Genomic DNA, 144,179 nt, shown 5'->3' with positions numbered 1-144,179 from the left:
CGAACGCAAGCTTTATTCCTCTAAAGCAAACAAAGGGGTCCTAGCAGAACACAAATAAATGTACTAAGCGAATCAATCGCTCTCAAGAAAATCCAAAAAGCAATCCGTACTGCGCTTCTATTACGAACATAAGAAAGGTTTACCGGAACTGTCGTTTCCTTCTGCTTGGTTATACGCATCTGTGCTCAGATTGTATTTTCAATTCTCCTACAGGCGAGAACATGTTCCCTACTCTTCATTGGTATATCATTATCTATGTACTGCGAAATATACCTTGCGAGATCTTACAATCTCACCAAATATTCGCAGATCTGACATATTGAAACTAACGAAATTGGGGGGGCGTCGAGTCCAAAAAAAACAAGAACAGCTGTAGATAAGGACGTGGTAGCGCTGGGCCGAGTTGAGCCAAAGAGATTCCCCACTCAATTTGCGAACACACGGGTAGTTAACTTATAAAACAGCGCTAGAAACAGGACTGCAGAAAGGGCACACAAAAAGGGCGCTGCCCTTTCTGTAGTCCTTTCTGTAGTACTGTTTCTAGCCCTGTTTTATAAGTTAGTTATGTACCAACTGGCCCGCCTTCAATCTGTGACACGGGTAGTGTAATAATTTTTAGTGTGGTCTATCTATGGACCTAAGCCAGGTCACCCTGCGGTACACGAGTACGGGGTTCATTTTTGTCGGGCCAGCTACCCGTTTCGACAGAAAGTTATTCCCGTTTATCAAATATCTCGTAGGTGTAGACATATCTTCATGGTTTGTCGGTAATAATTAGTTTTGCGGGTATTAGAATGACTTCATCACCGCCAAAAAGTGTTTGATCGTTGTAAATTCACGCATGACGTGGCCCCACCAAGCCTATACGACCTGGATATTGTCATGCTAAACGCAAGCAGGGCGAGCTGCTGCATTGCCATGAAGTCAATAGCCGTCCGTGCAGGAATGCACGTAGGGTGAGGGCTCGCTTGACCCGTCTGCTTAGTATGCAACAAATCGACCCATTGGTGTCCTGTCTAGAAGCACCGTAGCACTAATGGGTAGTTAAGGCAATTCCGTGAAAGGGGACGTCTGCTACCTTAAGTGTACGCCAGGCGGCACACCTTGCTGGCTTGACGAACTTCGGTGCTTTTATATTAATTCATTCATGCATGGACGCACAGCGGTTGCCATTGATATCTGATCTGCTTGCTCCTGAGACCGACTAAATCGATTTTTGGTGTTCGGTGTGTGCTTGAACAAAAATAAATTATCTGCGCCCTAGAATTTATTTGGTATTTCCAAACGCCGCGCCCGTTCTCGAAACACACTGCCAAAGACCGGAACCGCATTGAAACGGGATCTGCGCTATTGATTTCTGCTGCACTTTTCCCTTGCTTTCGACTTTTCGTTTGTCGGCCTTCCTCAACTTGTTTTTGTTACGCTACGGGGCGTCATAGCAGGCACGTCGTCTTCTTGAGACTATTCAACCACCCAAAAAAGCATCTGATAAACAAATCATCTCCAGTCGTGTAAGAAGAGACAACCTAATTGGGGAGACGCAAAATAATTACAGGAAATTTGTGCAGCAGCAACAAACTGAAAACAATATTTTACACATGACGTAATATCGGCGCCTAGTTAATGAACTGAAAGGTAGCTATGAATTAATATGTGGTGTCTGCGATGGTGTAAGCTGTCATCCACCGCGTTCAGCAACTCCTGACGGTGGTCGGTGGTGACGTAATCATTTATGCGGATGTGGCTTGCTGGGGGGGGGGGGGGGGGGCTATGGAGGCATGGCCTTTCTTCAAAAGCGGAATTAACCTAAGGTGGACAAATTAGGAATAGACAGAAACGGAAGGAGACAGGTAACAGAAGGAAATCGTTAATGAACCCCAAAAGGTCAGTAGTACTATTCCCATGCTACTACTTATGTCATGGCGAGAGTGGAAAGTTGGGCTTGTTGGTGATGCATTCTTGTAGGCAAAGCGCGAGACAGACACAGGACGAGAGAAGAGATGGGACGAGGACGAGTGCGAACTTCCAACAAAGTTTATTTCAAGGAGCAAACGAATGTATACCCCGTGCCAAAACAGTGAAAAATTACCCATAATCATCTAGAGATAACACACTTGCCATGCGCGAACATTCTATAGCCGCAGGAATTGCAACTCTTTATCACAAAGCGCGAGGGAGGGGGTGCTGACACATTCCGGCCCCACTCTACAAATCTTTTCCGCTTCAATGATTTCGCGCGTAAGCCTGCTTTTGCTTTGCACTATCACAAACGTTTTTTGAAATCCGGCTTACAACCCTTTAAACCACACGTGCTGCAGTGCAGTGCGAGGAAACCATCGCGACCATTCATGCCATTGCGTGCGTGTTCGCGGAGCCCATCATTTAAGCAGCGACCGGTCGGTCTTACATATTGCTTACCACAAGAGAGAGGGATCTGGTACACCTAATTTTCAGCCCCGAAAAAAATGGCCACCTTTTTCAAGATGAAATACGCAAAGTAAACCGAGGATGTTCCAAGAAGCTCAAAAATACCTTCGTTTCGTGTGCAGAAAATGTGGTGTACCAGATCCCTCTCTCTTGTGGTAAGCAATATGTAGGACAGACCGGTCGCTGTTTAAATGATAGGCTCCGTGAACACGCACGCAGTGTCATGAATGGTAGCGATGATTTCCTCGCACTGCACTGCAGCACGTGTGTTTTAAAGGGTTGTAAGCCGGATTTTCAAAAAAACGTTTGTGATAGGGAAAAGCAAGAGCAGGCCCACGCGCGAAATCATTGAAGCGGAAAAGATTTGTAGAGTGGGGCCGGAATGTGTCAGCACTCCCTCCCTCGCGCTTTGTAATAAAGAGTTGCAATTGTTCGCGCAAAATGTTCGCGCATGGCAAGTGTGTTATCTCTAGATCATGGTTTCTCAAAGTAGGTTCCGCGGAACCTAGGGGTTCCGCAGGCCCCTCCTCAGGGTTCCGCGAGCCACTGATAAATTTTCCCTGGTTCCGCAGTCGCAAAGTCTTATATGGTGAACTTGAGGTGCGATCGATCTAAGGAACCTCCATTACTCACGCCCGAGTGTCATTAAGCACATCTTGGCGCAAAACAGAAACGCGCGAGCTGCGCAATAAATCTCGCCAGCAGCTTGTAGCCAGCCAGACTCCGAAAACGGGCCACGCGGTTGAACTGTTGCACTTGAATCTCGGTCTTATATTACCCCCATGCGCATTTCTCCTGTTTGGAGATAGGTGCCGCTAGCGTACGCATTCGCGTAAAGTCGACGGGGGAAAAAAGCGATACGCTTGCTTGCTTTTGAATTTATTGCACGTTAATGTAGCATGAACGGAATGAAAAATGGCGGGAGGGGGGAGGGGGGGGTTCCTTGGCACTTAACGGAACTTAGCAGGGTTCCCTGGGAGTAACATGCTTGAGAACCCCTGCTCTAGATGATTCTCTGTAATGTTTCACTGTTCTGGCACGAGGTATGTATTCGTTTGCTTCTCGAAATAAACGTTGTTGGAAGTTAGCGCTCGTCCTCGTCCCATGTCTTCTCTCGTCCTGTGTCTGCCTCGCGCTTTGCCTACAATTATGTCACGGGTACGCCCATGACATAAGGAACGTGTACGCGTCTGTACAGTGCGCCCATACTCTAGTTTAGAACAATGCGCACATAAACTGATTTTTTGTATTTTTTTTACCTTTTCGTATGTGTATGTTGTTCTTGTAAATAAAATTTTTATTTGGAAGTTAGTTTTTTTGTGCTTTAATTGTTAAATGTTAACTTTTAAATGTTAATTTAAATGTTAATTTTTTGCGCTTTAAATATGCATTGTAGTATTCCCTCTTCGGATGAATATAGTATAGGAAAAAAGGCACGAAACAAGAAAACCAGAAAATAAAATAGGTAAAGAATCACAGAGGTAGGAATGAAGGGAGACAAAGAGTAAAAAAAGAGTAAAATGAACGTTACACGAAATATAATCAGAACACAAATAAGAAAAAGATGCAGAAAGTACCATAGACAACAAAAATGCACTGCCAGCCAGAATAAACACCTAAAGATTGCCTTGTTTATGGCGTCGTCTATTCCCCCCTATCCACAAATTTGAAAAAAAAAACTATTATACAGGTTAGCGCGCTTTAGCATGACTGTCCATGGTCAAAGAAAGTGCCCTAGTTGAAGAGGGCCCCTTCAATGGAACAACGAGGGTGCTTTTGTCGCAGTTTTTCCATCGCTGAGAAATTAGGGGAACATAACAAGATGTCCCAATGCCGCCATTTGCATAGCACGGCAAGCACAAAGGCAATCTCACCACGCACAACCGTAACAATGAGGCAGAACGTTAGCTACGTTACGACATGACTATTAAAGCATAACTTCATTTCTTCTTGTCAGGCCTAGCACAAGTCAGAACTTGCACTGTCGCTCTTTCTCTTCGAGGGGCGTTTATTTCGGAGAAGGTCGAGCCGAAACGACAGCTGCAGTTTTTATCTTAGTTCTAGCAGTGCTTTCCTTCTGCCTCTGGAATGTAGACACCCTGACGCCGAGCATATGTACCCCCGGGCTTGCTTTCAAAACTGCATGAGAAAGATGCTCTAATTTGTACGGAAATCACCAGAAAGATATAGCGGATGCCTCTCTTGTCTTTGGCCCATTGTATGAGAATGTACTGTATTCATTGCGAATTGAACTTCTGTACATTTTATGGAAGACTTTTACAGGGCTGGCAACGATGGCTCCAAAACTATCGCATTTGTCCATCTATAGTAGAATTGCTCCATATGTAGGATAACCACCACCTTATAATAGCCAAATGAGAAATAGGAAAAAAACGAAACCCATTCATTTTGCTGACCTTTACCCGAACGCAAATGTTTGGTATGTATTATTGTAGATTATTCTTCTGCAATATTCTGGATGGTTTACGTTTTTCAATTGCTGCCCGCTTTTACCTGGAGCAAACCATTCGCGGCCTACTCATGCCACGGTAGGTGAACTGCTCGATAAGAGTCACCGCAATTGCAATTTGGCGTCATGTGAGCGACCACGCTGATTGGCTCCTGCTGTGGAGTAAAATAGCACGACACTTGTGCGCAGGCACCCACACCAGCAGCGAACGGCAAGCTCCAGAAATCAATCTACAGGCTCGAGGAGGATCAAGAAGATCGATCGGACGAAGTGAGCCCCCCCCACTCTTAGCCTCCGGTGAATTTCTCGTTCTTTACAGGTTTTTAACGAAATGCCATTGCTTCTAGATTTACACGCGACCTTCTGGCCACTATGGTTCACGTTCGAGAGGCGTTTCGGTGCCCCCGGCCTCTCCAGTGAGCATCTCGTAAAGTGCCTTACGGTTAGGCTTCAACCCGTTTGACCACCTCCGTGCCCAACATCGCGCTACTATAGAAGCCCGCGCAGAATCTGCAGCAGCTACGTCGATGCCAGTGAATGGCATGACCACTGCAGTGTCTCTACAAGTCATGTCTCCGCGACTTAGAAGTGGTCTGATGGAAACGATGGCGCAGTCCACCGAACAGCCACTACCCTTCGCGCCCCAGGTAATGGTTGTGGTTCCTTCTGATCAGTGTCCGATGGACAGAGCAGAGCAGTCGCCACGGTCACGATCAGAACGTCTGACGCCAACCGCTTCCAGAAGGCTTCTAGACTCTCCATTACAGTATGGCAAAAACCTCGTCGTTTCATCGGAGGCAAGCGACTTCGTACCAATCCTCGTTACCGGAGTCCATGTCGTCCCCCTCATCATACAAGATTATAATCAAGCCCAAGTGCAACCTCCGACATGTCTCAGCTCCTGAATCACATCATTCAGCAAACCTTGGACTGTAATGTAAGTAATTTCAAGGGTTCTTCCCTACACCGACCAACGAACACTATTTCCGTCCTATTGCACGGTATTGAAGATGTTAGCCTTCTACAATCTCTCCACAAAATTGAGGGCTTTAAAGATTTCACTAAATCTTTGCAGGCCTATCTCTCTTCAGGCAGGGATCTCCAACGGTACGTTGTTTCTGGTGTGGTTGCTGAAAAAGACCCGGCCTCCCTTCTAACAAGACCTCAAGTGGCCTTCGCACCGAGTGGTTCCTGCACGTTACCTTGTGAAAAGGCGCACTAGTCTCGTAACAGTAAGTGGACTCTCCGATTCGCTTCCTGGCATGTACTACTATGGATGCGTTCTTCACGTTAGCCGGTACTGGCCATCTGCTGCGTACTGTGAAAAATAAAAATTCCCCGCATTTCCCCGAGGGGAAGAATGTGAAAGTGCGAATGCACGAGTTGAATTTGCGCGGTTCGGTAATGTTCGCGAAAGAGAGATCACACACACACACACAACTACAAAGAAAGAAAGATGCATTTATTCACAGACACCTATTTCTGTTGTCGTTCTACTTGATTGCTAGAGCGGATCTCAGCTTTGAAATTTCGTGTCAGTACTCCTTTAAGCAGGTGCATTAGCCCTTCTCACGCCCGATTCTTGGCCAATCCCCCACGTGGGTATGTGCCATGTCAGCGGCCAGGCAGCGCGCGCCCATCTCCCCCCGTTGCCAAGGAAGACGAGGAGATTCCTGGCCAATCCCCCACGTGGGTATGTGCTATGTCAGCGGCCAGGCTGCGCGCGCCCATCTCCACGTGCGCGGACATCGCCGGTGGACGCAGGTTCAGGGTCGCTTAAGAAGAGCATTGCACTTAAAAATGCCTCCGCGCAGTCATATCAAGGTTTCATGCCCATATACGCCCGATGAGGTGGCGGAGATAACGAAATAGGAGTTCACTTGTGCACTTCGCAAGACAAACGATCACGAAATTACCTCTCACCTGTGCCCTATTAAGCGGAAGGCTACAGAGCAGATTGTCAGCGCCAGGCGCTCCAACTCGCTATGACTCGTCAACAATAGAATATCACCTCGATCGAAGTATCAAATCGTTATCAGCACTATCGACCGACCTTACAGAACAACAATCATATGAAATTGACGAATCTGAAGCACAGCTCAAACCGACTTGCAGTGAAATTCATCGTGGCAAGAGTCACCCTTCATGCATCCGTAGGGAAGCAACCATGGATGAAGAGACTGAAACATTGGACACGTTGGATCAACGAGTGGGAACATTTGAGGCCAAAATCCAGAGCATCCGGAGAAGACGTGCCATATTATCTCAGCGACACAACCAAGAGCGCTTACTGATTTTACCTGCCACACCATCATCTTCCCTTGTACACGCACAGGGGATGCCGAAGACAGATCAGTAGCTCCTGATTTCCGTGTCGTAGTAGTCACAGCATTTGGCTTCGGTGCTCGCGGCTCAGCTTTCGTGACGACTAGCACAGCAGGGCCTATACAACGGTATGGTGTTCTCCAGTGGAACTGTAGGGACTTAGGGGGTAAGGTCGGCTGACTGAAATACCTCATGCGCATTAACTTATCTATTTGTGCCCTCCTGCTACAAGCAACGAACTGTGCTCTGCACGTATCGCGATTCAGTGTACACACATCTCCAAGTATTCGAGACCGCCGGAGGTGTGTGACCGGATATTTTTCCTGAAATACAATTACTTACGTACTTTTCTACTTACCACAGAACCAGGTTTCTCTTCTTCCACGGTGCACGCCTTGGTAAGAGGCGGTAGCTGTGCGAGTTCGTCTATCTCACTCAGACGGGATTCTGGTTTGTTATTACACTCGATAGAGCAGTGCTCCTGTAAGTCGAATTCAGTTTGGCTGCATTTTACATTTCCACCTCAACTTCCCAAGTGTCCCAATTCTGGTTTGTGGAGACTTTAACGCTCCACAAGGATCCTGGGGTTACCCGCTAAACAGTACCAGAGGTGAACTGGTTGGGGACGCACTGAGGGGAGCGAACTTGTAACTTCCTAAGTCACGCTCTTAGCCCTACTCGTCGGGACAAATACCCTCGCACCCCGTCCTACTTTTCGGACCACCCGAGTGATCACCACAGTATTTATATTACGCTTGCTGTGAAGCCAGGGCCTCGGCTTCGTCGACGCTGCCAGATCATCGATTGGGAGGAGTTCAGATTGCAACTCCCCCCACCCCCGAACAAGAGATTGATGACCCGAGTTCTATCATACACAGTGCACTGCATACATACGTATATCTTTAGGGTAGACGAAGCCAGACGTACGCCTGACCTGTATCCGCTCCGGTTATGCACCGCCCATCGTCACGCAGAATTTACTCCTGCACACCAACCGTCACGTGGGAACTCCAAGATCCACCTTGATCATCTGACAGGTCAAGAGCGACGATATGAACAACCCATCTCAAGGGCTCCCTCGTTGTACTGGTGCGCTTCACTCAGTCGTTCAACAAAAGCAACCTTGGTATGGCGCATGTTTCAAGCAATGGAACGAGGGCGCAAGCCGCTGAATCCCCAGGACAATGCCTAGCTTGCATCGGGACTCTTCTTGCAAGAATTTACGGATGGAGCAATGAAGGCGTTTTTCCCCGTTATGAGGCGCCTCTTCCGTAATTTAATGGCCCTTCATCCCTTCTGCCTGAGGCAGGCCGACCCCTTACTATGGAGGGGGCAGCTGACATCGTTTCGCCCTTTAGCATAGCCGAATGGTTGGCAGCTATCGACTCAGCGGGAACCCACCAGGCACCGTGTTCCGATGGTACCCAACATCAAGTGTATAAGAACTTTGGGCCGCTGAATGCACACTCGCTTCCTAAAAGGACGCCGAAAACATAAGCGCCACGAAACCAGGAAAACCATCGGATACGCTCAGCAATCAATGGCCGATTTCTCTGGCGTGAAGATTATGCAATTTGGCTGAGCGTATGCTAGATCAATACACACATAGTGGCTTGAGCCCATGGGTTGGTACCATCTCTGTCAGATCGGCTTTCGGCCCCACATCGGGGAAGAGGACGTCCTTGAAGCATTTTCTACTGCGGCACTCGTAGAAGCACGCACTAGTCCCATTCGTTCCATTCTTGGGCCATATGTGAACAACGCGTACGACAATGTCAGCCCTTAAGCTATCCTACAGGCTTGGCTGTTGTCCTTGATCAAGTCGTTCTTGATAAACCGCGCATTTTCAATTAGAGTTTCAGGACAGGTGGTGGGCCCCTTTTTAAGAGGCCATGGGGTACCGCAAGGTTCGATCCTAGCCCCTGTACTGTTCAAACTGGAGCTTCTCCTGCTCGCTTGAACTGTAGCTGCCTTCAAAGACATAAAGTGCCCCGTCTGTGCGGATGACGTCACCCTCTGGTCGACGCTTTCAGACAATGCAGACCAAGGACAAGCTCTTCACCACCACCACCACCACCACCAGCAGCCTGTCTACGCCCACTGCAGGGCAAAGGCCTCTCCCATTATTCTCCAATTATCTCGGTCCTGTGCCAACTGTGACCAATTTATCCCCGCAAACTTCTTGATCTCATCTGCCCATCTAACTTTCTGCCGCCCCCTGCAGCGCTTGCCTTCTCTAGGGACCCACTCTGTTACCCTTAATGACCAGCGGTTATCTTGCCTTCGCATTACATGCCCTGCCCAAGTCCATTTCTTCTTCTTAATTTCTACTAATATGTCTTTAACACCAGTTTGCTCCCTGACCCACTCCGCTCTCTTCTTGTCCCTTAATGTTACACCTATCATTTTCCGCTCCATTGCCCGCTGAGTCGTTCTCAATTTAAGTTGAACCCTCTTAGTGAGCCTCCAAGTTTCTGCCCCGTAGGTGAGTACCGGTAAGATGCAGCTGTCATACACTTTCTTCTTCAACGACAATGGTAGGCTGCTATTCATTATCTGATAATGTCTGCCATATGAACCCCACCCCATTCTGATCCTTCGAATTATCTCTGCCTCATGGTTGGGATCTGGGGTCACAACTTGGCCTAAGTATATATATTCGCTTACCACTTCCACTGCCTCGCCATCTATCTCAAACTGCTGTGCTGTCCCGAGGTTATTGATCATTACTTTAGTTTTCTGCATATTAATTTTCAGGCCCACGGTTCTACTCTGTTCGCCCAGTGCGGAAAGCATGCTTTGCAATTCGTCCCCCGAGTTACTTAGCAAGGCAACGTCATCAGCAAATCTGAGGTTACTGAGGCATTCTCCATTAACCCTTACTCCCACCTGTTCCCAATCCAACGTTCTGAATACTTCTTGTAAGCATGCTGTGAATAACATTGGAGAGATTGTGTCTCCTTGTCTGACACCCTTCCTTATAGGTATTTTAATGCTCTCCTTATGGAGGATGATAGTAGCTGTAGACCCATTATAGATATCCGCTAGTATTCTTACATAATGCTCATCTACCCCCTGGTTCCGTAATGCCTGAATGACTGCTAGGGTTTCGACCGAGTCAAATGCTTTCTCATAATCTATGAAGGCTATATATAGGGGTTGAGTATACTTAGCGCACTTCTCTATCACCTGATTGATCGTGTGAATATGGTCCATTGTTGAATAACCTTTACGCAACCCTGCTTGTTCTTTAGGTTGAGTGAAATCTAAGGTTGCAGAGATTCGGCTAGCGATTACCTTGGTAAATACCTTGTAGACGACTGACAGTAAGCTGATCGGCCTGTAGTTTTTCAAGTCCTTCATGTCGCCTTTCTTATGGATCAGGATGATGTTCGCGTTCTTCCAAGATTCCGGTACCATTGCGGTCATTAGGCATTGCGTATACAGGTTTGCCAGTTTTTCAAGTACAATTTCTCCGCCATCGTTTAAGAGGTCTGCTGTTATCTGATCCTCACCAGGTGCCTTGCCCCCTTTCATTTCTTTCAAAGCCTTCCTTACTTCTTCGGTCGTTACTGTTGGGATGTCTATCTCCTCTGAACTACTGTCTCGTTCGGCATTATCCTGTATGTCCCGGCTACTGTACAGATACCTATAGAACTCCTCGGCCACTGTGACTATTTTATCCCTATTTGTGATGACATTGCCTTGCTTATCCTTAAGTGCATACATCTGATTTTTCCCCACGCCAAGACGTCTCTTTACTGCTTTCAGGCTACCTCCGTTCTTTACAGCGTATTCGATCCTCTCCATATTATACTTCCGTATGTCAGCTGCCTTGCGCTTATTGATTAACTTCGAGTGCTCTGCTAGTTCTATTCTGTCAGCTGCGGTAGAGATTCTCATGGTTTGCCGTTTCCTGATTAGATCTTTCGTCTCCTGTGAAAGTTTACCAGTATCCTATCTAGCCATAGTGCCCCCGACTTCTACTGCACACTCCGTGAGAATGCGTGTAAGGTTGTCGCTGGCTTCCTGTGTCGTAAGCTCGGCTTCCTCGTTAAGGGCGGAATATCGGTTCTGCAGCGCGATCCTGAATTCTTCTACTTTACGTCTTACTGTTTGCTCATTTATCGGCTTCTTTCGTACTAGCTTGTTGCGGTCCCTCCTCAACTCTAGCCTAATTCGAGATCTTACCATACGGTGGTCACTACACCTTACCCTTCCGAGCACTTCCACATCCTGCACGACGCCAGGGTTATCGCATAATATGAAGTCTATTTCATTTTTGTGCTCCCCATTCGGGCTCCTCCAGGTCCACTTCCGACTGTCCCGTTTACAGAAGAAGGTATACATTATGCGTAGGTTATTCCGTTCTGCAAACTCAACTAGTCGGTCCCCCCTGCTATTTCTACAGCCCAGACCATAGTTCCCAACTGCCTTGTCTCCAGCCTGATTCTTGCCTACTTTAGCATTGAAGTCCCCCGTAACTACAGTATACTGCGTTTTTACTTTAGCCATTGCCGATTCCACATCTTCATAGAAGCGTTCCACTACTTGGTTGTCGTGGCTGGATGTGGGCGCGTAGCCCTGCACCACCTTGAGCTTGTACCTCTTATTGAGCCTAATTACAAGAGCAGCTACCCTTTCGTTAATGCTGTAGTATTCGTCTATGTTGCCAGCTACGCTTTTATTGACTAGAAATCCCACTCCCAGTTCTCTTCTGTCCTCTAGACCACGGTAACATAAGACGTGTCCATTTTTCAGCACCGTGAAGGCTTCGCCTGCCCTCCTAACCTCGCTAAGCCCTATTACATCCCATTTAATCCCCTCTAATTCCTCGAACAGCACCTCGAGACTTGCTTCTCTAGATAAGGTTCGCACGTTAAACGTTGCCAGGTTCAGATTCCATTGGCGGCCTGTCCGGATCCAGTGATTCTTAGCACCCTCTGCTGCGTCACAGGTCTGACCGCCGCCGTGGTCAGTTGCTTCGCAGCCGCTGGGAACTGAGGGCCGAGGGTTAGTTGGCGTATTCATGGGAGGTTGTGGCCGGTACTACACCAGGGTGGCCAATCCTGCTCTGGTGAGGGAGTGCATTACCGGCAATGGTCGCCGGGGTCAGGCCGCACCCCAAGCCCCTTTGTGCAATTCCATCACTACGCGGATTTTTTTTTTATTATTCCGGTGGGAATTGTCCGGCACCGGGATTCGAACCACGGTCCTTCTGCACAATGCAGACAATGGTCAGACAATGCAGACCAAGGACAAGCTCTTCAGAGCACCTTAAATACTATTGACCTGTGATGAAAGCTTTGGGGGTCACGCTATGCCTAGGTAATACGTTGTTACTTATCGTCTGCAATCAAAGGGCTTGACAAAGGCTGCAAAACCACCCCATTCATTAATCCTTGACGGCAAGTCTGGAAGCTTGGAAGCTCGCCGGCGTGCTCTTGAATCGTTACGTCTAGTTCGCCGTATTTCCATAAAGACGGGAGCAGCTCGCACAAAGATGGCTCGGCTTATCGTACGTGGATCCTGCAGTCACGTCTCAAGTGGGAGGTTCAGTTTCAGTACCCGACAAGGGCGGAGTGGGGCCGTCTAGAGGCAATCAATATAGAAAAGATGAGGACAATTACCTGCCTTCCGCGCTTAACACCCACCTCTAAACAGCAGCAGAGAGAGAGAGAGAGAGAGAAAGAGAGAGAGAGAGAGAGAAAAAAAACTTTATTCTCTAAACAGCCCTATAGTCCGGGCCGTCGCACCACAATCTCGTCATTAGGAGACGGCTGGTCCGTAGGACTGCCAGATGTGCGCACTAACACGAAGGTAGCGGGGCGCCAGAAGTTCTTGCGTCGATTTGACATCTACTGCAGGACTCGGGTTCAACCAGTCCTTCCGGGAAGCGATGTGGGACCGCAGGTGTGGTTGTAGGTCTGGCGGATGGCACTCCCAGTAAAGGTGTCGTACTTATGGGTAGGAAGGGCAGTGGGGTGTAGGGTAATTGGGACGCGAGAGGTTGCCATGCATGTAGTGGATACAGGATGGGGTGATAAGGGAAGATGTTTGTGCTTTCCGGACCCCTGATGCGGCTTCACGGGAGTGGGTGAGGTGGGGGACCCGGAAACACTGCCTGCTTGCGCGTAGCGCGCAGAGATGCTGTCGGCGTGCCTGATGTTGGGAAATCTTTTGAAAGTAAGGGTGGTACATATGTAGCCACACCATGGACGGCCCCGGGGAGAGTACTCGGGTAAGCTCGTGTGCTCGAGCATTGCCGTCCAAGTGCGCGTGGCCGGGGATCCATACCAGCGCTATCTTGTGGGGAGGATGGGCGCGAAGGGCGCAATTGAGAGTTTCAGAGGTATGAGGGTGTGTGGTGTATCGAGAAAACTTTTGTAGCACCTCCTGCGGGTCACTAAACACGATTATGCCGCCACCCAAGACGACTTACCAGTAGGCATCCACAGTACTCTCGAGGAACGGACCGCACCTCACCTTCAGGCCCAGCTCGAGCGCTTAAAGCTTTCGGCTTCAGGTTGGACCATTCTCACCCTCTTATACTATCCAACAGGCAGATCGCGCACAGTATTTGAACTTGTCGTGTAATTCGACTGACGACGCAACAGGGACTTGTCCGTCGCGGCCCCATTTTCTCTGCGCTCCGCCTTCTACTGGATTGGTGGCATTCGTCGTACCGTGATGACACGTTTGAGTTATTTATAGGTCTGGTATTATTTCTTTCAACAAAGGCAGCAAGCTGGCCACCTCACGCAAACATCTCCACACATGCACGTTCAGCTCGTCAAAGGTCCGGTTCACTCGAGCGAAATGTGAGCCCCGCCGCCGCAACCCACTTCCTGAAAAGGGTGCGTCTTCGTTCTTTTGTGTATGCTGTCAGCGCCTTCCTATGCATCAATTGAGCCTGCGGCTGTCAGCTGCGATCAGTCAGTGTGACGTAATCGCCAAACAACGCATACCTTTACGGAGAACCGGCTTTGTTATAAAGAAAAACATAGCTTTGGTGGCGGACACCATTGTGCCCGAGAATGTATGCAGGCACATTTCTAGCAGCGTGAATGCAGCTCTTGGCACGACAAAAGCATGACAGTTTGGTCTGCATATTTTTGGGTAAGGTATTGTCCTCTGGAGACACAAAATTTTTTTTATTGCTCGAGCAGTAATCGAATGCACGCAGCTCTGTAGAGCTACAGTTTTGGTCTTCATAAAACGGATTGCAAGATTTGTTATAACCCCACTGGCTGCTGCCGCAATCTTTCCAGGTGGCCACCATGAAAGGTGGTAACACATCAACTTTGAAACGGTAACACACCAACTGTTCTGAAGTTGTCAGTCAACAAGTTTGGGCGGTGACTCACCACTGATCAAGAATGTTTGCCTTTGTGGTGATATATTTCAGCTGTGACACATTCCACCTTTTCCCGTGTCTTGCGGAACTTCATTTAACGATCCTCCAACTAGAAGGACCATTAGTGATCGGACTTGATCGGACCATTAGTGTACTAATTGCATAATACACGAGGATATCTTGTTAAGATTTGGCGATTCGCTTTCTGGCTTCACATGGTTGGTGACAAATGGTCCACTACTGCATCATACAGGCTCTGCGCGCACGTTAACAACAGCAAGTTAAAAATCATTTTAAATCGAGTACCGCGTGTATGCGGCGCGGCTACAAACACGAAACACGCTAAAGCGAGCATGGTAACAGCAACAGTTATTAGCCGGTTCGAGACTGTAGCTATTAACTATGTTCAGCCCCTCGTCTTACCGGGCTATTTATATACCCGAAATGCTCTACAGACGAGCTCCGTGCACGAGCTTTGGCACAGTAATTAGCGCAAAGGCCCGGCACAACTGTACTTATTCGCTCAGTATAATCCGGGGCGTGCGCGCGTGACCCACCTATTCTTGAGATAATTCTTCCTCAAGGAAATGCTCGTAGGGTGCGTGCATCTCCGTGGTAGCCGTGAGATGTAATTGTGCCGTTGCATGCATTTACCTGCCTTCACCAGGGTCGACACTAATGAGCGTGTCAATTGTACACCTCTGAAGAAAACGCACTTCCTTCACCCGTTTCTTTTCCTGTCTGCGCAGTCATTAGACCCGGAAGACCCGTCCGTGTTTATGTAAGTCCGTATCTCCGACGTTGTACCTCCGTGGATATTTCAAGAAGGGTCAGAATGACCCTCGAATGCGAAAATGTAAACTTCGTCGCGCATTCCGATGAAGTCTTCCCTAAATCACAAATAAATACTGCTCTTTCATTAAAACAGGAAGTTTTGCCATTGCACCTGGTAAGTATGTGTGACGAACACAGACGAAATATTGTTATTTGAAATGACAAAATCTTCCCATTCTTGCGTTGGGCGTCATGAAGTTTGGTAGTGTTTCGCTTGAAGCCGACAGCACACCGGAAGGAGGTAGCTACGAAGCTTCTCTCTAAAGCACAACATTTTCTATATTGCCAAGATTTAAAAAGCCTGAACGCCGCGACATGTATGACAAGAGCACAGCGGAGCTGAAAGGGATCTAGGTTTTCAATGAACGGCTTCTTTGGCGCCGGTTTCGTAATATTAAAAGCGAGACCTGGAATGCCAAAGATCGTTCTATGTTCTATAAGTAATATCGCCACCTGATTCCTCTCCAGAAAGTGAAATATCATAAACGTACATACCTCAAGCTTCACAGACCACATAACAAGACGTGCGGGACACATGCCAATAAATCCGTATGTTGTGATCGGTACTGATATAGTGCGAATGCAATACCAATTGTCATATTTGTAAACGTTAACAGGATCTTCCAAAAATGTCGTTCTCGGGTCTCCAATACTTCCTCATCTCTGTACGCACCGCCAATCTGTTCATCCTCTCTTCGTGCGCTGACACCTGTGGCTCCGGTGCAAGCGCGGGATTTATACGTGAAATGTGTGTAGTGTAACTGCCGGCCTAACATTGAGTACACTAGGAAACACAACACCAAGGTACTGCTTGCTTTGCTTAAACTGGACTAAAATAAGGATGAAGTTTAATTTGCCCCAGACATGATTTTATTTTTTTGTATGTATACCTTTACCATGCTTATTAGCGTGAAATAATACTCCTAGCAAAACTGATGCAGGTAGCAATAGGAGAGAAATCTCGCTAGCGCCGTTTAAAAAAAAACTTGAATCTTCGGCTTTGTTGCTTTCCCTGCAACCAAAAACCTTTTAGAAACAAAAATGACGTTGCAACATTGTGAAATTCACTAATGCTTGTAAAAAATGTGCTCTGAATAACTTGAACATTGTAGCTGTACAGGCACTTCTTGCTATAAAAAATGTTAAACTTGTGCTGAATATGATGAAACTTTGTGCATTATAAAAAGAAGGATGATGAACTTCTTGCTAGTTGGTTTACTCACGCAGAAAATTCTTAGCCCGTTTTCAGAGAATATTCGGCGGTCCTGTGTTTAGCGAGTTGGGACCAACCTTTGGGGGCACCTATGGGGTGGGCCCGCTATTTAAATTGCGCTCTCGTGTACTTCTGGGGCAAAAGATTCGTCTAAAAGCCGACCCAGTTGAGCCATCTCTTCGCAAAATTAAACAAGCACTGCTAAGGCGCGGCATCCCGGTAAAACAATTATTTACGATCAATGGACAAATAATTGCTGGAGGAGTAGAAAAAAAATTGGCTCCAATCCACGCTGTGAAGCTGGTTGGAAAGTAAAGCTGTAAATGACTCACACAACAATTGCGCATGCGACATCACTTGAATTCACACACGTGGCTATAAAAAGAGAGAAACCAGAGATTCTGCCTGCCGTTTCCTAGAATTCGCAGGGGCGGCTTCCCGAACGCAGCAGCAGCGTCGCCCACGGCGGGGCAGAGCGACGGACTGTATTGCTGTAGCCCGGACGTGCGTCGGGAGAAAGAAAAATCTAGGACGCTTGCACTCCCGTGCAAATCTTGAATCTCGAAGCTGTTGTATGTGAGTACTGACGCACACACAGTTTCAGTAGCACACTGTACCTCCCAGAGCGCGGCTTCTTCCTCGGGTACTCACTGCGGTGGCTCGGAAGCTAAGGCGTTGCGCAGTGGAGCACGAGGTCGCGGGTTCGACTCCCGGCCGCGGTGGCCGCTTTTCTGATGTAGGGGAAAAGCAAGAACGCCCGTACGAGATTTCGTACGAGATTTCTGCGCTCGTTAAAGACCCCCAGGTGGTCCAAATTAACCCGGAGCCCTCCACTACAGCCCACCTCATCGCCTGCGTTGCGTCGGCGCATTAAACCCTGCACTCAATCAATCAATCAATCAATCAATCAATCAATCAATCAATCAATCAATCAATCAATCAATCAATCAATCAATCAATCAATCAATCAATCAATCAATCAATCAATCTTCCTCGCGCGTGCTACTATACGCGGCCACCGTGCCATGCCGAGAACCGCGAAGCCGCTGCGGGTGAGGGCTCTTCTGCGATTCTGAGCGCATGCGAGCCCTCCTCTCGGATGATGCGGCGTACGCTTCACGTGTCTTTTCATTGTCAAGCGAATTTTGGGACAGACGTGCTTCACGTAGGCGATAGCGTTCCTCATGGGGAGTTTTCGACACGCAGGAACCCCGAACTTACAGCCACTAACAACAGCTCCACTGTTAAAAACGGTGTGGAGCGTCTTTCGAAGGGTGAGACAGCGGAACCTAGCCATCCTGATGTACTACCTCGGGGCTACATCCCCGGGCGACACAAGCGCAGGCACGGAAACAATTTTGCATGCGAGCTTAGTGATTCCCATTTATACTGACTTAAACTAGTCAGTTTAGTAAGCTTTAGAATTTCGAGAAAGCTGAGGGAACTCTAATAATCGCTATTTATCAGAACCAGTTGCTCCTTTCGCCTTTTGTAAAACCTCTGAAAACACAACCCAATTGGTATTCACCAATTTAGAAAACGAAGTCCCATTCGTGGGAAGCAGTGCGCGAAAGGTACCGTTTGTTTAGCGGCCAGATGTCTGTATGTGGTGTCTACATTTTGTTTTCGTGCACTGCAAATCAATCTTTAACGTATATTTGCCGTAGGAAAACTTAATTCCGTGGGGTCCGGGTTACCTGGAGGTGCTGTATAGCAATTTAATCAAGTTGTGCGAAGGGAGCGCGCAATGGACACGAAGCTGCGCTTAAACAGGCCGAAAACAACCATTGCTAAAGCTGACTATAAAGCCGGGTCGCGCCGATACGCCCACCGGCATGAGCGCGCGCGGAACGCTAGGTAAATTCGTGGCGCCATCTAGACTGTGCTCCGTGAGTGAAAACCGCCCTTCCCTCCGCAGCCGCATTGGGAGTTTCTCGTCCCGCACGCTACAAAAGAAACGTTGGGTGGTAGAGGTAGAATGCTTTGGTTTAAAAAATGCGCTGCGATAATTTACTTTTGCCTTGTTTTTCTGTGTCTTGGTCATTTGTGATAAATATACGATCTCTACTCTTAAAATTTTCATGCCGAGTTTTATTAAACGTACTTTATTTTAGAAATTTTTATAAATTATATTAGTTTGTGTTAAAAGTATCGTAATTTTTTAGCGTTTTCACGCTTTAAGTAAGTAATCATGTCAGGGGGCGAAGACCCAATCAATGGCCCTTCGTTTTCCTATGAACATCCATGCATTGAAGAAAGAAAGCTTGCCACGCGAAGACAACGAGTATCCCTGGGGAGGTGAGTAAGTGCCACATTGGTTAAACAAGGAGTTCGGCAAAATTTTATTGTTACTTTGGAAGGTCTGTCCAATTTAACCAGTGAAAAAAAAATGCCTTAGACAGACTGCTCAGGAGACCGGGAAATAAAAGGGATGAAATAAAAAAATACGGGCAATGGATTGAATCTCGCATCACAAAGTGGGAACGGATGGAAGCTAATAAGAGAGGCCTCCGCCCTCCGGTGGATAGAAATTGTTTGAAGAATAGCATTATATTAACCTGAAGGAGGATGGAAGTGATTTTAGTTGGTAGTTTTCTACCAATATGGCACATAAAACTGGAGAGAGGTGCTGTAATTTCGTCAAATTTTAATCCCATCCCGTCTTGTTGTCGTTGATGCAGCCAGACATTTCACAGCGGCCTACCACTTTTTTGTTTATTTGTTTGCTCTAAACTTCCTTTTGAGTGTGTGGTAGCATCGGCAGCAGTGCCAGGAGATCCCCAGCATCACAGCGCGCCAGCGCTATTGTATATGATCGGGCTTCTTCATAAATTCTGTTGACAGCCAGAATTTTTCCTGTTTCTGTCGTTTTTTTGAGGTAAGGAGTTATCGCTGCTACGTGATAAATCTGCACCAGCGGGCCAACGTTCCTGTTCTGAACCATTGACATCATCTCCCCTACCTGTTCCACAGGTCTGTCAGGGTAAATTATGAAATTAAGAAAAAAAAGCTGCCTGAACTGCTATGTCTTTACGAAAAAACCTTCTCGCGGCACTTATATCTAAATTTTTCTTTTCCGGAGCCCACAGAATGCGCTCCTTCGCATCAGCATAAACTCGTCCACGAATCGATTTTAGAAGACAACGGGACCGCTTCGTGCTTGAATTTAAAATTATATGATGTCTAAACTGAGAATTTTTACTTCCAGTTTTTAGGCCTGCTTTGATGACGCGGGGCTTCAAGAAGAATATCACAGCTCTGGTCTATTCAGCCGCATCTGGAAATACCAATACCAGACACACATTGCCATATCGTCCAATGTATACATGTAGCACACTCACATGGTATACTTATGAGAATGTAGGGCAGCAACATATTTCAAGTATATGTCGAGGTACACCTGCCACAAGCTAATACAGTGGAATCTCGTTGATACGACTTTGAATAATACGTTTTCCGGCTGAATGCGTTTTCTTCTTACACGCAGCCAACGTTCCTTCGGAATTCCGCGCGTCGAGTACGATTACATTTCTGCCAAAAATTGGATAATACGACCGCGAAAGTGGATCTTGACCAACATTTCTAGAAATGCACCGTTTATTCTTCGATATACTAGCTCAAACCGCATTTACAAAAGCCACAATCTGCATACGCTGAGCCGCGGTCACGCCTGTTTTGCGGCAAAAACATCGCTTCCAAGCGGGGCCCCTGCGTCCAATGAGGATGGTACCGTGCGACCTAGCGAAAAATACCATAATCAACGAAGAGTGCGCGCAATGCTTTCGGCAGGTGCGACTTCCCTGCCCGACTTTTCTCCGCATGCTTCGTGCTTCCCCCGTTGTTCTTTGTTCTCTTTCTGCCTCGTAGATGTGCTCGGTGGTGCTGCTGTGGTTTTGGGCATTTTTTTATCTTTATCTCATCTTGCTGCCTTCTTGCTGTATGCGGTGGTTCTTCCAGGCTTGTGACAACACGAAGGAAATGCTAGGCGCTCAGTTCAAAAGTAGTGGAAATTGTAGTCCCATTACAGCAGAACCCGAAGAGGAAGCGTGTGGGCTTGGCAAGCGAGCTCGGTTTGCTAGGGACAATGCTCGATACTATAGTCGGTTAGCAAGAGGAATTTCGAACGAAGCTGCACATTTTCGTCCCCGCTGTGAAACAAACGGGATGTGTGAAGCAAGAGCAAATGTAAAACATCCTGCTGACATGGTTCAAGGAAACTAGAACGGCAGGAGTGAACGTGGATAGGTGAGGCCTACGCGAAATAGTTGACAACATCGCGCTTTTCTGGACATTGAAAACTTCCAAGCGCACGGCGGTTGGCTTCGCAGATTTAAGGCCCGACACGCATTGTCGTACAAAACAGTGTCCGGCAAAGATAACATACTGGCAGGTTCTTTTTTACGCTTCAGAAGAATTTACTCCTACACATTGAAAGAAATAAAGTGCAGCCCCAATTGCCCAGCTACTTCAATGTTGCTCAATGAATTCACTTACTGACAGACTATGGCTATTTTACCCCTTTTTAACGTTTTTGGATTATAAGTATCGAATATTGCTCTGTACTTTCCGTTTTCCGTTAAAAACGTACCAACGAGATTTCACTGCAAACACACATGCACTCCTGGCGCAGAAGCCCGTTTGGGTTTTTTCCAGGTATTAAAACGTGGACTTTAGTTTGTACACTATCAGGGGCATTTTCCTCTCCAATTCATCCGAAGTGTCTAGCCATACGTCAACAGCTGTGAAATAATATTCCTAGATTCGTCACAATGGAGAAATGTCACGGGCATTGCCAGTTTTCTACTTTCCATTAGCACACTTCAGCCAAAACGGGGGAATGTACGGCCTGGCTTTACATTTCCAGGAACTCTTTGTGATTGCGAAACGAACTCTGCATCTATTCGCTGTAAGACCTGATGATGGCGCCTCGGAAAGACGTGACCGTTGTCACAAGTATATCTGTCCTGGCTTTACTTCTTGTCCTTATGTTGCCAGGCTGCACGGCGACGCACATCTCGTTGCCAGATTCTTTCCATCCGGCATTTAAAAGCGGCTGAAACAAGGGAAATGGTTAAGTACTTATAAGTTTTCCCAAAATAGCGTTACGTTTTAAAAAACGCTGTTTTTCCAGGTTGCTGATGAGCCATAATAAATACCTGAGAATCAAATCAGACAGCAATATTTCGGGGAACTCATAAAGGCTCAGCCAGTTTGGCGCAATCTTCACACCGCGTCCTTTATTTATGTCTTAAAAGCCTGTAGCTGAGTCTTTTGCTTTGCACGCAGTAATAGCGGTGTTTGAGCTACCGAGCTATGCACCTGGCAAGCGGGTAGACCCCAGCCTACGCGGTTACGTACATTTCTAAGAGATTGTGCCAGCTTATTTTATGACGGATGCAAATTGTTACTCATTTCAATTGTTTCCAGATTATATATTTTTGTTTGGTTGTATTTAGGGTTTTTTATCAGCCACACGTCTCATGTTTTTGTAAAAGCTTCAGCTTCCATTTTTCTTTGGAGCCCCAACAACGGCGGCCGCAAAACACAAACGTATTAAACACAGCTTGAATACCAATTCGTGGGAATGCGCTGGGAAATATTACCAACAGAAGTAATTTTTGTAGCATCCGAACTAGAGAACAGTTTGCTATAAGAAATTTACAGTTAAAAACAAGCCATTAGGGACCGGTAAATTTTAAAGTGAAAGCCTTTGTTGTATTACAGGGCAAGCAGATTTTAATGCGATAGCCTCAGATTTTCACGTTTCAAGAACGCCATTCGGAAACTAGAGAAAATTGTGTGGTACAAAAATTACAAACACCTTTTAGGATATTGGAAATTGCAATACCTCAGTAGGTCCAATGAATTGTTCTGCGAAAAAATGACGGAGCGCACTCCAACAAGGAAAAACAGCAATGCCGGAGGAAGGTATGCCGCTGCTGCACGCGCAGTACTAACCAGGCTGGGGGTTGAAAATTCTGACGGGGGCGAGCAAGAGGTTCTTGGCGATGGCGACTGATTGGAACGAGGTTTGGAGGGAGATGTCCAGCGGGCAGGTAAAGTAGTTCTGACGAGCGCAAACTTTGACAGAAAGTTCAATAGTAGGCCCGCGAAATTCCATCTAGGCTTCGGCCTTCACAATCCTAAATAATAGTGCGCATTCTAAATTTAAAAAAAGAGGGCCTTTTTCCGCCGGCCCATTTGTTCCAATGCTCGGTTCATGATTGGAAGAAACAAAAATTTGTACGCGCCTAATAAGGCATGAGGTGGTAGTGGGAAGAACGTAATGGGTTTAGCAGATGCTATAGGAGATGCCGGAAAAACGAAACAATGCAACAATTCAGACAATCGGGTAGTGCGCCCTTACGGTTTGTACCCAATTCTGCGGTAGTTAGATCAAGGGAATAAAAAAGTAGAGGTTGCATGACTCAATGATAGATACATCTAATGACTTTACTGGACTTTCCTTTGTGTTGTTAATTTCTTCTCCTTTCTGTGTTCTAAGCAGGGTATGCATTCCCAAGATGCGACGAATGAGTCTTTTGTATATGAAATTTTGTTCATTTTGAAGCGTGTGAGAGTTCACGTCCTAAGTAGACTTTTTTAAAGATCCGGAACAGATTACGTCAATGTATAGAGACCAAGATAGAATTCTTATGAGGATAACTCTAACATGTGTGGCTTCCGTTACTTTTTAAAGCAAAGCTTTTTACCTCTACCCCCCAAGGGTTCTTTTGCGACCGTTGGTGTCACAAAAAAACTCCAGCGAACAAATAAAAGAATTTACTGGCACCGCCTCGAATCGAACCTGGAACTAATAGACTAACAAAGTGAGAGCCCGTTGTCTTACCGATTTTACTACGAGCCCACGCGAAGAAGGGAAGACAGGTGGCGTACTCACCAAGCACATCTACGGGTTTACCCCCTGCTTTCTCGCTGAATGCCACGTGAAAGTGTCACGCGACCACTCACGCCCATCTAGCGGCCGTATGCGCACCTTGCTCATATGCTAAGAGTTACAAAAACTAAAGCAAGCTCACACAAGTGCATAGCATCTCACTTCTAGTACGCCAATGTGCTAAAGCCTGTGGCCTCCAGTGTTCACGTAAAAAATCACAGCTCCTTGTCGTACGCCCTCACGCCAAACCAAGGAATACATTCAAATACTCCTTGATGGCCAGGCCATCACTCCAAGCACCAGCGTCAACATCCTGGGACTACATCTCGAGGCTAACACCAAGAGTGACGCCTCTTGCAGCGCCTCAAAAACAGCATTACTCAAACCATACATATGATCAGGCGAGTTGCCACCAAGAAGTGAGGCCTAAAATATTCCGGTTCCTTTCGATTAATTGAAGCTTTTGTCCTCTCGAGAGTCACTTACGTCTTCTTCTCAACAAGGAAGACATAGAGAAGCTTTATGTAATGATTAGAAAGGCGGTCGAGCAGGCCATTGGTCTTCTCATTAGTGCGTCCACATACAGGCTGCTTAGCACGGGGCTCCACAAGACGGTGGAAGAGCTGATAGAAGGCTATCTTTCTAACCAGAAGGTCTGACTGAGAACTGCGGTGGGTAACTGCATGCTTCACCAGATTGGCTGAGCAGCCCAGAATGTTACTTCGCTTGACGTACTCCCAGACTCTTGACGACTAAAATTAAAGCTGCTCCCTTTGCTTAGAAATATGAACCCCTTACATGACGAGAGTCACCAGAAAGCACGGGCTCAAGCGCTAAACACCACCCTCGGTGGAGATCATGCAGTTATCTACACAGACGCCTCCAAACATCAAGGGCAGCAATACGTTATCATCGTGGCTACCTCCAGAACCAACCTCCTTGCGTCTACGTCGCTTAGGACCCAAGAAATGACGGCAGCAGAAGAAGCAGTCATCACCCTGGCTCTCACTCTACCAGGGGTTCGGAGGGTAGTCACCAATTCCCAGCAAGCCTACTGGAATTAACAGTCGGGTTGGGTGTCCTCACCTGCACTGCGCGTGCTAAAAAACCACTCCCCAAACGGTTCCATTCAGCTCATATGGACCCCCCCCCCCTCACGCTTCAATGGAGTGCCACAAATACGCCCACCCAACAAGCCTGCGCTTTTACCTCCCGTGCTATGGAGCTGCACGAGGACAGTCACCCGCTTGTCACGTTCAGGGAGATAACCCAGCATTATTGCCTTCTGAGACAGACCGTACCTTCGCCTTACCCTGACGTTTCCAGAGAGCAACAAACTACCCTACGGCTCATACAATCCTGGCTCCTTCCCACAGCCCACGTGTCTTCATTTAATGCATCCGAATCGATACGACGCTGAATGTAAATCTTGCTCAGAAGTAGGAACACTCCACCCCGTAATCGGGTTGTGCGACTTAAGCCCTGAGCACGCTCCTCTCTTTCCGTCAACTACCCAACATGAGCAATGGGAGATGCTGCTGTCCAGGCCCTCTCAACCTACCCAGCTTCAGCGGGTGGACAGAACACAGGTCGCGCGGTCTGCATATGGGCCCCACAGAAGAAGGAGTCACTCCCCATGGCTGCACTCTGGGCCGTTCAGAAATCTGAACAGAAGTATTTCTGCCTCCTTCTGCTCCTTCTCTGCAGCAAATCTCGTCGCCTCTGTCTTCGGCGCAGAGACGGAGAAGTCAGATCGCCTAACACCGGGTTGGAGCTTTAATTTTATATAAAAAAGTTTCCACGCTTGTGCTACACCAATACAATTCAACCAAACACCATTCATGCATCAGGCATTGATTTAACCTTACCAAGAATATCTCTTTTAAGTAATAAATAGTGTGGTTAAGTGCAATTCACTTTTCTCTGGTTTTACTATTTGTAGAGCGATGCGAGTGAATTTAAGTGACGTCGCATGGGAAATCTTTATGGGTGCCGTTTACAGCTTTGCTTTCCCACCACATTCACGGGGTGGATTGGCGCGATTTTTTTTTAAAGCTGATACTTTAAATGAATGCGTGAAAGATGGAGTGGTCTTGGTATTGCTTAAATACGGAAGCAGAGATTTGTTGAAATTAATACTCATGTGCCCGTTACAAAAGATGAGACCACTGTGAAATATTTCACTGTACTACTAGCACATTATAAGTATTAGTTATGTATCCATTTAAAAATGATGCTAAAGTTCCGGTAACAGTGCGACGATTGCAGCGATTTGCGTAAATGAATGTTCTTCAGTGAACATTTTAAAACAGCATTTAAATAGGGCGTCAGAGAATAGCGTGCATAGTGGTAAGTGGATGGCAAAATTGACTTTAAAATCATAACCCAGATTCTTTAACGAAGTCGTTAACAGTTGCCGTGCCGCAAGCAGCGCTTCCAAATAAGCCTGTTGCCCAACTCCGCTGAATAAGCAGACAAGATCGTCGATCATTCAGTGCGAGGTGAGAGTGACGCCTCCCACAGAGGTGGTGAAAGCCGGCTGGTCCGGTTATCCTTGTGTTCGCACGATGACACCCATCGCACGCACAAGCCACGAAGTCAGCGGCGTCATGGCCACAACCACCGTACCGCAACAGGTTATCGTCCGTCTCGACTTGTCGTGAGCCAGCCACTGACCTGCATTTGCCCGCAGCACATTACAAGATGGTTTTCACTTGAAGTGATTTTGTACTATTCGTCGCGTGAATTTCTTGCAGCTAAAACTGACAGCACATGATGGCACAACTCATCAAGAGAGCAATGAATTGAATGTGAGAAGCCTTTTCGCGCAATCAGTGTTCTTCATAACTATGCGCAATATATTTACAACCTCAAAAAGAGCATATCGAAAAGAGCATTGTTGCTAATCTACCAGCGTGCGTGCAAGAGAATATAACAGGCAATTATATCTTCCCGAAAGACATTGTAGTGCAAACCTAGAGTTCTATGGGTATTCTGCTTGGTATTGTATCCAATGGCCTCTCGCGGAGTAACAGTAGGTCAGTAAAGAAAAAAATGTTTTCAAATGGTAAGGGTGTTTTTGTAACCAAAACAATCGACCGAAATTTTTCACCGACAACGCTGCCAATAAATAAAAACAATATTGATAACAGTAGGTATCGCCCTAAAACTTTCTATGCGGTCGAAAACATGGGCGGTGAGACATTTTATGTGCACTTGCAGGTTCCCCATATTTTCTGAACACGAAATAAAGTCAGGTGGCTCTTCCCATAAATAAATTGCCTAGAAATATAATCGCAACAAAACTCTTCTCACTTTCTTGACTTACCCTGTTCCGTATTGAAAAAAATTCCAATATGTTGCTCTACGAGAACACTGCTTGGCTAATCATGATAGCGAGCTGGAACGAAAACACGGGACAGAAAGAGAGGGAATGACACAAGCTCTAACAACTGAACTTTTATAAGGAAAACATAGCTCATTCAAGAAAAAAATGAGGGAGGTATCAACCCGTCCTCCACGAACTCACAACAAACACATACTCACAAAGGGATACCAAAATGCATTGACAGAAACACTTATCACAATTTGTCTAGAAAGGTCACATCAGCATCTGTTAGCGAAATTGATGGGTGACCCATCCACGTGTCTTCGCTTTCTATAATCATATATGTCTTGGCAATTTTCTTGCCCATCACAATTACGACCCGACTAAAGTTACGACCCGACTGATGCGGAGCCGCATTCGCAGCAGTCGAGGAAAAGGTGCGATGGCGTTGCACCCTTAAGGAAGCCAGCATGCTCGCTGAAACGGCCGTTTGAACACCGTCCCGCCTGGCCAATGTACTATCGGCGTCAAATGAAACGCGAACACGAAAATATGAACCAGAACCTGCGAAATTGAAAAATAGTGTTAGTAGAGTTCATATAATGGCATGCTATTGGTATGTTTGGAAATCCAATTTTCCCAACTTTGTTTGTGTGACTAATCCACGCGTCATTTTGGCTTGCATGGAAAGAAATCGCGCTATTTGTGTGTTCAGGTTCATATTTTCGTGTTCGCGTTTCATTTGACGCCGATAGTACCTACCACCACTTAAGAAAAGGATGGGGTGCGCAACTCGGCAGGTGCGGTTGGTTAAACCAGTACAGTGTTTTGTACAGGATTTGTCGCCCCCAGTAGCTGTTCCGCCTTCCTCCTGTAGATATTCGCAGTCAATTTATCTAGCTCTTTGCGCCACGAACGAGTAAAAGAAATTAAGTTGTCTGAAAGCACCCGTGTTTTCCCCTCTGCTTTTCCCGTGCTCTCGTTCGCGCTGGCCGTCATGAGTAGCCTTCAATTCTCGCAGTTTGCTGCCAAATTGCATGGATAATCTAAAGGTTAGGGATACACTTGCACCAACGCTCTACTTTTGGGTCCCTTATATTTTGTGCTCCTACTGTGTTCGTGTCCATACGACCGCGATACTCTAGAAATAATAGCTCACTACACCCTTTAAAACGGTCTCTACAAATTGGTGTAGCGGTCTGAAAGACTGTCACGGACTCACCACACCCAGCGACCCATCCACAACAAATGTCAACAGCGCAAACTACATTTTGGTGCCACTGACTGAGGGAACGGTGCATTTTGGTAATAGGACCCCAAGAATATAACTGTGTACATTGTGTGACTTGTCACCTTTCCCTTTCTCCTCCTACTGCCCGTCCTCACTTTCCCGCAGGGCCTCATGGCCTCTCGTCTTTATTAAAGGGATCCTGAAATACCTCCCGCCGATGCATGGATGTACATGTAACATAAATAATGCAATGTATTAGCAATCTCCTCCCGCAAGAATGTTGTTAAAGCGATGAGTATTAGGTTAGAAATCGTGAATCAAAAACCGCGCATTATCGTCCCGCCGCGATTCCTCCTCCTTTCGCTGTTGACGGCACGCGAGCCTTCCCTCCCATAATGCTGCGCTCCTCAGCGGTGACGTACTTCCGCTATGGCGCTCCTCAGACTGCCGTCTGCTATGGTAAGGTTTGTTGACACCATGAATCCCGCACTCCGCTCAAGGCTGGAAAAGCGAACGGAAAATCTGGCCGCATGTGTGCGGCGGCCTGGCCTTGCCCTTTCGCGGTGTACGTTGCTGCAGTTGCTATCGGTGGCACGTGACTTTTTATCGGCGGCGAACTTGCAGCCGCTCGGGGAAGATCGTGCGCTCTGTCCCTTTCATGCACCGCGCACTGTTTATCCAAAAAGCGCCGTATCAGATGTGGCCCCGCTGGTACCGGGTCTTATTTTGCGGCGGTGATAATTCCTGCCGGAGGCATGTGAAAAAGACATTTTAAACCGATACAGAACCCGTGCGCAAAACGCTTCAATCATGTGACCAGTTGAGCTTGGGGCGACGCGTGGCGGAGAGCGGCAACGTTGGCAAAACATGCTCCGGCGCGGCTCTGAGCTTTCTAGCGCTGGAGCGAGCGCCATTTCTTTGACAATCTCAAACATCGGTTGCCTTGGCAACAAGGCACAAACCGCTCCAGGAGTCAGTTACGGTTGCGTGATCCCGGTTCAGCTCGGGGCCCCACCTCGCAACATGCGGGCACTGCGATGGTGTGTGTGTTGTGGACGCCTTTGTTTCGCGATGAAATGCGTCGTTGTGCTTCTGCGGGTGGATAGTGCTTCCCATGGTCTGGATTATCTTTCTCGAGCGACGTAAGACTCAACCTCGCATGGGGTATGTGCAGTGTGCGTGGCTCAAAGTCATCTCGGCTTGTGCGCCAGAGTTAAGTGACTTGCTGTTCGTCCCCGCAAACTGCTCGCGAGGTGAGTGCCGAATTTACGACGGGCAGGAGGAGGCAGCCCATCGTCTGTCAATCGCGGTTCAGACTTGCAACGCATGTTGTGACGTTGTGTTCGCTCGAAACGCATCTCTGGAATGTTTTGAAGTTGAATAGAATGTATGCGTCAAACCCGGGCATTCGGCTCAGGGCGTTCTCTGCGATTGCACGAAAGAAGTGCCACGGGGCTTCAACGCTTTCTTTATGGACGTACTCAGGTAAGAGAATATCCATGTCGGGCTATGGCCGTGTTGCATTCAATACAAACGGTTAAGCGTTTGTTTACACTTGTTTCGTTTGTCGTAAAATGTCCAAGCACTCCGGCACTCCGCTGGCAGATCAGCCGGCGAGCCGACGCTGAGCAACCGACTCATCTCGTTGCCGGAAGTGCGTGAAAAAGCCGCCCATTAGCAGGATGTCTAGCTCATGACGAACATCTGGGAATCGATGATGTAGACATGTAAAGATGGCGGCGTCCAAAAACACGAAGGGAAGGGTAAGAAAAAAATTCCCTCGCACTTCCCCGAGGGGGAGAGTGTGTAAGTGCGAATGCACGGTTGTTGATTGCGCGATTACGGTGGATATCGTGATCTTGGAGTGGAGAGGAGGCGCCCAACACCCGCAGTACTGAGTGGAGAGAGGAGGAGGAGAGTAGCGCGCGCCCATCTCCCCCCGTTGCTAGGGAAGACGAGGAGGAAGACGAGGAGCGCGCGCACCCGCAGCTGTTGCTATGCGGACAACGGCGGCGGACAATTCAGGCTCGCTTAAGAAATGCATTCGCACTTAAAAGCGACAAACTTTGCAGCAAAAGTGTGAGCTTTCCGCTGCGCGTAAAAGAGTAATACTTGGCACAGATGACGTGGACGCCCTAATCTAACAATTGCGCTACTTCATTTAGTGTGCTCAAAATGCCTTTCAGGGCCCCTTTAAAGTATTTGACTCACTTAGCATTCTAAGCCTCGGCTATAAAGGCAGTTTTATTGGGTGTGATCACATTCTGCAAACGAGGTACCCTATAACAGAAAACGAATAATAAATCTTCTGCTTTTTCAAAGCACAGCAAAAACATTACGGGCTATTTGAACACGGCGAGTGCGTCATATGGTGCTCCCACAATGCCTTGGCCGGAAATGCATAGTCGCGTTTGATCCGGTGTAAAATATGTGGCATAAATAAGGAGTAATGCTAGCGCTCGCTGTACGCTAGTTAACCCAACAAAATATTCTTTACCACCCGCACAAGCAAGCTTTCGCGCAATCATTTCCGTCCCTCGGGATTCATTTCTTCGAATGCGACATAGGATGTATTTGATTGAGATTATTTTAGTTTACTTGTAATATTGTTTGAAGTGTAGTTTCGGAAGGTGGGCTATAGTGGAGTTCCGCCGCGGGCAAGCCTTGCTCGAGTTTCAGCTTTCCGTGTGGCGAGAGCATTCATGGTCTGTGTTCAGTAGCCAAATTGCCATTCCTGGGTTTAAATATTCCCTATTTGTCACAATTTTTCCTCACGGTCTCTCATGAATTCCCTGCAAATTTCCCTGCATTCTCTTTTTTCAACTGCTAGATCTTCACTTGTTTTCCTGTTCGGCTTTGGGCGTTAGCTACCGCTACCTATGTCTCCCTTACGTAGCCTACCGAACGCAGACGCCCTTCAGAGAATCAGTGTTTAAGCGGGAACTAAATTCCCCTAGATCTCCCGCTCAGTAGCATTTCACTATGCCTTTCACATTTTGTATCACACAACATGCTTACTTTGCTTGCTAAATCTCCAAGGCAAAACTCCCCGTATGAAAACGAAGAAGACATTGTTGGGTAATTGAGGTAATGTTAGCTCAGCACCGGGACTGCTGGAGCCATCTCTTGTTGACAGCCGCCGCCGCTTCTCGCTTTACTAGCTCTTTCTCATGGAGTGACCATTCCTCTGTGTTTTCTCCTGTTTTAGAAACTGGATTAGAAACGCTCTTGGAGGTTTGATGCTTGCGCGAACACGATTGCGGATATTGGAACATAAATCCGACGAAGTGTTAGGGAGCTGTTTAAAAGCAAACAAAGGAATAAATAATGCGAGTTCCAGTTTACTGAAATTACTTTTCTTTCTAACCCAACGAATCCTGAACATACGTGCATCCGTTAAAGATTCCTTTTTTTCCTTTTTGGCCGAAATTACAGCCGAATATTTCCCGAAAAAGGGAAAATTCCACGCGCGAAACATCACTGGGCGAGAGCTTGTTTAGTATGGCGCCAACTTCCGTAGCATCGATGGGTTAGAATGTTTTAAAGCGAAGCCTCCTACGTCTCACTGATGGCGTCCACGTGCACCACAAACTCACTGCAGGAAAGCCAACTTTCTCTGACAAGGTTGATGATCGTGGGTGAAATGAAATGTGATTGAAACGCAAAACGTACTGTGGTAGAAAGCCAATGCATTCTAAGTCCAATCAAAAATCCAAATCCTCCCGCCCAACGCACCGCCAGAAAGCTAACTTACACACTGGGTTTACATTAAGGCACGTGAAGCGTATAAAAAAAAAGATCCCGTGGTCTTAATTTAACCTAGGTCTATCGCGTTATGAAGCCAACGTCTATTCGATTGCGCTATTCTGAATGGTCGAAGCAAATTGGAGTTCGGACTTTGACTCAAGTTGAATTTGCAGAAAATCTGAAATTCGCGTACGTGTTTACCATATTCCTCTTAAGAAAGCGGGTTTGATTTTATTTTTATGCCTTCGATTATTTTACAGAGATTTTGCATCAATGTATGTGAACTGAGATTTAATTAGGCTCCAACCAATACAATGCAAAAGGCAAAAAACCCGACGTTTCAAACCCGAAATCTCAGTTCAGTAACTTCCCAACCAGACAGAAGTCTGTCGAAATGTTCACTTTCAAATCAATGTATGTTTACGCTAAAGATGTGATCTGAGAAGCTCCCCTTATTGATTGCACATGATGAATACTGAGATTGTGGACTCCATTTTTAAGTTCCGCAAGTGACTAACAGTAAAGTGCGCACTAAAACTCTAGACGCATCGTGAAAATATTGGGGGTCTTGTCGTATTGTGGAGGTTTGAGTGTAAGCCTATATTTACACAACAGTAATTCGGACCGTTTTCAGGTCTACTTTGGTAAGTACCCCCGTGTCGGGTGAAACTACTAAGACTTCATTTGTGTCACATTTCCCGCTCGAGATTATGCTTTTACAGTTATATTGTGTGTGTTGTGTTATGTCACTTGGCATATATAAAAAAAAAAGCTGGGTGCACCAAGTTGAAGTTTAGGAAGAAGTGCGTAATTTTTGGAAAAAGTGATTATTATTATTTTCATGAGGAGGCTCTACGATTAGAGAACGGTAGGGACTGTATGAATAAGTAAGTGAGCGCTAATTCTTTATTCAGCGAGCACTGGGTGCACATGTTAAGCCACCCGCCTTGTGGAGGGCGTCCTTATTGCAGTATACAGTTATAAACAGCAAAGTTAGGATAGTCTAAAAAGGAAAAGACAAGGGAGCATACAAAACATAGTAAGCTTGTAGAAAATTGCTATATAAACACAGACACATATTTATGCCACACAACACCAAGATCCTTTTTCTTTTCGATAGATGCTTCAAAAAATTTATTATTGTGAGTTCTTCAAGAAAATCTGAAAAAGGATACACGCAACTGGAATTTTTCTTCTGAAGGCCTCTTATATTAGTTCAATTTAAATAAAGGTCATATTAGCGTTGCGTGTACTTTCATAGCTTCGAGGAATTTTCGCTTGATAGTTTTAACGTTTAACTTTCGCTTTGCTGTTCCGCTGGCACTTTCGGTTTATGTGCAATGAACATCGCAGATTGGCATAACAGAAATCTATTTAAACGAGCGAAACGAAATTCCTCATTTGCATTACGCAGGATAAGCCGCTATTTTATAGAATGAGATGAAATGAAATACCTGTTTTGCTGGCGTCATTTGTAGATTTCATAAAAACACACTGATTTGTAGTTTTGCTAACCTGCAAGCAAAAACCCGGTGCCATTTTTGAGATCTGCTATTGGATCGGTGCCGATGCGAAGGGTGAGCGCACCCAACGACATCCACTCACGTACAAAATCGACCTTTAAAGGTTTACGAACGATTGCTTTTTGCCCCACACATCCTGAACCAAGGCGTTAGAGCTGTGGAGAGTCGCATCGCAGTAAGAAACAATCGACGCAACACGCACGGCCTTTGCGTTCAGAGCACGCTCGCTCGTGACCCACAATTTGGTGGCGCGCCTCGGGAGCATCGCGCATAAACGAAGAAAAGCTGCCCGCAGGGCTACGGAGAACGCCTAGGTATGCGGCGTTTAACGCGCCTACAGCTTTCAACACAACACCCCTCGCTGCATACCAAGGCGGATAACGAGCACCATTATTCGAAACCAAAAGGCCGCCGGTTTTCTGTTCTTTGTTGGTTTGGTTGGTTTTCTTATTGGCGAAGTGAACCATGGCTGGGTCTTCAATAGAGGTAAAGCGTGAGTTCCGTACTGATTGGTGAAACCACTAGTTTCTCACATTCGTTCCCCCTGCAATGAAAGGCAAGCAGCGGGTGTAATGATCCGCAGTATAATGGTCATTAAAAATGCCAGAAAACGAGCACTACTACTCGTGTAATCAGTTAGGGGTCACTGGCTGAATGCAGCCAGAGTACTATCATCATCCATTCATAAGACTCGTTCGACTTAAACCAGACGATAAAACTCTTTATAGAATGGGGCTTTCAAAGCGAAGCTTAAGTGTCCCCACTGATGCCGTCCGTTGTAAGCCAATACCTCCAGCAGGAAAGCCATCTTTCTCTGACGATGACGATTAATGATCGCTGGTGAAGTGAAAGAAAAAAAAACAGGCTTCCCGTGGCCAAAATCCAAACTAGGTCCCTCGCGTTATGATGCGGGCGTCTGTCAGATGGCTTCATTTGGACAAGGTAGAAGTGAACGCCATGGCAACATGTACCGATTCACACCTTACACCCAACATCCAAACGTGCGGCCCGCGGAGTGTACACCCTAGAGTTGCTGCGGGTATTCTTCAGTTTAGCACATACTCGTCGTGTGGCATAGGCGAACCGAAGAATCCATCACAAGAAAGCCTGGCGTTCAACCATCGTCGTCGTTAGACGGAAGGGTGCATGATCTTTTTTTCATCGCTGATTAGATATCATGCACGTGAAAATTGGTTACGCCACGGGAATTCATAGGCCTTGACATTTTGGTCTTCGTAACGGCCGGGCACACTAAAAAGTGGGCTACGAGAATAATTGGGTGGTTTGGGGATGTAACACATTTCTTGTCCGGAGCGAATGAACATGAATGCTCTGTTGGACGTCTTCGACAGGCAGCAAGGCAGAAAGTCGGAGACGCTTGCTTCGCTTACCACATTGAAAGACAGTTTAACCACAATGAAAGACGTATCAGTTTAACGTATCGTGGCATTGCGTATCAGTTAACATACAGCAAACCCGCCTGTTGCCGCAGAGTTAGTTTGCCAGCACAGAGTCCTTCAGTTCTCCATATTTGTTCTGCCACAATTAGGTGGTGTTAACAAAATTCAGCGAGCTGAGTAAAGAACCCTATTGCCCTCATCTTGCAGTCTCTTTCTATACCCTGCAATATTCTAAACTGTTGAGCCCGGATCAGTCGTTTCATAAAACATCATATAGATTGAAAAATGAAGGACAGGTTGCCACGAGCACGTAGCGACATTTCTCCATGTTTCGAAGAGAAAATTGACATCCCCCCCCCCTAAACCCACCCGCCCTCCTAAAAAAGCAACGGAAACGAAAGAATCCAGTATCTTTCGTAAAACACCAGTGGAGTGTTACGCCGAACTATCAGTCCATTACATCTAGTGGCAATAACGAACACAATGATGTGGTTGACAATCGGCTAAGAATTTACAAAATCTCTGTGATGGCTTGCCGATAATTTCTTGTCGACTGTAGCGAAGATGAAGGTTACTCTGTTGCGCAATTTGAGGAACAAACGAACACAGTCACCAAAGTTCGCGAACGTAACTGGGGGTGGTACCTCCTGTCGAGGCCTGCTGCATTCGGTTGTCTAGAGTTACCAAGACAGGCGCCTGAAACCAACGTCACGTCCACGACACTTTCGTGTACTTCAGTGTCGTTAATATTCAGCACGCCGCCTTTTGAGTGGGCCTATGTTTGCTGCACGATCTCTGATGGCAGATATCATAAGGCCGCGTAGTTCGCGCCGTTGGGCTACTGCTGTGTTCTTGCGTTTTTCACGCTCTATTGATTCATAAAAAGAACGCAAAAGCTTTCCGAGCAATGTATTCTACTTAAGTTCATTTCCTTTTTGTTCTGGCATAGGCGTATCAACATTCTCAGCGCAAGAGTAAGTTTCCTTTCTGTGCGCTCCTCTCGGTTTAATGACCGTATTAAAATTCAGCCGCGTTAGCTGTTGGCGATTTGCACTAAAGTTTTGTCTACATTTTTATTGTTTCCAAGTGAATTACTTGTGTTATGGAGACCAGAGTAGAAGACGTAACAAATGCTGTGACGCTAGGTGACGAATAACCATGTGGCGACTGCTGAAACGGTAATTCGCGACACACTAAAAAAAGGTAGCCGCAGGTCGGCTGCACCACAACGATCCGGAACGATAGATGAGTGTGTGAATTTGGTGAATGACAAAGCTCAGCATGCGATTACAGCAAACATAGATCGTGCACATGGACGATAACGCAAATGCACGCTTTGCGACATGTGGCGTTTTTTTCGAGTGTACATCAAGTGACAGAGCGGGAGCAAGTGTTGAAAAGCAAAGCGTCTAACAAATTGCCACCAGGGGGTGATGGGCCATCCGCAGTTGAATAGAGTCGTTGAAGATGCGGCATGTACATGCGAGAGCAAAACCTGCGTAATGAATAAATACGAAGTTCTGTTAATCCTATCCATTCTTGTAAAAACATTAAACTTCATACTGGCCTTAACTGGTTTCAATTTTCACAGAATCGTAAACTTAAAAAGAGCAGCTGCGTTTTAACAGCAAATGATTGTCTGTTATTTTCCTCACAATGTCTTCGAGTTCATAGAGGGCAACGAGAGCCGTCGAGCTGAACCACCAGCTAGGCAAGCGAATAAGCAAGCACGCAAGCAGGCAGGCAAGCAGAAAAGCAGGCGAGTAGGCGAGCAAGCGGCCATGCGAGCAAGCGAGCGAGTGAGCAAACGAAAAAAATAATACAGTGTGCAAACAAGACAGAAAGAGAGCTCTTAAATGGTGTCGGAACCGCTGACAGAAAGGAAGAAGACAAACTGCCTGGCGGACCTGGTTCGAAGTTATAACCGAGGTGTAAGTAGAGAGAGGGCTGTTAAAACAAGTTGTGCCAGGAAAAAAATTGAATATTCCAAGGAAAACCTAAATGTCGCTTTTGTGGGCCCTGCAACTCATATATTTTTTCAAATTGTGAAATAAATGTTAGCTTTGAGTGGGCAGGACGTGTGCTGTATTTTTTGCCACCGTCCCATTCGTGAGTATAGTTCTTAAATGTGTTAAGAGTTAAAGAGCCCACCTTCATTTCGTACAGATCCAGGGCAGCACCGAAGGAACCGACAGCAGCATTGTGAGAAAAAAATATCTGTAGGACTCCACGTAGGCACCGTTCTCACGAATCACCTGTTTCATTATATCTGTTTTAACGTGTTTCACCTTTTTTTGTAATTTCGAGACGACCCTTTATGCTTAACTTGTTGGCCTTTGGGTTAACGTTCTTTCAAACGGCTCCTATAAGATAGTCTCACTTCTTCAAACCCTAGATTTCGTGAATTGCGCTTAATAACAACAACAAAAAACACATACTTTACATGCCTCTCTAGAAGGCTCACGCGGTAGGTATTAAAGTTGTTTTTTGTATTGCTGAAATGACGTTACCTACCGCAGACAAAGCAGCGAAAGAGAGCACGCCTTAGAAAACGAGACATCGTTTTTTTTGTATTTAGGTTCTTTTATTTCAACACACTGCATGACTTTCAGGGCCCATGCTGGAGGGGTCATGATTTCAAGATAAAGAGAACATAGGCACTTCACAGGAGAGAAAAAAGAAAATAACGTGACCGTACAAATGGACCAAAGCGTGAATATACGCAGTGGTAAGGCTTAGTCTACAGAGAGAAAAATATACAAATACTGACTTCGCAAGGTTTGCAGTCCGGTGAATTTGCAAGGTCTTGCAATTTCGGGTTCTCAACGCGCAAAGCTGCTCTTTGAACCAGCTTAAGGCCACGCAGACTAGGTTTTAACGGTACTTCGAAAACTCGTTAAAACAGATCAGGCGCAGCATCTAGGGCCGCGGGAATGACTCTTGGCCTGCGTATTTTTTTTTGTTTGTTTGCCGAAGCAGCGCTTTACGCTGTGTTGCCAGCAGCGGCAGAGCCAGGGGGTCATTGCCGCCGCCACGGAGCGTACATTTCCGGTGCTCTGCGCGTCGCCCCGCGTGGCTGCATCTCCTTATTGAGTCTGGTCGCAGCCGCCGTAGCCAGTCTCCTAGTCATCATCGTTGTCCCAGCGGTGGTGGCCGGAAGCGGCTGTGTGTTCGTCCGCGTCACTGCTTTGGGACTTCGGCACTGACCGCGTCGGTGACAACACGGTTAGGCATTGTACCGGCGATGACACTTCCGCCCGGACTGTGATGGCGGGATTACGTTGTCGGTATCAGTGGAGAACGTTCGGTATGGAGGCTCTGATCTGATACCTTACTTGCCAATTTTGCCTAATAATGACTTACTTAATAACACGTTGACTTATTTTTATGACCTAATTTATCACCCTGGGCATAACATTTATCGCGTTTTAGTGTGAAAAGATCTACAGACCAAATTATGGTTCAGTTTGCTTGTTTTAGAAATGTATTACTTCCATGCTGGAATAAAAATGAACAAAAAACGCCGTTTAGGGTAGTTAGTTTAAACTACATGGCGCTCACAGCCTAGCAAGCTATTTTGTATGTCTTATTTTAGCAGAGAAGTGAGATATTGCTAGAATAAGCAAACTAGCCTGTTGCAACATTTTCATGAAACTAAAATTATTGGTATTGTATCTGGACGGGGTTGAAAGCCGTGGGTCATGCATTAGTAAGGCCCATAAAATGTGATCAAATGAGTCCTTCTTTGACATTCAACGGGCGTATTTGCCAAAATTAGACTTGTTTAAATCATCCGAATATTCAGTGCACTCTATGACAAGCCTGTGGTGGAGCTTCAGCATTCTGCTGTTGATTGACCAATCAACGCAGCCGAATGAAATTTCTTACAAATGACTTTACGAGCTTTTTTCTGTCGGTTTCAAAATGAGCGGGGTATTGTGGCATGCTGGACCACATTTACAATTTGTGCGACGCCGGACAAGGGAAAAGATGAAACAACCTGTTAAGTTTGGGGAGTGCTGCGTGTGATATCGGAAATTTCAGGCGGTTGTATAGCACACAATCTACTTCCTTTTAGGAAGGGTCGCAGAGTTTCTCCGGTACATCAAATGAATGGTACGCATGCGCAGAGTGGTAGCACCTGGAGGCCCATGTACGCCTGTATGTATAATTGTATTTCACTGCTGTGAATAAACTTCAGTTGTTTGTCGTTATGTACGTGGAATTTTCGTATGTTCGTCACCGATAGAGCATTCATTCGAGCCTTTATTGAGAGGAAGGGTGTCCCGGAGGCCATGCGAGGGAAAGTAGTTGAATTTCGTCAAACAACTGAATGTGTGTGTGAGCACTCCTTTTTGGTCATGTCCATGATGTTAAGGCTCCACTCGGGATGGGTCCCGACACTAGACGAATCTCGTAAGGGCAGTCGGGAGGGGCTCCGCGGAATTATGTTTGTTGTTTTTGTGCGAACTGGCGAAACAACCTCTTGAGGTGATAAACACCCGATGATACGTTCTGTTGGCAATAACGGCAATGCGGGTGTAGATGGCCATTCCGATGGTACCATTTTCTGGTAGCGGAGGGGTGTATGCACTGTTAGCGATGCTTTTGATGATGTTTACCTCGTCTACACTTGGTATTTGTAGGTTCTACGGAAAATATCTTTTTGCAGTTTGACATAAAAGGACCATTTTTTGCAGAAGCCGCCGAGCATCCTGTTCCAGTCGTTTGTTCCCACAAGTCTTGATGGCACAAGAGGAGGTAGGTAATGAAGTGCTCTCCATTAGCGTCAAGCGCTGCTTGGTTCCCCGACTTTGAAATCCTTGTGAACTTGTGTCTTCACCATGAGAATAGTTACACCATTTCGAGAAAGCTGCTGTAAACTTGAAGCGCTAGCTGGCCCAACTAGTCCAATATCAAGTCATGGCAGAGGTGGTTAGAAGTAAGTGTAGCGTGGAAGGGACCAACGATTGGCTTTGTTCTTTCGAGTGAATGGTAATATACAACGTCAAAGGCTGGTTCATGGAATCCGGCACCTTCGATTAAAGGTGCTTAATTAAGTATAGACAGCCGTTATATGGTATTGATTATTCGGTTATAACGCGCCAACGCTACACAGGCGGTGAGGCGCGCCGTAGGGGAGGCCTCCGGAGGGCTCCGAAATTTTGACCACTTGCAGGTCTTTAATGGGCGCCGAAATCTCGAACACACGGAAATTCTAGCTTTTCCCCTGTACACGAAAAGCGGCTGCCGCGGCCGGCAATCTAAACCGCGTCCTTGGGCTCACCAGCACAACGCCTTAGCCACTGAGCCACCACGGCGCGTCCCTTAATTAAAGGTTCGGCTGCGGGGCTACCTTGTGTAATGTTTAGTACAATGTGAGAGGAAAGCGCCATGACTGTCGGGATTATATACTCAACTGCCCAATTTACTCGCCATTGCAGCCCTAACAAAACCATTTCAGCCACTTTTGAGCTGGTTGAGCAATGTTATTTGTTTTGTTCATATACTATGGCGGACTACACGAATGGCCCAAGCCAGACAGGCTATAAATAAATTGAAAGATTTAACGCACATATAACGGCAACAAAGAAAACTGGAGTAAACATAAGTACGCCAAGAGACGTTTTGCGCTCTCCATTGCTTAAGTACTGGGTACCACACTGTTTCAAAGCGGCAACTCTGCGCTTCATCTTCCAAGGAAATTCGTGACGTCACAATGATCATCTGCCGCCGTCACGCAAACTGCGCCAAGCCGTGGCTTGGCGTGTGCGCGTTGGGTTCAGTGCATGCGAATCAAAAGACTCTCCGAGGCTTTAACGACTGATGCGCAAAAACGTAAGACTGACTCAGTTTGCAGGAAAGAAGATTAGATAAACACATAGTGTACGCACCCGAATGCTCTGTTTCGCAGGTTGCTTTGTGGAGGCTTATGGTTCTTCAGCATCGTCATCTATCACTCGCCGTCTGGGCTGCCCGCACATGTGCCTCCACAAGTAATTAGAGCAAGGATTTGTGAATATCACAGAATATATGTCCTACTAGATTTATAGCAGCCATTACCGGTTCACAGAAATAATTTTCCATTATGGCGGACTTTTTTAAACGCGAACCAATGCAGCAAGAAAGTTTTCGGTAGACGAAATTCCTGTGAATTTACGAGTGTGTTTTCCAACTGTTTTTGGCGGCACCTGTACGTGCTCTTTAGCGCAAGCGAAATAATTTATTCAATCTCCGAGTAGACATAGCGCTACGACAGGCTCTGAAATCTTCCGAAAAGGCAACGTTTCACAAAATAACGTGTTCATTATATCGTTCGACGTAACTGTGAATACGAGAGTTAAACCTGATCCAGTTATTTAACTACCAAGCTTGTGTACCAATGTTCGTAACTGGCACAAAAGCTGATCGGACCGCTAAAGAATAGGTTTATGTGAGTGCTGTTTTTATTCCCTGTTCATAGTTTAAAGCCCGCTCACCATATTTGAAACTGATAAATCTACTTGTACGATACATTTCCACAAGCAAGGCAGTCAGAGTTTGGCAAAATAAAAAAAATATTGCGAAAATATTTCTTTTATATCAATAAGATCGACAGGGCTGTAGGTACTCAGCGCGGCCTGTAGATTGGGAACCCCTAAAATCGAAATAGTGGCTTGCTCATAAAGTGGTTATGTGTCCCTCTGGTGGGCTTTTCTTTGTCGCTGCTGCTATCAGGCACATTCGCGGCTGTGGTGTACCTTGCTCGCACGAGAATAACACTGATATGTGGCATTGACAGTCTTCGAAAAGATTGCATGCATTACGAGAGCGCAAATATTTTTGTCGCGTCCTCAGTGTGATAAATTAGGTCTGTATACGCGTCGAGTGTATAAATCGATTGTCACTACTCGGCCTTGGAACGTTTAAACAATTCCTGAGTAAGCAGCGCTTACTCGGGTGAGCATGATACATCACACCATGACGTTTATCGGTTTCGTGTACTTACACAATGTAGTGCAGCCTGACAACACACCTGTAACGCTTGACAAGTCGTACTTCGTATATTGAACGTTAGCATGCAAAATATGACAGTTTCGATAACAGGCAGGTAGGATAAATAATGTTTTAGAATGAAAACGTCCTAAATGATGCAATGCTGAGGCGAGCGGCTGCGAACATCCGTCGCCCGCAGAGCGGCGACTGCGCCAATCTCCACCAGCGCACCGGCGCGTTGAATGGGGAAACCGTTACACAGGCGAAGATCCGGCTAGAAGCTTCAACAGCTGGCACAGGAGCGCGCAGAAAAAAAAGGCATGGTGCTGTAACGGAAACGGGAGATCCGTAAACATGTTTATTAGTTTGTGTGCTGCCTCTGGGGCACTTTGGAAATGGCTTCCGCTCTTGTTCAGTTGCCTGTTCAAATCAAAAACAGAAAAGAAAACACACCGACGCGTGGACAGCACAAAAGGTTCATAACGTGCTTTCGTTGCGCATTTGGACCCAGTGACACGCGTCCCAACTACGTATGTTCTGTGAAGAAGGGGTGTGGTTGGGGACTAGTTGTACCAGGTGAATCCCAGCTAGCTTAGGTAGCGAACCCATGATATAACTGACCAGCTAGGAAATTAATTATGAGATTCTGCTCCCTTCTTTTTACAAAAGATTTTACATAAGTTCCGCAAGAACTTCTTGCAATTGTTTTGTAGGTCGGGGAAAACTGCGTCCGTGGCATCGTCACTCTCGAATATCAAGCCCTCTAACAAAGGAACTGTCCCGCTCTACTAGATCAACTTCACGGCAATGTTTCGCTTACGCCCTGCCCTTGATAACGGCTTTAAATCACCGCCAGGTGGCCAAACATTGCCTGCGCTATTTGCCGAGTCTAATGATGCGTGTTAATGGGGCCTCCACCGAAGCGTCGAAGCTGACCTAAATTACCTCCCGAACTGCACCCGGTTCGTATTTGCGAAGGACGGCCAGTGGGTACCTTTCACGGAGACCACCCTAATACACGGGGCTCTTGATGGGAGCATGTTGGCATTAAAGACTGCCAGTGTAAAGCGTAGGCTGGGCTTTCCGTGCGTGCTCGGTATGCAGCGTGCAGCTTTGGGGCGTATACTTACCTACGTGCGTACTACGCAGGGTGGTTACCAAACGGGTCGCCGGATTGCTGGTGTGGCGGTTTGTAACGGTTATTTAGGCTGCGCAGCTGGTAACATTGCACTAGAAGTATCGACGATGGAACCTTGTATATTTAGGTAACAGTATCAAAGATATTCTGGACGCCGAACGGGTACACTCTATAACAAATCACGGGTTCTAAATGTCAGTGAAACGACGAAGACACGGGCAAGCACCAAGGAGGGTCTTTAGCATTCTTGACGAGTGTTTTCGAATTTAGTAGCATAAGGGCGGAGGCAGAAGAGCTAGCTTTATCGTATCAGGACTGATATCAGCAGCGCTAATGTCGCCGCTCAGTGTTCGATTTTCTCCAGTGACATCGGACGTGCCGGTATCGTTTTTTTCGGCTTGATTCTGTTTACTACGAGACGTTCTGCTGTTGTTTCTTGTGTAAGTATAAGAAATTTGAAACTATCAGTTTGTTAATCCAAGTACAAATAATGCCAAATGGGAAGCACATCCATAATCAAGCGACTATTTAATTGGCTTCACGATCAACAGATGATTTACCAGCACAAGATATTAGGTTGTGGAAAAAGTAGTAGCGGGAGCACAAAATAACGGTTTTTATCAGTTCAGTTCAACATTATAAATATACAATTTGGATTTTTCGTTGCTATATAAACGTTTTAGATATACAGAGCTATTAAGTCTTCTTGTTGTGTGACTGGAAGTATTAGTGACTGAAGTAGGGTTGCATTCAGGCTAGGAACATCTTGGAAGAGATTGCAGTAGATTGATGCAAAATCTTCGTTTCCAAAATCCTGCTGCTCGTGCAAGTTAATTTTCCCCACAGGGCGAAAAATCATCAAAGTATCTTTATTGTATAAAATAGCACACTTTAGTTTCCGGCTAATAGCAATGATGCGCTTAATAATATGAAGTGTATTAGAGGACAATAAGACCTCGTGGTGTAAATGTTTATTAGCGTTCTACGCAGCGACAGTACTTTGCAAAAGAAACTTTTAGATCTGCTCTAAAGCGCTGCTGTGCTGTTTGAATTGCCCTAAAAGGCTAATTATTCTCCATTTATCTACAGGCGACATGACCATGCCGTAAGCAACTGACACCAGCCTAAACCCCTGAGCTGCAACGTACCCATTGGGCCCTCCACATCGGCTTCCTAAGCCAAAGTGTGCAAGTTCCGTTGCAGCGGCGGTGGTTGTACTTTTAATTATGGGAAAAAGACACCGTCCCTTACTAAAGAAAGTTGGGAGAAGCGCGAAAGCTTTCTAACATCACAAATTCGTCAAACATACGTCAAAACATCGCTAAAACGGCGTCCAACTGTCGCTGAAAGTGCATCCGGTCGATCGTCAAAAGTTCACATACCTAAATGCAAACGAGGAACGAAACCATGCGACGCTTTCTCGCTAGCAGAATAAACGAGTATACGAACGACCTAAATGTATACCGATACGTGGTTTACGAAGTGCAGGTATACTGTAGTAGTATTCTTTTTTCGTGATACATTCGTTTAGTGTGTTATCAAGAACCGTTCCTTTTTTCGAGATTTTCAAGTAGCCGTTTTGACACAATAGAATCATGGTTTCAGGCACGCGCCGTGTGTCGAGAGGTTTTATCAGAGCTTTTGGGTCGACCAACCGGTCCATAGGGAAATGCATAAGTTTTTTGACGACGCCATCGGCCCCATTTAGAAAGCTGTCGGTTTAAAAATCAACCATGTGTGTGTGAGATTTAGGTGCACATATCGAGCACCAGGGCTCTAAAGTATTCCCTAGTCCAATTAGGCATGGCTCATAGCACTAATGCAGCTTCGGAATGTGAAATCCGTGTATAATGAATCAATATACCTGGTGTAGAGAAGGAACGGAGGCTGGGTAAATATTAAAGCAACAGGAAGCCTGCTTGGAGCTAGGGGAGCCTACACTGGGAGCAACAGCTCCTGCATATCACCTCTCATCTCTAATAGCTTTTCACCTCCGAAAGATGAGCAGCGCTACATCTTCATGGCGGAGTAAAATATCCACAAAGCCTCTACCTGTCTTTTTGCTCCTCCCCTATTCAACCTCTATCTATTTCGTAATTGTCCCTTCTTTGTTCTGTGCATGGAGTCCGTTTGTTTGATTTCGGCGGTGGTCACGCACTCTATGCCGATCACAGCACATTCTTTCAAGCGGCGCTGGTCACTGGACTTTACCCTCACGAGCGAAGTCGCATGCATCAGCAGAGGAGCTGGAGGTGAAAGCATCGCCGGGGGCGTGTCACGACAAAAGATGCTTGCGGTGGCGCCCTCGTTTATGTGTCCGATTCATAATGGAGGCTCCGCGAGCTCCTGCCCTTCCCATGCAGTTTCGTGATCTACATTTTCTACTGGTTCTTGGCCCGCACGTGAGACACGATTCACGCGGCGCGCATTGCACGAATGCATTGCCCAAAGAAAGCTGCGTGTTCTTTGTGAAGCTCGCGCTAAAGTGGGCCGCTTCTGCTGACCTGGCGCCCTCCATTTTGGGGCGCTCGGGGTGCACGATTTTGGTAGATCGATTAATGATGCAAAGTTTGCAAAGATTCCCAAGAATGGCCGGGCGTGAACATGGAATAAATTGTCTGCGTATGTAGCTCCGTGCGCGTTTTTTTTTAATTGAGATTGCTTGATGTTCAGCTAGTTTGGGGAAGTCAGGAGATGGGTAATGGGTAGATAACTGATATTCACCAGAGAAGAAACTGTGCACCTTTTTGTTTTTTCCATGCCGTAGTGATCTTAACCTCAAACGCAAACTTAACACCTAATATTCACTAGCATCTTCACAATCGTGCCAATATTCGCCCTACCCCCATCCGCGCCCGTTCGCCACATAAGAGAGCACTCCGGAGTCTTAAGGGGATCCTGCAATACTTTTTAGACTTTTCTTTTAAATTGTAAATGGTTTGAGAACGTAGTCAACACATCCAGTATTATAATAGGGGATCTCAAAATACCTCAGTCAGAAATTACTTCTCTATTCTCACCAGGTAACTTAGAAAGGACTCAAAAGAGTTGTATCTCTTTCACGATTTCAGAGTCCTTCGGGCACTCGAATTACGTCATTAGAGAGATGTAGCGGCTGCTGGCCGACGTTCGTTTAGCTGCACCAATAGACTAATACGATACCCACTTTTAAAAAGCTGCCAGAAAAGCAAAGGAGAAACAGAAGGCCGGTCTGCCGCGAATACCGCATTGGCGCTCCGTGCACGCGATAACCATAGCTTTGACAGGGCTTCCAGACTCCGAGAAAAAATGACTGCTTTTATCCTTAGAGTTTAATACTAATATATAGTACGGGGCGCTGCGATTTCGGGCTGCCGTGGGCGGCGCTATTGCAGTTAGCGGCGTTCCTCACCTGCTTGTCTTAGCTATCCATATGGTTTCTATTTTGTCTCGAAACCAAAACCAACAAAAAGGAGGCAACATATTCTTTTGTTCAGCTTGCATAAAGCTTCTGAATAATCTTTGATAAATAAGTCTTTTTGGAGCTTCAAATTTATAATAACAAAACAAATTTGACGAACCTTCTCCAGTGATATTGTTGCTCTTCTGCAGCCAGGGCCAACTTTTCAGCCTGTTCATGAGCCGTGCCAAGGACGAGTGGAACGTGCCTGCCCAATACATGACAGAACGCTCGCTGAAGCGCGGCTCCCCTAGACAGTGGCGCCAGATTTCCCTCTAGTATATATTAGTGTGAAATTCTATGCTTTTATCGGTGGTGTTGCAGAGTTCCTATTAAAAACTGGTCATCATTTTGGCATCCTAGTCTACGTTGGAACAATAAAAAAGCGAAGCAAGCAGCTAACTTAGTCAGCCCCTTGGAAACACAATATTGCATTTGTTCTTTCTTCGCGAAAAAAAGTGACCGGATCATCTTGTTTAGACACGACCGTCGTTAAGGATAGCGAAATGCCCATGCTCGCCGATTCCGCGTTTCGAATTTGTTATTGCTTGTTTGGTCTTTTCTAGTTCTTTCCGACCCCACTGCACCGGCTTGCGCTGCATTTTTGAACCCCATTCCTCCGCTCTATACGTGTTTTCTCGGCGTGTCATCGTTGTTATATCGATTTTTTTCGGTCTGTTGCGATCGTTTTAATTCAGAGAGAATTACCCAGCTTCTGTGGGCTGTACAGCGCGCTCAAATAATACTTCATTTTTCACGCAAAATTGTCCCGTTGCTTAGATGGCGATAGCGCGCCCCGGCCGGCGTCCGCTGAACGCCAACCCACCCGGATATCTTCCGCTAAAAAGGGTCCACAGCTGCTAACCCTTTGGTAATGCGTTCTGTGGCGTTCCACGCATTTGGCACTGAGCGTACGTCCGAAATATTAAAACAAAAAATATTCAGCGCTTTTTGTTCTATAGCTTGGATCAGAAAAAAAAAAATGTACAGGAAGAATCACATTGCGCGCACTGTTTCATAAAGTGCACAGAAAAGTCACCAAGAAACACTCCCCACGCATTGGCTTACGACGCATAGCACGAGCATAAAAAAAAAAGGAAAAACCGGTGTGCGCCAGAAATTACCCGCCCTGTCTTGGTTGGCCTTCAGCGTCTGTGGAGGCAGTGTAGTAGCAGCATGAATAGTTATCCTTGAAAAATTAAAGCCGTTCCACTTAACGTGACCGCTGTCGTAAGTGCAGAGCAGTAATTCGTCACAGCGGGCTGTAGCACCGTTATCTGATCACCGCTACCACCTAATTCAATTCAAATTTTCCTCCTTCGCAGTGTTTGCGCGCTCTTTGCATAAAACTGTGCCAGCGGGAGTTGTGTTCTTTTTGTGCTTGCGTTTCCTCCCGCACGTGCCGGCGTTGCACTGCCACTTTATTTCGCTTACTATTGCAAAAACGGACCCAACGAGCATTCCAAACTAATTGAACGCGGGCACTGGGGGTTCATTACGTATATTTTGCCTCAAATGTACCCGCACTTTTCTTTGCGCTAAACAACGAGGAGATGTATGACAAGCGCCAGCGGTTCACGAGTTCCCAACGCTTATGAATATTTAAATCACTTGCTTTTCGAAGCCCAGGCGGGACGCCCCCTAGGACGGGTACGCCTGGCTCTCCTTGGGTCCGTTATCTCGCTGCGCCGCCTAATTCCGGCAGTCGCTTGACGTCGAGCGTTACAGCGAGCTACGACGACAAGGCGAGCCCCAAAAGTGCTCTGCACTTAAAAGTAGTTGCATTGAGTCTGACAAAGAAGTTTTTGTTTATAGTCGACTTAGGCAGGATGTTCGGCTGGAAACGACTCCTGCGACCAGAACACCGCCGGCGCCGCCGCCGACCAGGAGACCAGAACATCGCCTACCAGAACGTCGCCGACCCGCAGAAACGCTTTTAAGTGCGATGCACTTTATAAGCGACCCCGAACCTTCCGCCGTCCGCATTGCTCCTCCTCCTCTCCCCTAGCAACGGCGCGAGGAGCGGAGAGGAGCGTCTGTAGCAACGGCGCCGCGACGTCACACCCCACGTGACCCGCGCGCGCTCCGCCTCCCGCGCCGTGGCTGCGCGCGCCCGCGCCGGCTCCCGCACCGCTCCTCGCGCCGTGACGTCACATGCTCTGCAGCTGGCGCGCCTCTCCCCCCGTTAGGTTTGCACTCACCCTCGGCGCGCGCCTCTCCCCTCGCCTGACAGCTCCCCCTCGCCGGTACTGCGCCTCTCAAGGCGATGGCAGAATTACTACGCCGTGTACTCTCGGCGCAAGAAATGCATTCGCACTTCCTCACGATTCCCTTCGGGGAGGTGGAGGCAATTTTTGCGAAAGAAGATTCTAAAAGACCCTGCATCGTACTTTCGGTGAACATATCGTACGCGATGGTTATCATTTACAGCTGAGCCAGCGCAGCAGGCGCACGGAAAAGGCGATTTGTTTTCACCAGGTTCCGGTCACTGCGGTACGGGCGGCATATAACAAAAAAGATATTCCGAAGTGAACTGCGGCGATCACAGCAAGCATTGACCTTGGACAGCTGCCATACCCAACTTTGCCATTTCATTTGTTGGGCTTGTAAGCGACTCAGACGGAGCTCCTACAATGGGACTCCTCGATTATCAGTCCCGGATCGTCCGCGAACAGTCCGAGACGCGATACGACGATCGATTTTCCCATGTATTCTCATGGGACGTGCGCTCCGGACCCAGTCCTCGGCCTGCCCGCGCACCGTCCAGGACTGATATATCGAGGAGGCCCAATAGTGGGCCTCCAGGTTGGTGTATACGCCGCAGTTGCTGAAACGGTTGCCGTTGATCAGTGCTCGTGTTGCTGAAAAAAAAAAAACATTTTTTCCATGCGAGAGTGACTACGCTTTCACACACAGAATGGCCATGTTTGGGTAGTTTATACAAATTCAAACCCTGCCTTTGAACGTTTGAACATGGACAGACAAGCTCCACGATAAAAGAAAGCTTCCCGACGTAAAGACAAACTCTACAAAGTTTCCGGCTTTTTAAATAAACGAAAATGCTCGAAAATAAAGAATGCTAGTAACAGGCGGACAAGGTAGCAGTGTGGTTTGCTTGTATTAGAGCTGGTTATAGGTACAATCGCATTTGTTTGTACGACCTCTAGTTTTTATGAGAGTACGAGTTACGCACCCCATTGCGAGCGACGCGAAGCCGGCAAGTTTGGAGATTAAACTTGGTCCCGCCTATGGACCACGGCGTCCCTACACGGCAATTTTTTTGGCCTGCTGGATCCTATTGCCCCCGGCTACGATGGAATGGTCGCAATCTCCAAAGCCGACCAGGCTCTAGACGCGCGTGTTTTCTTTGTGAACAACATTGTAGTATCTCTCATGAGCTTTGTGGTTACGTACAGAGGGCAACACCCTTGTCTATAACACAGGTTTCGTACTTATAGCCTTGTCTTGCCTCGGCCAAAAAACATTTGAAGAAAACTATTGTGTCATTCTGAAGTCTTGACAATATGTTTTGACCTCAACGTCTTTTGTGACAAGTTTGAGTCCGCAGTTTTGAGAGGTAACCAGTTGAAGTAGAACTCAGTGTTATAGACAAGGGTGTTGCGCACAGTACATGATGGTGTTTCGGAGTCCTAGTAGCGGCACATAAAATTTTGATAGACACGAAATATAAAACACAATTGCGTACCTGATTTAAGCCCTAGTAATTAGCCCAATTGGTCTAACTAATCTATAGCCGGTATTCAATGGCGCGGAATGCATGCAGGCAACCAAGTGTGCGCCGCCATATCTGTGGCCAAGCGTCTGTTGCTAGGCGATGTTGTGCGCAAGGCCCACAGATCAGGCACCCCTCTTCTCCTCCATGCAACCGTGTGAGTGCGCCCACGGCCGGGCTAGAGCAGCGGCATGCGCGCGTTGGTGGGGGAACTTTACGTCGAGACGGGGCTGCATTGTTCTCGCCGCCGCCGCCGCCGCCGCCGCTGCGAAGGCCGTATCAACACAGCGCACGCCGCCGCTCTAGCCAGGCCGCGTATTCCCAAACCATATACCGTAGGGACCCAGGCCGACCACATCCTCTAAGCAGCGGCGCAGCCAATGAGGTAGAAAAATTGCAATTTTTTAAACTCCTTGGACACAGCACCGTGACGTCACTTCCTCTATGTGCGCTACTTCATGCGAGGTGGATTTTTCCTTTTTTCCCCTCCCCTCGTTTCGGCTGCTTGGCGGGCGGAAGATGGTTTCGCTCCGTGGGCTGGGCTGGCCTGCGGCACTGGGGAAGCTGACGCACATGTGGTAGAAGTTAACCTTTTGTACCTGAACCCCGGATCTCTCCGCGCTCTTGTTGCGCGCCTGCAAGTTGACGCTATCCTCCGACCGCGTTCCTAGATAAGCGCTCGGCTCGGTGCTCGAAGTGCGCGCGCGCGTATGGACGCGTTCACGTACATGTGGCAATTATACAAGTTCAGGAAAGCAAACACTCTCATAAAAATGAAGACAAAAATTTGTTTTGATCTTTTGTGATCGCGCTGCTTCGCGGCGGCCGATGGTTTCGCTCCTAGCACAAGCCTGGCGTACGCACTGGGAAGATGAAGCTCGCTCCCCGCGCTCTCTTGTGCGCCGTCAGTCGCTCGTCTCACATGCTGTTCCTAGTTAAAGGGACACTGAAGTGATATGTAAACATTGCGGGATTACTAGCACAAATTGTAGTCCGGAGTCCCCAGGCCATGTTTCGACCACTCTAGGCGCGTTTACGCGATTTTATTTAGTAGAAAAACTAATTCGAAAACGCTGTCCTCCTCTCTTTACGCTCGCCCATTTTCTGTGGCGTTTTCGTGTGACGTCAGGAGGGGATGAGCTGGCAATTGGCTGCGCCACGGCTGCGCTACTGCACGGCTCCCCGGCCGACAGAGTCAGTCGGCCCAGCGTTTCGTCCGCCGGCCGCCGGCGGGTCGTCGCAATCAAGGAGGTTAAAAAAAAAATTGCTTGGTCGCAATTCATTCGCTTAGTTGAAACGAAGCCAGGACACGTTTGTGAATGGAAGAATGTGCCTTTCTTTACTTGGTTTGTTTGTACACTGTATCTAGCTCCAAGTCAAGGTCGCTTCACACAAGCGCTGCACATGCGACGCTTCGCTGACTGGTACGCCAGTAGGAAAATATAAGGCCTCTTGAAGGCGGGAGAAGAGTCAGCGAAGTCAATATAGGTACTAAGCAAATAAAATCAACTGATATTTTTACCGTACAGCGTAAAACTAGGGCGCGGGAAGCACTTTTTTGCGCTGGGCGAACAAGCACAGCGGTCAGCAGCACGACTACGCATCTGCGAACGCTTTTCCGTCTACGAAATGCAATTGCTAGACGTGAGCTACTGTGGAAACTCGGGCGACGCTTACTGCACGATCGCAGTACAACAAATAGTCACCTAAGCGGCTTGAAATGCCAAAACTAAATAAAAGTGTAAACCGGTTGTACAATATATACCCTATATTAGCAAGGCATTCGCGTCCCGCTCCGTGGCCTAGCGGTCTCGGGCGCTCGGAATTCACCGCAAATATATTGCGAGTCACGAGTTCGCATCCCCGCGGGTACGTGCTTTTTTTTTTTGTAAGTTAACTTTTTTTGTTTTCCGCCGATGTTTTCTATATTGAGTTCACCTTTTTTGGGGCCGCAACGTTCATGGCTACACGAACTAGTTCACAAAACGCGCGCAGGCTGGCACTGGCGCGCTAGCGAGTTCTCGTTGGCGTGCTGTTGCCATAAGCACCGACTGCTTGCAGGCAGTGGGCACAGGCCAGAATGAACAGACCCTTGGCCTGGTGCGAACACGCTTTTTACGATACAGGCATGAGGGAGGCAAGCTCCAAATATGGGGGAAAAGCGCATGACATTTGGGCGTCTGCGGGTACGCGGAGGGCGTTCATGCACTGCGTAGGTCTCGGCTAGTGAATGCTACGACTACAAGCCGTCCTGGGAGGCTTATCTTGTGCATTTTACAGCCGACAACATGGCAGAAGCGCGGTACGATGATTACTGAGATATGGAGAATGCCCATCCATCAACGCCATTGGTTATGTTTTACAGAACCGAAACCGAAACCGAAACTTGTTTGATTGCTAACCTTGGGCATCATCCAATCACGACGTCCCTCCTCTCAACGTCACAGCCTTAGTTGGTGCGGCCGCCGCAAACCGCGCATGGTAGTTTTTCTTCTTTCGCGCTTTGTAAAATAATTACCGATTTGTCAACCGAATAAACGATGAAAAGTGTGCTAATTTGAGCCAGTCTACGCAGTGCAAGCAAAAACGGGAGCTTGACAAATTCACTTCAGTGTCCCTTTAAGCTAGCACTCGGCGCGTTGCTCAAAGTGCGCGCGAGGATAGGTGCGTTTGCACATACATATGTAGTTATTGTTTACGTTCCGGAAAGCAAGCACTCCCAATAAAGTGAAGGCAAAAATGTATTTTTCGGTCTTGGGTGGTCCTTTTGACTCCCTGTCGAAGCGCAGAACGTTTGCTCTCATTCGGCCGAAAGCACACGCGTACGTCGGTCGCTCGTCTGCTGCGAACATCAGCGAGCGTGTTATTCGCCATACTCGTCTGTGCCTCGCACTCGCGCAGAACTGCCCATCACAAGGTCCGTTCTCATAATTGTGTAAGCCACGTGCGTCGCCCGCGCATTCACGCGATGGTCGCGAAGCTTATAACTTCTGCTTCATGGATAAGCACGAGCAGCCGCTCGAGGTCGTCAGAGATGACCTCGTCAACAAAGCATGAGTCTGTGTTCCGCGCGAACCTGTCTGACGAAGTAGCAGTCAACGCCTTCATGGACACGTAGAGCGGGTGCACCAACACAACCTGGATTGTCCAAAAGGTCCAGAAACGGGGCGAGAGGTATGTTTTTCGATACGAAGCGCTGTAGTACGCGAGGCGGCGTTTTGCAACTGGTGTTGTGCGATTTATATTTTTATTCCTGCTATTTCTTGTTTATACATTTGTATACTTTTTTGCGTGTGTGTGGCTTACAGTTGAGGCGCGAGCTGTGACACAATGCTGGCGAATTAAAAGGCCAGACACTAACAGAAATCTATCTATGTGGTAGTTAAAAATGCGTCGCTATCGCAAAAATAGTGCGCCAAGGAGACAACTTTTTTTTACTTAGTTTTATCTCTGCAGCGACTACCGTGACTTCAAGCTCATGCGCAACTGCTCATTATTCCCAGCAAAAAGAATATACGCATCTTAGTGAGTGTAACACTTTATTAAATGAGAGGCCATGGGGCCCTGGGGAGCAAGGATGAGGAGAAAAGGGGAAGTTCACAACTGGCACAATGAACACAGTTGCAGTCTTGGGGTCCTAATCCCAAAATGAACACATTAAAGTCAGTCACTGGCAGCAAAACACACAGTTCACACCTAGATGTACAGTTCACACTGTAGACAATGCGGTTCACACTGAAAACAGTGCACGCTGCAGACAGTTCACATTGTAGAGCGAACGGGGAAGTCGGCCAGGCTGCTTCGCCAATTTGTAGAGTCCGTTTTCAAGAGCGTACTCGGTAATTGCTTCTAGTGCGGTGGGATTGTCAGGAATCCGACTAACATGTTGCTGTTCAGTCGCAGGGGCGGGACCTAGAGTTAAAAGTTGGTGGCGATTACGGTCGAATAATGAACAGATCCAAATTAAGTGGTAACGATTTGGTGTGCCTTCCCGATAACAAGGGGGGGCATCAGCGCCATTTCGATCCTGATGGAGCTGTCTATTTATAAATAACGTGTCTTATTAAGCAAAATTTGTGTGTGCATGAAGCACAGATTGTTAAAAATAACTAATCGACATTGGCAACAGTGTGAGTGGTAGCACGCATGATTACTGATATCAAACTGTGCCCTGGTGGCTTCAGTGAAGAGACTGTGGTCAATAGCCCTGTACAGAAGACATATATCAAACTCCTCGAGTACTTCAGTTGCTGTACAATCCAACTATTACTTAGCCCTTGGTTGGTATATATTTTCGATATTAATTGTTTCCCTAAATCCAGGAGTGCAAATTATGCAGAATTCATGACCGAGTGTAAAACGTGTACGTTTGAGCTGGTGTCTTTCTTATCAAAGTATCACCTTTGCAAGAACGATTCACACCTTCCATTGCTGTTAACAAAATGTCAATGGTTTTCTTAGCGGCGCTGTTCCCGATGAAGAATTATTGCAATGAAGTTATGTTAACGAAATTCAATGTAATAGCGCTTATGAAAGTGCCAAAATGGAGCAGCTCATGCAGCTGTAATATTTCGCAATGGTAGGACAGTTTGGAAATGTAGTCATAGGTAATTGGCTGCCTTTCTTGTAATCTTTACCTGCAGCACCGAATCGTGTTTTGAGGTGTGTATATGGTGAAAGAGCACCCAACTCATTTGTATACTCACCCTTCTGTGTGCTGTAGAATAAGCTTTCAATGAGGGTGTTTGCTTTCCGGAACGTGTATAATTGCCACATGCGCATGAAAGCGTCAATCCGCGCGCGCGCACTTCGAGCACCGAGCTGAACGCTTATGTAGGAACACGATCGGAGGTCAGCGTCAACTTGCAGGCGCGCAACAAGAGCGCGGAGAGATCAGGGGCTCAGGTACAAAAGGTTAACTTCTACCACATGTGCCTCAGCTTCCCCAGCGCCGCAGGCCAGCTCCGCCCACGGAGCGAAACCATCTTCCGCCCGCCAAGCAGCCGAAACGAGGGGAGGGGAAAAAAAGGAAAAATCCACCTCGAATGAAGTCGCGCACCTAGAGGAAGTGACGTCACGGTGCTGTGTCAAAGGAGGTTAACAAATTGCAATTTTTTAGCCTCATTGGCTGCGCCGCTGCTTAGGGGGTGTGGTCTGCCTGGGCCCCTACGGGATATGGTTTGGGAATACGCAGCCCGGCCGTGGTGCGCCGTCACTCGTTACGTCGGGCTCCGCGGGATGGCGGTACTTGCCCATGCTAAGCACGACTGTGAAACACATGACTGTTTCACGTTAGAAACTCTACCTCACCGAACGTACAGTATTCTCTCGAGTTCAATGTCAGTGCGATTAATAACATCTCTGTTGACGCCACCGTTTACAAGCGGATTGGAACGGAGCAGATGACGCACGCCGGTGTTTTTTTTCTTCGGCGTGCGGGCGCAGTGGCCCAAGCCGCTCCGTGTCCTTGGCGCATCGGCCATGTCTGTGGCCGTTTCCATTGTGGCCAGGCGAAGAAAGTCACCGCTAAACTTTTCAACGAATAGCACCTATAGACTTCGAATGCTGCACTTCCCTACAATAAAGTTGTTTCACTCACTCACTCGCTCACTAACTCACAAACTCACTCACTTCCCTAGCTGTGGCGTAGGCTTAGAAACTCGTGCGCTCAAATTCAATATTTCTAGTGGGCCTTGCCTCACGGCACCCAACTCAACTTTTTACACTCAAGAACAAATTCTATTCAGGTAAGTACTGGGAGAAGTGGCCACTAGCACTCGGTGCAACGTTTGAGAGTTACTCATTCGCAGAAGAGGAATTGGAGGATTTTGTATTCATGTGCTACCCTTGTAGTGCGGCAAGAATGCCGTAGGTGTCTAAAGTTGAAGCTTGATAAAGCGAAGCTGCCTAAGCCTCACTGATGGCGATGTAGTTACGTGAAAAGAAACCGCAGGAAAACCAACTTTACACAATGCGTTTTCACGAAGGCACATCAATCCATATAGAAGGCACCCATATAGACCATTCCAACGAGGGCGCCGCCATCTTGCGTGCGCAGCGCCCTCTCGTAAATGGCCGATTTGCTGGCTTGGGCGTTTGCTGCGCGGCGCATAGGCGCCTGCGGCGGCTCGGTGAGTTTTTCGTTGTAGTGCATTTTACGTCCTTTTGCGCAGTATACTTTATATGGGAAAGTTGTTGCATAGGACGAGTTTAAGCGGTCTGGCTTAAATTGGCGGCCTTTTGGGCCACGGTGGGGCTGAAATTCGTCTCGAGGTAGCGTGGTCCACGGTGGGTAAACGATGCCGTGTCGAGCATGTTTGCAACACTTCGTCATATTTTTTTTGTTTGTGTGTGTGCGTCCGTGATAGCGTGTAGCGGGTATTTTGATCGCTTTAATGCCAGAACTGATGTTTGTTAAAACGACTAACCGTGATACGCTCGGCGCTCATGGGGAACAAACAGAAGCGCGTGTCGGTGTAACGGAATTCTGGCTTCATGTCCCTGCAGCGTTTAATACAGTTAGTTTTGGGTGAACTTAGTATTAGGCCCGTTACATAGTTTGTATATATCTTATCGATATATCAACACCTCACCCGCAGCCACAACTGCCGCCAACAATAAACAAAACCTCCTCTCTCTAGAATTTCAATCGGCTCTGCAGCACAAATTATCCGTGCAACTAATGTACAACATAAATAAGATAAACAACACGGCTCCTCCAGAGCGTCATGTAAGGACTTATTAAGCGTCGGCCGTTGGGCAACCATACAAGCGTTCGCTTTTTCGTTGCTTACTTTGTTGTTGCCGACAGATACATCACATTTGGGAAAAAAGCCTGAACTCTTGGGGAGAGTGAGTAAACAACTTTATTTTGTCCGAGTCGGGGATGGAGGAGCAAGGGAGGTAGAATCCCCTTCAGTATTCCCCCACCCAATTCCCCTCAGATTGGCTGTGTAATGGGACAACTTGGGAGGTAGTAGTCACTGATAATCGCCAAGGCCATCCCACGTAATACTTGGAGCCGGGTATGCCGCAATGTGGTCGCCGCAACGCTAAAGATAGAACTGATGCCATCTGCGGCACAGGACAGTTTCAGTGACCCATTTTAGTTTGGAAAGAAAGTAGAATTTTCTGCCAGTACTCCAAAGTACGTGTACCAAAAGAGCTCAGCAGAACAAAATTGCCACAAACTTTAACGTGTGCAACTCACAAGCTGCTAATCTGGCTCATTTATTACCAAAATTTCATTAAAATCATGCGTAAATTAGTGGTAAACCCGCACGCGCGATGCCTACAAAGCGTAGTCAAAGCAAGGGAGCAGCCGCGCCAGGCCCGCCGTGATCGGCGCGCACACTCCAGAGGGGGGGAAAGGCGGCCGGCGCGCCGCGGCCGCTGAGTTCGAGAGTACGTTTCCCCCTCGCCCGATGGAACGGTCTATAGGCAGTGGGAGGTCTTTACGCACAACACACAATACAGTATAGCACTGGAAGACAGTCGCGTTGCAATAGAATCGCTAATGATGGTGAAGGTTCCATTATCGCATTGGGGTCGCTCAGCATTCTTTGGGCTTGTTGCGCGGGCGTTGGCTTTGGATTTGCTGAGTTTGGCTCTCGGTTTCGGTAGTTTGGATTCTGATCTTTGGAAGCGTGGATTTTGTAGCGTGGGCTACACTGGCCGAGGCCGAGCAGTTTGGTGTGGCTCCCGGAGGGCCGGGCTTCGCATGCAGGAGAAGCAGTGACGTCTCACGGCGTACAGCTGGCACGCCGGAGCCGCCGCCACCGCGACTAAATTGGATTGGAATGGATTGGATTGGATTAAGTTGGACTAGATTGGATTGAATTTGAAATTGTTTTAGCAGCAGTAAGCATGATAATCAGCTAATTCTAGACAACCAGGAAACGCTACAAATAACCAGCTGAACCTTAGTTCACTCTACGTATATCCTGGCATAGCCGAGCTAAGCCACTGCAGTTTTTTGTACTTTGATTTGATTTAGTTTGAATGGCGAAAGCTTTGCGTTTCAACATCTTTCTCCTAAGAAAGGGGCATTGATTTTTGGCCGTGTCTAGAGTGCCGTTCGACGGCATCACAAGAACTACACTATATGGACGTTCACCGGCGTTTTGTAACAAAACTGGCGCGTCTGGCGCTACATCGCTCTAAATAACGTAAAGCTAGGCAGCCTAAGATAAACATAACATTACATGACTATACGCACACAAAGAAATCATTTAAAACACCAAAACTACCCTAAGCCATACAAATTATAGTTCAATTTAAAGATAAAAACAACAACCAAGGTAAAAGCCGGTCTCGAACTCCCGTCCTTGGGATCAAGAAGCCAAGATGGATCCTCTACAATGACAGACGCTTTGGCCGGTGCTATTCTAGTCGTAAATATTCGAATGTCCCCACACGGCCCTCTAGACACGGCGTTGATTGTTTATTATTTGGGCGTATTACCTATAGCAGTGTCTAATAATCTATTACATCCTGTGATTAAATACGGAACCAGAAACTTTGGTGTAAATTGATTTTACAATGGCTTCGCAAAATAAAGCAGCGTGAACAACAACGAACACATGGACAAGATTATATTTTACATTCAGGAAAAACATCGCACAGGGCAATGCTGTTCTTCTCATCTTTCCTCGTCGATGCACCATACTCCTGCACAACTCCTAGAAAAAATGATGAATTATATTCACCCGATATTGAAAACAGAGACCATCCAGAGAAACCCAAGTACAATAAGTACACACTAATTTAGGCACGCAAAATTAACGTTTTAAGGCCCTATCATACACACTCAAAAATGTCATTACACAAATATGTGCTAAATTTGTGTTTATTTCCATCACCTATTTGACGAAAATTCTCGAATTGCGACAAAAATAGCGTAGAAATAGGTGCGGTGTGAAATTAATTTTTATTGTTCTCGTGAAAATGAGCCAGATGAGCATCGCCATTGAAAAGAGTTTGCGGGAAATTTAGAAAAATTCAATACTAAGAGAAATGTTTAAAATTATAAAAGCCATGAAAGTGAGCACCATCTCATTTTTCGGCTTGAATTTTTGATTCCTTTTATTCGATAATCGTGTAAGGATAAACGAACGCTTCAACGCCCATTCAAATTGGCAAAGCGTGCTTGCTGTTCGGACCCCTCGATGATCTAATTAGATCTGGAATGTCAGAATATTTGCCGCTGAGAACTTCTGCTAGCTGTTCTGGCATATAAATCCAGAAAGTTTGCCCGAGACCTATTTGACCTTTGAGAAAACTGTATTGGCCGCTGGCTTGCGTTGTTGGACCTGTCCTGGACCTCCCAAGCGAGGTAAGCATTTTCATTCAGAGTAGCGCCCATGTATCCAGTTGCTCAATGCTTTCTGCTACTAATGGGAAATAAGCCCACGAATGTGTCAAGTCGGTTTGTAGGGCTGCTAGGTGTAGAATAGTGTGGACTGCGACGCTCTTGACGGCTTGAAGCATGTTCGTACTAGTGCAGTGTTTGTTGCGATAGCTTTCCGCCGTTGTAAAAGCTCAGCAAGAGCTAACAACGGACCCAGGTGGAGGACGCCCAATTGGCAACTGCTCTTTAAGACACGAACGCGCCTGGCCTTAATTGACTGCAGCTATTTTTAAAGAAGATAGTGTTTCTTTGGCTACCCAGACTGGAAAATTTGGATCTGTGTGTATGCTCGTCTGTCTGTCTCTTCCTCGATTCAGCCACCCGCCCGAAAGGAAAAATAATTCTAAAACTAGAACTTTATACACGCAGAGGCTTTCGTAACCAATGAAGCTTTCGAAACTCTTGAACTTGTTAACACTGTTGAGCGAAACGAAACAACAACCACATTTTAAACAAAACATAAATACATAACTTGTCCTAAGCAGCGTTCTTTGTTTTGTTGGAAAATATATGTGGGTTTGGTATTCGCAAAAGTAAATAAAAAATACGTGTTGAAAACAATATTTTGACCGAGTAATTCAAGAAGAGCTCGCTGTCGAGCTTAGACCTCGTGGTGGCATTCCAACCAGTCCAAAAGTTACGAACTGTTCCAGTGGATGGCGAGAGACCAGTGTAACGCGGGAAAATTGAGCTCACAACCTGTTTATTGTGGGACGAATGAGACAGGAGGGTAACACCATCAGATGTAGGTATGGGATGAGAACAGAAGCATTTATATAGGCGGGGAGGCAGAAAACTATTGTTTTGGACGACATTTACACCTGAGTAGGCAAAAAAAACACAGAATGATGTGTCCAGCTGTTCTATACAACGACGAATTCAATGGATAATACAGTCTCAAAAAAACTAAACAAAACACCTTTGTTTGCCATTTACGACTGAGCATACTTCCTAGCCAACTACATGAATGAAACTGGGAAAGACCCGAGATTTGTTCTAGCGGACAAACGTAGAGCTGTCGCTTTCCCTTCCGCGTCGTACGCATTGTATTGTTTGTATAACGTGTCAATTCAATCCAGTCTGCCACTGAGCACACCGGACTGGTCGCATTGGTCTGTTTGACAGCCACGTTTAAACCTCAAGCCAACCCAACGAACATGTCATCAGTAAGGGCATGAAATGTGTAGCTGCGTGTGCCCCCTCCCCCGTCCATCCACTCCTCCCTGTGCACGCCTAAACCGGCCACTGCTCATGAGCGGGTGCTTAGAGGTGGAAGACACTGTCGAACATGTCGCTATGAAGCCCTTTAAGCTGAACAAGTGATATGGGCCTACGTCGGCGTTCCAAGCGGGCCAGTTGCTGTTCGTCCGGGAGGGATTCGCAACTACACGACCAGCTGGAACTTGATGCGGCAGCGGCGCCGGCAGGGGCTTTCTATTGTTTTCGCACTTACTCACGCTTCTGTTCGGGCTGACGCTTCATCAGTTCTCGCTCTTCTTCCTCCAAGCGAAGGACATGCATACGTCCCATCGCGATTTAACTCCTCGAAGGCCTGTTCCTTTATTCTAAAGGACACACACGTGGTTATCCCTTTTGCTGCCCATTTCTAGGCATCTTATTGTCTGTGCCACACTCCAACCCAAATCCATACCACTCGATTGCGGAGGACAGCTCGCAGGACGCATTGAGCCATGAGATTTACACGCTTAAATCTCCCACCACCTCAACGGGTATGTCATCGGTAGCGGCATTAATTCCTGCTGTGCATGCATGTCCTCTCCCTCTACCCCCAACCTGTGCACGCCTTAAGCGGGAACATGTCTTTCCGAACAATCCGGTTTCCGACGCGGCGCAGCAAAGTATCTATCAGATGCGGTGTGAGCTGGAGCGGTCAACGCGACGGGTAAAACGCCAGCCAAGCCGGTTCTCGGGTTGGAGACGCGTGCGGGTACACGGGCTTTCCCGTTCATGTCTTTGACCCTTAGACAGGCAACTGGGGATAAGTAGGCGTGGAATGCACCGGCTAAGGGAGAGATTGATTGATTGTATGGTTCAACGCACCGACGCAACACAGGCGATGAGGCGTGCCGCAGTGGAAGGCTACGGATTAATTTTGACCACCAGGGGACCTTTAACGTGCGCTGAAATCTCGTACACACGGGCGTTTTTGCTTTTCGCCTCCGTCAGAAAAGCGGCCGCCGCGGCCGGGAATCGAACCCGTGACCTCGTGCTCAGCAGCGCAACGCCTTAGCCACTGAGCCACCGCGGCGGGTGCGAAGCGAGATAGAAAGACTTTAAATTCAGCCAGAGTATTATTTTTCTGAAAGAAGAACTACGACCAGCTGGTCAATGAGGGCCGCCAACGCCATTAAGTCGCTCGTAATGGCTTTAAAGCTAAATAATTATTAGCTCACGCCAACGTCCAACAGGGCAAGTTGCTTTCAACCGGCAGGGACCCGCAACTACAAGGGCGAGGTGGAATTTGAGACGGCAATGACCGCGGCTACATTGTTCGCGGCGATGGTGTCGTCGACGTTCGGGCTTTTTACACCCATTCCCGCTGTTGTTAATTCCCCATAATCATCTACTAACGGCCTTACGTCAGCCGTCAGCCGACTGCGCAAATTGTGAAAGCGGCATCTGTGGTGGCGAGTGGAATAACCGTTCTGATAATAGTTGTGAAAGAGGTGTTTTGCAGTTGCGAGAAGGAGCCCTGGAGTGGCTCCGAGTAAATAGGCTTCACCGGATTAAACACTCCGTTTGGAGAGGGGGCTGAGACATACTTATTCGCAGAAAAATTAGCCCAAAGGTTTCTTCGTTTCTTATGTCTATGACCTATGCCAGAAGACGTATGGTTTCTTCTGCCCGCGGAAACTACCGTTTATTTTGGCAAATCTCTGGTGTCCAGCAGAACGCCTGGGCGTGTCCGACAAACCATCAAACGAAGTTCAATACTTGTGCGGTGGCTGTAGTGTATTCAATGCCATTGTCCTGTGGAAAAATATATATCGGACAAATAGGTGGGCGCCTTGATGATGGGCAAAGTTAGCACCGGGGATACTCTAGGCGAGGGCGGGCGTAGCAATCTGCATTTGCACTTTAAAAATTCCCAGAATTGTATTCCCAAGTTTCACCTCGGCAGCACTGTAAGTCCGGGAAAATGAATGCGTGACCGCGAGCTGCTCGATGCATTTTTAATAAGAAAAAATACGGAGGCTTTTTTTTAAGAGAAGAATTCATTTTATTTGCCGAAAACATATTTACATAACAAAATATACAGAAGGAGCTTGTGTCAGCGATCCGCCGATGGTCTTAACGGATAAAGAATATCAGTTTTTAACTACGCAGCTTCATTTATTTACGTTAGTCAAAGTGCGCACGTGCGCCAGAAACGCTTATAAATCTCTCTTTCTTCCCGATGAAAAACACTTGTTAGTCCTTTGGCGTGTTTGTCCTTCCTTTCGTGTCCTGCGTCCTTTTTTGCTGGTTCTTGTTATGCACAGTATGCACCAACCTTTCCAGCATTTCGCTCTTTGGAATTTCTAGCTTGCGATGGGGTTCTGCAAAAGTGTTTCTTTTGAACCCACGTAGTGTAGGTGTGCCGTTGCGTCTTTCCACGCTGCTTACAACGGGAAGCTTTCTTAATACGATGGTAATGTTGCGTATCCGAGGCCGTGTTCATATTCCTTATGATTTGCGGATTTTGCTGTTTTTTAACTTAATTACTGACGTCGTGTCCGGTATCGAGCAGCATGTCATTCCTGTAGCTAAAAGACTGGCCCCTAACGCGTATAGCTATCTATTTAGCTTCAGCTGACGCATTCACTCTACTTGCTGTATGCGCTATTTTAAAATTAACATGGAAATGCGTTTGGTAAAGTAGGTGAGCGATTGCACTACATCCTGTTTTTTAGGTCTGCAGAGCAAGTGTACCAAGGGGAACGGAAAACTGGAACACACTACAGCTGGGTATGTTTATACCACACGTGCAAAATCTCAATTCGCAGTTTAAAAAAAGATGTGGCGCGCTGATGTTGCTTCTCAAATTTATTACTCTTGAAATTTCAGCATTTTTTTCCAACAGAACGGCCGCCTTTATGCACACGGTGAAAACATCTGGGGATCGTAGCGATGCTCTCAAGGTAACCTGCCTAAAACGGCAGCAAAATGTCCCCAATATTCCGAGCACCACATCCATTTATGTAGCTTGAAAACACTACTAGACAAAAAATAGGACATGTAGGAATGGAAGCGAGCACGGTTATCACGTGGTTTTAAACAAAGCGTTGTTGCCCAGCTGTGTAGCGGTGGTGGTGCGCATCAGCATAGTCATTACAACCGCTTCCGGGAAAATTTCTACGCACTGCACACTGAGGAAACTTGGAACAACACTCACGTGCATGTAATATATCAGAAAGAAGGAGAGTACTCGCAACATTTTTTTCTGTGTCCTGGTACTACGGGTGTGGCTTTCGCACAGTAACCGATGATATAAAAAGTATGAGACATTCATTCCGCGGTCGCTCTGTCGAAGCGAAGCAATCATTTACAGAATAATGTCAACCGCTTTTCTGAAAGAGGCGAAAAGCAAAAACGCCCATGTGCACGAGATTTAGGCGCACCTTAAAGATCCCCAGGGGGTCAAAATTAATCCAGAGCCCTCCAATACGGCGCGCCTCATCGCCTGCGTTGCGTCGGCGCGTTAAACCCTACAATCAATCAGCAGAATAATGTTAAAAACTCGTTTTGAGGGACCGCCTGCTTGCTTAGATAAATTGTTTTTTTATAGGATTGGACGAGTTTAATACTTTAATACAGCGAGGCTCAACTGTCGAAGCGTTCTTAAACCAAGCGAATGACGATGCGTGAGGAACACCAACAAAATCTGAGGGCGGCTTCAATGCGCAAGCACCAACGTCCAAAAGAACGACTGGGATCATTCGCTTCCACTCGTATTCGTGAAGGCCGTCGGCGGCTTTCCGCTTGAGTGTATTTGCTTCTCCACACACTGCCGCCTTGCGTTTTGAAAAGGCTTTTATCGGTCTCCTACCGGTTGGGTCACTGCTTGTCTTGTTAGTCCAGCCATTTTTTGGAAGAGTTGGCCACAATGGTGCATTTCACTGACTGTCTGTTCGCACACTCCGTTACGTTCTTCTGCTCCCTTAACCCATATGTGCTGTACTGGCGTGGACAACGCTCTTCGCTATCGCTGAGTTTCTGCTCATGCTAGGAAATGTCTCGCGCTTTGGAACGCTTAAAATACTCATGGTTAAGGAGCTATTTCACCGTTACAGACAGCGACGCCGACGCCAACACCAGCATAAACGCCTACCGTCTCGCGAATATGCACATGTCGTGTTTTGGCATTAATCCTGTCGCACCGTGCAACACCGAAGCAGCTTTGCTTCATAAACTTTCGGAGGGTAGGGTGTAGTAATAACCTCTTTGCTGCAGTCTACATGATGGCACTCACGCTGGTGGCACGTTGCAGCCTCAACATTTTACAGCGAACTTATTATACTCTCGTTGGTCAGTAAATTTCGTGCCGTTGTAAGCAAAAAATCCAAGCAAAACCTAGCAGATCTCGCCGAAGACGCGCAGCACTTGCGTCACGCTGGACAGGCATACAGCGTCAAGCTCAGTATTCGTGCAAAAAGAAACAAAAAACAAGCATCGAAACCGCTTGATGTATGATAAGGCGACTTTAGGCGATGGAATTCCCTCTCCCCTTATCTGCGTCTGGCAAAGATTAAAATTGTAGCTGCTGTCGAAAAAAGGGGTTGACGTCATTCGACGGCAATCGCATGCCTCAGGCCATCGCCTTCTGTATTTTTACAGGAGGCGATGCTCAGGCTATCGCAGGACCCAGAATTTCCCGTCAGAGAAGGCGAGCGCAAGCGACAAGCCCGCCGATACGACGAGGAACATTCCATACCCTCCCCCATCAGCCTGTGTAGTGATATACAGCAGCGCTAGACATCTGCTGTCCCAAGGGGGGTATGGCGGGCAATTTTTAAGGTAGAAGCCAATTGGTCAGTGCGCCGAAACCGTGTAGCGGATTCGTCGGCAGGAACGGAGCCTGCGGCGCGTCGGAGGCGCTCCTTTCAGACTGACCGTGGTAGATTTTAATATAGAGACTATAGCCTTTTTTAGCATCCGTAAACGCAAATCCTTTGTTCGGTCGTTGGGTTATCTAATAAAATAACATGTTCACAGTGAGCCTGCCCACCAGTTCCTTACTGTGCTACAGGAAATTTCTGGGCACGTAAAATATGAGGGAAAGACAAGTATGAGTTGGAAGTGAAGCCAAATGATGTATATAGAGTGAAGAGAATGCAGAAGAGAGGGCGAGTAGAGGAAAAGGAAAAAAAAAAATTCCCGCGCCTTCCCGCGAGGGGAACACGAGTAAATGCAGAGCATTGGGGCCTCAGTACTGGTTGAAGGCAGTGTTGCTTCCATCGCTTCTTCCGGGATGCTGGAGTAGCAGACACGAGTAAACGTGGGAGCGAGCGTCAACCAAGGAACAAAGGAGCAACGCAGTGACTGAAGCACGAGCGTCCGCTAGCCGCTTTATATTTGCAGCGCGCGCAGTAGAGGGAGAGCTGTACGGGGGGGGAGCGCGCATGCGCAAGCAGCGCGCGCCCTTCCACGCGCCACCGCGCTGCTATCACGCACCTGTTACGCAGAGACCGCGACGGAGCGAACGGGCTGACTACGACGCATGCGCGCACCTGCTGCGGACGCGGAGCTGTGGACGCCGTCCGTCCCAGGAACAGGCGAGGCTAAGAAATGCTCTGCATTTAAAAAGATAGCCAGAAGGGCATGGTGAGGGAGGCCACGGAATTAGTCGACGAAGGAGGGGTGCGATAGGAAGACAATCGACGTTGATGAGGGGATTAGGAACGGGAGAGGAGAAGTGGGTGTAGCGGCAAATGGGAGGGAGAGAAGAGGGTGGCATAGTGGGAGCAAAAGACAGATGAAAGAGAAAAGGAGGAATTCAGGGTAGCGGAAGATAGGGGGAGTGGCGAGGTGAAGTGGAGGGCCAGAAGGTTGGTAAAAAATACATACATACGGAGCCCTTCCAGTCTGTGAAGAAGGAAGACCTGCAAAGCTGTGGGGTCATGTCTAAACCTGAACTACGATGTACGTTGACCGGGTCGCAGTCCAAAGGCGCACGAAGAAAAACATGTTTGTTTGTAACTTGCGATTGAACATACTTCGTTCTCAGTTACCTGAAGGAAACATTGACTAGTAAGAGATTTATTCAAGCGGAGAAACGCAGGGTTGTAGGCAACCACCTGTCGAAAACTATGCATTCGCCGCAGACAAAAATTTCATAATAGTTACGACTTCACTATGAACTATATAATTTTGAAAAGTAAATAATACTTGATGTTAGGGACATCTTACCGGCTAATTGTCGCAACAATTTTTTCTTTTGTGTTTGAATAAAACAGTAGTTAGAGTCACTTTCTGTATTGATACTCTCGCCGATGATGGACGTGCTTCCCACGCTAATGTGCGGAAGCCATCCTTATCAAGACCACACTTACGCCAATGCCCTCAAGGTGGGCTTCGTCTATAAGAGGAAATGCATATCTGGGAGACATTTCTTTACCGGAAAGATAAGCTGTCTGGTATAAAAAATTGAAGGACGTAGGTCTGTTTTTATATGTTATGATTTTTTATACCCTGAAGATGTGGCGCACAGTTTAACGATCTTGAAGATTTGAGAAGGCGCTGGGGCGTGGCGCTGCCCTCGCGTGCGTTTTTGTGTACATCGCCTTGTTGCCGGAGACAATTGGCTGGACCCTAGCCATTGAGAGCCTTGCTGTAAAAAAAGACGCCGAGGGAATAACTAGGAAGGCAATGAGATAGGTGAGAAGGACTGAAACTGGGGACTGAAAGAACACCAGAAATCGGGCCTTTGCGTCAATACGAGATTTACAAAGTATAAGAATAACTACCAGCAGATTACACCCGCAGACCGTCTCAATGATCATTGCCATCCTTGCCGCCAGGGCCGAAGTTTTACCGACTTTACTAAGACAAGTGTCTTCTGCCGTGCAAAGTAAAAGATCGAAAGGAGCTTTGTGTTGCTTCGCTATTATGAAAGCTGATGGCTGTGTAAGCACAACGTCAGTGACCCTACATATTGCGAGGTCGAGATGCTCACGCATGCGCAGAGTGCCTGAGAGGGGAGAATTTGGGTTGGGTTTTCACCTTGTAGTCACATTCACATAATTCACAATTTTTACCAGGGGCGTTTTCTGCATATTATTATGTGTTTTAAAGAAATAAACAAGATAGTTCGCACATCATCGTGTCTGTGTGGTGCTCCCTTTCTGTTTTTGTTCAAGTCCTACATCATCACCGTTCAGCAGATGAGGAGGAGTGCTATTGCATTGGTGGAATAACACGAGACGAGCGAAACGTGTAAAAATTGGTGACGGTGCTGTGATTGAAATAGTTAACGGGAAAGGAGGGAAGAGCAGCAGCAGGGAAAACAAGACAAAGTAATTACAAGAAAAGGTATATAGTAAAGAAAGAAAAGAGAGAAGGAAGAGAAGTGCATACTGGCGTGTAACAGAGTGCGATGCTTGACTTATTACAGAGAACGCAGCTGCTGGCGAAGCGCTTTGATATTGGGAGGCAACTGTTCACATCGCCATAAATATTTTGTGCGAGGCCGGGTGAAAAAGTGGCATTATCTGCTGCAGCTGTGCCTTCCTTTTACGTGGGGCAAGAGCACGATCCATAGAGTGCGCTATCGATTGTTGTATCCCTTCGAGTACACCTTTAACGCAAAGGTAAGTACACACCTTATCTTTAACGATACCAATAGTGAGATTCCTTCTTGTAATGGTATCTTATTATATCAGGTATAATTCAGATTCACCGCTTGTAGTTTAAAAAAAAGTTCTCTACAGGAAAGCCGGCTGAACCCGAGACCGCGATGAAGTATATGGCTGCATTAAGCCACAACTCCAATCGTGTGACGTGTTATCAGAGATGTAGTAGGTATAAGGGGTTCCGTGCAACCTAAAACAAACCTCTGGAGCATGAGAAAATACAATCGATAAAAGGTGCACAGCCTGGGGCTTGACAAGAGGGTCAGCAACCTGCACCCGCCTGTTTTTGCGTGCAAACGTAGGCCCCATTCTTCAGATTTTCATACGAATTAGCGTATTGGGCATAATTATTTTATGTATGGCAAACGGGTGTTTAGGCAGACACGTAGAGAAACCAAGAAAGCGTAATAGTTCCAATGTCATGAAGTCAGGAGGCTCGTCGAACATTCGGGGAGGTAAACAACAGTTCGTTACAGCGAATTTAAGGCCCACATAATATCCCTTTATTCAACGCTTCCTGGCAGAGAGCGTATATGGCCAACGAAAAGGACCCTCTGGTGATTGGTAAAAATAATGGTGAAACGATCACTTTTCGCTCGAAACGGTGACCTTAAAGATGAGTTTGGTCGGCGAGGAGTAGCTCCCTGGCCGAACAGGTGCATTGTTAATTAACGTAGAAAACCCTCCAAACTGGGGACTACAAAACGAGGGATGAGAAAATGACTAGAAAAGGAGGGAACTGAAATGTCTACAAAAAGACAGACGTAGCTGACTAGCATCTGACAATTGTTTTTGAAAGAATAATATATATATAGCTTGTTGAACGTGAATGCGTATGTACTAACGAAAACAAAAACAATGGAATTGGTACTGTGAGAGAAGTACTCTATAGCCGTCACAGAGTGAATCGACGAAGCACGCGGCAGGACTCTCACAATCAAACCCGAGCACTTTGTTGAAGGACGTCACTTTCGCACACAGCATAGCTCGGCAAAACTGGGTGCCAATTACTCACACTCACAGAAAAGTACATATTTATCTAACCGTCTAACTGACTCACTCGCACTCACGCTTGCCACTCCATCCTCACTACTCACACTCACTCGCGATCAAACTCGCCAATCGTCTCCACCACTCGCACGCACTCGCGCTCCCGCTCACCACCCCGTTCTTACCATTCGCACTCACTCGCGCTCACAATAGTCACTCCGGCCTCACCACTAGCACTCACTCGCCCTCACGCTGGTCACTCGGGACTCACTACTCGCACACATTCCCGCTCACGCTCAGCTCTCGTTGTCACCACTCGCACTCTCTCGCACTCACGCTCGCCACTCCGCCCCCCCCCCCCCCACTCGCACTCTGTCGAACTCACGCTCACCACTCTGCCCTCACTACTCACACTCACTCCCGCTCACCCTCACCACTCGTTGTGACCACTCGTACTCACTCGCACTCACTCACGCTCACGCTCTCCAATCGTCCCAAACACTCGCACTCACTCGCGCTCATGCTCCCCGCTCGTCCCCCCACTCGCACTCACTCCCGCTCACGCTCACCACTCGTCGTCACCACTCGCACTCAACCGCGCTCACACGCACCACTCGGTGTCACCACTCGCACTCACACTCACTCGCAATCACCACTTGCTTCCTCCACTCACACGCACTCAACACTTCCATCATCCCTCGCGCTCACTCCCAGCCACCACTAATTCACTTTCCAACTCACTTTGTTTCTTTGCAGCATGGGAGTTTTACTTCGCCTTGTTTGTAAGCCACATGAATCATTCCATTTTGTAGAGACCATCAATGCGCCCCTATTGACACCGACACCACTATGTTACTTGAAGCGAGAAAAAATTGGGCGTTTGAAAAGATACGCTTCACATTGGCTATGAGGCATGCCCCAAAACAATCATTAACTCTTACCAACTTGATCCAACTGACAAAAAAACCCGTAGTACGATAATTAAAGCGCGAAACGTTCTCCCGTGTAACCTGAGTCAAAGGCACACTCTAAAATCGAACTGATTCAACTGTGTCGGAATGGCACAATCGGATAGACGTCGGCTTCATGTCGCGGGAAATCCAGGTTCGATTCCGACCACGGGAAAGGTTTTTTGCTCGAGGCGCTTGATGGGCCTTCTGTTATCATCATCATCGTTTTTTGGGACCCGTAGTGTTATGTTGGCTTTCCCGCACTGCTTTTTACTCTAACGCCAACGCCATCAGTGAGGAATAAAAAGCGTCCTATAAAAAATAGCGTAGCTTGCACTAAGTCGGAAAGGCTTGAACCACAACGAAGCTGGATGATTTTTTTCTATGTAAGCACTTTCGTTCTATGCAAGCACCACCACGCATTACATTAGGTTTATAATTGTTATTTACATGTTGCATCGTCCCTTTTCACTGTGGTAGTAGTAGTCGTTGTCATATCCATCTATATCGTTGTCACCTTCATACATGACTGGCGGGCCAAGGTCATTTTTTCTGCAGGTGGCAACCGCCTTCGCGAAATGGGCGTCTGTAGCGCGAGCTGTCCTGTGCTACCCGAAGATGGGATTACGTTGGGGCTAGTTGGTATTCCATAACCATCATCTTAAGCGCACAACAACACACGGACACAGAAGACAAGGACAAGCGCTTGCCCTTGTCTTCTGTGTCCCTGTGTTTTTTGTGTGCTGAAGATGAACGTTGTGCGCCCCCTTGAGGCGTGGATGCACGTAAATTGTTTTCATGGTAATTTTTGCGAGCGGCACGCCCAAGCCTGGACGCCGCCAGGCGCTCCTCGTGAAGAGCGTGCTCACGTGCGCTGCAAATGGCGGGAGTAACTATGACGCAGTCTTTTGATGACGCCGCACGCGGCACTCTGCACACATTAGGGGCAGCAACAACCGCTTCACTGTTAAAAGCACACACTGAAGAAAGGGTTACATGTAACCTACTAAAGTGGCAATGCGGATTGTAAGCGCAAAAGCTGAAAAACTATTTCTCTATGGCTACAGTCTTTCAGCTCTAACGGTAGACTCCAAGCAGTGGCGCCTGCTACTTTGCTATGCCAATTATGGCGCCCTCTATACATAAAATTGACTTTCACCTCCGTTTTGTTGAGTGCGCTTTAGGTTACATGAACAACAAATTAAGAAACGTGAAATAAACAGTGCGAGCGAAACTATAAATTGATTTGTTAGAAGTACAATATTTCCTCGGAGACCAGACACGTCGGACGGACCTGTTACAAGATACAAATAGAAAGGGAGGGTGGGGGGAAAGTGTGTAAAAACTTTTCACTATTACTCACAGGTGACAGGCGGCAAAGCATCATAAGCTGGTAAAAGGCACTTTTCCTTAGTTTAATTTTTGAGCAGGAGCGTATTCTCTGTACGAAGCTTCTGATTTATTATGTGGTTTAACGCGCAAAAACTAGACAGGTTATGAGGCGCGCCGTAGTGGAGGGCCCCGGATTAATTTTTACCACTTGGGGATCTTTAACGTGCGCCTAAATCTCGAAAACAGGTGCTTTTGCTTTTCGCTTCCACAAGAAAACCGGCCGTCGTGGCCGGGAATGAAACCCGCGTACTCGGCGCTTTTTCTTTCCTTAAGTCGACTCTCTCTAAGCTGATTTTTATTAACTCTATTTCAGGCGCGGTCACAGCATAACCGAGCAGGAGCTCCTGCATGCGCTCTCCTCGCTTGATATGTGAAAGACTTCCGAAATTTCTCGTGTGTTTGATCTGTTATTTTGCCAGAACTGAAGTATTTTCAAACACTAGGCTGCAATCTCATTACTGCAGTGCAGCGACAGATTGCATGAGGTGGCTCTTTGCAGGCATGTGTAGCGGTGTCCGTGAAGCTTCTTATATTGGGGCATCTTGCTGTCCCTCATGATGCCCATGTAAATATTGTAGTTGTACTAAGCAAGTTGATAGCGGCGTTTGTGCTGGCCCTTTGGTTCATGTGTTCTCCCTAGTTTTGTGTACCGTGTTACCTAAAATGCAGCCCTCAATAATGCGAACCCAACCAGTCTTTCGGTCCCCGCCAGTGCCGGAACCGCTTTCGCAACTGTTATTCCCATCGCAACCACCGATTCTTCTTTCACAAGCTGCGGAACCGATTCGGTTGTGTTTTCAGAGGTGTTACAAAAGGTGAAAGGAGCAACTGGTTCTGTCAAATAGCTATTATAAAAGTTCCCTCAGCTTTCACGCAATTCCCAATCTTACTAAACTAACTAGTTTAAATCGGTATAAATTGGAATGACTAATCTTACATGCTGAATTGTTTCGGTGTGTTCGCTTGTGATCGTGGTCGCGTAGCCTCGAGCTAGCACATCAGGATGGCTAGGTTCGCTGTCTCACCCTTCGAAAGACGCTCCTCTCCGTTTCCTTTCTGCCGACGCACGGCCGGCCTACAGCGGCAGCGTCCGCTGCTGTAGCCCGGCCGTGGCCGAGCTACTGAGGTCAGGACGCCGCCCCCTCCCAAATCCAGGTAAAGGCAGCCAGAATTTCTGGTTTCCCTCTTTGTAGAGCCATATGTGTGAATTCAGGTTACGTGGAATTGGCAATTGTGGGTGTCCTTTAAAGTTTTGCTTTCTAGCCAACTTCAAAGCGTGGATTGGAGCCAGTTTTTTCAGCATGAAAGGCATTTCGCGGGATATTTTCACCCATGTATTTTACGATTAAGCATGCGGCCATCACCAGTTGCGGGTTGCGCGTGCACTGGTTGGGGGGCGTGCATGCAGAGCTAGTCTTCATGCCTCCATAGAGTTTCTTACAATATACACTGGAGAGGAATCTGGCTCGAGCGTCTATGCGGCTCACCTCAAGGCCATCTGTGTCGTCATGGACCGGGATTATACATTGCGCTCGCCTTAGTTTCATCATTGGCTTGGATTGGAACGTTTTAGTGACCGCAAATTTAAACAAGGTGCCACAAAAACGCGAAGAATATTGTGCAATTATGTATGTGGAAAATAAAAACAGGCTGTTTTAAACTAAGTCAAAAGGAAGTATTTTTGCCGGAACGGTTGTGCCTGCTATTCCGCAGGCAAGCTTGTAGTTACGAACAATGTTAATATTTGGGGGAGGCGGCGGAGCTCATTAGAGACTCTGATTTTATTAATTTTACCATTATTTCAAATCATAAGTTGTTTAAAGAGTTTGGAAAGTTTTTTGAGCGTGCCTATGAAAACTTTGCCTTCGTGGTGAACCGATGCACCAACCATCAGCTAGTTTAAGAAGAAAAACGAAAACGTGGCGTTAAATAGTCATGGACGATGACAAGATAGGACACATACAAGCGCCCGTATCTGTCGTATCTTGTGTTCGTCGAAGTACGTTTTGTTTCTTCTTTTCGTCGGCTACAAATTTCGTGGTGGCATATTACTCGCTGAGTCATACGTCCTTCGACTGCGACATGAGCAACGTCGGGTGCGATCATGAACTGCCTGCTGTGTCACCGAACACGGCTGCCGCAGAATAGGCAGTATTTCGGCTTCTTTGTAGCTCGTAAACGTGTTAATGCATAGTAAAGAAAGCAAATCCCAAAAGCCGCTTAAGAATCTAATTGTCGTGCCAAACCCAAGCCAAAAATAGGGGTCTTCGCATGAACCCCCACGGCGACATGGCTTACCAGACGCAGTTTCCTGTTTAGTATATTTACTAAAAAACTCTATGCATGCCGCTACCGATGACAGGCGGATTGTTTTGGCGGGAAATGTATACCTGAAGTATCGCGGCTCAATGCGACCTGTCAGCTGCACTCAATGGTCCAGTGATGTGGGTTTGGGCTGGCGTGTTACGCAGACAGTGAGATGCCTACGACGCGGGACGGGAACGGACAGTGACATGTTTGTGCACTAGCTAGAATAAAGCTCGAGTTCTTTCTGGTTTTAACCACGTATGAACAGACGCGTGTCGCTCAGTCGCATGAAGAACAGCGGGTTTCAAAGTAGCGTCTGGCTGGACAGAAGCGCCAATGGGTGCAAAAATAGCAGACAGCCGCTGCCGCCGCCGTTTCCACTGCACGTTCCAGCTCGCCGAGTTGCTGGGAATCACTCCCGGATGAACGGTGACGTCGACGTAAGCCAATATTTCTTGTTCAGCTTGAAGGACAATTTTGGCAGGGCCTTTCACTTCTAAACACGCGCACACATCTGTTTGCCGGTTTATCAGGCACGAGTTGTGTCGTAGAGGGAAGGGGGGGAGCAAGCGCAGATATAGGTTTCATGCCCTCGCTGATGACACGTCCGTTGTGCTAGCGGGAGTTTTAAACGCGTACGTCCACCGCCCCATTTTAATGCAAACTTTCCGGTGTCTTCCGTGGTCCAGCGGATTGGCTTGTTGTTTTACGCAGACGCCAAGAGGCCTACTACGCGCGTGGGAAACAGACAGCTCCAAGTTATTTTACTAGAATAAATATCGAGTCCTTTAAGGTTTCATTATGGTAAATGCTAATTGCTCAATCGAAAATTACAAGCAAAAGTGTATTGTTTCATGCATTTCATGTACTGCGTCCAGCTTCGCAGCTCATCCGTCTTCACAGAGTGGAAGGGCACAAATTTTTATTATATCGTGGTTTAGTGATAAAACGCACCGAGCCTCAGCAGCGTGAAATATGTTTGTAGTTCTGAAAGTAGGGGCTGTAGAATAAAGAACAAAGCGTTCAAGCGATCTGAGGGGCCTTTGTGCTTCTTTGTTGGCTCTTTGTTAATTACGCTCTTGTCTCATCTATTCTCAGTCCGCCCTTAACAGATAAAAACAAGGGTCGGCACCTTTTTGAGGTGTAGGGCCGAATTACGCGAAGCCGGCTTTGCGAAGGGCCGTACCGAATATCGGTGGTCAGGGGCAGGGGGCTTTGCAGGTAAAGAGAAAAAAAGAATTCAGCGAATTGATAATAATATTTGACAATCTGGCTAAGTGTAAAGATGAGGACAATGCTAACTGGAAGCGATCAATACTCTGTTCTTGTCTCCCGTCTAACCCACTTTGAGCTCAATACTGGCGTGTCGGCCTTCAGATGGGAAGTGTCAAGGAAGGGAAGGGGGGTTCTGACGGCGTGCTGGGGACCGCGTAATGCTTCCCCATGGGCCGCAGATTGCCCACGAGCAGGTTGCCGATGAGATAACTACCAGAGTCAGTGACGATCGTGTGTATATATTTGGGCCGCACATATATTATGCGGCTATTTTATGTTATGTGAATATTTAGAATTCTTGCACGCCCAAAGAGTTTCTGTCAGGCCTGGACGACTAGAAAAAGTGACAAGAACCTGCCTTATCATTCGCAGGGGCGAGTTGCACGTCTTCGAGTTTTAAGCTCCCAAATGACGACAGGCCTACCAAAATTTCGTCCAGTCGGCGGGAGTCTTGCGGATGGATGCAACGATGCCGCAGCATTTTTGTACTACCGCATTTGCACGATTATAACACGACCGTGATTGTAACTGCCAGCTAGTTTGTTGAAGATTAGGGTGTCGAACCGGAACCGAACCGAACCGAAAACCGGAACTGAACCGGTATTCTTGCTAAAACTGCACCCGAACCCGAACCGTTATTTTTTGAGCACGCTGAACCCGAACCGAAACTCAATCGAAAAAAGAAATAACGGTTCCGGCATTTCGAAAAAAGAAATGCCGGAACGGTTCGACCCCCCGTTGTTGATATTGCACAGTCAATGCAATTCAGCCCTTTTTTTTCTTTCACGTACCATCAACTTCGTACTCGCTCGCGCACTTTCCCCTCCAGACAATCGAACATTATCACGCTCTATGTAACAACACAGGAAATGAATGAGCGCCAATGTAGCAATTGTCTGTTGCTGCTGGCAGCGCGAGCGTAGTGCAAGCTGACCAAGCGAATTGTCATTCTCGACAGCTTGCAGGGGATACAAAACGACTTTGCCCTTCCCTAGCTGCAACTCTATTTGAACAATTAGGCTGCACGATTGCTCCACAGCGCAACAGCGAAAGCCCACACCCGATGTGTGCCAACTTTTTGCATTCCATAATTTGCTTAAAAGGTCCGACACCTGCAAATTGTTAATACTTGACAAGTGTGGCCGCAGGAGCTGCTCAGTGGCTAAGCCGTGTGCTGCTGACCACAAGTGACCTCGATCTCCCTTCCCCACGATTGTTTTTCTGAAGTAGATGGAAATCGAGAACGTCCGTGTATGGGTATTTTTATCCACGTTTAATATCACCAGCTGCTGAAAATAAGTCTGCCGGCCTGTGACATAAGGTGCGCCTCAGAGCAGAGGTGTAGCACGGGGCATCAAATGCGCCAGTTTTTTTAAATGTGTTCACACGGAAAACAACAAAATAGAAGAGGTGAATCAAGATGTTTTAAAATATTGCGCAAAAAGTACGTAAAACCGAATAAGTAAAAAAAGAGCACCAGAACCTGGATATTGCTCTATTCTTTTCTTTGCCCTGCCTCTCACAACCAAACGTGTCATCAATCCCCAGGAAGTGAATTCCGCGGTCAGTTTTTGACGACAGTACAGTGGACAAGTTCCGTTTTTTATACATACAAATAACAACAGATATGTCAGGGAAAACTTTTAAGGTACGCCCTAGTCCCTTGGCAAGAAACTGCAGCCCTCGACCTTATCTTGGAAGCAGAAACAGTAATAAAGCAGATGACAAGTGCAGAAAGGTAGGCCGGTACCTCACACTGCCCCATTCGCCCAGCGATCATGTTTTCTGCTTGTTCTGCAGTTTTGTCTCTTTCAGATCTCCTTTTTTTTGCGAAGGTGCACTTGTACTGACTGCCCAACTCACTACATTACTTCTACTGCTACTCGTTCCAGAGGGGAGTACTGCTGTGGACGAATTAAGAGCATCTTCCCAAAAATGGCAGCATCTCCACTCCGTGGATTATGGTGGGGGCGCGGATTACGGGGACTCGAAATGGCATCCACGTTGCGCCCCGAGTGACATCCGATTTGCGCCTCGACCGTCATTCGATTTGAGCCGTCGGTTGCACCTTGATTATTACCTAAATCGCTTTATGGTGGTGTGCGCACGGATGGACGCGGGTGGACAATGGGACGTCCTAATGTACTCCGCACCATTACCGGCGAGGGAGTAAGCTGTTTGACTCTCGGGTACTAAATCATAGTCGTAGCCCAATATGTAAGACGACTGACACTACCTCTGTCTGATCTACCAGACGCAGGCTCGAATCCTGCCGGTGCCTGTGATAATTTGTGGTTGTAAATGCCATGCACACGGACACGGACGGACATTGTGAGGTCCTAAGGTGCTCCGCACCTAAAACGTCCCATCTCATGCTCCGCGCGTCAAATTTCCCTTTCATTTTGTAACAGCATAATCTACTATAGGGTTTCGCAATGTAGCACACGGAAAGATGACCGGGGGTCAGGCGGTACGATGACATACTGATTGTAATGCACACATGCGGTATAGCTATCGCAAAAGGAATTGCAGTGGTCGGAGCAATGATACAGTGACTGAGCGTTAACTAAAGCTTACTTTTAACAAAAGTGTGGCTAACACATTCGATAAGGTGATAGCTAACAAATTATTCAGGGTGACCAAATAATCTAATTCATTGGTAATATTTATGTGCCTGTTGTAGGATTTTCCTGTTTTGTTACAAATATAAAAAAAATGGGCGCCATTGGTATTAAGCGCTGTTATTTGAACGCGTCAGTAAGGAGGCCTAAACTGAGGGATTCAAGGTTAGCGTGATGGGCGATTCCATAGCGACGATTGCGATTTCAACAAAAAAGGAAAGGGCAGAAAATATATCCCACCGTCATATCTCTAGGCGGTGGCTGTACGAATAGTCGCTAGAACAACATAAAGTCTGCGCGGGAAAGTAGGTGGTAAATCGTCGCCACTTCATCTGTATTTCTAATATATCGTAATTGTTTAAATTTTCCTTTGAAAGTGCGCCACTGCCCTTGGGAAACAGCAGAATTTTGAATTTTTGTTTGCATTTTGATTTGACTGTCGTTTTATACTAAATGTTTTTTTTTTCTAATTTCAGTGATAATTCAACACACCGAATCGGTTCGCGAACCGGTTCAATCACCCGAACTGGTTCGCGAACCGGTTCAAGCTCCCGAACCGGTTCGCGAACCAGTTCGGTACGTGATTTTGTCGAACCGGAACTGAACCGGGACGAAATGATTTCGCCTGAACCAGAACCGTAAACGAACCGGTATTTTTTTCGGTTCTACACACTCTTTCAAATTATACGAAAAAAATGTTTTAACGCGGATTCTACCACTCAGAATAAAAGACATGACACGACGCCTCGGTAGAAGACATTTATGTGACGCACGAAGCTGTACCATCAAAATCCGTTGTGCTTCATAACCTTCCTTATCCAGCTCCTGCTGGCATTAAAACTGGAGCAATGAACATTTAGTACGTTCAATTTCGTAACCTTGCTTATTCAGTTCCTGCTGGCATTAAAACTGGAGCCGCGAACATTCATAGAATAGAACGTTCAATTTCAAGTGCCTTGACCCAACCTTAGACGTGACGGGCCGTTCATTTGTTAATAATTTATGAATGCCACCTGGAAGTCTTCAAGTTCTCAAAAACGTCCGAGGTCAGGGCCGGTGAAGCCTTTACATGAAAATATGGCCCGAAGTAGGAACGACACGGAATGCTCCTACAGAGGATGAGTTTCCCTTTCTAGACAATTGATGAGTGTTAGTGTTTGTGTAAAATAACGTGTGGGAGCCATCTGTTTTTTGTAATCCCAATTTTGGCTTAACTTGAGTGTTAGTCAAATAGGCCTTCGGTTATTACACAGCGCTTGTATCTTTCCTACTCTTCATGTCCTCTTTTCTTTTGCGCTGACCATCATGAGAGTGCACCTTGTTTGCTTTGTTCGGAAGTAATTTCAATAACGTATTTCCAGTGTGCCATGTTGTTAGACATACTAAGTAAGCGAGCCTCTGGGCGCAAGAGCGAGTGTGTGGCAGTGAGCATTGAAAATGCTTTTTATTTCCGATAGACCGCTAGAATAGAGAGAGGAGGAGGGAGAAGTCTTGAACACACAAAATAAAAATTGGTGCGAGGATCGGTCAAGGATATAAGAGTAGCATAGGAAATTTCAACTAACTCGCTTGTTTAAATTTCGACAAAAAAGGCCCCACATTCAGGCAATCTTGATTTTTTTTTAAATTTAGTTATTTGTAATGATTGAAGTTCGCTCTGCAAGAAAAACACGAATATGCTAAATAATGTCAGGGTATGCAACATCTTTACATAAAAAGAACTAGTGCGCAACTGCAGTAGGTTTTGTTTTAAAGCAGTAGAAGTTTCAAATTTTCAGCGGATCGCTCAATGCGCTGGTGACCCGAGTCGGCTTTGGGATTTTTGCTTTTTAGAAAGGAAAAACGTTTTTACCACGAAAGAACTTAGCTCATGTTTTTCCCGTTGTCACTAGAAGGTACATATAAAATTTTCGTCAAAATTAAAATGTCGGCCGGGCACGCCTGCCTCATCTCTTTTAAAAACACGCAGTTGCTGTTATTTTTCTAAACCATTTCTTCTGGCACACAAAGTAGGGATATACCTTTAATGTTCTTTTCCCGCGATGTAAAAAGCTGATGACGTGTTAGCATTTGTCCCTGGTAAGATATCCGAAGACTTGTCTGGCTGCCAATCGCTTGACAGTGCCGCCAACACCGCCGCAAGCGCTCACTGCATGTTACGTTGCAAGGAACTTCCACTCATCCGATAAATTGAAGTCATTTTTACGGTGGCAGAGATTTAGTAAATTCTTCCTGGTCTTTTAATTATGCTCCGTCATTAAAATAGTGAATTTTTTTGGACAACACAGAATTCGTGTCAGAGAACTTTTAACGCCTCAGCTTGAAATGCAGCCACACTTGCAGTCGTATGGTCAAGACAGCTTCATGAACGGCAGCGAAATTACGCAGAGGTCCTTAGCCTCTTCTAAACGATGGTATGCCACGAAGGAATGTATCGTGGCTCGCCTATATACCCAGTAGTACGATTGGGGAGCATCTTGCACAAGAAGTCAGAATTCTCGGCTAAGTTTCAAGCAAAGTCGCCTGCTTATTTTTTAGGCGGCTTTTTAGCTCTGGCAGGTATTTCGCTTGCTGGTTGATGAGGAAGTGGCGTTTCCAAAAACATTTCCAGAACAATGGCAAAACTCACAATGATTTTTTTTAGTCTGCAAAGAACACCAGCGACCCAGTGTTTAAAATGTAGATCCTCAACTTTGTACATATCTTTCGCGCTCTTCGAAATGCACTGATGGACATCGTTGCCTAGACACGCCGGAAAGCGGCTGCACATGCAGTCCGCCGTTCAAAATGATCTGTGCCGGGCGCATAGCTGCCAACGAAGAGAATCTAGACTTCAGAGGGCCCGCTTTTGCATTCTCCTCATACAGGTCTCTTAGATTTTGCAATAAAAATCGCTTTTGGTTACCGCCTAATGCGTCTGGCCTTCCGGGAAGACAGTACAAAACAAAATCGCCATCATATAACATTATTATTAAAGGTGTAGCTTGTTCGCTGATGGGGCGTTCTGCTTTCCTTAGAAGCGTCCAACTAACACGGCAATTTCTTCTAATTCGGAGAGCTAAGGGCGCCTGTCGATTGATTTATTGTAGGGTTTAACGCACCGACGCAACGCAGACAATAGGGCTCACAAAAAACGTTCCGGCGTTTTTTAGCCACCTCTTTCTATAGGGGCCATTTCCCGTGCAAACAGGGTGAACTTCCCAAGCGTTGTAGTCCTACACAAGGGCCGAGCGGCAGGCGGGGGAGTCGCTTGTACCTATTTTACCAGTAGGTGCACAGCGCCACCCAGACACACGAATGCACATGGTGCCTTCCACAGCAACGGTGGGCGCTCAACTCGCAAGCGCCTGTGGCAGAACATGCCGCCAGTCTCTTTCACGCCCAGCAATGGCGCAACGCGGCATGATGGCCGGGGCCCCCGCCAGATGGACAAGGGTCGGGGGCCCCTCGCAAAAGTAAAGGCAGCTTTCCAGGCGTGGATTCCCCTTTTTAGGGTCCGCACTCGACCAGGGACGCCTGCACCCCCTAAAGAAACCGGTGGGTGCACGACGGTACCAGGATTCTAACCCTGTACCTCCCGCTTACTAGGCGAGTGCTGTACCTTTGAGCCATCGCTGCGCCTGTCGCCTGCCACTCCGAAGACAGCACAAAAGCCGTAACGTGTTTGCAAAAAGACAGTGCCTCATCAAAAAACAAGTTAGCCATGCGCTCGTAATTTAAGGAACGATGTTAAATAAGTACAAAAGATTATCACCCTTTGCCTGCGGCACCACAGGAGCCCTTAAGATGCATGTGGAATCACTTTTCCAAGCCAGAAGCATCGTTAGAAACCAATGAAACATGCGGTATATCGACCTTCGCAGCCGCCACACCTCTCCGCTTCCGCACAGCAACCGTCACTGCCGTGAAGCCTTCCGGCCCGCTGTCTGAGGCCGTGGCGGACGCTCAATATGAAATTGTCCTTCTCACTTAAAACCACAAGTTATAGGATCAAACTTTCTGAATTGAAACCCCTTTGTACACCCTTCTGAACGAGCCAGAGCCTGTATTTTTACATGGAAGACCGTACAGCACGATAAGCGTCCGAACATGGGCAATTTTTTTCAAATTTTTCGAAGTTCCTGTCTGTACCGCGTTGAAACTACACGCTTAGCGGTTCCCACAATTTTTTTCTGCACTGACGGTCAACAATATAAGCAAAGATTGCACTTCCGCTGTCGCTAGAAAGGCGTTAACAGCTGCACAAAATGCGTAAAAATCGCTGAGAAACGGTGCTTTGCTTCTCCGCGAAGCCTACTATAAAATACACTGGCAACTCTGAATGCATTGTTGCAATGAAGCCCACCTCTTTTTCGGTCCCCTTAAATTCTTTTATTGTGCTCTGTAGATTATTTTTTTGCGATTCTTTTTGCGACTTAGTATTACTTCCCACCACGATTTGCTAATTCATGTAACAGACAGAAAAAAACTTTTTTCGCCAGAAATCCGCTACGAGAATGAAGAGTGTAGGGAAGGGATCAGGCATACATTATTCTACTGTAATCCGAGATTGTCGAGCGAGCTCTCTGGGACGTGTGACCTCGAATGACCCAGGGTGGAAGTATGGTGGATTAAGATGAGCTAAGATGATTAATTACGGATTTATTGTAATAATTAGTAAGGTACGATAACGGTAAATTTTGAAAATCTAACGCGAATTAAGTTGAAATAACATAATTTACGTGCATTGAGAGGAATTAGGAAGTATTAGGGGGATGATTTTGGTTGGATATGGTGGATTAGGGTAGACAAAGTTGGATTAAAAAGAAAGTGAGAGAGTAACCGTGTTTACTGCGATAACAAATGCGGAGGAGTCATAATTTCAAGACCAGATGAGCTTTTCCCGCCTCAACAGCCCTCAACACCCGCAGGCGCTGGTCATTGAGGTCGGAGCTGGTCGTACGAAGAAATGGAGGGACTTCGCGAATGTAGTGGGGCGTGGGCGAAGCCCCCCTCTATACGAAAGAGCGCCCCCGGGGGCTTCGCAGACGCGGCGTAGCGAGGAATATACGGTCGGGTGCAATATATGGTATTTAGTGGGATGCGGAGGTATTCGTCTGGAGTGCACGGAGCTGCCGTTCCTCCTCTTTAGTTAGGTGTTTATGCGGTGCTGGGTAGGTGATACGTCCTAATTTATAGTGTTGTGTTATCTCGTGATACGGGAGCAGTGGGTTCGTCCTCTCCTGCTAGCTGTCCGGGGCGCGGCGGGATAACTCTCGAGCCAACGGGTGGGCGGTTTCGTTGCCCGGGACGGCAAAGTGGGCAGGTACCCAGATGATCATGATGGGTCTGTCTGGTGGAAGCTGGCAGATGATTTGGTGGGTTGTCGGGTGAATTCACCCGCACGAGAAGTTACGCCACGCTTGCTGCGAATATGTGATGATTACTTTTTCTTTAGTTTGCGTTAAGGGGAGAGATTGCTTTGGGTGAAGTATTTCGGCGGTGAGGTCGACTGAAGTGAAATAATCGAAATCAGTTAGATTATAAAAAACAGAAATAATGTGGGTTAGGAAGCCTTAAGTCAGATTACACCAGAATAAAATGAATAATATAGATTAAGGATGGTAAACTAGTGTATCTGGGTGCCAATAACTTGAGGTTTATATAAAGATACCCGTAGGCCAGGGTTTCGCCTTAAACGTCCCTGAGCATTCTTAGGGGTCGCTGGATAATTTTCTCGACAAGCGTTACACCTGGAAAAAGAATATAATCGTACTGCTTTCGCACTGAGTTTTAAAAGCTTTTAGCCAATAACATGCAGCGTTGTCAGCGTGGCTACGATTGCACTGTAAATTGCATCAGCTAAGATGTCAGCCTACTTATCCACAGTTACCACTTTCTAGGCTCCGAATGAGCCTATGCGAACGCCTGACGTCATCAGTGGCTGTGGTTTTTGGGCTTCCGCCTATGACCGCATTGCCAACGGCGCGTTGTCTGCTACGAACACAGGTTCGCGCCAGCCTGTAGTCACTATGGAACACAGATGGCAGGAAGTTATAAGCTATACAATGCCTTGAGGTCTGACGTCGTCAAAAGATATCCGACTTTGACGTACAAAACATTTTGTGCTTTAACATCGCTTCCTGTATTTTTGCAATGCCAAATGCATCACGGGCTTCCCAATGGGAGTGAGTGGTACGCCTGCAGTGCCCACATGTCGCAAGGTGGGGCAGCGAGGTGAACCGGGATCACGCCACCGTAACTGAATTCGAGAGGGGCTTGCGCCTGGTTGACAAGACAACCACAGTTTGTAATTGTAAAAGTAATGGCGCTCGCACCAGCGCTAGAATTCTCAGAGTCCCGGCGGAGCACGTTTTGCCAATGTTGCCGCTATCCACCACGCCTCGCCCCAAGCTGAACTGGTCACATGACTGAAGCGCTGGGAAGGCTGCCGATTAGGAGAGAGTGGCCGGATTAGAAGGAGAGGGCTTGGTTGGCCTTTCCGGGATTGTGGGTTTGGCATTATAAAAATAAAAGAGGCGATGCCTCTAAACAATGTTGAGGAATTCAGATGATATGCACAGAGGATGCAGATAAATGCAGATGACATAGTACTACTAACAGATAGCGAAATGTGTTTGCAACAGCTGACAGATATATGCGGGGAAGAAGCCAGTGAACTGGGGTTGGAGTTTTGAACAGCAAAGCCGTCAGTTCTGTTTTTTAATGACGACGCCCATAACAAATTGGTATTCATTCAACAGGCAACAATAGCGTGGGTAACGAAGTACAAATATCTGGCCATATAGACAAACGAAGGTCAGGCATATATAAAAACTAGTGTGGAGCATTTAATAACGAAAGGCAAAATAAACGCCTCTATCATGAAGCACGGATCACTGTGTGGATATAGCAGATATGATGTAGTGAGAGGAATCTGGAAGGGTGTAATGGTACCAGCCGTCACATTTTCAAACGCCGTAGTTTGTGTCAAATCAGAGATTAAATCAGGGCTAGAAGTGCATCAGGGTGGTAGGTCTATTGCCGTTAGGAACACACCGTAAAACAACAAATGAGGCAAAGCAGGGAGACATGGGAGGGGCCTCCTTTTAAGTGAGAGAAGCACAGAGCAAAAGCTAGTTGCGGGGTGCAGCCAGCCCGGGCTCTGCAGTAATGGCTGCCTGTAAATATTTCTTGGCATCATGTAAATACATCGATTGATCGCCACATGGTTCGTGTCATCTGCCGCCACGTTACAATATGCTTTGAAGAACGACTTAGAATTATCGATGACCAGAGATGGGCGGTCAAAGTGTTACGGTATCTTTACATTGAAACCATGGACACACATTGGAAGAAAAGAACCACAAGGCTCAGGACAAAGTGTATGAAGCCTACAAGTGCAGGGGAAATAACCAAGGCATTAGAAAATGAAGTGAACGAATCGAAGAGAACAATGTAGAAAAAAAGGATGGACGCGAAGAAGTACTTAGATATATACAGAATGGGAAAGCAGATGATCACAGAGGAAAAATTTTACAATAATACCAAACCAGTCCATTGCATTTTGAAGGCCGCGGGGGTTTGCTTGCGGAAAAAAATGCTTATCCGCGAGCCAGTGCAGGAAGAACTCTCCGCAGGGTGCGGCAGGGAGCCAGCAATCATGCGACATATTCTAACGGAGTGTAAACGTATCCGTCCAGTCCCAAGTGAGGAAGCCATACAGCTTACGGAAGCCCTTGACTTTAAGGTTAACGGAAGAGTGAATTGGACGATAGCAGAGGTTAGTTATTGAGAGGTTAGCTGCCGTAATGAGCTGGAAGCCTATCAATACTTGACATTTGGCTGCAATGGAAGGATACCTATCTATGATTCGCACTTACCCAGTCCATGTAATTTGCCAGAAATAGTACTGCCTGTAATATATGTAAGGAGTTTATAATACATGCAACTTGTATTATATGTGTGTTTAAATTTCTATGCGATGGTTTTTCAGTAATACCACTTCTGTCTTAAATTAATACAGGTCAGCATAAATTTAACTGCCTACGCAGACAATGAAAAGAAACGAAGCACAGGCGCTGACACTACCAACTGAATTTTATTACGCCTCCCCTTGTACATTCATACCCTCTTGCCACTTGTTCCCGGAGCAACAATGCGCAGAAATAGTTTTTCTTTATCGGTTAGTGAAACCGACGCAGTACTGATACAATTGTCGGCGCCCTCTTCAATTTCCATAGCTTAGATGATCTCACGCGCCAGCCTATCGTTGGTGTCGATCTGCGTTGGTGTCCTGGTGTCGATCTGCGAGTCACTGCTTAAAAACGAAAAAGGAAAAGTCCCCGAAAGTCCGAGAGAGGCCATCGACAGGAGCAAGCTTGCGGTTGTGCCCTATCTGCATGGAGTAACACACAACATTAGGAAGATAGCGGCCAGAGAAGGGGTGACGGTTGTGTGCTCAGCTCCAAACAAAGGGTATGCCATATGCCGCCGCGTGAACCAGCCATTGATAGCGAGCCAGTGCACAACCAACCACCGTAACAAGTACGCAGCATGTGTGCAGGGGGTTGTGTACAGGATACCGTTATCGTGCGGGAAAAGCTACATTGGCCAGACCGGCCGTTGTATCAACGACCGAGTTCGAGAACACAAGGCCAAGGCGTCAACAAAAAGTGTCCCGTCAGGACATTTGGCTACGCACATCCGAGATTGCCCCAGGTGTGAAGCTGACTTCAATGGTGCCATTACCATGCATAAAAACAACGATAGGCTGGCGCGTGAGATCATCGAAGCTATGGAAACTGGAGAGGGCGCCGACAATTGTATCAGTATTGCGTCGGTTTCGCTAACCGATAAAGAAAAACTATTTCTGCGCAATGTTGCTCCGGGACCACGTGGCTAGAGGGTATAAATCTACAAGAGGAGGCGTAATAACATTCAGTTGGTAGTGTCAGCGGCTGTGCTTCGTTTCTTGTCATTGTCTGCGTACCCAGTTAAATTTAGGCTGACCAGTAATTATTCAAGCATGATCCAACTAGCTCAGATTCTGCCGATTCTAACTTCTGTCTTAACCCGTACAAAATGTACACTTTCGTTCTGTTAGGAGGAGCCCGCTGCGTATGTCAATTCTGTTCCATTTCAACAAAAGTCTGCGCGCAAGACATACGATTGGGAAGAGCAGCTATTCCAAACTGATCCTATTTATGTGTGTATAAATGAATGGGATAACCATCACATGAATAGATAAGATTTGTGCCCGTGCGTGTGTTTTGTTTTGCAGCGCTTCGTAATCAAAACGCTTTTGGGTGGTTTCATCCTGTACTCCAAAATTTTCTACAGTAAAAGATAAAAATATGACGTCTATGCGAGACACGTAAGCTGGACCCATTGTTCCGAAACCCCGGGTGGATACAATTTTACACCTGCCTTTGCTTGCCACTTCTGGCAGTTAGCCCAATATTAAGCACATTATCCCGTTTACACATTACGGTAGCGCCATTGTACACATTTGCTCTACTATGCCTGTGCAGCCATATTTTTATTTTTTTGCCCAAACCGCTGCTCAAGCTAAGACATCATTTTCAAGTGACACTGCTTCTCAGCTTTCAACGCTTTGTTTAGTGTCATTTTAGAAAGATGCTCGTAGGAGGAACAGGTACGGAAGCATCAGGAAACTGATGACTACATAAGAACAAGTGACTGAATTTTGGTTACTGCTTTGCAGATGGCTAGAATACTTAAAAGTCCCTTAAGCAAGATAGACGGGCAGCAAGACATTTCTAGGAATTTCGGCGGGTATATACTAGAGTATCTTCGCCGTTCCTCCAAGTCGAGATGGGTGAGTTGTTTCGAGGTATTGGTACAGAGTGCATTTTTACATCTGCCGCATTTCAATGCATTCCCATTAAAGCCGGTATTACGGCCTTCAGGTGTTTGCAATAACAGAATAACACGACTAATGTGGCACCACAAGAAAATTGCGCTTTTCACGCTGACGCAACAACCCACTGGCTCAGTACGAGCTCTATGCAATAACGTGGTCTGGTAAGATACGAAGGAAAACTGTAGTCATTCGACCACGTTAGACTTTGTTGCCGCTCTGCGTTAGCAAGTGGAAAGTCCCTCACCCGAAAAGCATTGCCCTTACACCGGCGGAGTACGAACACCGGGGTTGCTTCGAGCCTTCTTCAATTGGGATGGGATCACGCGCGGTGTGGTGCTTGCGGAATCCGGCAACAGAACATCGGGGCACCAGGGGGTTGCGGCTATCTTCATGATTAGCCACACGTGTTCCAAGCGCCTGTTTGCCTTTCTGCACTGGACCAACTGACCCTACTAAAAATGAAGTTCGACAGCGGAGCTTTATTAAGCTGCCCTTATATTAGTTTTCATGCCCACGTCGCCAATCTCTCAGCGCTAAAATAGAAGATAAAAACAGAAGCCAAGGTATGTGTGGGAATCAAACCCCCCTCTTCAGATTTGAAGCCAAGTGCTTCACTATGGCCCTATTATGGCATGTTTGTTTTATTACATGGGAGAACACACTCAAACATAACAGTACGAAGACTGCATAGTCAAGTGCACAAAGGAATGCACTGAAGTCGGGAAAAGCCCAACTATTTCGGAGGCAGAGCGTGGGTTGCCCTTTGGTGCGCTGTGTGACGAGCGAAAGAGAATGCGTGTGAGTAAAAGTTCACGTCATCTACAGGAAGCTCTGATTCTGGAGAAGTTGTCGCTTGACTTGTGGCCAATAGTCCTGCCTGAGTGATAATCGCGCTACAGGAAGGAAAAATTAAGCGAACACAAACACACACACATTTTAACAATAAGGAAGTGTTTCGTAAATATCGCCTAACTTTTGTCGTCAAAGTCTTATAAAAAAACGTAAATGCCAGTAGAATTTTCAACTCCGTGGATCAACACGCCAGTGCCATCTATGAGGAGGCAAAGGTAACCGCTGAGGCATGTTCTGACGCCTTGATCACCGTGAGGGAGCTGGTAAAAACTAATTCATTTTCCACACACTGGATGGCGGCCCTCATAGTAAGTATGCGCTCTTGCAGGGAAGCGATTTAAAGTGAAAACCAGCCAAATCCTTGTTGCGGTGGGCAGGCCCTACTTAATGTAGTATAAACGCATTTAATATGTAGTTGTTATTTGTATATTTACACAGCTCCGCTGATACGCCACCTTCACAGAGAGGAATGAACGAAAGTTCCCCCGAAAATATAGATGCTGTAAAGGTTACAGTTTTGGGGAATGCGAAACGTTTTTAACCTTGCCACATAAGTACTGCGGCCTTCATACACCGATCATTAAAAAGCACAACCCACAATGTTTGTATAAATGAGAGCGTTGACACCTCTAGTGATTTTTTTTTGTTTGCCCCATCTGTTTTAAACTGTATCTAGTTTGTTTACAAGCACTGATTGTAGTCACTCAGCATCGTCTTTAATGTATTCTGAAGGTAGAGAAATCTGAGCCGGCGACCTAGAATTAGTCTCACCAGTTAAAGTGCTTGTGTCCGGAACATCACTTTACCCATTTGCTATTTCCCTTCATGAACACATTTTTCTAAAAATGTACATTCGGCATTTATATGCAGTGAAACATCTCCGCATATTTGTGCTCAAAACTTGCCGTTTTATTTAATGCCAGAAGTCTTCCACATTAAAGCTTTTTAAAAGGTTGGAAAGTTGGGGTTCAGAGCCTTTCAGGCCAGTTGTATTCATAAATTTGTAAAAGCGACGTTGTGCAGAAATGCTTCAGAAACAGGGAAAACTGCGTTTCGGTGTGTGCACACGAATGACTTTCTCACGGCAACCTTAAGCACATGTTGTAGCACACGGAAAACGCCAGAGCACTTCGAGCAGTACCGAAAGCTAGTATCTAAGCAGTGTTAAAGCCGTACGATATTATAAACTCCTCAATGACATGCAGTTCGGCGTGATTTTTTCGGTTTCCGTAATGTTTTCAGAAAACACAAAACGGTAACCAAGAAATGCCGAAATGCCGACTGATACCAAGCAAAGCGCATGGTCCTCCATGCCACAGATGAATCTTAACCTGTCGTACCTACTTTTTAGTTGGTGAGCGATCATTAGTTATGCAGAAAGGTGTCACGGAGGTTTCCTGCCCCGCCCGTTTTTCGCCAGAAATTTGGGGAGGGAAGGTGACTGACCCCCTCGGCGAACGTCCGCCGCGATTCCGCGTATCCCGTCCATCCGTTACTGATAATGTCTATCCGGCGACCGCTCAGGGGAATAGACCCTATGCAAAATGCGCCCCGCCATCTCACGTCGACTCCGGTAACTAGGTCCGCCATTTTGGTACGGTCGTTTGAAACCGAAACCAAGTAGCAAAACATAGAAGGCGGGCATTGACCGCACTTGTTGATGGACTACAATGCCGTAGCATTGCTGCGTGCCGCAGTGCACGCAACGAGGAAATACCGGTCCAGGTGGAGAAAAGGCACGTGAAGTTCCACGCTCTTGAACGAACTTTCTGACGCGAACTACGCCGGCGCGAGCAACCTTTGTGACACGCTGAGCGCGTTGCGCTGGGAGCGAGTATTTGTCATTGGTTCGCTAAGCGCGGGATTTCGTAGTCGCTGTCCGGATGAAAAATACAGCTGCGTTGGAGTTCCGTGGTTGAGCCTTTGTACTATAAATGAAGCCTGAGCGTGCGTCACCTATTTATGACTGACAGCGGCGCTCGAGCGGGGAAACAGTACCACACGTTGTCAAAATTAGGCTTTATTTCTTCACTCGTCCCTGTGGCTCTACGCCCGCTTCATTTCATTGTTAAATGGTACCGCTTAGCCCCTACACGAGCCTTTATCTTACCTAGGGCTGTAAACTTTTCTTGCCGCACTACGCCGTCACGGTGCGGTTGAAAATTTCCTCTGTGGCGGGTGCGCACGGTATCGGAGTATGTTGTTAGTTTCTTTTCGGTGCATTTAACCGCCTGTCGTTGCGGAAGTGGCGTACACTGTTTTATGATGATCTGACGTTGGAAAATTCGAGTTTCTGCACTTGGTTCCCGATTTGCCGGGCTGACAGGTTTGTTTACGTCAAGTTAACTTGTTGCCCATTGTCATTTCAGCCGCGATGTATTTACTGTCGAATATTTTGCGACTAAAATACACACTCACTCCTCTAGTTTGTCACATACTGCATGCATGCCTCCGGCGTAATGATAGTGGCCATTGATGTAGGTAGGTGAGGAAATGTTCAAGTTTTCATAAAAAAAAACAAAAACAAAAACAAAAACGGCCCGAGTTGCATCAGTCCACCGCGCATCAGCTTGAGTGGTTTTGCTTTTTTTGTATCCACAGTGAAAATCCTAGTCAATTAAAATACTTCGCTGATTTATAGCGCGTGCAATATAGCAAACTGTGGATATAAATGGAACAGCATTCGCGCACCCCTGCATGCAGCGGTCTAGTAAACACGACATTGCCCAGCCTCTGCGTGCTCGCGAGATGACCACGGCGTGATGTTGCTTGAATGCTAGCTGGTAGCTCATAGGTGACCCTCCAGGTGACATGCCAGTCCTCGTTTCTGTTACTGTGTGTGTGTGTGGGGGGGGGGGGGGAGGGGGGGTGAGGCCAGCAAAACTGAGGCAAAAAACCCATTCCAAAGGCTACCAAGTTTTCTCCCGAGCGCTTGCAAGACACTTTATTGCTGCTCGCATTGCTCCTGCACTCGACGTGCGCCGAACAGACGCATTGGCAAGGGAAGGGAGGGGCCATTTTCTTGCGGGCTTCTCCAGTCAATGTCTTGGACACTCGCTGGCTTGATGCCCTGCTGTCTCAGACGTCCCCACTGTTGTGGCAGTTGTGCACGCAAGCTCCGGTGGCGCCTCTTTAAAACCTTGGGCTTGCAAGAGGACGAGTACAGCTGCCAGGATGTGACTGCATGCTCCACTGCAACCCGCCGGGCACTCGCACGCTGCCTCCACAATCGCCCCACTGTCCGTCTCAGAGCTGAGGCACACAACATAGGGCCGGTCAATTTTTCTCTGGGAGCGAAAGCAGCTGCTGACCACATGGATGAGGCCCAACCTGCAAGAACAGAGAGAGTAACAGTAAATAGCACTCAGGGAAGAACAGGACTAGTCCGCTACAGTTTATGCTACAGGGACAGAGCAGAAAGCAGTGGCCGCAAGGAACATCTCGACTCAAAATGACCAGATTTGGTGTCTTGCTTAACACTGTTGCAAGGGCAATAATCTACACCTCAAACAGCAATGATGTCAAAATTGTTTTTCAAGTTCGAGCGTGCAAGTATCGCTGCATGATTTGTTAATGTACTTTCAAGAGAACCTCACCGTGGGTAATGATACCAGTACCCGCATATTCGTGTTCGTCATAACTTAAGCAAGCAATATTATGATTATCTGGAACTCACTTCCAAAACCTTTCCAGATAAACAGGTAAACATTCTGGCTATACCGATGACCCATCGAATTTAAAAAAAAAAATTTTAGTTCAGTGAGTTCGAGCTAACGAGGTTTTACGGTATTATCTGTTCGGGCACACTCAAAACATGCGCTTTAGAAGCTACCACAACCACCCCACTGCCAAAAAAGGACAAGCCAGACGCACAAACAGATTTTTGCGGCAGGACATGCGCAATAAATAATGAAAACACACACAAAAACGAAAATTCAAGGCGCATGTGCACTTTTGTAGTTGACTTCGCCGCAAAGCACGAGTGCTTTGCGGCAAACGCATGGGCGGACGACCGTCACGGAAAACGGCTGCAACCTTTCCGTAAACATCTTCGCCAAAAATCGTCCCGTAAATTCGATGTACAGCATTTGAAAATACCTAATCCACCCACTAGCGGTACGGTCTGGCGATTGTCGCTTTCCTCTTTCAGGGTTACTGCAACAGGGTCCCCGCTACGCATTTACATGGTAAACAACGGTGAACAAAGTGCTGTACAAATGCTGATACCGGTTAACTCGCGTCAAGGAAAAAACAAAGATTTACTTACTGCGAGTCGCACGTGTTTGTCCGCACCGATGAAGGCGAGCAATGCGGCTCGGTGGCTAGGCGGCATGCCTGCTGCGCTGGGCTCGGATGGGTCTTCGGCGCGGCACCACGAGTGGTGTGAGTCCTCAGACACAGTCGGCAGCGCAGACGAGTCCTTCGTCCACAATCCGTGGTCGGGACCCGAAAAACGCAGTCCAGTTTGAGCCATACCGCGTTACCGTCACCTACTTTTCCACTGTAAACAATGCGAGACTTCGCGATCGTCGCCCGTACCAATATGGCGGACGGTCTTGTTTACATCAGTGTTGCTAGATCACCAAGCAATTTCGCATAGGGTCCATTGCGACAAGGGCAATAATGTTAAGTGTCATGCAACCTTGCTGGCCAAAAGCGCGTGCAGTTGTCTGCAAAGTGAAATAGGCCAATTAAAAATGCTGTTTAACGTTGCCTTCACAGCAGCTTTCTGCTCCGTATATGGTGTGCATTACGGCGCCCGCAAAACCTTTGACGGGCCATCTCGCTTTGGTGAATACACTTAATTGCCCAAAAACTTACGCAAAGCAAGCATTTTACGATCAGGGAAACACCGTAGGCTTTTCAGGTAGCTCTAGCGGTGTCAATCAATTGACAGGAACCTGTCATGTTTCCTTGTACCGGTAGTCACCACAGGCGCGATATTATGCGCAAAATTAGAAACTGATGCCTGTTGGGATAACCAGTTATGTATTACCTTGTGTGTGCGCATTGACTTATTATGAGTGGTCCCAATGACGATCACGTTGGAGTGGAGGGGTGTTGTGGCGGGGAGGCTTATTTAGTGCATGCAACGAGACGCATCCGGACAGTGTACGCATTGGGATACGCGTAATCAGTATCCCAATGCAATTAATATTCTAATTCTTACTATTCTTATCCAGTGAACAAAATTCCCAAGAAATTTCCTACATGGAATATTTGCTTTGTTAATTCAGAGATAGATGTGGAAGAGGTGTGCCAACATTGCATTACATATGAGTTACCAAGTGGTGAGAAGCGAGAAAAATCTCCTTGGCAGCGGCTCCCGAGAGCCCGAAACTTATACTGATCCGATCATAACTATCCCAACGCCCGTGTGTCTTCGTAATAAAGACTGATTTTGTTGCGTCTATGCCCAGATCAATGCGGCCAAACACAAATGCTGGACTTACGCCGAGGTAGCCGACAAAGCCGTAGCTGTACACGCCGCCCTTACCAGCCTCGGCCTTGGTGGGGGAGACAGACTTTGTGTGATGGTCGCCCCGCGTCTGGAGATTTTGCCGCTTTTTGTAGGGGCAGCCTGTGCCAACGTTGCATTTGTCTACGAGGAACCAGGATACCCGGTGGGTAAGTAGTTACTCGCCATTTCAAATGTTTTTTTCGAGCGAACCATCGTTAGGGAAAACCAACGGGTAGAGTGGTGTTGCGAGTGAGATGTAAAAAGTACTATGGATACTTTGCATTGGCTACTGTCTGGAGCTTAAAACTATAAAGGACGCCGATAAAATGGTCAACAGCGTGGGCGCTTAGAGAAGTAAGGGCACAAAATAGTAGTACTATCTATATAAATGTCTACATAAAGCTGCTTCGGTGCTTTTATAGACTGTGGTGAGATACACTATTCGAAGAAAAATGTTTGTGAAGGAAAGGCTCATTGGTTTAACGAACGAGATTAAAAGTCATAACCGGGAGTCGCAAGCATGGGAATACCGGTAATTTTGCGGAGGAAGAGTGCTGACAGGGGCGTCGTAAATAAAAATGGCGAGGGAGGAAACTGCCCTTTAAAACAGCGCCAAAGGGATACGGAGACTGGCTATATATACGGTACAGCTGCTGATCATCTCACCATCCCTCTTTGGGCAGTGCATGCTATCGCCTGTACGGCCCTCAGTGCTTGCTGTGTCTTATTTACTGTGAAAACGAAGCAGAAATACCTTGACCGCACCTAATAAACTCCCTTAGTCGCAGCCGCAAAAAATACAGATAGAATAGATAGAATACAGATTTAATGATTTCGTATCGGACAATCATGAAATTTGGAAGCAGGGCCATAATGAGCCCAAAATAAAACGAACAATAGGATTCTCGAATAATTTCGCTTTGGCCGTGCTAGGGGATCGTCATTCCTGACATGGCGAGTGTTAACGCTAAAGCGCTTCTTTGCCCATACAAAACAGCACCATATCCTCCATACAAAGGTGGAAACTGGATGACAATGCTTCCCATACCAGCTACCTCAAAATTGCGTCATATTTGGGGGTTTTCTAAAGTTTTGAAAAACACATTGGCGTTTAAGTTCTGCGCACCGCTAGGGCACTTACTATACTCCAGTGACGCAAAATAACTTTGGAATAGCCTGCGATATGGACACAGGTCAATGTTTAGTGGTGTGTTGCCAAAGAAACACTTCGTGTTACAAAACACGACGGTTGTGCGTCTTAGAAGATGCTCCTGGAGATCTAAATTAATTACCCTCCACGAAATCAGTCTTCCTAATCGCAGTTGAAACCCAAAAATGATCGTTTGAACAAGATGTCGGCCCATTTATGGTACCGAGGTGGTAAATGTTTATGCGGCCGCTGTCTCGTAAGTCACAAAATATTACCAACCGCCTGCCTAGCCGCTTAAATTTACTGTTTAAGCAGCGGAGCTTTTTTACAAGCCGTGAATTCACCGAAGCAGTAACAAATAACAAGAAGTGTCTGCGCTCGTCAGCGCATGCCCCGCGCCGACCACAGAGAGTCCCCTGCTGGCGCAGTGTCTTTAGAAAAAACTCCAGTGTTCGCCGTAATCAAGGCAACATTTGCTCGGAACGAGAAAGACATGACATAGAGTACGGCCTTCCTTCCTGCGTCCTCGTGTCGTCATGCGCATGCGCTCGCACCCTGCTTTGGAAAGGTCAGCGCTCCCACTTTGTTATCTAGAAGCATTTAGGGATAAAGAAGCCATTAAATCGAAGACGCCATCGCCGTCGTCATATCTGACAACGAGTACAAGCTCACATTATGCAAAAATAAACATGATACTAAAGTAACTATGGGACCGTGAATGCTCACCTGCGAAAGCTTCGCCATTCGATTCTTGTGCGTGAGCGCAAGCTTCCATGGTTTTTCAATAATACCTCATCGTGTGTTTGCAAACGGGGGGATAAAGTACGTAATATAAAGAGAACACATAATGGCGAATCTCTCACAGGTGTTTTTATTTCAATGAACAAAAATATAAGGAAAACTAGGAAGGTTCGCAGAAACTTTGCAGTTTATGGTTCTAAAAAATACAAAGGTTTTGTTGTTGCGTTCCTGGTTTCTTTCTTCCTGTGAATAAGTAAAAAGAAAGAAATCTTATTGCTTTGTACCTTAGAAATGTTCTGCAATGTGAACTAGAGTGTGTGTTTACTGTATGAAATATTTACCGCAAATAACTTCCTCTCTAGACTGGTGGAGTTAACGTCTTTGGGAGCGTTATCTATTACACCAGTTGTGGCATCACTATTGCATTTCCACCTCAAATGCGAATGTCTTCCTTTGCTGTAGTCTTTTCGCACCCTTTTTTTTTCTGCGTCAATAATTGCATCATCATATTATTCTTCGCACCATAATCAGGCTGTTCAATCGCTCAGCCCTATCACTCCTCTGACCATGAAGACGGCGAGGAAGTAACAAGCAACAAGGAAGAAGAACACGGCATTACGCAAATATAAGGCAGAAAATGAATACATAGGTGATATGTGAAGTGTTAATTGATTAAAAATTTATGGATGCTTGGTTTTTGAGATTGAAAAAGAAATACCACATCAACTGCAGGAAACCATCGGCTGCTATTGCCTGGTGGCATTTCAGAAATCACACGCCAACAGCAACGAAGGTTCCATTTGATAGGTTACACTTCTCGCTTGAAACGCTCGTTAAGTAGGGCACGAGGTCACGAGGTCGCGGGTTCGATTCCCGGCCGCGGCGGCCGCTTTTCTGATGGAGGCGAAAAGCAAAAACGCCCGTGTGTACGAGATTTCGGCGCACGTTAAAGATCCCCAGGTGGTCAAAATTAATCCGGAGCCCTCCACTACGGCGCGCCTCATCGCCTGCGTTGCGTCGGCGCGTTAAACCCTACAATCCATCCATCGTTGAGTAGGGCAACGTGGGTCTATAAACGTTGTGTAGGGGGCCCCGATTCACGTGCGTCTTCGGCGTGTGGCAGCACTGATATCGAGGCACTCGACTTGGAGCAGTGGTATGCGGTAAATTTAAATTTACTTGAGCAAACTGCTAGCGTGTTATCTTGGGGGGAACGAGACGGTGCAGGAACAGCAGGAGAGGTGAGCGGAAAAGAGAAGGGAGGCATTTACTTGGCAGGTGCGCCAATCGACCATCGTCTTTCGTCGACATTTGCAACAAAAGGAGCAGATAGGGAGCATTTTTTCCGCTTTGAGTTTCGCTTTTCAGCACTCGTCGCTCAACAAGGGTTTTAAGTTTTTATTGTTTGGCCGTCGTTAAATAAGGGTTGACAACTCAATTCGTTTCCTCTGTTTTCAAAATGTAAACAACAATGGCATAAAAACCACCCGACCGGAATCCCGAGCGCTAACGGCTGCATCCTTAAAGAGAAATGGAGAAAAACCAATCGCGCGGTGCTCATTTCAACGTCTTACCCGAAAACCACAGGGTAATTTTCTGTTATTGGCAGCCTACTAAACCACTATACCATATGGCATACGTATCCGCCGGATATGATTTTTCATTCTTAATATCCACATGTGTTTCAAAACTTTGATTCGAGGTCTACATTTTTCAAATTAAGCAGCAGCTAGTGGGGAATGCTTACATCCTTGCCTTTTTTGAAGCTTTAGGAGGACCTGGCCTACCAATTGCCTAGTTTCCCAATGCTAGCCTAATTTGTCGACTACTGTTGCTGCAAAAGTACATTTCTACGAAATGCACAGTAACAAGTAACAACGTAGAGGAGAACAAACTCGTTTCGCAGATGTTCTTGTGGACCGTTTGGAAAGCCTACATCTTGCCGCTGTTTGTTGTGATTATGACGGTGTTGCAACAGCATTGGAGCTGAAGGGGAGACTTGAAACAGTGAAGGTGAGAACGTGTGCTTTTACGAATAAACAAGTTAGGTCGACTGTAAATTAACGAATATTGCTTGAGGATACAATGGTAAAGTTTTACGAAGAAATATGAACACGGCGAATAGAGCGGACGGTGTCGATTACTCAGAGTAATTTGGTGTCGGTCCTTATGGTTCAGTATAGACGGTTGTGATGAACTTTATATAATTTCATAAGGCTTTTAATAAATACTTGGTGATATATCATAGTGAAAATAATATCTTTGCATAACAAATTTGTTTTCCCCTAGGGGCACACACTATCTTAAAATTCCGTCCCTTTATATTACACAGTATAGTATTTCTGGCTAAAACGAAGTGACGCATTCAATATATATGTACATCTTCCCAACATTATACAATAAATATGCGGCTAGACTCATTAGAAATTTTTGGGTGGTTTATCAAAAACTGTGTTTCGCGCAAACTGTGTATTACCATGCCTTACTATCTCACTCGAACACACCAACTATTGTCTGTTGAACTTGTCATGTATTCTGTACTGATTCAGCCAATGGTTAGGAAGATGTGGCTGCTTCGTCAAAATGTGTCGTTGTCAATTATTTGTTGCGGAACAGGGTTGCTATAAAAGACTGGCCACTAGTTACCATAATATGTAGTGGTATCAAGACGTATCAAAAGGTATCGAGAGGTAATAAAATTAGAGGTAAATTTAGAGATAGAGAAACAGCGAATGAAAACAGTGTAGCATTTTGAAATTTAAACTTGAAGGTACAGATTGCAAAATATGGTGCATCCATGATGTTGCGACTAATGACTTTCAATAAGTCGTCAACCTTATTTTCCCTGGACACTTTTATTGTGTGCTTGATATTATCGCATTCGGAAGTACATAGAGAAAGAATTGAAAGAGTAGGCATGTGGAGTATTTCCTTCGCAAAAAAAAAGAATGGTACGGCTGAAGACACAGGAGAACTCCAAATGTAGAGTCGGCTGGATATTAACAAATTCGAAGCAAGGCGATGCCCCACGCGTATCCTCTACACATCCTTCAAAACAATTTGCGTAATACTACGGAGGTTGTGTTGGGGATTCTTTAGTGCGACTGTGCTGTGCGCAGTCCTACCTAGAATAAACTACATGATAATGTGGCAGTGCAGGGATTTACGAACCTTACATGGTATTTAGTGGAGCAGTGTACGTTTTCAGAAGCATTGCTTTTATGCTCAACCACACCGTTTTTCTGATCGCTGTATCACACAATCTCGAAATCAACATGTTCCATAACACCCTCATTTTGAATGGGCTTCTTCTGGCAATCTTTACGGAATAATTTCAATTAACTGAATTTTTTGTATGCCCGATAGAAATACTTACCCGGCAATTTCGTAATTAACCGACGGTGCCAGGACAGCGACTGAGTGCATACTCATACTTTGAACCCTTATGCCCAGAAAATATACCATCGCGTTCAGACAAAATCCTAAGAAGCAATACAGAACTCGGCATTATTCATGCGAGTTGTGGATGGCTATACGTGCAGCTCTGAAGAAACAATCCGCTGCATGGGCGAGACAATGGTGGGCAATCGAGACAGTTGGTTTGGATTTATAGTGATGAAACATTTACTTGGCGCTCGTCTTGTCGTGTCGTCGTCCTGTCATGCTCATAATGACCATAAGTATGAGCTGTACATTTATGTAAGATTAGCTGTTTTGCTTAGCCGTTTTTTGCGCAGCCAGGTCTAGCATTAGTCGGGTGCGGCTCCTAGAGCAAACTCAAGACGTTCGTTTTAGCAACCTTCGTGTGGGGTAAAATAGGAGCCTTTAGAGTAGGATAGCCACCCAGAGCCAAATTAGCAAGGGGCTGTTGGAAGACATTGACGCTTCAAAACCACCTTCTTCAAAGTTATCTCGGCTTCTTACGTGGCATTTTATTTCTTCCCAAAAGGGGCCTAACCTTTTAACCCGTGAGCTTTTTGGAGCGGGATGTAATCATGGGTGAACACTCGCTCAGCACTGTGTGCTTTCTGTCCATCTAGATGTTCTCGCGTGACTCCTCTTGTCGTAACTGTAAGTCAGTCTGAACGCTCAGCGCACGCGTTATACCAGACGTACATTTGCGCATTTTCCCCAAATAAGAAGCGTTAAAAGCCAGTGTAGTTTTGAATACAATATATATCTGCAAGTCAAATTCAAGCAGGCTTAGGCGAGCTGCATAGGATGCTCTGTGAGTAGCCAACATTATTAGAATATCTCGAACATTCACGTATATTCTGTGGCGGCAATGTGTATTTCTCTTAAAAACCAAATTTCAGTTTAAAGCGTAGAAATCATGTATCAGCATGTGAATATGTATAAACCCAAATGTAAAGCGCACAACGGAAAACGAAAAAATAGACTGGAACACCCGAGTGGCAGTGAGGTTGCTGGGGCTCAAAAACACATGAACCTCGATAGAATTAGGTAGAGCGCACAGAATTTTTAGTGGTGGGTTAAATGGGATGGTGTGCTGCCGTTGGATAGGCTAGAATTTTCGTGCCGTAACATTTCGGAAACGGCCAGTCTGCATGACGTATTGTCGCCACCAAGAGCGGTGTTTCGTTGAAAACAAAGAACTAGGGTCAGGCTTCATTCCACAACGTTTGTACTGTAGTAAACTAGGGAGAAAGATTCGCGCGTGCAATGTGTAAGCCTGTGAGTGCTTACGTGCTCACAAGAAATGCATAATTATTCTGTTTGTAGCAATAAAGAGGAAGTACACATCTAAAACGAATGTGACTTCCTAGTACGCATTGCAACTCAGAACACACGTGGTGAGAGGTACACGTGCAGGCGTATGTTCTTATATAGAGATCATCACACACATTTTATTGTTTATGCTGATCATGTATGTAGAGCGGAGCGTTTGGGTGTTTCTCCTAAGTTCGACTTTCCTCATTAAAAAGGTCTGCTTCAGCACCGCAACCATTGGGTCTGGTTACCTGACTGAAAACTTCGGAAACACACTTCTAGCTATCCGTCTTCTGCTGTCTAGGCGAAAGTTAAATTCCCCTCAGTGAAAAAAACACTACGAGCCATATTCTCGGTCACCAGCATGAGTTTTTACAGAATATTTGTGTTTACCAGTTGGGTCAATATCTGCTATTGGTTTTGCTACCTTTCTCGTGTTCAGACCCAATGGTTTTTCCTCTCGAATTGGTTTGTGCTTATGCACCGCCCAAAGTTTCTCAGAAGACGTGCGTCAGAACTTACGAATCGATCTTCCTGCAGCACGTTATTTGTATGGATGCTTTAGAAGACAAGACGGAAACATCTTCGGAGGAATACGTTTCATGGAGCCAACTCCTGAGCACAGGCAACCAAGCACGCAGATGGAAGCAACCGTCCGTGGAGTATATGAAGAAGCAGTTCTGCTATATGGCATCTACGAGCGGCACCACAGGAGAGCCGAAAATCGTTGTCCACAGCCACGAGACGCTCATGTGCCATATTCAAGCCGTGAGGTAGTGATATTTACAATATCATGTGCTGTGATAGATGAAGATGTGGAATCAGCAATAGCTAAAGCAAAAACACAGAATATTGTAGTTATGGAGATTTTATTGCTAAAGTAGGCAAGAAGCAGACTGGACACAAGGCAGTTGCGAACTATGGTCTGGGCTGTAGAAATAGCAGGGGAGACCTACTAGTCGAGTTCCCAGAACGGAATAACCTACGCATCATGAATACCTTTTTCTGCAAACGGGTGAGTCGGAAGTGGACGAGAAGGAGCCCAAATGGGAGCATAAAAACGAAAGAGACTTCATAGTACGCGGTAACCCTGGCATCGTGCAGGATGTGGAAGTGCTCGGAAGGATAAAATTTAGTGACCACCGTATGGTAAGATATCGAATTAGGCTAGATTTCAGAAGGGACTGTAAAAAGCTAAAACAAAAGAAGCCGATCAATGAGCTAACAGTATTACGGAAAGTCGAAATATTCAGAATCACGCTGCAGAAGCGATATTTAGCTTTACCGGATGGAGAAGAGTTTGCGACACAGGAACGCAGCCGAAATGTTACACACATTATGATGGAGTGTGCAGTAGAAGTCGCGGGTGCTATCGCTAGACAGGATACTGGTAAACTTTACCAGGAGGCGGAAGATTTCAAGAAAGAAATGGCAAAACATGACAATCATCACCCCAGCTGACAGATAGAACTAGCGGAGCATTCGAACTTAATCAATAGCCTAACACAACTGAAGTACGGAAGTATAATATAGGATTGACCATACTGTAAAAAACGAAGGCAGCCTGGAAGCAGTGAAGAGGCGGTGAGGCATAGAGAAAAACGCATGTATGCACTAAAAGACAAGCAAGCCAATGTCATCACAAATAGGGATAGCAAAGTCGTAGTAACCGAAGAGTTTTCTAGAGATTTGTACAGAAGCCACGACATCCCCGACAACCCGAACCAGGAAATCATTCAGAGGAGGTAGACATCCCACCAGTAACGACAGAAGAAGTAAAGAAGGCTTTGAAAGAAAGGCAAGGGGGCAAAGCACCTGGTGAGGGTAAGATAACGGCAGACCTCTTGAAGGGTGGCACAAAAATTGTACTAGAAAAACTGGCAAACCTATACATGCAATGCCTAATGATCGCGAGTGTACCGGACTCGTGGAAGAAGGCGAATATCATCCTAACGCATAAGAAAATTTGCATGAAGAAACTTGAAAAATTAAAAGGGGATCAGCTTAGTGCCTGTCGTCTACAAGGTACTTACCACGAAAATCGCTAACAGAATTTATTCCAGCTTATATTTCAGTCAACCTATTGAACAAGCAGGATGTTATAAAGGCTACTCAACAATGAACCATATTCACAGCTACCATCGTCCTCCGTAAGGAGAGCAGTAAAATACCAATAAGGAAGGGCGTCAGGCAAGGAGACACAATCTCTTTAATGTTATTCGCAGCGTGTTTACATGAGGTATTCAGAACATTGGGTTTGCAATAGCTGGGCGTACGGGATAATTAAGGAATACCTCGGTAACCTCACATTTTCTGATGACATTGCCGTGCTAAGAAACTCGGGGGAAGAATTGCAAAGCTTGATTACTGCACTGGGCAAGCAGGGTAGAATGGTGGGCCTGAAAATAATATACAGGAAGCTAAAGTAATGCTCAATAACCTGGGTAGAGCACAGCGGCTTGAGATAGCTGACGAGGCAGTGGAAGTGGTAAGCGAATATATCTACTTAGGCCAAGTAGTGACCCCGGATCCCAACCATCAGGCAGAGTTAATTAGAAGGATAAGAATGGGGTAGAGTGCATTCGACAGGTAGTCTTAGATAACGAATGGCAGCCTACCATTGTCCCTGAAAAAGAAAGTCTATGACAGCTGCATCTTACCGGTACTCACCTACAGGGAAGAAACTTTGAGGCATAATAAAATGGTTCAACTTAAATGAGGACGACTCAGCGAACAATCGAACGTGGGATGGTGGGTGAAACATTAGGAGAGAAGAAAAGGGCTAAGTGGGTGAGGGTACAAACTCGTGTTTAGGATATATTAGTAGGAATTAAGGATTGGGTGTGAGCGAGGCATGTAATGCGAAGGCAAGTAACTGTTGGTCGTTAAGGGTAACAGGGGGGATCCCTAGAGAACGCAAGCGTGGCAGCGGGTGGCAGAAAGTTAGGCAAATGAGATCAAGAAGTTCGTGGGAATAACTTGGTCGCAGTTAGCACAGGACCGGGGTAATTGGAGAACTATGGAAGAGGACTTTGCCTTGCAGAGGGCATGAAAGGCTGATGATGCTGCTGCTGATGATGATGATGATGAAGATGTAGTTTGATTTTGAAAAACAAATGAAGGTAAACTTTGAAGCCATAAGGGAAATATTCATGAGCAAAACTCACATACCCTCCTCAGTGTTAAGTAAATTTCACACAAATCATCAGAAATACAAATTCTATCGCGATACTTTTTGCTAGTGTTTAATTGCGCTTTTTTCTCAGTCTGCTAAAGCACGGTGGTGGGGAATGTGAAAAAGTGGATGCGAACTTTTGTTCCCTCGTAACGAAGTCAGTTTTGTCTGCTCCATCAGGGTTTGAATGGAGCCATTTAAATTAACTAAATTTCCCGCAGTGATGAGTTCCAGGCTCCTCTTGTGAACAAAACTACTGGAAAAAACGCGTTCACTTGTATAAAATCAACAAAAATGTTTCTAGCCTAGTGTACCTTTTATAAGTATTTTTACGGCCAAGTACTGCAGGCACTATCTCAAAGAAATTTTCCTTTTTGCCAGTAAAAGTTTGCAAGAGAAGATAACCAGTCACATCTTTAGTGTGGAGGGCCTTTATTCTGTAAAATATTTTACTTCGAATGAGAATCAGCTGGCGCAGAAAGATACAGCATGGAAATAACGAAGATGCCTCATGGGGCATTGGTGCAGTAAAACCTTTATTCTTGCGTTGTCATTTTGACAGCATTGCGTCTGTTTGCGCTCTCACAGGCATCATCAGTTTTCGACTAGACGAAGCCTCCTTGTGGTCAATCTTAGAAAAAGGTACCTGAGAGTGCAATTTTAATATGAACAGTTTAACGAACCAGCTTGGTGGTATATGCCGCGACTCATAAATTCGTAAAGAAAAACGTTTGTCTAAGTAAACTTAAATTCTACCAAACGGGGGATAAATATTTTCAGTACCATTCTATACCTTTTAAACAAATAAGTTCGACTGATTTGCAAGAAATACAGTTTCTGTTAAGTTGACGACCCTAATGGGTGTCTTATGAAATCACAGTAACTACTAAGAATTACAGCGAGAAATCGCGAGCCACTACGCTGCGACATCAGAAAAGTTTTGTGTTTGGGCAATAGTGAATATGATTGATAGCGGTGTTCATAATTATATATGATGATTTCTTTGTGGCCTATTTGTAACATGATGGCTCATGTAGAGGCAAAGAAACGCGTTTTTACGGCTAAAGTTTGCGTTCCTGAAGTGTGTTTTTCTGGCAAATCGTTTCGATAGCTGCATTTATGTTTTTCCATTCTACATTTGTAAATACTTAAATGCATAAATATTGTGAACTCCACCCTTTTAAGCTGTTCTTGGCAGGGTGGCCGAGAACTTGCCTGGGGCTACTGGTAATGTAGCAGATGTTGTAAGGTTGTGTAAGTTTAGGTGATGTTGCCTGGTAATGTAGCAGACGTTTTAATCTGTATTTGATAGTGCTGATACCAGAAAGAGTACGTAGTTTGTAAACATTGGCTTGAGTTTATTTTTAAGCATAGGGCAATAACAACTGTCGTTTAGGCACGTTTAGAATTCCGTTTTTTAGGCGCAGACTTCAATATAAAGACACTATGTTTACGTGCGTAAAATAATTTTTATTGTCACACAAATTAGGCATAAATTTGGCAGAACCAAATTTGTGGAGCACTGCAAGACCATGCAAATAATAAAAATTGCTCTGCTTGAATAGTTAGTGGCCGCCAATTCAACTCAAACATATACAGACAGAGTCCTCTATGGAGGCGTTTATTGGTTGTTGTCCCAATACTGTGTGCGTTTGAAAAGGAACCTTGCCGCCATTTTATCATGTGTTACGACAGCCTAAGTTCAGGAAGCTGAACACAAGCAAAGGGGTTCTGCTTTTGAAGAAGAGAGAGAGCGGAGAAAGGAGGCTCTTTATTCAAAAAAGCGGATTGCCGGCGGTTGCAATCGCCGACATGCTTCTCTGATAGGGGTCGGGGATGTAGGGAAAACACTGTTCAACTTTTTGGGTGTAACGACGCGCACAAAAGCACCTCCCTTTGTTCGAACATCAAAAAATTGTTAGCACTGCAGCAAATGGGGAGAAAAAGTTCTAATAAATTCTTTGCACTTTATTGTTGTAACATTGTAAACGGAATGTGCTTTTGATAATTTTTTTTATTCTATTCATTTTGTTACAAAAAGCTTTGCTTTTTATGTTAAATGGTTTATAGGCTACCGAACAGTGAGAGATGCCAGTGTGTGGAATTTTCCTCCTGTCATTTGTAGCCTCATGAGCGACCTTCCACAGGCGAAAAGAAACTAAGAGGGAAACGTTTTTGGCAGCGCTACAAGGCGCATTGCATTGCGGTTGTCTACGCAGGAGGGTTGCTATGTTTTGCGTTTCTGGGATACCAAAAGGGGTGGCTGTGGTGCCAAAAGGCGTGACTATCAACACCAGAAGTACACTTATTCCTTACGAAACATGGAGAAGTTCGCCCGAGTGTGCAAGGCTAGAGAAACAGCAGAGCTTGTGGCCCTTCTCTTTTAGCCGGAGGCCTGGTTGTTCTACCGCACATTTATTTCGAAATTCCTGCAGAAAGTCCTCCATGACTGGCCCCAATCGTCTGCGCCTCAGGCTTTCACATTTCTCCCAAAGTGTACCGCATTAGCAGCAGCTAGAACCGACCGCAAAGTCCAAAGCCAACGCCCTCTTTACGAACACAAAGCAAATGCAATGAACACCAGTATGCGATGTTCAGTTCCGACCCTGGTTCAATTCCGAGCAACGAAAGCGTTTTGTCTTTCCAATTGACTGCACACGTTATTGTTTTCCGTCCTTGCTAACCGAATACCCTTCGGGCCTTTGGGCAAGCCCAGTGGTTAGGTTGCCGGTTTCAAATGGTACATGTCCCGGGTTCGAACCCCGGCCCCTCCATAACCACATTGTTTTCTCAAGGAGTTCTGTTCTTTTTGGTGCGATGGATGGAAAGCGCTCGGCCTGAACACCTTTGCTGTTTAAATTTTGTGCTATAAAAAAAGTTGGCAACTAAAGGTTTTTCAAGCTCAAGAAACGTTTGTTGTAACCACTGTTCTAAGACTGGCCTTAAAATGTGGAAAGTAATTGCATTATGATGAAATAACAACACCTTACATTATTCCGGAGCCCTCCACTACGGCGCGCCTCATCGCCTACAGTGCGTCGGCACGTTAAACCCTACGTCAGACAAACAACACCTTAAAAACCCCGAAATTTAGTAAGGGGCCCCTCTGCGTTTTGAGAAAATATTGCGCTAGCCTTTTAGGAGTTGCGACATGCACAAATCACATGCCTTGCACGAAGAAAATAGAGCGCACTGATTTACTGCAACCTTTTGAACTTCAGTATTTTTTTGCTAGCAAAACCGGATTATATGTGGCAGAAAGCTGTTCTACAGCCTCTTTTTCGGCCTTATCCCAACCTATACTTCTTAGCTTCAAGAAAAACATTTTTTAAAAAGTTGGAATATTTCTGAACATCAGCATCAAAAATAACATACAATAATGCTTTAAATTTCAGCTCTGTTTACATTAAGCTCCATTTCGACGTGAAGTTGTCATCGGGTAGTTTGACTATCTTCTGGTAGCATACGCGCCCACGCTATCAGTAGAGCGTGGATGCGCTAGACATTACATTGACATGAACTATAGACAAGGGCCATGAAGTCAGTTAATTCTTTGAATTCACGTAGCGCTAAATTTTGGGGAACCAACAGGAAACCCTTGTGCTCAGTATACATGAAGGAGGAGAACTTAGGAAACATTGTCTTAAGGAACTATTTTTTATCAACTTGTGCTTGTGGTGGGATTGCCAAGAACACTTGTACGGCTTTGCCTAGATTTGTGTGAGGACCGCGATTTGAATTTTTGTTTTTGAAGTTCAACACATTTCGATTAATGTTAGCAATGAATTTAAAACCACCAGGTCCTTTAAAACATCGAAGAATTGCAAACGCATCAGTAAACATTTGTTGTAGCACCTTTTGTTTCTGGTGGAAGTAAAAAATATGGATCCGCAGGGAACAGGTAACACACAAAGCTATAGGCCTTCCGCCTAAATATTTTACACGGTTTGGCCTGCTGGCCTTACGCACTCTCGAATGTTTCTGCCTTAGAATGACCAACGACGTTTCTAGATATTGCGTGCGCCGTATGACAATGACGAGGCAGATTAGGTACAAAGAACAGGTCATCTCCATGTGAAGGCAACAATGTCTCCATGCCTAAGACTGAAAATAAGAAAACGCTTGAATAGTTTGTAGTATGTTTTGTCGGGTTTTATGGTATGAGACGTGAATGAGCATACATGTGTTAAGTGCTACGGGTACAGCTGCACGCATCGGAACTCTCCGGTTCTGTGCACACATTGTAGGGCAATCGCGACAGAGAGTTCAGTTTCAATGAATGGCAGCAAAATTGCTTGCTCAGCATATCTGAGCAGGTTCGTACGCTTCATGTTTCAATCTACCTAAATTCTTGTTGTTAAGTGATGAGAAGAATCAGTGCCTAAATTAACAAGCATTAGTCATGCAACAACTTTCTATATGATTGCAGTATCTCTGCCTCCTTTCCTGTTCTAAACAGACTTTTGCTCAAGCGGTGAACTTCCAAAAGTTCCAGTTTTTGTTGGATGTTTCCCGTGATTTCACGTTCAAAAGAGGGTAGCACAGACAGTGAAGTAGATGTTCTATAGATGGAATGTTTGCAGCCACCCCTCTCACATGGGTCTGAAAGAGGAAGACGTGCTTCTTACACCAAGTTCTATTGGTCACGTCTACGCCCTCATTGACACCACCTGCAGAGCCGTAGTGCAAGGAGCATCTGCAGCGTTCCTAGAAACACCCAACATTGATGGTGTTTTGGAAGCGCTTCAACACCACAAGGTAAAGAGGAGCCCGATGTGCGCTCTCGACTCTCGCTATGAACAGACGCGTGAATGGGACGAAAAACGCGCCTTATAGCCTTCCTTTCAGATGTGGTTGCATCTAGGAGAGGCGAAGCAAGTAGTGCATCCCGACTATATGAACGTCGACAGTTGGCGCCTCGAGGCCAGCGCCTACGTGTACGGGGGACGCGCAGCATGAGCTGTGGAGAAGCCGACTAGCGGATATCACGCTCGAGACGTCACACGGTCCGCTGTTCCTTTCGGTGCAGCGGACCGTGTGTTTACCAAACGATTCCCTAACAACCCGTTTGATTTCGTTCGCATGGATTGTTTGCGAGCGCCTGTGGTTTCAGTCGGATTTACGCAATGCTCTCACGCGTGAAATCCAGTGTCGAACGTTGATGCGTCTAACTGTGCCATACCGACGATATATAAATAGCGACGTGCAAGTTCATATCGATGGGCAGTAAACATTCAGCTGCTCATGTGAAGGCACATTTCAGTTTCCTGTTTTACCGCTTCTATGCAAGAGGGAACAACCACATTTTTTTGTTTTGTCTGCATACGGTTATTGGATTTGTGGGGGAGGTAAATAAATTTGATGTTATGAATTGGTGCTGAGAATGTACAAGGTAAATTTTGGGGGATTTAGAACCACCCAAACTGTGCATGTTTAGAAATATCTTGAGATAGAAATCTTGGCTTCCAGATTCATGAAGTGTAGATTAAGGCAGGAAATTAGAAATGAACTGGCAGTGAACTCTGTCGAGGGGTTTAAGAACAGTTTAAGAGAAAACGAGCGTTAGAGCGGCAATCGACAGCATGCTTCAGCAGATGAAGTATTCCTTGTCTGCACCAAGAGACGGAGCATGTAAAAACATTACGGCTCCTCTCCTCACTTCCAGTAAGGATGCCGCCACTATAAAACAATCCCGGGCCATCTCCACTAATGCGAAACTTGGGGAGGGGCGAAGCATGTAGTGTTTAAGTGCATTGTTGGCACCTTGGCGCTTTTGCCAACGAAGATGAAACCGTTGGGCGGTGAAGGAATACCGTTTTTCTGTAAGAGTCTCGTATCTTTAAATAACGAAGCGTTCGAGCGGGAGGCGTCGGAAAAAGAGTGTGCCGGTGTTTTAGTACCGTTACTACATCGACGATGACATGAGACGACGACGAAGTTCTAGCGCGACGCTAAAACGAGAGTCAAGATGTTTTAGTACCGTCATTACACCGACGACAACATGACACGTCGACATGAGACGCCGACAGCCTAACCCCTAAGAGGCTTCGCCCTAAAATAATGGATCTCGACTCAAGTAGGCAACATACTACGACGTGTAAAAAAAAGCTTCCTTCTGTCTAGAGCATGTGGACTCCATGCCGCCTCGTTCCCATCAGGGAATGAGGCGGCACACGCTGCTACCCGCGAAATAACTACCCGGGCATCCTCACAAGCCAGAGAAGACCCACCAGAGTCCCTCAATCACCTACTAGTCCCGAGTCGTTACCTCCACCGACAAAATATTCGCGTCTACCCCTGCCGGATGCATCTTCTACACCACCGCCGCACGCCTTTGCGACGACTACGAACCCCCCTATACTACAACCCAACAATTCTAAGCACATATCCCCAACCATGTACCCCTACGAATGCCCACCCTGTAAAATACCCAGCACTACATACCACATTGTCTGGGCTTGCTCCCATCACCTAAACATCATCCCTTATTTCTCCTTGGAGCACTGGGAGTGCAAGCTGACCTACTTGAGACACAGGTTAGCCTTGTGTGTCAGACAAAAGCGGCTTCCACGACTCGCGGCTATCCGGACAGACCGGACTACGAATCACACCTGCAACAGCATTTTCTTCCTCCTCCGCTCAAAGGTTTTTGTAATGGTAGTGCCGTACTCCCCATTTATAGAAATAGACGCATAAAGCATTAAAATGGACACCCGCCCACAGTATCCAAAATTTTGAGTTTATGCTCGGCGAAATAGTTTCAATTACATTAAAGCCAGCGGAAGTGGTTCTTCATTAGCGGCATCTTTGATAGCTCGGTAAATTAAACTGCAAGGAGACGCCACTTCAGTTATACTTATTTAAAGTTCGAACTAACGAAAGTGGAGTACAAAAGACGTACAGGTGCCGGAAAAAGTAACTTCGAAACGTTCTCATAAATATGCAAGAATTTCTTCTTCTGGAAACTGCCTGGCTGCATAAATGTGCGTTTAAACGAGTGTTCTCTAACAGAAAAAAAGCTTCCTGTAAACCGGCAGTGGTTGTCATAACGCCAGTAAGACAAATATTTTGTGATATTCACACATCTTAGTTCTTATTACTTATGACGGCATCTGTACAAAGGGACTGTGCAGCAGAAGAGTATGTTAGCAACTGAATGCTTGAAAAACGTCGCGATTGAATCATGCACTTTTATCATTGAAGGCGAAAGCCAGCACACATTACTATAACGAGGAAATGGAAGCGGAAGGCCTTCTTTTGACGCACTCAAAAACTGAATAATAGACGTGCGGCATAACAGTCCAGTCCAGTCATAACATCCAGTCATAACATCCGCAGCAGTGGGCGCACTAGTGCTTCGTCGGCTACCTTCTGGTGGTCACTGGCAGAGACAGGTTCTACGCTTCTCACATCACAAATGATGCCGTCTGCAACCCCACCCCAAACCCTGAACACGTGTCCACATCAGCGTAGTCCCCAAACGTCTGCCATAGAAATTTTAAGCTGATTTTACACGACGTAACTTCTTCCTAAGCTGTTCTTTCCTTTCCCGAGGGGTCGCAACCTCGTGTTTATGGAGAGGCGCGATTTTCAGTGCTTGTGCGAGGGCCCAAGCTGCTGGTGCCGTCCCGCGTAGGTTTCATGACCGAGGCTCCTCGCGTTCAAATTAACGAGATTTTCAATTCCATTTGCTTCTATGGAGACTTGTACGAACCAGATCGCACAGTTTGAATTACCCTTAAATGCGATATATTGAAGTTCCTAATAACTGGCGTTTACTGTACAAGTTCTAGCTTGGGGCGCAATTTCTGCGGCCTCCACAAAGGATTCCTATGTCACCATCTTCGAAACGGTTAAGCCCGTTACTTTAAGGCGTTATTTTTTGTGCTTAGTCATGATTTATCCAGTTAGAAAAGAAAATTCAAGTTCTTACTTAGTGTCCAGGCCTTACTATGAAATGAACATTAAACGAGAAGACAATAATTACGCTGTTGCAATCTACAAACGCTCATCAAATGTGTAATACATTGAAAATTAACATCTAATGAATAATGCATTTGGTAATTAAAGTGAATTTCACCCCATGTTCGAAATTCAAATTGTAAAATACAAAAATATAAATAAACGTTGCCGCCATTTTGAGGGAATTAGATAAAACTGCATACTGGGGCTACAAGAACTGCTGGAATAAAATTTGATCAGAAAAATTTTACAAATTGCGTTTTTAAGTGCGAATGCACTTTATAAGCGACCCCAAACCATCCACCGCCGGCGGCGGCGGCGGCGGCGTCCGCAGTGCTCCTCTATATTTAAAAAAGAAACAGCATCCGGCGCCAGGTTTCGATCCGAGGACTTTGCGGCCGCAGCGCGACGCTCTACCGACCAAGCCACGGACGCTTTTTTTTTGTATTTATTGCCTGTCTTTGACAATTCACAACAGATTACATCTCAACATTGCAAATATGTACACATACAAGAGGTTGAGTTGCCAGCCACTACAGGGCTGACTTTGTCCATTTAAAATGCCCTCATATTGATTAGTTGCTCTATTTGCGGCAGCCAATCAGGTAGTTCCTGGTGGAACTTAATAACTTCAACAAATCGCCCAATGCTCTCTTTGAAATACTCCCTTGCACATCGCACATCAACATCATTGTACAACCTTGCTGTACGAGAGCGCCATATACTATGGAGACCCAGTGCCATGACTAAATCGTAAGGCACTCCATCCTCATTGTCTATTGCAAGGAAACGTATACCGTGAGGATCTAGTGGAAAATCTTTGTGTAATGTCCTCTGTAGCACATCCCAAAAATATACTCCCTCCCAACAATGCAAAAATACATGATCTATTGTCTCGGGGGATTTACAACTAAAACAATCTGTCCCCCATGGTACGAATAACCCCCTTTCTTCCATAAATGTTCGTACTAATAATGTTCCTGTGTGTAACCTAAACATAAAGGATTTGACCCCTGGTTGAATCTGCATTCTTTTAACCCTCTTAAGCACATCGCTGCCGGGCTTTCCAAAGTACATAGCCCTGTACATGGGAACAGGGAACACAACATTGACAATATCATGGTACAATTTCTTACGCGCAACCGTACTTAAATACTCTTTTGAAAATCTTGCGTTTAAATACTTTACGCTGGCCACGACCTCCTTAAAATATCCAAAGATACTTCCCGTCATGTATTCAGTCGTAATCACAAAATCGGGGAGAACCCTGCCTAGCCTTAATTGACACACTGTACGAAGAAAAGGGTCCCCTACTTCTCTCAAAAAAAGAAATCTATTTACTAGTTGTCGCACAAATAAATGCGCTAGCCCCACTCCTCCATCTTCACACGCCTAAAAAGGTTGTTACGACTGCACCTCTCCCAATTTGAGGCCCAAACAAAAACAGCGAACACTCTATGCAACTTTTGCACGTTTGTGCGTGAGCAGTGCAACACCTGCATCACATACCACAATTTGCATACTAAGAACAAATTACACACAGTCGCCCTAGCAAGCGTGGACAAATAAGCCCCTTTCCATTTGTCCGCTTTCGCGCGAGTTTCTTTTGTCTGTTCTCGCCAATATGGTTCGCTATCCCTATAAAACTGTAGGGGGGCTCCCAGATACCTAACTGGGGTTGTCGACCAGGCCACGTTGGCAAAAACGCTGGGGGTGGATTGCCATTCGCCATGCCAGAAACCAAGACATTTTCCCCAAGTTACTAGGCTTCCGGTACCAAGCCACGGACGCGACGGTGATATCAGTGTTAGTGACGCGCCTTATATCTTTAACGCATTCAAACTACGTCGTCAGCGGCGTGCGTTGGCGACTCAGCGGCGTTATAGCGGCTTGATAACTGCGTGGTGTACACGTGATACTACAAACCCGATGGAAGAGATCGAAGAGAAGGCGGCGAGGCGGTGGGCTGCGGGGGCCGAGCGCAAGCGCCGCAAGCGGGCCGACAACCGTGCATTCGCACTTTCACATTCTCCCCCTCGGGGAAATGCGGGGGAATTTTTTATCTTGTGAACACTGAACACTTGCCCTTCTCAAGGTTGTAATGTTCGGTCAGAAGAAATTCACGCTTAGATGGGGCAACCTCCATCCGCAATTTTTTTGTTTCTGGTACATGAGAAATGTCCGTTCCTCGTGTCATGAGGTCTATCCAGGTATAATTGTCTAATATCCAAGCAACTTGAGGCATTGTGTGCAGAAGAGTTAAAATAGCAGTGGTAGAAGACACCACAAACGTTACCTAATTTGCGGTCACCATTTTCAGATCTGGAATGAAAGTTGAAAAAATTGTGTGGTCGTTCCTAATGATGTTTGTTTCCGAGGAGCCTTGGTTTAAAAGATATTCCCCGTAAGCTTCAGCAATTCAATAAGAATAATTTGTAGCGTACCATGTAATTTATCTGCAGGTGCTAAACTTTCCTGGAGTTTCTGTGTTCACCTGAAAGAGCTAATCATATTCTCATTCGTGTTTTAACATGGAACAAACGAAGTTCATCTCAATATTTACAGGTATCTGCGCTGAGTACAGTACCTTACGTGGCGAGGGGCCTTCTAGAACATCCTAACCTGAAGAAATTCGATCTGAGCCACCTGCGCTACATTACCTCCAGTGGAGACTACATGAGTGAAAGTGTTGCCTGCAGGCTCTTTCAGGACCTAAATCTTCAAGGCTTCATACAACGTAAGTTCAGCGCTTCTGGTACGAGCAGCATCAGCTAATAAAAAATGTATATATTGCAAACTCACCGGCCGCCAACAAAAACGCCTGGCTTAATTCACTCGTGCTTTGACTTTCCCTTAAGTTCTGTCCAAAGATTAAGGATGTCTTTGTTCCACTCCCGGTTTAATTGAGCGTAAAACATTTTGATGCGTAAGATGAAATGTTTAGTTATCAGTTGACGAAAACAAAGTGTTAAATGTTCATTAAAAATTCAACTGCGGGCGTTTTATGGCATGCCGGTTTGGTATCGATTGAGCAGAGTTTAATGCGCGTCTGCGAGAATAGCCAGATAGAAGCTCCGAAAATATTTTCAGATAAGCGCTAACACAGCCGTCCTGTCTAGAAATCTAGGCATGGGATATACGTGCATCTGATGACGCTTTTAATGTCAGGTCATGCAAATGTTATAGGTGGGCTAGATTGGCGTAAAAAGGTGAGGAAGTTTAGTGATAATAGATAGGTTTTGCAGTGCGCCTGTTCCGTCGTTTACGTAGTTACCGTGTTGACCGGGACCCGACTGCGCCTGCGGGCGCGGGAATGGCGAGGAGGCGCACCCCACTCGGGCGAATGCACGGGCATGACGAGGGCCGGTCCATGGAATTAATGTCCCTACCACGACCAATGCGCAAGTGCCCAGACGGGTCCTGGTCAACACGTACAACACGGAACATGCGGAGTGTTAAAACTCTCTAATAACTTTTGGAGAAGGGTAAGCCAGCTTCTAAGTTATATTTTATAAATTGGAACTCAACTGAGTACTCATTAGGCATTGGCGATAGTTGTATTAAATGTGATCCAGAATGGGTCGCTGGTTTCAATTATTGCCAACACGTTGAAATAATGGTTATTTTCTTCAGTGTGGCATGAACAGTACAAGCTTGTAAAAAAAGATAGGTGCGATGTAATGTAGAATTTTGTAGACACGTTTGTAACAAAAAAAAACTGAAACACACTGAAACTGAATCACAGCCCGTCCCGTTCTGTCCTATTCGCCCTGGGCCGATTGTTTCTGCTTGCTCTGCTGTTTCGTCTCTTGCTGGCTGTTTTGTGTTTAAGATACACTCATTTATTAGTTTAACTTGCTACGTGACTGCTCCTGCTACTGGTTCCAAATAAGATGGGAGGGAGGAATATTCTTGACGGCAAATTAGGAAACGCCTTATCACAGGAATTCTATCTCATAATACACGTGTCCACACTTCAACCTTCTCAGTTTACAATCGCATAATGTGACATCAGATTCCGCAACCTAATGGGCGGCCGCTGTATGATTTTATCTTATGCTATGAGAAAATGACAACAAGAAGTACACCACTGGGATTTAAACACGTCCCCTACTAATGTACGGAAGGGACTAGCGGGCCCCCAGGCCTAACTCTAGTGGCTTAATGTTTACGTTGCAGAGCGATTCCAGAGAGAAGATTGCGATTTCAAAAGCAGCAACAACAACAAGAAAAAAAACGAAGCAGGAGAATGTATATTCCAAGGACAGCAATACCCTTGGTGCATGGTCGCTTTAAGAAGTCACTAAAGGAGAACATATGGGCTGGGTGGGAAAGTAGCCGGCAAATCTTATTCACTTCTTCTTTTTTCACTAATATTTGGCCTAATTGATAACTATTGCCTTGAAACTTTGGCAATTCGTTTATCGATAAAAAGCAAAATTTGATTTCCCCACATTCGTATTTCGCTTTTATGGTCGCTTTAAAACTACCAAAAAAAATTTTTGGCAGTTCCGTACTAAGTAGACTTACTGAACCGGTTTGCGAAATGGTTCGGGCTGTGATTTTGTTGAACCCGAACTGAACCATTACGAATTGAATTCTCCCGATCCCGAACCAGTATTTTTTTTCAGTTTACAACTTGTATAAATACTCTCCAAGTAGATTGAAAATGCACAGAACCGCAACAATGTCTGCTTTATCTAATAAACATACTGTACAGCATTTTTTACCCGAAACGAACACTGTGTAATTTCACTGTAATTTCAATACTAAAATACTTCCGTAAATACATTTAGAGCAGCACTCTGACAATACTTTAAAAATATTATGGGGCATGTTATGATAGTCCAAATGTTTTCGAAATATATTTTACGGTCTTTTGTGTCCGTCAAATGAACATGGAAGACGTACTCCATAAATAGAACCCAAATACGCAATGAAATTACGTTGTAAATAAATTTAAAATCTATGACAAAATGCACTTGCAGTACATTACCGCCGCTGATTTCGGGGTTGAATCCTAAGATACATGCCAATCCTATCTAGAATTCTGGGTAAAACACATTTCAAACGAATAATTTGCTGGGCAAAATTTTTGTCCTTAACGTTACTAAAGGTAACGAAAGAAAGTGAGGGACAGACTTTACCTTTCTGCGCTAAGGCAGGCATACAAAGAAAGCCCGAAGTGTGAGAGAGAAATTCAGCGTACACATATGTAAGCTATGGTGTTTCAGCGCAGTCATCAAAGCAAGAACACCGAAATATACAACTATGTATCACAAATGTATTTTGAATGCATTTAATACATGTGTTAGCTTTTTATTTATTTTGCATTATTTTGTCCACATTCGATATACATTTCAAATTCCTTAAAAATGTATTTAAAATCTATTGCTCAAATACTGGGAACGATGTGGCTTTGAAGATGGTCACCAGGTAGAAATCATACTTTGGAGAAGGTAGCGGCCTCAGACACCGGCAAACGTTTGGACAAGGGGACTTGTCTTTTTTAAGGCATCAAATAGATTATACACTCGAACACATTATACTTAAGCATTTTAAATTAATCGAAAATGCACAAAAGTATCTTCCTAAATACGTACAAAATGCGCAAGTAATGCATTTTAAATGCGGAGAAAATAATGTTCAAAATATATTGAAGATGTGCTGCGTGCTAGCAATGCAGTTTAAATGCGCAGAAATTAGTGTTTCAAAAAAATTCAAAATGTGTTACAAGTGAATACTAACTACATCCCTCCATGCAAGAAGAAAATGCCTCTGCGGTGTGACTTAGAAGAATTCGCTACCTTTCAAGCTGGTCATTCGGTTTTGTGGTTCCATAAATTGTAAGAGGCCCTAGCCTTTAACATATTCTTGACTGTTGAAAGCTAAATCGGCCTACATTGAATGAGGCCAGGAAGCGACTGCAAAGAACACGATCCACGCATGTTGGCATTTTGAACTTCGTTTGTTGTAGACCTTAGCCGAGTCGCCAATTTCGCCGTTACAATCAGTAAAATGGAATGAATGCGCATCAGCCGCCTCTGTATCCACTGTAGATTCATTATTTTACCATTGACTCCTGTGTACTTTGGGGTCTTCCGGGCGTGTCTTTCGCCATCAACTGAAGTGAAAATAAAGCGGGGAAAACAATGTGAGACTGCTTTTTTAAAGCCACATGCACGATCAATCAGTCAGGTGCTTTTTGTAGCGTTACGAGCATCCTTTAAACAAAATGTTTACCTTTTTATTAAAAAAAAATAGAGAAAAAATCCTATATTCAAAAATGGGAACTTGAAGGACGTAAAAAAATGCATATAGTATTAAGCATATTTCATATTGCCATGCCGCATTGCATCTTGAAGAACTCAAATACTGCAGGGGAGAGTTGGTATGTTTGGGGATTATATAGACATGAAACTTAGCGCAAATGAGTGAAAAAGACCAAGCTTGAAAGTAACAGAAGCGTTATTCATGGTGCAAGATGATTGTTAGCGTTGTGCTACTTTCTTTTTTAGGCGCTTGAATGGTCATGCTGGCCATTCTAGTTTTTTAACTAACATGGACAAGCGTAGTCTGTGACCCTACAAGAAGCTAAACACATAATAGTAGTAGCAACAACATTACCAATTAATATTTCGTGTTCCGTATATTGGCGGCGTTTTGATCAGATACCACATTGTAAAAAAATTCGCTCCAAACAAGTTTAAAATAAAGGCAGAGGGAGGAAGTAAAAGGCTTACATGCAAGTCATTAGATTGGCATGTGCACAAACAATGTCTCTTAAAGAACGGCGCGATAATGTGGTTTCACAATAAATAAAACTAAAGGTTTACAAGCATTCTATAAAATTACAAGCTCTTGATTGGTAGGCACAAATCTGCGGTGAATAAAACAGTAAAGGAAAAGTCCGAATATGCTTATGCACGGATATTTATTTATCTTCCACTTTTGTGCACGTCACGGGCAATGTATTACTGTTTTGTGTGCTCAGAAAATGCATTAATTTCATCGAGAAGAAAAGCGAAAAATCTTTGTGGGAGCTGGTGTTGTTAACGGACAGGAAAAAAAAATGCTGACGAACACCGGCTAGCGTCATAAATCAAGAAGTAAAACGCAGTGCGTTTATTAATACTCAGGACACCCTAAAAGAAACTCGTTTGAAATTCACCTGCGGCTCCAATGGGCAATTCGCCCTGCTAAAAACACACAACCCGCCAAGAAGCGCAAGCACTCTTCCTGTAGACTTGCTGTTCTGCCATGGGTTCCGGCAGATTTTCTAAAAATTCACAACAATACAAAGGGCCACTCGAAACTCGCACACGTTTTTGGGGCAAGTGCACTACGAAGAGAATACAGCCAATATGAAATAAAAAAAAAGAGGGAGGGTGAAACGTCCCAAAGTTTCTGAAAGGTTTGGTGGTTGGGACCAATTGACTAAACGAAAAAAGACGAACACGGTGCCAAAGACACCCGTGCAGGGAACCGCGGAGGCAAGTGAAAGGAAGTGCGTGCCACCCTTCTAGCCCTCCTTACCCTTTTCCACTCTGTCCTTGCTGGTTCTTGGTTCTCGGTGGTGGTAGGCACGCCAACTGACGATTACGAAAAAGGCGGTAATATATTGGGGACTCCCGCGAAGTTTGTTGTAGATCGATAAACCATTATAAGTCGCCGGGTATGAACTACCCAGCTACGTGCACACTTGCGTCCAACTCGCCGTGCCACCCTGCCGACGGCCGCCAGCGGCGTGAAGGCTGCGGTGCTACGCTGCTGGCGGCCGTTGGCAGTGTGGCACGGCGAGTTCGACGCCGCTGGCTGCCGTCGGCAGGGTGGCATGGCGAGTTCGATGCCAGTGTGCCCAAGAGCCACAAGACCAGTTTTTAAATGCAGAGCATTTCAGTAACTCACGATGTCACCCGCGTTGACGTCCGCAGTCGTAGTCCGCACCCCTCCCCCTACACTATATAAAAAAATACTATCCGGCGCCTGGTTTCGATCCCTCGACCCTGCGGGCGGAACGCAATGTACATGGTGCTCTACCCACTGCGCCACAAAGCCGGCACACAATGGGAGGCTACGAACGCGCCTTATATCCTTGACTCATTCAAACTACGTCAAGAAGCTGTGGATACAACGCATTCACTACCACCAACTCCCCAAACACTAAACATTAACGAAATACACCCACCCCCAATGCGACGCATTTACTCGAGTCCCCCTCGCGAGGAGATGGGCCCAATTTTTTATTTAGTGGCTCTAGTGTGCACGCAGTGTGCACGTGCACGTAGTGTGCACGTGAGGTGTACGTGGGTCCGTTCTATTATTGCTGTTAACTTTCAAACAGATGACATAAACTCTATCAACGAAAAGATGACTGAGCGGCGACATGCCACCGTCAAAAATTTCGCCCTGCGTTCACTTTTGCGGCAGGCTACTTCGCATCCCACTGCCCGCATCGGCCATGCGAATTACCCACGGATACGCGTGTGCCCCAGACTAAGTTCTTTCCCTAATACCATTTCCATGCCCCGCCCCTTGCCCCGCTTCCAAAAAAAAAGTGTGGGGAACGAGATCTTTCCCAGCTAGGCTATAACAGGTTTAAAGCCAATATTAAATAAACAAATACGGCTGAAAGCCCACTAAATATTTTTGAGGAAAAGGCAATTTGGAGATTTAAAAAAAACCCAGAAATGCGTAATAGCAAGACATAAAGGCAAAGTTTAAAAGAAAAAAAAATGAGCGCACATGAACATAAAACGAAGCAAAAGGAAAAGTTCTCAAGTCAGTTCGGCACAAAAGTTCGCCACAAGCAGCAGTTCTACTGTAACAAAAAATATACCGCGAAACACCGGTCACTGTATGTACACAGTTTAAAATCGAATGAAAGGCCGCCTGTAGGCATGTAATCCGGGTGCCCATAAACGCAGTAGGAGAAAAACAAATAACTCGCTCCCCAAGGTAATCAAGGCAATGTGTTCCACGTATGGTGGCTGCTGTGAAAATCTGCGCGAATCACCCTAGCGTCGGTCACACAGGAGAGAAAAATATGCTGAAGGGATGGGGGGTGAGCCAAAGGAACAGAAAAATAGAGGCGTTCGTTGAAACACTTCACTTTCTCCCTCGCGTCAACAGGGACGGCGTATTTTCTATGAACAGGCATTACTACAAACTTCCCTTCCAGTTCTCTGTTCTATGCAAGAGGTAGGGCGGAATAATTCGATTTACGAGGAAACTCATACCAACCCTACCTAGGCCACTCAGCGGGACTCAAACTAAAAACATTAACGGAAAACTAAAGCCGCTGAAATGTCTTTTTGTTTAGTTTACTTTTAGGTGAGGCGAAAAGCAACAGCGCCCGTGTGTACGAGATTTCGGCACACGTTAAAGAACCCCAAGGGGTCAAAATTAATCCGGAGCCCTCCACTCCGGCGCGCCTCATCACCGGCGTTGTGTCGGCACTTTAAATCCTACAATTCGATCGGTCGATTGATCAATCAATCAATCAATCAATCAATCAATCAATCAATCAATCAATCAATCAATCAATCATCATTTAACGTGTTTTCGCTGTTGTCGACTTGTTAGCGCATTGCCTTCCAAGAAGTGCTCACGGTACGGCAAGCGGAGGTTTGCCTATCAACCAAGTTCGGATTTCAAAAGGATGTTTGCACCTTTTCATTGTAACGGAAACACACTTATATAAATTCTTGGTGCGCCACCTTATGAGCAAATAGTACAAAAATCAAGTTCACGTTTGCCTAAGCGGAAATGTCGAGTCAAACACCCCTGCAACGCGTTGTTCAGCAAGAGTCTGCATCCGTACAACGACCGCTCGTTGAAAAAATCGAAAACTCGTAACACTACTAGACCAGCCACGGAAACGTAGCGAGGGCAGAGAGTAGAAAAGTGGTGTGCGCGGCGCCACCACTGCTCGCGCCTCACGCACCAACCAAGGAGGAGGAGGTAGTGCCTGCAGCCCGGCTGCTCGCACTCGGAAGCATAGGCAATGTTTTCTGCCTAAGACTGCTATTTTTTTTAGGAAAAGACAATTTTTGGCTCCTCTTCAGTGTTACTGTTGTAACAACTATCGCGACTTGTAAGTTTTGTCATTCATAGTTGCTAACGCCATTTTTTGCGAGAACCGATGCCTTTATGTATTCTTTTTTTCCGCGAACAGTGTCGGACTGGAACAAGTTATGCGAACCTCATTTATTGTAACATATGTATAATGAAGTGTATTGTTTTTGTTTGGCGTACGTTACTACTTGTCAAAGTGTAATGTAGTGTTGTAGAACCAATTGTGTTGTTGCAACGCATAGCAAAGTGTATTGTGGTGTATAGAACGAAACGCATTGTTGATACATAACGAAGTGTATTGTAGCATGTAAACCAAAGTTTCATTTTCGTATGATGTATATCATTACTTTTGTGGTATGCGTGACGTGCCCTTCCTGCTTGGACCCCTTAGTGTCCGCAGTATGTATTAAATAAATAAATACCTTGTAATGCGCTGAAACACCATCGCTTACATATCTGTACGCTGAATTTCTTTCTAACACTTCGGACTTTCTTTGTATGCCTGCCTTAGCGCAGAAACCGAAAGTCTGTCTCTAATTTTCTCCCCTTATCTTTATTAAAAGTGAGCACAAAAATGTTGCGCTGCATTTTATTCAGTGGACATGTATTTTTCCGAGCATTTTAGATAGGATATACGTGTATCTTAATTCAGCCCCGAAATCAGCGGCTGTGAGGTACTCTCTATGCGTTTTTTCAGATGTTTAATATATTTAAAAAGTATTTTTATTACCTATTTTTGTTGTATTTATGGCGTATTACTACCACGCTCATCACACATGCACAACAGACAGTCAAATATATTTCGAGTACATTCGGAGTATAAAAATATGCTCAAATATGTTTTTAAAGTATTCTCAGAGTGATGTTAGACAGAGCGACAAATACACTTACGGTAGTGTATTTGTATTATATTGACAGTGTAATTACTAACAGTTTGTTTTGCGGAAAAAAAGTGCATTTTTTATGTATTCTAAATACCTTACGCATACATTTCTGTGGTTCTGTGCATTTTCAATCAGTTTTGAGAGTATAAGTGCAGTATTTTCCCCACATTTTCAAAATGTAATTTCAATATTTATTGCAAATTCAGAAAATACAATTTCTACTGCATTTGTAATTCATCCACAACATAAAAACATATTTGAAGTGCACTTAAAGTATAATCGTACGTATTTCAAGCGTATTACTTTTCGCTGAGGGATGCAACGGGCACCAGGCAACCGGCAACAGCCGATATACAAGAGAAATCTGGTGGTCCAGGGGCGGGAAACGCCAGAGTTGCGCGCTCTCCACGAGTAAGGAGCCGAGCCCCGGCCACAAGAATCAAAGGCGCCAGGTGGACCCCTGTCGAGCTCTGGTCCCAAAAACCAGACGAACTTCGAGTCTCCCACCGGCACGTAGCGCAGCTCGAACCTGCTCCGTCCACTCCTCGGGGCGTTCTCTCGTTCCAGCCAGCGCTCCCCTGCCGCCTCTGATTGGCCCACGTCATCACTTTGTGTGGCTTGCTGCCTCTTCTTTCTCGGCGTAACAACACTGAGGGCATTACAGGACGTGTACCGGACCACGTATGCAGTTTTGTGGAGTGAGCGAAGAAAATGTGGTACAATAAAATCGCGTTAGGCTGGTGCCATATGACACCTGTTCGGTATCATAATTGAGTATCTAATGTAAAATTAACTGTTTTCCGGAACGATTGTGCTGAAATCATAACCCGTAATATGTGAGTGCAGCAAAAACGCGTTTTGGTCTTTGGAAGATGGCATCTTAATTTGTTCGGGTTACGCGCCACTAGCAAGTAGTGCGATTCAGGCTATCAAAATTTTTGTATGAATTTGCATAGCCTCCCTTGTGCCTTGTATCATCACAATACGGCACCGAGCGCACAGGGGGACATTCTGGATCACCAGAGGGTATTTTATGAAAATGGTTTAATAAAAGTTGAGGAAACAGTTCTTGAGATAAAATGAAGGAATGGCTCGTATGACTTTTTCATACAAGAGCAGCGCTTAGGAAGCACGATTGATTAGTTATGGAGAATTACTAACCTCATCTTTCTGCTTTGGCGACATACCCCAATCCCGTTCTTTGTTTCGGCGGCGCGTTATGTATTCGCAAACAATTGCTGCGGCCAGTGTCTGGAAAGACTTGTGTCAGTTTCAGGCACCTTATCAATTGGCGAGAGGAGATTTAGGTATTTAACAACAGACGCTTAAAGTAGGACACCGTTTCAACGTGTGGCACCACTTGTCCTTAATTGTAGTCGGCGCATGCATCGCTACATTTTGAAGGAAAGTCGGTCAAAATACCATGAAGAAAATTCTTGCTTTTCAACTTTTTTGTGTCAACATTCTCAGGAATTGCATGGGTGATGTTTGATGAGATTGTTCAGCTTACACATTATTTATAGGGTATTCAAGGAGATGTCGGAATATCTGTCAGCCCGAAAAGATTCGCTTTCCTGAATAAATAAAAATAGTTTGTTTTCCCTAAACTTAGTAAAAAAAATTTGTAACTTGACAGTGAGTTGTGCTCTATGCTTTTTCATTTCTGCAGTATACGGACAGACGGAGTTTTGCTTCATTTCAGCGGGCATTTACGATGCGCCACCAAAGTTCACATCTGTTGGCCGCCTTGGACTGGGTGTTGAAGCGAAGGTAAAAAAAAGTGCAAGAATGTGTTTCTAGCCTATCCTAATTAGCGGTGAATTGCATATGTTGTTTTTATTGGGCTATATTACTGTCATTTCGCACAAACATGGTAGTGTTGGCATCAATGTTGTTTGTAGTAAGCCTTGACTAAGGCATACAAAAAACAGCGGCAGGAGACTCCAAGGAGTCGGAGAGCTGAGGGAGATGGAGGCGGGGTTTGTGAAGGGAACCTGTTTTGTGAGGTGTTTTATACAACGTTGTGATTTTAAGTGCAGAGAACTTTAAGGGCTCGCCTTGTCATCGTAGCTCGCTCGCTGGACCCAAGTAGAGCCGCATGGCGTTCCGTCGTAGAGGCTGTCGTTGCGGCGTAACGTAGAGGCTTCAAAAGCCAAGCGGGTTATATGGTCATAAGCGTTCGAAACTCCTGAAACGCTGGCGCTTGTCATACATCTCCCAGTTGTTCACCGCAAAGAAAACTGAGGTACATTTTAGGCAAAATATACGCATTTAACCGGCAGCGCCCGGGATCATCTTGATAGGAACGCTCGTTGGGTTGTTTTTACGACTGTAAGGGAAAAAAGTGGCAGTGCAACGCCGGCACGTACCGGCACGCACAACAAGAACAGAACTCCCGCTGTCACAGTTTCAGGCAGGGGGCGTACCCGCACTGCGAAGGCGGGAAATTTTAATTGCATTGGGTGGTAGTAGTGAGCGGATAATGGTGCTACAGCCTATTATGGCGAATCACTGCTCTGTACCTCCGACAGCTTTCACATTGAGTGGAACGGCATTACTTTTTCATACAACGTTGCAGCCGTACTCGGCTATACACATACTGATCGCCATTGGCACTTCCACATCTCTGTCCAGCGTAGGGTCAAAGGAATATTAGCCGAACTTCACCAATAGCGTGGATGTAGAATGTTGTCCACTAAAGGAGATTCCTCCGGTGTTTTCCGGTATATAACTCTCTCGCGCAAAGGTAAGCGCTTCAGATAGGTAGGTGACACGCATTCACGACGATCCGAGGTTAAGCAAAACCTTGCGCTGATAGGTCCAACGTCGCAAACCTGCCCCCGAAGTTCGAAGCACAAAAAGGTTGACCTTGCTTTATACTTCGTAAGGCAGAACCTTACTGGTTACCTGGCGTTCAGCCCAAATGTAGAGCACTTAGCGTAGTTTCAGGTTTTGAGGTGAAAATCCTCCAACTGGTAGATGTCGGAAATAGTGCAAATTGCGCTCTTTAAACTTCAATGTGGGGGTTAACGATGTTTGACCTCAAAGCGAAGCTATAGGCCTGACTACTTCTGCATACCAGATCAGTTCCTGCTACTATATAGGCTAAAACCTTTGGTGGATCAGTGTGCGAAGAACCGTAGCTGCTGTTACATTACTTGTTGTAAGGGACAGGCAACGGCCGCCGCAATAAAGAGTGCCATAAAAATTGAAATTCGAACACGTATGCTGGTTATTATTAGATAATGAGAACTTGTATGGAGAATAAGAAAAATGAACTGGAAAGAGGTGCGCACGGAGAAAACTTCACACAGAAAAACAGTCTAGCAAGAGATAAATATTTCAGAATCAATTTATCTTCATACGCAATAATACCAATTCCGGTTGAAAATACACCACTGTGTATACTTCGCGAGAGAAAAAAAATAACAAGAGAGTTTAATAAACGGTATTATCGACATTGAAATGAAATTACCGCTAAACCCAAAGTAAATTGAGTACGAATGAATCGCATAAAGAATCCAACGTACTTGATAGTTGATTGAAAACAGCGGTCTGAGTGAGAGGCATGGTAAAAAACGCCCAGTGATAAATATATCGTGATAATAACTAAATTTAATTTCATCATCGCAAATATTGTTGCCGGCACTTCATATCCTACCTAAATGGATGCAGAGATAAAAAAAATTTGACTCAAAAACCTGCGTTCACAAAAATTATCAAGAATGTGAGAAAAAAAAACGATGTGCGTCATGTTATTTATCATCCTGACTATATGAAATTACCTATTGCGGAATATGGTGAGAACACACGTTCTACAATATATACCGAAATATACGATTCACAAGCAAAATAAACAGCTTGGCAAGAAACAAATCTTCACTTCAGACAAATAGCGTTCTGATCTCGGCCCAAAAACGTTCTTGGTGAATTTGCTTATAAAAATGCTTGGAAGCCACACTAAAATTGCATACTAAATAACGCAACGTCTTCAAAATAGACACGTGGGAAGCTGCTTTGCTGATTTGTAGAGACACGACTACTTACACACATTTAAAAATGCAAATTTTATTGTACTGGGGTAAAAGTCTGTATTTCAGTTTTATCTTTCTATCTTGGAAATAAAATTGTGGAACAAAGTCAAGCGCGCTTCGTCAGGATAACCGCCAGGGCAACAGCAGTGTGGAATGCCCATTGCAGTCAGTATTGGTAAATTTAAGCGGACAGGGTGATGTTCAGTAGTTGCTGATTATCACACCCTCTGTTGAATTAACTGTCACACACAGCAAAGTAACCGAGAGGAAGAAGAGGACATGGCTTGAGGATGCTAGGGAAGAAAGAAGAGGAGAAAGACGAGGAACTTTCGGACGCCATGATCGTAGTGACAAGCAAGTCAATGTGATTGAAATACAGTTATTCTGTCGTTGCGGTGGCTTCGGACTCCATTCTTCCGCTACATATGGTGCCTGTAAACCCGGGAACGAAGTCGGAGCTACGAGATCGGCAGATCAAGATCCAAGCGGACTGAAAGCGGTGACTGTGTCGACCAGGTAGAGGCACGTAACGCAGCATGCACAAGCTGAAAGAAAAGAGAACGGCTCGTACAGAGGGCAACAGCCTTGTCTATAACACAGGTTTTGTACTTATAGCCTTATCTTGCCTCGGATGAAAAGCATTTGAAGAAAACTATTGTGTCATTCTGAAGTCTTCACTGTATATTTTTACCTCAACGTTTTTGTGAAATGTTTTGAGTCCGCATTTTTGAGAGGTAACCAGTTGAAGTTGAACTCAGTGTTATAGACAAGGGTGTTGCGCACTGTACGCAGCAAAATACCAGGCTCATCAATGAAGCTAAGACGGTACTGGATACCGCGGATGTGCAAATGTTGGGCTCACTCATAGAGCGTCTGCAGTCGAACAATGATGTGTTGAGTAAGCTGAATGCCCAGTTGGAAGACGCTATATCCGACGAAGATTTCGCGGCTGAGTATGAATCAATGCTGAAATATGAGGACGCCGCCAAAGGCATGCTGGGCCAGCTGAAGGCCAAGGAGAAATTACTTCGGAGTGGTTCACGCCTGCCTGGGTCGACAGCTTCAGCTACGGCGGCGGAGTCTCACAGTGACGGGCGTCATCGGCTGGTAGGCTCCGTGAAGCTCCCGACGCTGCAGCTGCAAACCTTCAACGGCGAGTTGTGCCAGTGGCTGAGCTTTTGGGCGCAGTTCAAGGCAGCCGTCCACGAAAACCCAAGCCTGAACAATGGAGAGAAGTTCAATTACCTTCGGTCGCTGCTGGGTGGGTCGGCTGCTTTATTCATTGACGGGCTGCAACCCACGGAAGATTGTTACCCACACGCCGTGGAAATTCTTTCGCGGCGCTTCGGTGACACCCGCCGCATTGTGCAGGAGCATTTAGCGCAGCTTCGAGTGCTTCCTTCAGTGTGTCCTCGAATGATGTCGGCGGACTGCGACGACTGCTGGACCACGCGCAGTGTCATGTTCGTGGGCTCGCGGCTCTGAAGGCTTCCTCTGCCACGTACTCCACGATGATGACTGATGTGCTACTGAGAGCCTTGCCATCAGACATTGTCGTTGCTTATCACCGACAGATAGCACATAGCTCGCACACATCAAGCCTTCGAGAGGGAGAGTCCTCCGTTGGCGGAGCATTGGCGCCACCGGCGTCCCTTGACGGCAAGCTTGACGCGCTTTTAACCCACCTTATGACTGAAGTGAAATGCCGAGAACGGAGTGGAGTTGAAATCCAAAAGGAACAAGCCCGGCCTAAAGCGCAAGATGGCGAGGGAGGTTTGGGCATGCCGCCAACGGCAGCTGTGCTAAATTTTAGCACCTCGGGCGGATCCAGTTGTCTGTTCTGCGACTCAGACCATCACTACACGCAATTATGCGACGGCAACATCAGTCATAAGGATCGGATAAGGAAATTGGCTGCCGACAGACGATGTTTTCGGTGCACTTTGAAAGGACATTTTTCTAAAGAGTGTCGCCGCAATGTCCCGTGCGCGAACTGCAACGGGCGACATGTGTCATCGGTTTGTGATCCTACCTGGCAGCGCCGCGAAACTGACAGAGCAAATAACCTGAGGAAGTTGAATGCCAGTAGCCTTCACTCCAGCAATCAACACATTCTAGGCACGGAAATACTGCTGCAAACGTGTCGGCTCTGGATTTATGGGGGTCGGCAGTGTGCGTACGTCCGTGGTATCGTAGATGGGGGAAGTCAGCGCTCTTTCATCCGAGAAGATGTCTCCCGTAACCTTGGTTTACGGGAGCTGGGAAGACCTGCTTGCAACTGAACATCTTCGGTCACGATACGTCAGCAACAAAGGAATGCCGTCTAGTGGAACTGGTCATCCGCAGTCAGTACAATGACGAACTGTTCTCTGTGGAAGCCATCGAAGTTCCTTTCATTTGCAAGGACATCGCGCAAGTGCCAATGGAAAGTGACTTTGTTTTGTCTCTCGAAGCTACCGGTCAGCCTATTGCGGACAAGCTTCTTCAGCCCGGCATGGCGGTGGTTCCTGGGATTTCCCTGCTACTGGGAGCTGATCATCTCTGGAAGGTTATGACCGCAGAGGTACATCGTCATCCCAGAAACAATAGATTAGTTGCACTCAACTCTGTCTTCTGGTGGATGTTCCAGGGTCCCCTTTCCGTACTCAGTTCATCGGGTGTTGCATCAAACGTCTGCGTGTTGAAAGTAGGCCCCAACTGTGAGGCGGTGGGCGAAGTGGTTAGTAGATTCTGGGGTCCTGGAAATCTCGAAATGTTTGAAGCAAAGCCAGTAGATGACGAACACGAAAGGAGCCTGCCTTCCAGACACTGTAAAGGCGGCGACAGCAAAGAATCAAGTCTGCGAAAATGGCATCAAGCTTGTGACAGACGCAGGCGTACTTATTATAGTGATCAGTACCAGGAGCGACCGGCAAGTACGACAGGGCTCCAGTCAAAACGCAAGAAACGTACGAGACTTTTCCGTAGCCAAGGTACACCATCTTCACAAGTTCGGTCAAAGAGCTCCCGGCACAAAATGGCTTCCACAAAAGGCGAGCCAAAATTGGAGCAGTCAAGTGTTCCGACTGAGCAATTTACCGTCCATGGCGCAAAGCGAAACAAAACGAGCTACAAAGAAGACATTCGGTCGTCTCACATTACAGGTCAGATTACGGTTCATCGCCTGAAAGCTTTTATTCTCCAGCTGCAGAAAACAAAGGGGACTATACTGCGCACGTCACGGAGCACTGTGCACAGTGCAGGGGCGGAGGATGAAAGGTCGAGAATAACAGAAGAGGGCGTACATTACTGAATCAGAAGGAAGTTTTCACTTCTCGGTGGAAAGTAGTAGGTGTGACACTGAACCATTTTGCTCCACGAGACGAACTCGATGTGCAGTGTCTTAAGCGTACCGGGAAAGGCTTGAGTCAAGGACTTCACGGACAACGCCAGGAGCTTGAACTACATTTTTTGTGGGGAGGGGAGGATGTTGAATTAATTGTCACACACAGCAAAGTAACCGAGAGGAAGAAGAGGACATGGCTTGAGGACGCTAGGGAAGAAAGAAGAGGAGAAAAACGAGGAACTTTCGGGCGCCATGATCGTAGTGACAAGCAAGTCAATGTGATTGAAATACAGTTATTCTGTCGTTGCGGTGGCTTCGGACTCCATTCTTCCGCTACACCCTCTTCCTTACTTATAAAGACGCGTTTGTATCGATCGATTGGTCAAAACGGCAGAAACATAATTGGTCCCGGCGATGGACGATCACATTCACTCTGCCGCCAGTGCCTAGACTGCGCCTTAATTTCATTCATCTATAAACAACATTGTAACGCAAATGCATTTTGTGGTGAGGAGGTTGGCCGACACGGCGGAGAAGAAGCCAGGCGATTTAGTGTCGGCAAAACAACGAAGTACATATTCACGGGACAAATTAAATACCAAATATAGAAAGGAACATCGAAAACCTAATTTGATCACTAGTCCCTGTGGACGAAAGTCCGACCTGCACATGTTTGAGATCACGTGCGGGTTCGGTGGCTTCGGTGAGCTGTAGCAGTGCGCTGTCCGGCGGAGCTGTCGCGATTCACCAAAGACGCGGCGTTGTGAACCGCGATTTCACTGGATGAAAGCCGCGTTGCTGTGGCCGCAGAGACGGCGTTGAAACTCTTGCATGCCAGGAGGAGGATGCGACTTGGCGTAGCGGTCTTCTGGGCATTCACTTCCTGCCGAGTACAACTCGACCATCGCGTCGTTATCTTGCCTCTTACTGCCCACGTTGGTTGGTTGGTTGGTTGCCTCAGAACATGAACACATACCCACGCGAGGAATTGGCCAAGCAACTTTGTACTTACTGAGGATGTGACCTATACTATTTTTGATCCCAAATGTTCACTTCCCAGTATATTCTTCTTCTTCGTCTTCTTCTTCTTTTCCTTTGGGGCGATGTCAGGTACCCACTAAGGGGAATTGGCCATGGCTTGAATTTGCTCTAATTAGTGTAAACGTGTTCTTTACAATTAAAAAAATATGCACTTAAGACTTCAAAAACAACACACGCTCCGTAGGGCCGGGATACCCACTAAGTGGGATTGGCGATGGCTTGAATTTGGTCTAATTAGTGTGAACGTGTTCTTTACAATTAAAAAAGCTATGTAGTTAAGACTTCAAAAAGAACACATACGCCTTGTAGGGCCGGGGGGAAGTCAGATAATTGAATGAATCAGCATAAGAGTCTTCCAGCGGTATTGATGTGCTCATGAAGGAGGGAGGAGGAGAGTTGTAGGAGGAGGAGGAAGAGAAGGAGGAGCAGGAGGAATAACTTACCAAATCGCATGGCTTCTTCTACGCCATGTCGGCCAATTTCCTCACCACAAAAAGTATTTTCTTTACAATGTTGTTTATAATGAATAAAATTAACGCGCAGTCAAGGCATTGGCGGCAGATTGAGGCGAGGCGAGGCGGCAAGGCGAGGTGCATGTTGTGCAGTTGTAGGTAAAAACAGTTGGTGAAATATGATGTAAAATTGCCATGCTGTAGTAAGTCTGTGTTTGGGTTCCGCGCCAGGCGTAAATTTATTTCGCTGCTTGCGGTATTCCCAATCGCAGTCATATACTTCGCAGAAGGAAAAGCGGCTCCTCACAACCAGGTTTTTTCGTTGATTGACTGTTGCCTGATTGACTTGAACTCATTCAAATTTTGATGCGTGACTCACAGTTGATATTTACAACTGTACTGAATATAATGTACGCTTTAAATAGCTATCCAGATGAATAAAATAAGCAAATTGGAACGCAACAAGGTGTCTATCGTGCATTAGCAACCCTAAAAGAGGCGGGAATTGCGATTTTCGCGAAGCCCTACAAGTGTATGTGAGTAAGGTATTCACGCTTCGTTCAGTGTGCAATAATAAATCTCCTTTAAATGAATACTGTAAAAACATTATTTAACACACATTCGATTTTGCTCCTCTGCCGGGAAATAACGTGCGTCAATTATTTCGCTGTAGGTAGTAGACACCGCAACGGGGGAACCCGTCGGCCCTGGTGAGCTCGGTGAAATCGTGTTGAGAGGTCTGGGACTCGCCCTGGGATATTGGGGCCGCCTTGATCAGACGCTCACCGACTCCGAAGGCTGGTACAAGACAGGTAATGCGAAACATCCGTAATCGAATCAAACCACCCATATTACGTAAATTGAGACCAAGTTCCACCGTACAGCACTGGTCCTTACAACTACTTATTAATCAGTGCGCTCATATAGAAGCCAAACTTTAAAGGCTGGCTTATTTCAGTCCAATATCATGTTTATTTAGGCTTTGATATCATGTTTAGAGTTTTCTAATTGCTTAAAATTATTATTTTTGCTGGTTTAAATTTTGGAACCCTGTTGAGCAATTTCCAGATATCAACAACTCGTTCAAGCGTTGAGCGATAAATGAAGCCTGCACGCATATTTTGTAAGAAAATTGCCAGTTTATGTTCGTTTCAAGGGATCGCTACGTGTCGGAATTCATACAGGGGGACTTGGTGCTATCAAGTAACACATTTTTCTGTTCGTCTTATTTGCAGTAAAATTGTCTTGACCGGGAGGAAGACACCGCGAACTGTTTTGCGATAAATATTACACCCAAAAAAGGTGTTTTCCTCATGCATGCTGCTCTATATGTTTGAACATGGGAGTTAAAATGGGGGAAAGCGGGGCCTCTCTGTGGTGTTACAAAAATGAGAGGAATTTAACAGAATTATCTAGTATTGTGTAGCCTTTTGCCACTTGTTTAGAGTGGGAGTTCTTTACAGCCAGATTTGGCTGTGAATAGCCATGGACGTTGTGTTGTTCTGTCGTTTTGCAGTCTACTTTTGTTACTTTACTCCAGTCAGTGGCCTAACCAGAAATATTGTTCTGGAGATGTTTTATAACTCCGGTTGAAAACATTGAAGACAGCCTGCGCCAGAAAAATACCTTATAATCTTCTTTCAGCATATTCATTTATATCTTCGTTTTTGCATTTTGAAATATCGATGTGGTGTGCAACTAACATCAGCGAAAAATAGAGAAAGAGGGGAAAGAGGAGATGCAGCGCTCTTGAACCCCATCCCCCCCCCCCCCCCCGCGAATTGGCTTCTCCCCTTCCCTTATCGATGCAAATTTATGCCATTATAGTGACTGAGTGCCTTTAGTGGCAGTTGTGTATTTTATTATGCAGCTGTTGGGCAAATCGTAATTTTTTTGTGTCAGCAGTTAAATATACCCAGAAATTGTCGGGCAGGCGCACGTGACCGGGTGCCTCGCGGCGATCGCCCGGCATTTATCAAAAACAAGAAAATGCCGAGCGCTCGTGTGTGCGTGCCTGATGGCGAACACCCAGCGTCCCCTGCGCACGTTTGTCAAGCCGGCCTACCGACTTAAGGAGATTGGCCAAGCTTGAGGCAACCGCCAAACAGTTAAAAGAAACAAAGAAAATGCCGGGTGCTCGGGTGTACGTGCCTCGAAGCAACCGCCCAGCGTCACCTGCGCAAGTGTGTCAAGCCAAGCATACGCTCATAGGGATATTGGCCAAGATTGAGGCAACCGCACGGCAGTTAAAAAAGGACGAAGAAAATGACGAGCGCGCGTGTGTGCGTGCCTCACAAATACCTCCCGGGGTCCCCTCAGCACGTTTGTTAAACCAAGCATGTCCACTGAGGGAGAGATTGGCCAAGATTGGACAGAAAAATCTCTTGCGGTCGCCGTAATTGTGGCAACACTTGCTGCAAACGAGAAAGACTCCATCGTTCGCCATAATCGGGGCAACACTTGCTCGGAACGAGATAGACAAGTCATAGCATACGCCCCTCCAAGGCGATGCCCAATAATTGTCACTTTCAAAAATATGAACGAAGCTCACGCTTATAGCAACAATGATGGAGTAAAGGTCGTTGCGGCAGCGAAGAAGAAGCAAATCGGCTGCAGTCGTGAGTTTAAACCTTCGTGCAGGTCGTGAAGGTTACGTGCAGCTTCACTACCTGCATGTCTTACGCGTCAGTGTGAGCTCCCTTCATTTTTACGCGGATGCAAGGTGAGGTGCAGGGTTGTTTCGTTCTCTCTATTTTTAGTCGTACTTCGAAAGTTCTTTTGCGGGATTTCTTTGTTTATTCTTAAGCTCCTGGAGGATACGAACAAGATACATATTTTTGATTTCGTGAGATCGTTTTTATGAAATTATTATTTTTTCTTCTTTCTTGTTCTTCGGGTTTTCAAAATTCTGTTCGAGATAGTGTTATCCTTTATTACGCTATTGTAACGATCAAGTATGTGAGAAAGCGCGCGTATCGGCAGGCAGACCCAGATGCAGTGAGAGCTCGTGAGGCGTCTGCAAAACGCATCAGGCGAGCTCAGCCCCAAGGTGCCGACGCGCGGTTTAAGCGAGACTTTCTAGACGTTACGTTCGGACACAGATGTAGTGGGCGAACTTTCACTGAAGAGTGACGGTCTTACCGATGATTTCCCCTCAGGAGCTTCGCCCACTCATCATCATTCACCCCGTGGATATGCTGTGAATTTTTTTTTAATTTCGGCAGACCAATTTAGTAACATTTTTTTTATTTTTTATAATTTTGGGGTTTCCAAAATTCTATTTGACAAGCTATCTATCAATATTTACGCTATTAAAACGAATATTAATTGCGTTACATCCTCGTGTTACCGCCCCAGTAGATTAATTTAATGGCGAAGCCGCTGGGCGGCTAAGCCCAAGGACGCGGTTCCGACTACTGCGGGTCTGGCGGACGCTTTTCTGACGGAGGAGCAAAGCCAGAACGCCCGTGTGTGGGATATTTCAAAGATCCCTCGGTGGCCAAATTAATCCCGAGCCCACTGCTACGGCACGCCTAAAAACCTCTATAGTTTCGGTGCGTTAAAGCGCCATAATAAATCAATCAACTTCCCGCAGAAAGGAATTTTTGTGAAAATGCCGAGCGTTACACGGTTTGCTTATTTGCGCTATTTTTTATTCGTATTAACAACTATTTTTGCGGCCTTTTTTACTTATTTTGAAGTGTATCAGATACTATTGTTTGCTACATCATATCGTTTTTTTATATTGGTATTTTTTTTCTTGTTTTCTTGACTTTTTTATTTTTTCGACCAATTATTTCTATTCTCGCTTTTTAACAATTAATTGGGTTACATGCGCCAGGTATAAATTTTTGTGAAAATGCAGGGTGTTATATGGTTGCTACTTTCATACATTTTTACAGCGGTTTTTGCGTGCTTTTTTGTTTGCTCTTGGGTTTTTGGAGGAGGTGTATAAGATGCTTATTTTTTATTTCTTCATGTCAGTTTTGTAAAATTATTGTTTTCTATTTTTATTTTTGTTTTCCAAACGTTCTCTTGGGTACATTATGTATATTTACGCTATTATAGCGATCCAATACGAAAAATCCACCAATTCTGCATTTCTGTGTGAATGCAGGGCCTTACACGGACGTGGCTATGGTGGCACTCACCTCAGAATGCTACGCAATAAAATGAAAATACTGGCACTAGTAGTTACCGAGGGCAACTTACTTCCTACCAAACTTTGACGAAGCAAAAATGATATTTATGAATTTTCATGGTTTGAGTACAGCGCCCGAGTCAAGTGATCTATTAAATAATACTGTTTGATAACGAGGGTACCATTCCGAGTAACGGCTCAAAATGCATTGAATTGCAGCAGCGCTCAAATATCACCTCGACCAAATTTATTGCTCATGTGTAGTAAGTACCACTCAATTAGCTGTGACATGACTTATAGCCCGCGAAACGCCTCGTTAATCAGTCAGAAGCGCTTAAAAAAGCTACACAGCAGATCCCGCTGCACCTGCCGGCGGATCGCGCAAATAGCCATGACGCGCCTCCGACGCTCCAGCCGACGGTGGCTTTTCCTCTGGCCAGCCACGCAGCTGGAGAACCGGCCGAGCTCTGCTGCGAACGCTTCACCCATTGGCTGCCCCGTGCGCATGTGGAGCTTGCGCGCAGGCTTGCTCCCGAGCTGGTGACCTCCCGACCGCTCGCTGGACGGCTGCAACGTTACTTCAACGGCCGCGCTCTTGTCGATTTCGGTTTCAAAATTGTCGATTTTTGCTGACCGCGTGCGGCGTCCACGCGCGTATTTCAGCTGTTGTATTTTGCGTCTTGGTTTCTTTTTCAGCAGACTGAGCGGAAATGGTATTTTCAAGAGGTCGAAATTTTGGGTACAAGTTGGCCTTTAAGTATCCCATCAGGGGCGGTATTCTCGTAACTGTCCCTTTTGAAAACGTCTCTTTTGCGTCCCTTTCATCGTGACGTACTTCCGGTGAAGAAGTGGACGTTGGCAGCATGGAGGAAGTTTGGCAGTAGGTTTGCCGCACTTGCGTTACGTCACTTCCGGTTGTTTGCTTTTAGCCAATCAGGGCTTACCAAAAGGGACACTTTTGAAAGGGACGCAAAAGGGACAGAACTCGAGAATACCGCCCCAGGTGCCAAACTGCTCGTCACGTCAGATTTTAGTTGCGAACAACTGAGCCAGTCATGGTTATGTTTTGAAACGTAATTCAGCGTTTCAAGCCTATTGTCAGTTAGTGCCGTTATCACGAGTGAATGCAGACTTGAAATATCTGCTGAAGCTTGCCACAGAAGTTTTGGGAGCGGAGCTTGATTGTTCATTTGTAATAAAACAGGACTATACAGAACACTTGGGAGTGGTAGACGTCCAGAATTTTGTTGAATTTTCCTTCATTAAGTGTTTCATTGCGATGTTAAAGTAAATTTTTTTCGCTTTCTTCATTTTATCCTTCAAAGCATATCGCAATACCTAAGCAGTGATGTGCGCAGAGCTAACAAAAAGTGTCGACATTTGTCAGGTCGCTTTATACGGCAAGATTTTTAATAACTTTGGTTATGTATTTGGTTTGTTTTAGGTGGTGTTTTACGCACTTTTCAAGCCCAATAGTAGCTCTCTACTGTTCGACAATATCACGAAAACTATCAAGTAGTGCACAAACGTCATATATTCTGTGATTGAAAGTGATGGAAGCAAGACATTCAAATATTGATAATACAACTGTAATCAGCGCGACTGAATTAAAACAGTACAAAAGCGTTTGTTTAGCCGATGAGGCTATATTTAGTTGCACGATTACAAATTTGTGACCAAGCAAGAGTTGGAACGAGTAACAATTTGTTTTTGTAAATTCCATTGCCTATAAAATATTCACTGGTAGGAACGAACACATTTGATAAGATAAATTAAAGCAGCCGCGTTCGGAACACTCACAAAGCTTTCTACTATGACCGTAGGAAGCCAAAAAATGCAGCGAATGCACGGGAAATGGAAATAAATAGTGAATATCAACTTACAGATTTGAATCTTGCGATCCCTGTTGGTTGATCGGGTTTCTCGCTTTCTTTGCTTCTCTTCTTAACTTTACGCAATAAAAAAATTGGGCTCTGTAATAAGTTCGCCGAGGCACAAACTCGCAACATTCTTTTGTCATCTTCCACCGAAGTTTTCTTTCTCAGTGTCATTAAAAGCCCCTCTCGAAATAGGAACACGAAGCTGTTAAAATGGATTAGGTATCACGAATGACGAAATATTTCAGTACGACCAGGCTGTAAATAAAGCTATGGTGTTTGAAGGGAACAGGCGAGCGTTTCGGATATTACGATGTCACAAATGTCACACTGTTATCTAGGATGCTTACTGTGCTTCACGCTTTCAAAGTGGGCATTGAGCGGATGTTTATCGGTTATAACAAGTTCCATTATATTTAATTTATTGCCCCCTTAAAAACGCCGATACTGAGCGGAATGCGTAAAACCGAATAAAAGTGCGTTTTAATGCGGTATTCAGTGGCTCGATTTCATTTGGAACGCTGAAAAATTAGAGAATTATCGAAACAACATCGAGATCTTATAGTGAAGCTCGGAAAATGCGCCAAATATCAAAAGAGGGTTCGTTTACAGGAAGATAATTGTTCACAAAATGTATTACTACGTTTTGAGTGTTGGGGATCACCTTTTGTTCTTTAGGAGACGTGGGCTACTATGACGAGGAGGAGTGGCTTTACGTGGTTCAGCGCTGTCGCGACTTCTTTTCCTACCGTGGTCGGAAGGTCGCTCCCACAGAAATAGAAGCGGTACTGCTAAAGTGTCCCCAAGTGCTGGACTGCGGGGTGGTAGGAATACCAGACGCGGACGCCGGTGGCCATGTGCCCCATGCGGCGGTGGTACCCAAGCCCGGAAATGAGATTGCTGGCATCGAGTACTTCCAGCGGTATGTAAACGGTCAGTACTGTGATTGCTTTTCACACGCTCTTTGTCTCCTTCGGTTTCCTGCCTTATTATAAGTAGCGCAAACACTGAACCCCTTTTCTTACCCTTCCCACAGGAAGGAGGTGACTTGAATGGTTGCATTATGGGAGGAAGTTTTGTTAGAGTGGGCAGGGGAAGGTATTTTTGAAGGCTTCTATAAACCTTAGGCACTTGGTGGTCTTCAGCTCATCTTGCGTGAAAGAAGTTCCGTTTTTCTAGTAACTCTGACTACTTTATCCACGAAGACTTGCCAAACCTTTAACACGCATGTTTCAGTTAGTGTATCAATAGTGTTCGGATGGGATTATCCAAGGAATCTAAGATCTTTTTTATCAGAAAAGGCTGTATTTGCAGCATGTCATTGCTCAGTACAATTTAAGTGCTCGTTGTTCTCAAAACTACATTTCAAACTTTAACTCAGTTCACAGAAATTGGTGGTTCTCAAGCTCAAGAAATGAGTACTGAGAGATAAGCGAGGGTTGGGATACAGAGGTGTAAATCATATGCATCGGAATAAAGTGACGGCAGAAACATACCCGCCAATCCGCCCTGTGAAGGTGGTTCGAAAGCGAAACTGTAAATGACCGCCACAACTATTACCCATGCAATGTCACTTGAAATCACACACGTGGCTCTAGAAAGATTGAAATCAGAGACAAGTGAAATGCGCTTAACCACACTTCCTATTTCAAAGTGATATTCTTTGATAAGGCTAAATCGACGCATGATTCATGAACGGTGGTTGGTGGAGTTGTATTGGTGAAGCACATGAGCAGAAACTATTTTTTTGATACAATTAAAGCAAGTTCATACCCGGTGTTAGACGTTCTTACTTTTTATCCGTCTCTGCCTTCGCCGAAGGGAGCGACAAGATCCGAACCGACTATGATGCCATGCGTTGGAGTGAGCTTCCTTTTTTTTACAACTCCAAGTGCATGTGCAAGACACGCACACGACCGCTGCACGTGCAGTGGGCGGAGTGCGCCGCGGTGCGAGAGGTCGCGGGACGCTATCACGTTCATTCAGCGAGAACGCACGGAAGTTGGGGGGAGGGCGGTGAAGAAGAGTAAACCTTCAGATTTTCTCGGTGGGTGCGTCGGCTGTCTGCGCCGTCTGTCTGCAACGTTTCTGCGGGGCTCGTAGCTCAGTCGGGGAGAGAACAAGCTCTCGCTCCGCTTATCTATTAGTTCCAGGTTCGATTCCTGGCAGTTCCTGCAAGTATTTGTTCGCGAGAGTTTCTGTTGACAACAACGGTCACGACAGAACCCGTGGGGTAGATGTAAAAAGCTTCGCTTTAAAACGCATAAACTTAAGCGTGACATAGGTGTACACATATAGAATGGCAGTAACTGGTAATTCGACTTTTCAAGCTTACTGAGAGCCTCAACGTGGTGAAATGGAGAGAACCGAGTGTATACGCTTGTTATTTGCTGGTCGAGTGAAACATGACTGATTTACAAGGCTATCAAATGTGTCCTTGTATTTACACGGCCCTTTTCTTAACCGTGCGTCATTGAACAAAAGTAAAGATAGGACTGCATAAAGCTTCGGGTAGTGGTGCGGAGCATCATGAGGGGCAGTCCCGTTTTAATTGGAGTGGTTGACAATATATGTCGTTGCTACAAAGCCCACCCATTGAAAAGAGCACGGCGCTTGATTTTTCTTTCAGTGGTTTAGCTAACAGGACCCACGCGACTAATCTCGTTCCTGACGGAACATCGCACAAAAAATTAGTTTTGCTCTAAAGGCAGTGGTTACTTTTGACGTGGCTGAGGTGTCCTACGAAATGGATCTTGTGAATGGAAGCGTCTATAAAATGCAAGCTGCCGTGAACGCAGGCGAAAAGAAAAAAAATACTGTTTCGCATGTACGTGCCAATTGAGCAGTTACCGGAAGCAACCACCGCCGGTATAAACCAAGCTTCGCGTTATCTTTCCGACTGTGGAGCATAACTTGAATATTGCCGTCATGAACCAATTTTTTTACAAAGCACAAAGGTTTCACCTAGATTCCGCGATTATATTCCCGTGTTTATGCTTTCTACATTCCTATAAATAACGAATGATATGGTTATTTTGTCGTTGCAAATTCAATAATGATGTTTTCACGGTATCTGAAGCTCAATATTTCGCTTGCTGTGGCCGCTCCACGAAATAGATCAACACCCGGAAATAGCAACTTCAATGCCAAAACTGTTTATTTCACAGAAAAACTAGCGGATAACTATATTTCTTTATGTGCCGTGTATGCCGGGTCACTTCACTAGGTCATGTGCGGCGCAGTACTAGAGGGACCACAGAATAAATTAAACGATTTGGGCTCTTTACAGTACTGAAATTTCCTTGTGAAAACCAAGGTTTAGTAGACCGCAAGCGTAATTCAAAAGTGGGCTTACCAGAAGAAATTTGTTTAGCTGTGCAGCATAGGCCGAAAGAAGTTTTGCTCGTAGTTGCGAATATTGGTACGATGCAATGACTAGAACAGATATGCAATTGTGGTTTAAACATTGCGAGAGCCCTAGTTTATCAGGTATATAATTAATATTGCGACAACAGAAATCTACACTATTAAAGATATTAGACTATCACAACTTGCGCTCGTTTATCGCAGCGAGTAAAATTTGAAAGGATGTTTCAATTCTGGAAAACATGCATTGTAGAATTTGCGATCTGAAGACTATTTTACGCGCCTTTCAAAAAGTGGAGTTTTGTTATAAATGTCTGCGAATTAGGCGGGCAAACCTTCAGAACAGAAGCGGGGCTTCAGGCAGTGTGAGAAATTTGAAATACGTGTTGCGGGCTCTTAGTGTTTGGCTCCTAGAAACACAAAACCAGCCGACAAATCAAAATTAAATAAAAACAGTGAAAAGATTACTTGAACACATATTACATTCAGTCAATAAGGTCCCAAACTGCTAAAACCGGTGGCAGGGTTCATCACGTCACCATCAATCAGAGAAAAGGAAATATTCGTTCTTTGTAGCAAGAAATAAGAGCAACACTTGAGTATCGAGGTTATTTTCGTGGGGAATGTTCGATGTATTAATTTTATAAATAGCAATTAAAATAAAAACCGCGCGTTAATTCGATGTTAAAGACAACCAGGATAACTGCATACACTAGAACGAAAACAATGCCGACTCAAGATGTTAAAGCCAGCGAAAAGTACTTCCACCATTGCAGAAACCAAAAAAAAATGGAGCTGGGGACGCGGGCTGTTTCAATCGATGACGCGGGAGCGGTGGGGAATGTCTCAACATTGAATTGCACTACACTTCGTAAACCGGACTACGTAAAGGATGATCGGCTGTTTGAGCAGAAAAAGAAAGAGCGGGATAAAACGGTGTCAACAAGTGGAGCAGGCGAATAGCAAAAGCGTAAAAGAAGATAATCTACGATAATACGAGGACTTTTTTGGCATTCGGACATGGACGCTTTCGCATCCCCGTCACTTTAACTACACTGTAAGGGGTTCTTAGGTTAGCTCACAGTATCTTTTCCGCACTATAAACAGCAAGGGCAGTTGCGACTGATAAAAGGCCCTGTGAAAATCAGTAGGCAATTTGTAAAAGTACTACATTTTACTTTACTTTCCGAAACAGTGCTCGGATAATTGCTTTATTCTAGACCCGGTCACAGGGAACTATTCATGCCTGCACCAGCATCCGAACTTGGGCGGTTGGAACAGTGGTGCCGACTGTACCATTGGGAAAACATACAAATGAGATGAAAAACACATTTACCACGAGAGTCAGAAAGACGGAGGAAGAGAGAGGGAGAGTTCTATGCCAGTGTGGGATGGACTACGGTTCAAAGCTACTACCTTAAATCGCACAGGAGGTGTTTCACTGCACAATTGTTTATAAAACGAAGAAAAATTGTTATACATTGTGCACTGTTTCCTGCAACGCAGACCAAATTTATAAGCTTTGTCGCAGCAACTACCCGTATCCCGAGCAATGTGCGCAAAATATAGCCGCAGCTGTCCATGATGAAATGTGGCTGGCGATTTTATAGGAACCAGCGCAATTGCCTTCTTCTAGGTTTTAAGGGGAGTCTCCGGCTCCCAAATGTCGATATGAAGAAATAATTTCTGAATGTTAAAGTGCAGTTTTAACAGCAATATTTTTCCGTTTTCACTTCACTGCTTTTCATTTGTTTAATTTCGCTTTTTTTTTTATCTTCCAGAAAACGTTCCTCGGAAGTACAATCTTGAAGGAGGCGTGTCAATTGTTGAAAAAATTCCGCGCAACAAGTTTGGAAAGTTACTTAGACCACAGCTGCTTCAGCAGATTCTCGAGCAACAGCGCGTACCTGTACCTGCAACGAAATAACAACGGATGCGGAAGATTCGCTCTACCTCTTTTGAAGTGTAAAGAAATAACCATGCCAAGTACATAGCCCATGCTTTTTGCTCGTCTACATGTTACTCTAAACGCAAATATACACTACTCTGGTTTTGTGAGCTTTTCGATCGAAATTCGCGATATCTCTGGATTTTGTGTTTTGGTAAAATATAAATTCATAACGCAGGTTAGTTGAAGAAATTGCCGTAGTTTTGCCACTGGGAATAACTGCGTGCGCGCGTAGGAACGATGAAGAAGCAGCTACGAAAAAAAATTGCGCCAATCCACCACGTGAATGTGGTTGGAAAGCAAAGCTGTAACCTGCACCCATAAACGATGTCCCATGCGACGTCACTTAAATTCACTCACATTGCTTTACAAGTAGTAAAACCAGAGAAAAGTGAATTGCACTTAACCACGCCATTTATTACTTCAAAGAGGTATTCTTGGTAAGGTTAAATGAATGCATGACGCATGAACGGTTTTTGGTTGAGTTGTATTGGTGTAGCACAAGAGTGGAAACTTTTTCTATAAAATTAAAGCTCCAACCCGGTGTTAGACGATCTGACTTCTCCGTCTCTGCGCCGCGGACAGAGGCGACGAGGTTTGCGGCAGAGAAGGAGCAGAAGGAGGAAGAAGTACTTCTGTTCAGATTTCTGAACGGCCGAGAGTGCAGCCCTGGGGAGTGATTCATTCGTCTGTGGGGCCCGTATGCAGACCGCGCGGCCTGTGCTCTGTCCACCCGCTGAAGCTGGGTAGATTGAGAGGGCCTGGACAGCAGCATCTCTCATTGCTCTTTTTTGGGTAGTTGACGGAAAGAGAGGAGCGTGCTCAGGGCTAAAGTCGCACACCCGGATTACGGGGTGCAGTGTTCCTACTTCTGAGCAAAATTTACATTCAGCGTCGTAGCAATTCGGATGCATTAAGTGAAGACACGTAGGGTGTGGGAAGGAGCCCGGATTGTATGAGCCGTAGGGTAGTTTGTTGTTCTCTGGAAAGGTCAGGGTAAGGCGAAGGTACGGTCTGTCTCAGAAGGCGATAATGCTGGGTTATCTGCCTGAACGTGATAAGCGGGTGACTGTCTTCGTGCAGCCCCATAGCACGGGAGGTAAAAGCGCAGGCTTGTTGGGTGGGCGTATTTGTTGCCCTCCATTGAAGCGTGAGGGGATGTCCAGATGAGCTGAATGGAACCGTTTGGAGAGTGTTCTTTTAGCACGCGCAGTGCAGGTGAGGACACCCAACCCGACTGTTAATTCCCGTAGGCTTGCTGGG

The 144,179-nt window shown here is 45.9% G+C and overlaps 1 protein-coding gene and 1 long non-coding RNA gene across 8 annotated transcripts; one reads left to right on the top strand and one right to left on the bottom strand.

Moving 5' to 3' along the window:
* The first annotated feature begins 68,049 nt into the window (after window positions 1-68,049).
* Window positions 68,050-143,175, top strand: LOC144179637 (uncharacterized). 7 transcript variants are annotated; one of them, XM_077708058.1, is made up of 12 exons: window positions 68,052-68,257; window positions 70,046-70,071; window positions 87,541-87,654; window positions 93,972-94,179; window positions 97,810-97,916; window positions 101,175-101,407; window positions 108,378-108,567; window positions 114,337-114,508; window positions 124,402-124,502; window positions 132,258-132,396; window positions 138,281-138,535; window positions 142,750-143,175. In XM_077708058.1, the coding sequence occupies exons 3-12, from the start codon at window positions 87,541-87,543 to the stop codon at window positions 142,893-142,895; spliced, it is 1,665 nt and encodes a 554-aa protein (XP_077564184.1). In that variant the 5' UTR covers window positions 68,052-68,257; window positions 70,046-70,071; the 3' UTR covers window positions 142,896-143,175. The 7 variants fall into 7 exon arrangements, with proteins under 7 accessions (XP_077564186.1, XP_077564187.1, XP_077564183.1 ...); XM_077708060.1 differs by lacking the exon at window positions 70,046-70,071 and having other exon boundaries at window positions 68,050-68,257; window positions 124,435-124,502; XM_077708061.1 differs by lacking the exon at window positions 70,046-70,071 and having other exon boundaries at window positions 68,050-68,257; window positions 138,281-138,524; window positions 142,750-142,897.
* On the bottom strand, window positions 91,441-93,044 carry LOC144178070 (uncharacterized). The gene is made up of 2 exons (XR_013323933.1): window positions 92,819-93,044; window positions 91,441-91,881 (listed from the first exon to the last, which is right to left on the bottom strand). It is a non-coding gene; the product is annotated as an uncharacterized LOC144178070 (long non-coding RNA).
* Window positions 143,176-144,179: the final 1,004 nt, after the last annotated feature.

The sequence above is a fragment of the Haemaphysalis longicornis genome, unplaced genomic scaffold (genome assembly GCF_048455015.1).
Source record: "Haemaphysalis longicornis isolate Haplotype H1 unplaced genomic scaffold, Haemaphysalis longicornis Haplotype H1 scaffold_4, whole genome shotgun sequence".
NCBI lineage: Eukaryota > Metazoa > Arthropoda > Arachnida > Ixodida > Ixodidae > Haemaphysalis > Haemaphysalis longicornis.
Note: the sequence above shows the minus strand (reverse complement) of the source record. Positions and strands in the feature narration are given on the sequence as shown.

Bases quoted from the DNA above. Each gene is read 5' to 3' on its own strand.
- LOC144179637 (XM_077708057.1), top strand. From the start codon at position 87,541: ATGGCTAGAATACTTAAAAGTCCCTTAAGCAAGATAGACGGGCAGCAA. The intron at 94,180-97,809 runs GTAAGTAGTTAC...CTCGTTTCGCAG, and splicing joins GGAACCAGGATACCCGGTGG to ATGTTCTTGTGGACCGTTTG. The intron at 132,397-138,280 runs GTAATGCGAAAC...TTTGTTCTTTAG, and splicing joins CGAAGGCTGGTACAAGACAG to GAGACGTGGGCTACTATGAC.